Genomic DNA, 144,179 nt, shown 5'->3' on the forward strand with positions numbered 1-144,179 from the left:
CACACACACACACACACACACACACACACACACACCTACATAGGAATTAGGCAAGGTCACAGTCTAAACCTAGCTCAAAGAGAAAAGCTTTCACAAAACCATCATAAAAACAGTCTGGCTAATTTTGTACTCCTCACAAGTGTATGCAACAAAAGGCTCAGAGGAGATATTTCTGACCTTATCCTTTCCATACTAGAGAACTTTAACACATTGTATTTATTTTTGAAGGAAAAAGTAAACTTTAAGTTTATATGACAGTGGGAACTAGTCCTTTAGTAGGAATACTAGAAATAACACAGGCCAATTAAAGCAATTAGCAGGGACAGGACACGGGGCAAAGAGAATCTTCTGTGTAGGAGTCTGGCAAGTTAGTTATCCAGACTGCAGTAGGACAAAGTGAGGGTGAGACTGAGGAGAGGATAGCCAGGGTATCAGCAGCAATCACAGCCTGCTCGGGACACGTCAAGGGCAATCGTTCCATTATCACAGTCATTCTGTTCTGTTATACTCACATGCTTCACTGTCTTTCTCCCCTCCTAGACTGTGAATTCCTCCAGGGCAAGGCTCTACTTACTTCTTTCTGGTGCCCGTGGTAAGTGTACAGCCTCCACTCCCAACCATAGGTGGGGGGGGGGGGGCAGTAAGGGCTTGAAAGCTCATATCTTTAATTGAAATCTGGGCCACTGACTTTTCTAGGCTGGTTCCCTCCTGGAGAATCGAAATCAGATTAACGGTGTTCTTTGCCTTTCACACAGTTACTCGACTCCTCGTCCTAAGCACAGGAACAGTTTCTGGCACCTAGAACAGAGTGTGGGCGTGAGCATTACTCCATACACGGGAGCCCTCCTCCCCCTTCTCCGATGGGAATCACCCAGCAGAGGGGAGAAACACAATATTCTTTTCATTAGGACGACATCCCCAAATTACCAAATTCTGGCACCCTCTGACCAGGAGAGAGAAAGGCTCGTGACCTCTAAATGGAACTCAGTAGCTTCAGCGAGAGCAATAGCTCCACTGCAGTGCATGGTCTGTCACCTGGAGCCTTGTCAACCCTGATGAACGAGCGGCCATATTTCATCGTCAGTCAGTCTCCGGCAGCCTCACCCTACCTGCGGCAGCCTATGCTGAAGAACACGATGAATGGGGCTTCAGGATATAGCTCCCTCTTCCTCATCATGTCTGCCAGAAATACCAATATAGACCAACTGTCCAATTTTCCATGATCCACACCACAACTGGGGAACATTCTACCTGCCATCTGTCACTTTTCTTCTGTCAGTTTTCTCACAAGGCAAAGGAAACTGATTGTGTTTTTACATATAAATTACACCGGTACCGGCGATAAAACACCTGACTGAGTTGTGTGACTTAATAAACGCAGCTTGTTCAGGAAAACCATGTCGCACAAGATGGAGTGGCCGTAATCTATCAGGAATGGCAGGCCCTGCCTGCCTGCCTGCTCCCAACTTGGACCAATCTCAGCAGCACTTGGAGCATCTCTTTTTCTTTCTGTCCTACACATCTGTATCATTTGGAGTGTGAATGTCATGGCGATCGCAAACCTTGTCAAGAACCTACCTTAGGTTGGGCAGTGACATACAGTGAAAAGAACACACACTTTGGAGCCGGGTAGACTTGCATAAAGATGCCTATTCTGATTCCCAGTATAGGGAGGATGCACTTAGGAAATTTCCTGTCCTCTCTTTTGTTCTTACATAATTACAACTGAGGTATGCTAAGCACCTGGCTTGCTACTGGCCCTCTGTAATTAGCAGTCAGTAGCAGAACAGGAGACGTCATTTGTACGAACCTCTTTTCCTTTTCCTCCCCCCGCCCTGCAAAAAAACCTGCAATTGTATTATAGTTGTTGTTGCTATTTTTTAAAATAATTTTAGTGGATAATTTGAGAGTACAGAAGATTTCTCCAGAAAGAGCTAAAAGGGATTCGAATGCAAGGGTAATATCTATTTGTAGAACAAAATTTCTTTTACTTTAGCTCATTCAGGTTACCTTATCTACATGTGGAAATCAGAAAAATGGGAATTTTAACAGTAGAACCAATCTTTACATGGGTAAGAATATTTCTAAAAGCCTAGAGTACCATTCAAGATTCAACACAGCCCTAGCACCCAGTTCCATTGGCTCGAGTCCTCTGCCATTAGTGACTCAAGCCCCTCTTTCTCCACTTCATCTGCCCCTGCTGTCATAGTTAACACTATTATGATGTCCCCCTCCTGGATTTCTCAAGGTTTCTGTTTACGCTGAGCTCTACTTATTCCTGAAGCCTGTTTACATGTCTCATGATGTCCTCTTTGTGTTCTCTGCCTCCACAGACAACTGCCAGCTCGACGTCTCATAGTGAAGCACCCCAGTGGAGAATGATTTTATAGTTCAGTTTATCAATGTCAAAAATAATTACCATCACCAGAGCTGGGAATAGCTCCTACACCAGGCCACCACATAGGCTGCTGGCCAGCCTCAATTCAGATACCTGCCCCTTGTCCAATCAATTATGGTCAGGACCTCAGAACCAAAATTCTGCATGTACAGTACATGGGAACCCCCTAGGGCTGCTTCCACCAGCAGCAGGCTGCCGGCTTGGCAGGCAGTCAACACAACAGATTCCTCTCCAAAACATCTCTTTCCCCAGGCATTCTCATTCCAGAAAGGGCTTGTTACACAAAACAGAGAATTGATTAGTGTACCAGAGATGGTACTTATTATACAGGATTTCTCATTTCAGAAATTGTAGAGTAATCAAAACAACAGAACACCGTACCTAAACCATGTCCTTTGGAACAGGAAGCTTTTGTGTCATAGAAAACTTTGTATTTATTTCCAAATACAACCAAGTTAATACAGAATTCATTTTGGAGAGTTTGGGGAGAACGCTCATAATATCTTCAGGATAACTGAGGAAGTTTCAAGACACCCCTTAAAAGAACAGTTGTGTCATAAAAGCAGGTGTGACTCTGGTTTCCTCTGATTCCTGATTTTGTACTTACTACTCATCCATTCAATATGTACTTGTTGTTCACCTAGTAACAAAAAGCAACTGTTTGCTGATTGTTTAACACCCGAGGCTGATGAGGGACAGTCTCAAAATAGCTTTGGTAAATGCCAGGTGGTGAGCCCTCTGAAAATTGCTAAAACAATTGCATTTCATGCCTGAAATTCACACCTCTAATTGTGATGTTCCACTGTTTTATTTCTTGGCAACATACCTTTAACTCATTCTCCTGTAGCATGAAAGTCTAACAATTCAACAAAGCCAACTCTCTTTGCTTATAATCTGGATAAATTGCTCTTTTATTCTGTCCAGAAAAACGTATGAGGGGGAAAAAACGTGGCCAAATCAGGAGTTTTCTTTTTGTTAATGCTTGGGAGTATAATTCCACACTTTATGGCAGTTTAAGGCAATTTATAGGAATTATTAAGTGATGAGAAGCAAAGTAGCTTTGTTTTATGAATGGTCATGAGGTCAGAGGACTCAAGGGTGGTATAGTAGCAGTAACAATCTCGCCCGTGAAAGGCTGCTGTGGGCAATTACCCAGATGTCATTCCTGCAAAGGAATCAGTCCAACAGTTTTACATCTCACACGGGCAGGACCAACTATATCTGAGAAGCCCCAGTGTGACACTATTGTAATGTATAATTTGTTGAGTGAAAGGAGTTGGTTTTTTTAAAAAGCATTTAGTGTAGAGGCTTAGTAGGTACCTCCATGATCCTCCAGACCAAAAAATAAAAAAATTATTTTGCTTAAAAGAATATATTGAAAAAGATCGATTTAAGGGGCTACCTCTTCTAGTTAGAAGGTGACCACAGCACCTAGCATAAAGTAGATGGTCAATGAAAACTTGTTGAATTAAACAGGTGAAGCTCACCCAGCTTAGACCTCTTTTATGAGGGGGTGCTGATGATGTTTTAAAACAAGGGGGGAGGGGGCTAATTAAAGATTATTTACTGGGATGTTTGTTATCATTTATATATATATATATATATGTCTTTCATATGTGTGTGTATCAGAAAGACCATATGGTGGGTCTGGTATCACCAATATGATTGAGTCTATTTGGGGATCAGTTCAAACTGTCAATAAAGAGGATGATCTATACCAGCATTGCCTTAAATTTGCTTCAAAATTCCACCATAGGCATGGCTAAGAAAGATTGTCTCACACTCATCCCAGTTCTCTCTGCAAAGGTACTTTTTAACCTAACTTGCTACCTCAAGAAGAGCCACCCCATGCTGTGTCTTTGCCATTTCTTTCACTTTGGTAGCCTGTGTAGTGCGTTGGAAAGAACAGGGTCTTGGAAGACACAGAGTCAAGGATTAGTGTCCAAGATGTCTCACATCCCTTAATTTCTCTAATTGGCTAAAATAAGTATAATAAAAGTAGCCATTTAATAGAGGTGTCATACAGGTTAAATGAGATGATGTACATAATCACTTAACACAATTTTTGGCACATGATAAACCCTTTAAAAGAAGTAGCTATTTTTATTACTATTTTTCACATTATTTTCTTCTCAGAACATTCTGGGTTAAATACCAGGGTGCTGAATCCCATTCTGCTTTCTGTTCTGAGGGAGTCAAGTGAGAATTGAAGCTACGTCATTCATTCGGAGGCTTCATTCATATCTGAACTAAAAGCAGAACCTCTCCCAGGCAGAGACCACCTGGTATTTCTTCCCTAACATTGTTAGACACATCCCCCACTCCCAATGGTGTAACTACTTAAAACGTAACATGGTATGAGATACGTTTCATGGTCTTAACAAATGGGATTATTAACTGTCACATAATTGTTTAATTTACAGACTGGAAGGAAAGGACTTGATTATGTGAATCCTAGGGAAAGTGAGTCATGTTCTCTCTTTGAATCAATGTAAACTCCAAATCCCCAGAAACTGGATTAGTCAATATATCTTTAGGCACATATTAATGAAGTGCCCTTTTTGTGTAAAATGCTGTGCCAGATCCTGCCCTGATGCCCCCAGCTGGGTCAGATGTCCTTCCTGTGTCCCACTGACACCAGAGCACACCTGAAATAGCCTGTCACTACATCACAACTGCCTGTTTATGCTGTATGAAATCCCTGCTCTCAAACCTACCTCTACGTAACCAATTCTCAAGATTAAGCGTTCCCCCTCTGTAGCCTGCTGATTGAGGACCACTGTAACTAACTGCTGAGGACCGACAGGCCTGTTCAAAATTTGTTCCCAACAGCTAAGATATGAATTTGCCAAGAGCCAGTGGTGGTGGTTCCCAAATCTCTTTTTGCTTGTTCTATGTGTTATTGTAATCATGTCATTTAATTAACTGTGATATAAACCTGTTAAATATTCGTCCAAAAAGAGTTGTTATACCAATAAAACTAAATGGAATGCTTTTAAAAGACTCAATGAAGGTAAGTTATTTTTTAAATGCTGTTAAATTAGCAATGAGAAAAAAGGTTTCAAAAGATTGGGAAGAAAAACTATAAAAAATTTAAAAGGTTTTGTGTTTGGTTTGCATGACAAGTACCTAAGTTTTAGCTCCATTGTAAGGAAATGGAATCTGGGGTAAGCAATGCAACGTGGGTGGGGTTTATGCAAATAGGGTGTCTGCAACCTCCAACCAGCAGACTCATATTCAAAAGAAAAAACCGTGACCTTGTAATAAAGGAGAGAGGATTAAATATACCCTTCTCTGTTATAAGGGAAAATAAAATGTTTATCATTTTAGTGATACTTGGACCAATTTTGTCAATTAAACAAACTATAACCAATATAACTCACATGGCATCACATTGACTTGGTTATCCAATGCATCCCAAGTAAAGGCTTGTAGAATGAAAGGAAGGAAGAAAGGGGGGAGGGAGGGAAAAGAAGAAATGAAAAGAAACAAAAGAAAACAAAAGAAAAAGAAAAGAAACCTAAATAAATGAATGATTAAATCTGTGGCTTTGAGTGATGTAAGCGAAAATCTGGTTCTTTGGCTGCCAAGGTGGTAGTTCAGAAAGCTGCAACACCTTAAAACATTGTTCCGTCAGGTGTGAACAGCTCTTGGCTGAAGAAAAACCCTAGCGGCACACGGAGAGTTGGAGAGTCAGCTTTATTTCACTGGCGAGCTGCCACCAAACTCTGAGCGCCCCTTTTTCGTTTTCTTTTAGTTTTGGAGGTTACAGTTAGCCAATGGCAAGTTTTCACAAAAGTCACCTCATTTACATAGTAGTCAGCCAATCAGAAGTATGTCTCAAAAGTTACATGGTAGTCAACCAATCAGAAGTACGACCCCAAATCACCTCATCTGCTGTGAGTATTAGTAGCTGCTCAATTTAGGAGCCCGATAAGTGAAACAGGCAGGTTTTGGTGGAATGCCCTGACAACATAAGGTAAGAAGAATGATTTAATTTGCCCCCTACACCCTCCATCCTGTAAAAAAAAAAAGATTTCAAGTCAAAACTTTGTTTTTCTATCACCAATAGGTTCATTATCTAAACCAAACTCCTAAGAAATTTGAGAAGATTCACCCAGCCTACTGCTACTCCTGTATTTAATATTTATGCTTTTCCTACAAACTTTTGCAAATTAGTCCACTGAGTATGCAGGAAGAATTGAATCATTACCTATCTCCATAGCCAGCAGAAGGTAAGAGGATAGTCTAAAACTAGCAGGAGGAGGTAATTCGGACTTGCCAACTTCCAGCTCCAGATGTGTCTGAGGTTAGGAAGTTTCTATTTTATGCACAATTATTGGGGTGACTTTCCTACAAGAGAATGGGAAACTAAGGAAAAACAGCACTGATTGAGCCCTACCATGCTCCAAGCACTGTCTAGTCCTTTATTTATTTAATCATCATAGTAATCCTATGAGGCAGGCATTGTTATTCTCATTTTATAGATGAAAAAAACCAGACTCACAGAAGCCAAGCCATTTGCTCAGGGTCACACAACTAGAAGAGAGGTGCCTATACCTTCCCCTACTCCACCTTGCTCCCCAGCCTTATCTCTTCTATACTTGTGTGAGTCGGAACTGGTTTGCATTATTAAGTGCTGAGCCCACAGGAAAATCCAGAGGTTTATAGTTTCACCTCATTATAACTGAGAGCAGAAATCTAAAGAAAGAGAATATTAACTATACTCACTGTCTCCATTCTCATCACAATGCAAGCAGCATAACTGTCTGGCACTCCAAATTATGCGAAGCACAGAGGAGCACTTGAATATACTGGAGGGTCCTTGTACACATTTGGGTAATTAGGACTGGGATTCTTCTAACCACTCAATGACCAAAGCAATTCCTCTCATGGAAGCTTCTGCTCACATATCTTTTTTTCAAGTCTACATAAAAACCATTTCCCAGGGTAAGAGTTCCACCTGGAGGAAGAGAGAGAATCTAGACCATCCTCCACAGAATTGTTTAATATAAAGGAGATAAACTATTCAAGACCGAATGCAGAACAAATGCTCAAGAAAAAAAATGCATAAATATAAATATATCATAATTCTTTTTAATTATTTGTTGAGCACCTACTAGGCTCCAGAAACTATGCTAGGTATGAACTTTATAGCATTATCATATGTAATTCTCAGTAACTCTTTGAGAGAGATGCTATTATTATTATTATTCCCATTTTGGAGATAAGGTAACTGAAGTTTCAAAGCCAATGATTTTTCTGAATTCACTCAGCTATTAAGAATTGAAGAGAGAATGAAAATTCAGGTTTCCATGAGCACATTTTAGATTCTTAAGCAGTATTATATATTGCATCTCTAAGCAACGGAATCACTAAAAGAGTTCCCAGAAAACATTATCTTTTGCCTCTAGCCCCAATTCCAAAAAGCTATGCAGTTTAAATTCTTCCTTCACCCTTCATGCTACTATGCCCTTCCTAGAAACTATCAAGTTCCTGTCACAAGCAGTCTGACTTAAGCCCATTCACACTCATGTGCAAATAAAGCTTAATCAATAAGGTTTAAGCTCTAATTATTTATTTATTCCAATTGATTATTTAAGCTTAACAAATCAGAATTAAGCAAAAATTCATTATTTCTTTACCGTGCAATTAATTATTTACATCAAATTAAGATAAACAGGGCTTAGTATATCAACCCTTGATAGAAAGCACCAGTCAGATCTGGGCTGGCTCAGGGTTTTCCTTCCCTCTCTCTGCCCCAGGTTTCAGTACTCAACTCTGTTCCTTTCCTCTAGGCTCCCACCACCCAGCCCACCTTTCAGAAGTCTTGTCCTCTAAGCCTATCTCCAGAATAGGACACAATCTTCCTGGCAACCTCAATTCTTACATATTTTGGAGACAAACTCATGCTTTGTGTTTTTTGTTTTGGGAGACTTTTTAATTCAGGATATTATGGTCATGCTTTATGTTTTAAGGATTAATTTCCTTATGGAGTACAGTGGTAAGAAAACAGAAGATAATATGCAGTATTATGGCAGTTTGTCACAGTAATATTTCTCATCCCACATGCTCTTGTTAAAGTGTGACCTTGGCATTGGCACTCTTCATTAAATGGTAGGGTCTATGTCCATTTCTCTGAACCTAAGTGGATCTTTGTGAATACCCTCCATAGAGAGTGGTGGATATGATGCTATGTGACTTTTCGTTAAAGAAAAGTACCATAACCTTTCTCCTTGCCTTTTGGACACTTGCATCTTGAATCCAGCCACCGTGCTGTGAACAATCTCAAACTAGCTCATGGGAAAAGACCATATTGGAAAAGCCACAGATAGGTGCTCTGGTCAACAGACCAGCTGGACTCTGGCTTTCTATTCCCCACACTTCTGTAGTACTTTATCTAATGTCTATAACAGTTAACAATATATTATTACTTCCTTTCTTCATTCCCATGAGAACTGACCTTATTGAGAATAATCAATTTTGGACCCCAGCTCAACATGCCTGGTACAGAGTATCACTTTCAAAAATGTCTTTTATTATTCAAACCAAAGTCATTATTTAAAATGTGCTTATTTGTTCAATAATTAAATGAAATATGGTTGGATCAAGGAAGGTTACCTGGAAAAGGTAACAGTTGAACTGGGTATAAGAGAATGGGTTAGACGGGAACATTCTAAGTAGGGACTTCTATTTGAGTACAGACTCAGAGATAGTGGTGATGGGCATTTATAGGGTAGCAAAATAAATGGAGAAGTAGGAGCATAGATTACATGAGAAATAGTAAGATAAAATTTTGGTAAGACAAGGTGTGATGACTCATGTAGAGATTTAAATGAAAGTCTTTGAAATTTTGACTTTATTTGCTGGCCATTGAGAAATACTGAAAGGTTCCAAGAACCTTGTTTTCTATAAGCCACATCTCCTTTTAAAACCCTTATTGGTAGCATAACTGTTGATCAATTAATCAAATCTTACATAAATGTTTGGACATGCTGCTTCCATACCTAATATGTAGTGATGCTAAGATTCATGGTCAAAATCAGGTTCCTGGGTGGAACAAGTGCTAACTCTGATCTCTGAGTGGTGTTTAGAGGTAAAACTGGCACCTTATCAAAAGTTCTCCATGTCCCAGTGCAATGGAGTTCCAGGAGGAGTCACCAGCCAGGACTCTTGTAGCTCTCTTTGCAAAACTAATGTGAAGAAAAAATCATTATCCAGAGAGAAGGAGCAGAATTATTGACTCCAGCAGTACCTCAGACAGTGCTTCACAAAGAATCCTTGCCAAATAGCCTGAAGCTGATGTTTCTTTGACAAGCACGGTTGGGACCAACTTTCTTGACTTGTAGCTCTAAAAGAAAACTTTGTGTAACCTTTAGAATAATTTCTAAATAATATACCAGAATTGCCGCTAAAACCAGATTCCTCTGTTAGGTCAATTCATGTGCAATTCATCAAACATGTGGTGAATACCTATGTGACAGCCATTTTATAAACACTATTTCATTTAATCCTGTCTTTATAATCAGGAGAAATGGGTCAATTATAATATTTATTTTAGAGATGATGAAGCTTAAATTCAATGACATTTAGTAATCAGGACAAGGTGACTGAGGCAATAAGTGCTATTTTCAAACACTGTCTGACTCTAGTTTTGTTTTGTTTTTTTTCTTGCTCTGTTATCCAATCATGTCTCTCTATGTATGACAGGAACTAATGGTGTTGGGAATACAAAAGAGTAAGATATCATTTCTGCTTCAAGGGCCACATAAACTATGTGGGAGACAATATATAAATACAGAAGAAAGAATTAAGGGCCAAATAGAAATACTAATAAATGTAGTAGAAGCATAAAAAGGGAGTCATTTCTTCAAGTCACATAGATCTGGGTAGGCTTTACAGAGGGAAAATATCTGAAATAGATTTTTATGAATGAATAGGATTTTGACTGGTAAGTAGACAAATACTAAGAGAAAACTACTACTGGAATTACTAGCTGGAACTGGGCTGTGAGAGAGACCTGAGTCCAACAAATATGTCAGAATCAATTCTAGATATTAAAATTATTATATAAATAGCTAAAGAAACATAGTTATTATTATGTATAAAATATAAAACAAAATATTGAAATACAACTAAGAACAAAGGACCATTAGCTTGGAGTAGCAAATAAAGACACCAAACAAAATTAGCAAACCCAACACATGAATTTATGAAAAGTTTTAAAGAAAACAGCATGACTAAATTTCCTTTATTCTGAGAATGTAAAAATCTCTTAATATAATTCAATAAGTAAAATATTCCAGGAGAAAAACCTAAATCTTCTAAATATATATAGAAAAATATTTTAATTAAATTCAATATTCTTTCCTGATTAAAACTCCCAGCAAATTAGGATTTGAAGAAAATGTTCTTAAACTGATGAAGAATATCTACCAAAAATAAAATTTCTGCAACAAATATACTCAATGGTGTTAAAGTAAATTAAAATGAAGACTGGGCCTGAAGAATCCTTAAGCAGACAAAGCCAGTTAGGCTTCATAAATAACCTTAACCTTGCTTAAATTGCAAACATAAGTGAAACTTAACTTCAGCCATTTCTTGTAAATGTTTATATTAGAGAAATACAGCACTTAAGCTCATCCAATCAGAGGCATCCAATGAACTTACAATTTCATAAGTAGGGACCTTGCAATTAGATAGATCAAATAAGGCAACCATATAACTGTAAACTAAACAATCAAATATCTTCTCTGCTTTACTTCCATATTTGTCCTATAAAATCCTCCCCTTGCTTTCACTAAGCAGAGTTCAGCTCCCAAAACACTCTTGTCTTGGAACTACCAGATGCATGAATCATAGTTTGCTCAAATAAATTCTTTAAAATTCTATTATGCTTCAGTTTACTTTTTAACAATGGTAAAATCTTAAACATATCCCTCTTTAAAATCAAAGATATAGCAAAGATGTACATTATTGTTGCTTCTCTTTTCCATTGTACTTAAGGTACTATCCAGCATAATGAAATAAGAAAAAAGATAAAATGTGTAAAGAATTACATTGAAAGAAAAGAAAGAGCACTATTATACTTTATAGTAGATATGTTAGAAAATCCAAAAGAATCTTCAGACACATTAGCAGAATAAAATATTCTACTAATTCTAAAAAATAAAATAATTGCAATAAAATCCATATCATAAAATCAATTTTCTCCAAAATTAAAATGCCAAATTTCAATTAAATCTCAATAGGTATTTTTAATATAGTTTAATAATGAAATTCTAAGATATATTTGAAAAAGCAAAGGCAGAGAATAATTATCCAAGAATACTCTATGGATACACATACTAGAGTTAATATTGCAGACCAGTAAAAAAGTATAGGGAAGAATTTCTTAAATGAGACACATGAACTATAAATCATACAGGGCAGTATTAATCAATTTGGTTACATTATAATTTTGAACTCCTTTCTATCAAAGGATGCCATAAAAATAATGAGAAAAATCACAAACTGGAAGAAAATATTTATTTTAAAATATAAGCATTTATTCAGAACATAATAGTTTGAACCATATAAGACTTTTCATACTCATAGGTCAAGAAAATGGTCAAATATTGGCAATTCATTTGGTTTAGCCTGACATAAATAATGTCTATAAGTCGTTAAGAGTAAAGCTAAGCAGACCTTGAAAAAAATGACTAACAGACATAAACCAACATTTCATAGAAGTGGAAAACTGGCCAATCACAACTGAATAAGCAATGAACATTAGAATTGGGAATATGTGAATTAAACTCAGAATAACATGCAATTTCACATCCATTAGACAGGAAGAAATTATAAATTCTAACAATACCAAAAAAGCCAGGTACTCTAAGAGTTGCTCAAGATGTAGAGCAAATAGACCTTCCACTTAGTGCTTATTTTCCGTCTTGGAATCAACCACCATTAGGGGTCCTTACCTTCTCAATCCCATCTTTTTCCAAGACATTAGCAAGAACAGAAGACATTCCTGAGCATTATGTTGCAGAGTTGGACTCCTGCAACTTGTGCAATGTTTAGATTTGTTCAGAGATAACAAGAATAATGGTTGTTGGACACTAATTTAAACAAAAAGCCTACACTTTAGGGCAGTGGTTCTCAAACTTTAGCATGCATGACAGTCACCTGGAAGACTTCGCATATTATTTCCCAACCCCCATCAGAATTTCTGATACAGGAGATCTGTTATGTGGCCAAAGAATTTGCATTTCTAACAAATTCCCAGCTATTGCTGCTGGTCTGGGGAGCACACTTTGAAAGCTCTAGCTCTAGAGAATGAACCTCCACTTATTCTCAAAGGATAAGAAGAAAGATAGGAGTAATGGAAGGAGAGCTGGCATTTATTTAGAGTCCACTATGCGCCAGGCAGTGCGCTTTTAAATAAATTACTTCCTTTAAGTACAGCAGAAGAACAAAAGTATGGAATCAACTTAAGTGTTCATCAACAGATGAATAAAGAAAATTCATTGTATACACACAGTGGAATACTGTTCAGCCTTTTAAAAGAAGGAAATGCTGTCATTTGTGACAATCAATGTACATGAACCCGGAGAACACTATGTAAAGTGAAATAAGCCAGGCACAGAAAGACAAATACCACATGATTTCATTTATATGTGAAATCTAAAATATGTTGAACTCATAGAACTCTCAGTAAGAAGAATAGGTTTAATAGTTCTATTGTACCCCATGGTGGCTATAGTTCCCATGACCATAGGTGCTATGGAATACAACAAGGAGTGGCTATTTATGCCACATTCCCCAAACTCTTCTTAAAGTACGTGAAGAAAAACCTCTTCAGGGATTTTTGAAGTCGTAGCTGATACCAAGCTCTTCAAAGTGTGTGCTGTCTCTGAAAAGGATTACCACTCCACATTGTGTGTGTGGCTATCATTTCAGAACAGGCAAGGCACTAAACAATACAAACATTTACTGCTACTTAAGCTTTATGTTAACATCACTTATGTCTCTGTAACTCTACAAAAACTCAAAAAGACCAAAAATCTCACATGAGTTTGTAGTGCTTGCTAATATGAATAATAACATTCTACCTCTATTAACTCTTTAAAGTAGAAAAAAAATAAAAATTACAAAACCTTCCTATGTGGACAAAACCCAGACATACTGAAGCACAAATCAGCAAATTGCTACTCAGTAAAATTATTCTAGCCTGTCGTAAAAGTTCAGGTACAGAGACTAAGGTAATTAGCCAATTACATTGCCACACCATACTTCCTAGGTCCTAATTTATTCATTGTAAGCCACATCATTTCATTACAACTTTTGGGGGGGTACAGAGTTAGAGAATCACATAAATATTCATGTTTTTAGATTTAACAATCATCTATATTTTCCCATATGTTTTTCTTCAGTGGCTTAATCCAGTATGGAGCCTAAGCCTTGCATAACTTATGTTTCAGATAGTGGCCTTTTTGTATCTTTAGGACTGACACTATTATTTTCAGGCATACAAAAAAATATTGATGTTCCAGCTACATATAGCCTTCATAGCTTTATTCTGTTTCTTTACTAAAGGAAGTACCCTGAAAGTTAGCCAACTTCTCCTGAAAATTAGCCAACAGCTTTCAAGAAAGAGCTATTTGGCACCTAAATGACAATCCTTCAATTATATAAGTTGGTCACCCCAGCTTCCCACTTTAAAATTTTTATGATCTAATCTAGCAGTTTTTATTTCCTTTCATTACATTGCCTGGTATACGTCAATTATTCTTCTGGAAATATATATATTTTTCATTTTAATGCTGCATCATACTACAGTATTTTGAAGGTACACGAGTCAATAACTAAGGATCCAAATTTATGCTAAAAATTCAATCCCCTAGTAATGATATTGATACAAACAGTTTAACTGAGTTAACGATCGTGATTAAATAATTTCCATGTATGGACAAGTTCACATATCTTCAGGAGACATAACAGTCCAGTATAGTAGATAATTCTGCTGCTTGGCCACTGACCAGAATTGTTTTTCTTAATTTTGAAATACATCTAAACCACAAAAACATTGATATGTAGGGAGAAGTGTCTCAGTGTCAAGGGAAATCATAATAATATCTGCCATATATTGATCACTTACTACATGAAAGACAATTTGTAACTTTGTAATAGAGGTATAAAACTGAAGTCCAGAAAGATTAGGGAATTTTTCTGAGATTGACAAATAAATAACAGGGCTTTGAAATTCAGTGTAAACAAAAAGTCTATAATTCTCTATCCGCTACACCTATGTTTCCCTAATCTAAGTGCCCGCACGTAAAAATTACCTGGGGAGTATGGGTTTTGTCCAGTTGAGCAGGCCTGGTAATCCTTCCTACTCAGCTAGCAAACAGCAGATCAGGGTTTAAGATCCATCAGATTATACCACACTGGCACTAGTTTGCTTATATAATACCTTCTCACATATTTGCCATTATCCACAAATCTCATTCTACTAACTTTGAAAGGTTAGTTATTAAAAACATAGGGTAACAAAGAAAAATGTTGTCACAATCTTAAGTATGATGAGGGTCTATATGAATTTATAACTTTGACCCATGCAATGGGTCATTCAAATTACCTTTCAGAATTTGCATAATATTCAACTTACTTTTCAGAATTCAGTATTAAATCATAGGTAAACATATTTCTTGAGTGCTGTTTTCAAAATACACAAATAAAAAAATAAAAGAACAAAAGAGATTAAAAGGAAAGCTCAGTAATTTGTACACAGTCCTTTAACTAGGAAGGACAGGATCCAAAACCAAGTCTTTCTGACAAAAGAGCCATGAGCTTTCAAGGAGAACAGGCTGTCTGTTGTGTCTGTTTAAGGAATCATATTTATGAACACAGACATAAAAATCCAAATAAAGTTGTGGCAAATGTAATTCAGAATACATTATCACAGAGTCTATATGAAGAATGCAAGGATAGTTTAAAATCAGAAAATTTATTCATGTAATTAGTTATAATACCTGATTAAAAGAAATATGCCAGTACAAGAGATGTCAAGGTCTTGATGAAATTTAGTAGTATATACAGCAACAATTTAAATGTGTAATGGTAGGAAAAAGCTATAATTTATTATCTACCCACTTAGTAGGTATAAGAAATCATTAAAACTCACCTTTATGGAAACTACATAATAACATAGGAAATGCTGAAGATATTATTTTCACTGGAAAATCAGTATTTGAAATTGTATATAGATTACAATTATATAAGAAGGCAAGCATAGAAGAAGGAGATGAGAACACAACAAACCAAAATACTAAACACAAGATAATGTGCAAGCATTATGGGTATTTTTCCTTCAAGTTTTGGTTCCAATATTTCAAAATGAAAAATACAATTTTTTTTTTTTTTTTGAGACAGAGTCTCCCTCTATTGCCTGAGCTAGAGTGCCATGGCACCATCCTAGCTCACAGCAACCTCAAATTCCTGGGCTCAAGCAATTCTCCTGCCTCAGCCTCCTGAGTAGCTGGGACTACAGGCATGCACCACCACACCTAGCTATTTTTTTCTTTTTAGTAGAGACGGAGTCTCACTCTTGCTCATACTGGTCTCAAACTCCTGAGCTCAAGCAACCCTCCCATCCTGGCCTCCCAGAGTGCTAGGATTACAGGTGTGAGCCACTGAACCCAGCTGAAAAATATAATCTAATATAAACAAAAGCTTTTGATCATAACATAAAAAATGTGTTGAAGCCACTTTCATCATTCTTCCAACTACTTGTATTCATTTTGTTCTTCATCCTGAGGGCAATTTGATCTATAAAGAATGCATGTTTCCCAAGAATTGCAAATATTTCATTCTGCACATTGCCTGTTTTGTACCTCATGAAGAGATTGCATGAAGCACTGTTTACATGCACTTGGCTTTTAATAGGGGTCACACGCAGAAACACACTTTATCTGCTATCATACTAAATCCATTCCAAAAACAAAATTACATTCTGAATGTAAGACTTCCCAACTTTCCGTTTGATGGGACAAAAAGTTTTTTAGTTAGAAGAGATTAAATTGATTTCCTTATCTCATTCCACAGCTCAAACCTCCCATGGCCTCATGACCTGTGAAAATACAAGCCAATGTATTACCTCTTTTTACATGTGTCACTCAACCTGTCTTTTCTCTTGCAGAAAATAGGGAAGATTTGGGGCTGTTTTTTGTTTGTTTGTTTTTTAATTTTATAGATCTACTTTAAACCTGAAACAAGGGATATTGCGCATGGGACATATATTCAGCCACTATTCTAGAGAATCCCACTGACCCCATCCTTCTGGCTGACAGGGACTCCAAGGGCCACCTACACCCATCTGTCCCAACTTCTTTATTCCAGCCTTCTCCTGTCTAGCCCCATCTACTTCCTCCCCTTTCTCCCAAATTTGTATTCATAATCCTGATAGACCCCAGAGACCAACCCTCAGAGGTAGCATCCTATCTTGGAAAGTGTGGGAAGTGTCTAACCAGAAAGACAGAAGTTTTGACCACTTACTAGCTATGTGACCTAGGACAAATTGTGTAACCTCTCACAACATTATGAAGGGTATCAATGTCTGCTCATATGTCTATTGTAAGAATTACAGATTGTCTACATGGGGCTGACACACAGTGCAGGCTCAAATTATGCAAGCTGAATAGTAAAACATTACTAAATAACCAACAGCAGAACAGAAACTAAAATGAAAGAGTAACCAGATAGAAGGGAATGATGGAAAAACTATCTGGCCATTTGTCTAGATTAGGGTTATAAATCCTCCTGCCACTAACTAGCTATGTGACTTAGGAGCATAACATTCTCCTCAGTGGGTACCAGTTTACTCCTCTATAAAGTGAGGAATCAGATTACTCAGTTTCTTAGATTCCCTCCTGCCTTAATATGTTCTATTCCTTTGTTTTCTTTTTTAATCATACCAAATGCACAGCTTTCAAACCCTGCTCATTTCCTTGAGAGAAATCCTTAGTTCTTTTCTTTTTGCCTGATATTTCTCGACAGCTGTCACTTCCTGCATGGAACTACAGAAAGGGCTTGTCATAGCCCCAAGCAAGCATGGGTGTTTGGCAGCCAAGGTGCAGAGCTGAGTGAGCAGGGAAAATTTGCTAACCTTTCCACCTTGAACAGGGCAGCAACACACAGTGTTTGATCAGACAAGGCTTTCTCCAGCCTTTCTGTCTGGACCCCCCTTCTGTGTTCAACCGGTCACTCATATTCTACTTACAATTTCCCCGAGAGCCTGCAGCAAATTGGAGCCACAGGGTCTGAGTGCTTTGTGCATGTGGGAACCTTCGCTGCCTGGCAATCCCCACCTGTCCTGCCACACGTCCGCTAACGCGATAAATGTGTCTCGTCAGTGCTCACTTGGGAAGTTGCAGCCGGTACTTAATCTGGGAATGAGGGGAGGGAGGTCCCTGCTCACTGAAGCAATGGCTATTTCCACAAATGGCTCAACAGGCTCTTCCTCAAGGACAGTACTTGCTAGAAAGAGCCTAGAAGCACAACTCAAGGGGCGGGGCAAGGGCAGGGGGTAGAGTCAGATAGCAGACAAGGAGACATGGATCCTGGAACCTCAAAGTAGACACATTCACCTGTATACAAAGAACCAAACCCCAATACCAGTTTGAACTGATCAATCTGGACTACCCTCCCAGATCATAAAATAAGAAGTTACTCTTGAATTTAGTAGTTGCAGGTCTTACAACATACTTAGAAATACATATTACCATTTACTGAATAACTACTATGATCCAAAAATCTTATGTGGTAGATGTTACCATCTTTTTTCCAGATGAGAAAAATGAGGTTCCTGGTGAGTAACCCTTTACCTGAGTTACCTAGGTTAGACATTAGTAAGTTATCTTAGATCAAGTTCCTTCATTTTGAGAAGAGAATTTGCATTCCAATAATTTATAAAGGAGAAGCTTCCCACGAGAAACCAGTAATTAAGTAGGGAAAACAGGAGAGGGAAGAGAAAGCAGACAGACAAGGATAGGATTTCAGGCAGAGTCCTGATCCCACCAGGGAGCTCCAGAGGAGAGATTTTACCTCAGAAGCAAACTGCCAGAGTGAGGGGGCTGGGCTGGCATGGCAGTCATTAGCTGCAGGCCTCCAGAGCTGAGTTGTAAACTTCTGGCACTTGCCAAAGTCACAGTCTTCTGAAGAAAAGTCACAGGCATAAGCCATTAGAAGCAAAAGGAGGCCAAATCTGGGGAGAAACACAGAAATTATAGAAAGGATCCACTCGAGGGGGGCCTGAGCAGGGCTCCAACACAGTACACTACATAAGTAGACAAAGAAGGACTCAAACCCAGCTCTGTCTTCATGTTTTCAACCACAATCTCATTTGTTCCTGACAGCAAAAGGCAAGACAAGCATGCTTCACTTTCATTGTTTAAGAGATTGGAAAAATGAGCTCAGATTAAGTAACCAATTCAAGGTCATATGGACGATATGCCACCCAACATACACCCCAATTCTCTGAGTCTAAATCCCATTTTGTTTTCACCACACTGTCTGGCTTTCTGGAGTCAAGTAGAGGAACATCTAGGGGGTGTCACATGAGGAGCACTTGAAGGCATCCTTGCAATTAATTATTTCCTCCTAAGAGTGTGTTTAAATCTACAATTAGAAATATACCCCTTTGGGTTAAGTACTACCTCTCCACATGGTGTCTGTTGAAATACCTCTGCTGCACTGTGGACATTTCCTGAGTATGTACACTGTCCCTGGGAGGATGCAGATGGGAATGAGACATGCTGGCGGAGCCCACAACCCTGGAGAGGACGTTCTATGTTTATACAACTGCAACCATTACCAAAGTATTAATACTTGGAGACTCCCTTTGATCCTCAAAGTAGCTCTATGCAGTAGTTGGACAAGCAACATTATCCTCATGGTACAGCTGAGAAAACTGAGTCTGGCAAATTTACATAGTACAGAGTAGAATAGCTATAAGCTGTACAATAAAGAGTAGAGGAGCTAAAATGGGAAGCCTGCCATTGCCTTCCCCATCTTGAAGGCTGTTCCTATAGAGCATTGTAACATCTCTGGGTTTTTCCTGTTCAGAATTCTTTATTCATTTCTTGATAATAGCACCTAATTTCTCTTTGACAAACAACGCTCCTCCATTAGCTATGCTCTTGGGGTACAGAGGATTAGTAGGGAAGGCACTTCCACCACCATAGCAAGAGGCTTCTGACACTGGCTGCCAGATCAGAGTACCCTGGTTAAATTATATTTGTTCATAAAAGGGCACAGAACCAAGCAGGACCAATCAATATTTTGGAGATAATTGACAGAGGTGCTAGGAGGGAGAGTTTCTTTACCGCTAAGATTGTAAATACTAAGATCCATGTAAATTTTGAGTTTTCAAAGCCATTCTTAAAAGCACAGGGAGAGACTTTGCCTGGAAATGAAGGCAACACAAAAGAAAGCAGAGATAAAGGAATGAGGTATGGAAGGAGGGAAAGATAAAGGGATAATATGACAGAGGCAAAAAAGATAGAGAGGAGGGAGGAAGGGAAGGAGGAAAATATAGAGACAGGGAGAGGGAGGAATGTGGGGGAGAGAGAAAGAGAGAATTATTGGAGCCCATGATCTAGCTACAGCTGAAGGGAAAACACTAATCACCCTATACCTCCCCCCCAACTACATAAAACATTGCATTTTCTTGTTTTTTAAACAAGTTTAAGTTCAGTCCCTGTCACTTTCAACCAAAAGAATTCTTACAAATACTATACCATACTATTTAACGTTCAGACATACATGTATATGTGTTTATCTATAAATATATCATCTATATAATAATAGATTCCAATAAATGTTTTTAAAAGAACCATTTCATTGAACTATATGATAAATAACAGATTCTGAGAAACTACTGACCCAATGCAATGGTAGAAAATGCTAGAAATGAACTCCAAAGACATGATTCCAATTTCAGCTCTATAAACAGAGAACTTGGTACAAGAGCCAGCACAATCACATACCAGTTCTGCCACACTGGACAAATCTTTTTATCTCTGTGAGGGTCAATCTCCTTGTACGCAAAGTAAGGACATCTGTTTGCCCCTCTCACACTCTAGCTGCGAGAACTCTTAGGGGAAAATGTGAAGATGCTACATGAACTAAAACATACTGGACAGATACGAGGGAATTATTACTAGGGTTGCATGCCCCACTAAACTACTAATCCTTTGCTAAAGAGAGTATATGTGTGCATAGATGTGTGTTGTGTGGTAGTAAATGCAGAATGAAATAACATTTCAACAACTGCTCTCTCTTCACTCTTTAGTTTGATGGGGTAAGCACTTTAAGGTGTTTGTTGGTTTGCAATGTGCTTCCTGGGTGATTTTGGCCACCAAATATCATAGCAGAAAAACAATAATGGACTTTGACAGACTCTGAGTCAAAGCTGTCTGGACTGCTCAATACAAAACTCAATTCTATATATACTATTTCACCCTCGAATGCAAATGCTCTTGACAGCATGTCCTAGTGGCTTTTAAAGGTTCTGCAAAATGCATGAGGTCTATCAGACTCTGCCTCTTTGGAATCCAGGTTACTGAGATCAGTAACCTGGGAGTCATTCTCTCTCCCTCAACCCCATTTCCTGTCAATCCATCAGCCTTGCCATCCTCATGCGTCATCAGTGTTCCTGAAATCAGTCCTTTATCACCTCATAGCCCCAACACCAGAATGCTTTGTTTCTAAAACAAATACTGGACCATGATACTCCTTGTCTAAAAATCTTTTAATAATGCCCTATGACTTATCAAATCACTTATTAATCCCTTAGTATATAAATAAGACCCTCCATGATTTTCCTCCATCTTTATCTCTGCAGTCTTTTCTCTTACTTCTACCTATGTGCACCCTGTTTTCTAGCCACACCAAAATATTACAAGAAACTTCCAAAGCTGCCAAACTTTCACTCATGTATTTGCCATTTCTTCTGCCTGGGACTGCTTACACCCTTCTCAATCACACCTTCCTTGCCTAGAAAATTTCAAATGATCCAAACAGGATGAATTCAAGAGCCAGTTGGAGGCTGGAAAATACACCATGAGTTGACCAGTCAAAAACTTCAGCTCCTGTGCCAGTAATCAGGCCAAAAAAGGCATTGCCATGGAGATGAAAAGAGCCAAAGGAAAGTAAAACAGCCTGCAGGAGGGAAGCCAGCCCCAATCTCATGTATTTGGGGAGGAACAGAGAGGAAGAGGGATTTAAAAGAGGAACATTATCCAAAGAGACTGAAATTCCCAAAAGCTATTTTCTAAACCGGATAGGACTGAGATACCAGTAATTGGAAATTTTTAGTCCCCCACCCTAATCCTTTTTTCCAGCTTCCAAATGGCATATAGCTTTTGAGGATGATTAGATCAGTTATAAAAAGTAAAACTGTATATTCTTTGAGTAATACAATAAAATCTTGGCCTAAGAACACGTGCAATATATCATCTGTTCTTTACAACAGGTTTGTGAGCTGGACACTACTACTGCCCTGATTTCACAGATGAGGAAACTAAAGCTTAATAAGGTTAACTAAGTTTTCCAAAGTGAACAGCCAAGACTCCAACACATATCTAATTGAGGTCAAAGCCACTCTTTTAACCACTGTGCTTAACTAAAGATTAAAGTCAAATTATGGAAGATAATGAATATCAGGCTATTAGCTCTGAGTTTTCACTTTACAGAAATGGAGATAAATAAAAAAATATTTCAACAGGGAGGAAGATGATCATATTTAAAATTTAGAAGAATCACTCTCACAGTGATATATAGAAGAGAGTGAACAGGTAGAGACTGATGCATGGAATCTAGGTAAAAGGTTTACACAAAAGTAAAGTGCAAATGCAGGTGTATTTTATGTAAAAGTCAGTGAATTTCCTCTGGGCCAAACTGTCTCCCAAAGATGACCCCCAAATTTGAAAATAGAAGAAATGTAAGTATGGTGGTATCATCTATTGAGTCATAAAAGGTAAGCCAGGATAAAAAAATATATATTAAAATTGGCTTTGGACACATGCCTTCCCTAAATATGAATCTCCTTGAAAATAAATGGGATTCCATAAAATTTTAAGAAATCATTTCCAAAACTCTTAATACTGAAAAACGGCATCATCATCATTATGATACATGTCTCAATTAATATTTTCTCTGCATGACTCAGAGTTGGCCTTGCCTCAACTAATTCTAAATTTTAAAACATGAAAGTCCAAGTTAATACAGCTCATAAATTGAATTGAAAGTTTTTGTAAGATTCTTTTAATCACTCTGGAAAAAGAAAACATATATTTTTAACAGATAGATGACTTGATTTCAGATATATCCTGGGAAATGAGCATTTGTGATTATTAATAAAGTAATTATATACAACTAGATTTATAAACTGGAAAGCAAAAGATTGTAATGAAATAATTATTTGGTTCAATTTAATCCAATTAGATGAACTGATATTGAACACTGGCTTCATGCAGGGCACTTTGCTAGTTAATCGAATTACAAGAAGACTTGAGATAAAGTTTCTGTCTCCTAGGATCAGAAATCTATGTTACTGCAGAAAGAGAATGACTTTTACAGCCATACTAACCTGGCTTTGAATCCTGGCTCTGTCTCATAGTGGTGCATGTCCCTGGGCAAATCATTCAAACTCTACAAGCATCCACTTCTTCCCCTGTAAAGCACTCAAAGTAATATACTATACTTAACTTGCAGGGTTACTATGAGAATTAGCAACAACTTAACTTTCAAGGTTGCTTTGAGAATAGCAAAAAAGTAGGTAAATCCTAGTAAAGGTTGACTACTAGCTTTAGTAGATATGACTAGTTTACAAACAACTGTAACAATGACCCTCTAATAACAAAAGGTATAGAGACAGAGTCATGCTGCTTTTGTTCTTTCTAAGAAATTTTGGGGTGTTTTGTTTTGTTTCATTTTTTGTAATGAATGTGGGTATTTTTAGGGGGAAAATGGGATTGAAGATGTTTTCTTCAGTCATCAAACAAATTTTGTTAGATAGCAGACAGTCTAACTGGGAAAGGAAACTAGCCATTTATCAAAAAAAACCACTTTCTTATATGTTATATTGTTTAATCCTAACTACCCCGAGAATATATTATTTTATTTATTTTACAGATAAAGAAACAGACTCTTGGGAGAGATTACATTGTCTCCAATAACACACAACTGGCAAATAGCAGAAGTAAAATTCAAGCCTTTAAGTACCCTGTGCCTTGTATCCTTTGTGCTACCTCCCAGCCTATCTGAAGATGCCTAAACAAGTGATCCTGTAGGTGTTCCATGAGCATTTGCTAATCTGAGTGTAGTCAAAGGACCAAGCTGGTTGTAAATGGTACAGAGAAGATGTCTTGCTAGAGGAGTTGTTGAATTCAGCAGGATTTGGAGATTTGGGATATAAGGAGGGCACAGAGTTACAAGGAACTAAGATGAATATGAGTGGAACCCACCCAAGTTACTTTAGGAATGTTGGTGAATTAATTGATGCTCCTATAAAGCCTCTTCCAAAGGCAAAAAAAAAAAAAAAATAGAGTAAGATGTGGGGTTTTAGTATACAAGTCCAGTTTCTTAAGTGTTTCCAGATGGCCACCTTCTCAGCCTTTCCACTTTCTTGGTCTGCCTCTGAACATACTCCTTCAAGACTATGCTATATTCTTAAAATCATAGCTCCCAGAGATTAATGCAATGATCCAACTTGTGTTCAGTTAAAAATGAGTCCAAAGTGCTATCCCTCTTTCACTTGGAACACTACCAAAATTGATGCAGCCTAAGATGACACTGAAGTTTTGTTTTGTATTGTTTTTAGCAGTCATGCACATTAACTGACTCATGTAATCTCACAAGTTTTATTTAAGAAATACATTTTTTAATTGACAAAAAATTCAATCCTGGAGTTTTCCAAAGTTTTTAGAAGATACCCATATAGAAGATTACATAGTTCATATTGTGATGAGGTTAAAGAGGTTTTTAGAATCACAGCACTGTTTCCTAAATTGGGATGACAAGTTAAAATGTTTTCTTTTCAGTGATTCAAGAGATATTGAGCAATTGTCTGAAGAACAAATCCATTCTCAATGTGGCAGCATTTTTCTCCCTCATTTGTTTGCATTCTGTCTGCATCACAAATTGTACACAACTTTTAGGAGCAAGTTCTCTAGGGAAAAAAAATGATTAAAATGGAAAGGCCTCCCAAGAAAGAAATGCTTATATTGAGATCACAATTTTTTAAAGAAAAAGAAATGAATGAATCATGCCATGGATTTGTGCTGCTAGCTTTATATTTCTGAATTGAAGCTTTCTGAGAAGATTTTGCCAAGGTTTGTTAAAAAGCTTTGATATATGAGAAAGATTCATCCTACTTGGACTGTAGCTCCTTTTTAAGATAGTACCTTAGTAACAGAGTGAAGAGGGTGGTCTTTGTCTCTAACTGGGCTTTTTGCAAATATTCACTGTGAACCAGTATTGCACAGAGCATTAGCCTCATGATCTCTATGGACAAGGACAAAGGAGGCATCTAAATAATTGTGTGAGAGAATCAATTTCAAATCCTTAATAATAGACAGGGACATGTATAAGTAAGGGGAGATAAGGGCATTAAATTAAGGAAAATGCTTAGAACCAAAAGATCATCTTTTCCTTTTATATTCAGAATTAAAATAAATATAAGAAATATTCTTTAACTAAACTAATCATGCACTAATTTTTTTCTTAAGCCCAATTTTCAAGAATTAAACATTTACTGAGCACCTACTCATTTCTTGAAAGTAACCAAGTATTGCCAATCCAAGAAAAATAGGATAAGTTTCCTGCTATCTAGTAGCTCTAACTTGAGAGTGATGTGCAATACAGCCTATAACAGTAATGGCAGGGAAATAAGCACTGTGTTGTGAAAACACAGAGAAGGGAGCCTGAAACCATGGTGGCTGCCAAACAAAGGAAAGCTTTACTAAGAAATGACATATGAAGTAATCTTTGCAGGTGAGTGACAGCTGTCTGGCTGAGAATGGGGGCAAGGCATTGTAGGTAAGGTAAACAATGTATATAAAAAGAGTTGTGAAATATTTTTATATAGTTCAGTATAATTAGTAAATGGAAAAAATTCAATGTTCAGAGTGTAGGGTAGGTGGAAGGAATATAGGTGACAAACAAGAATACAATGAAATCTTGAAGCCAGAAGAGTCTTCTGCATCCAACGCAGGTTGCCTGGCTAAGGAGCTGTCCGTGGTGCTGCTTCAGCAGTGGTTAGAATGATTCCTCCTGTACTGGAATTCCCTGTATGGCTTTTCCCTTTCCCTCTTCCACCCTCTTGAGAGAACTATGAAAACATCTAAGTTTTTGTAACAAACTCTACAAAAATATCTTAGCTTCTATGCATGCTTCCCCAAAACTCTCAAGACATACAATAGGGCCAGTCCTGAATGAAACTGTGAAGTAAGGAAAGGAATGAACATTTACTGATCACATTATCTTGGTCAATCACTGTTGCATCCTATCTCATTTAATCTTTATAACAATCCCAAAGGGGTAAATATCATTGTGCCACTTTACAGATTAAAAATCTCAATAAATATGTGTGGCATTAATGAGTGTGTTCAAAGACACAAAAATAAATTTTGCCAGCATCCAAACAGCCAGTAGATACATCTGTCTTCACAGGCTCTTTCCATTACATTGACTGGTGCGGTTTAGCTTCAGGGTTCTCTGTCTTTCCTTTTCTGTAATGTTTTCCTCATCTCAATCATTACCCTTACTACCCAGGGTTCTCATTCCTGGTATGAAAGAATTTGATCCCCACATGATACATAGATCTTAAATGTACAGTCACAACTCCAAGGCTCTACTCCTGAACTTACCTCTAGTAAGCTACGTCATTCTATGAGTCATTTCTTCTCTCTGTACCTTCATTTTCTCAGTTTTAAAATAGAGAGAAGGTCTGAAGAGTGTTTAGGGACTCTTCTAGGGCTGATATTCCATGGTATGCTCCACACATTTGAGAGCCATTGGAAGATAAATACCAACACTTAACCAAAAAGAAGATGACCTCTAATGATGGAATTTCAGACACTCTGCCACCACTTTTGGAAATGGAGATTTGAAACTGGGGGCAGTAGACTTGTCTGACCCCAATCAATTCAACAGGCATTTGAAGGCCAGATGAATAAAACAGCTTCTGAGTTCAAGGAGTTTTTGTTTCAATGGAAGAAATAAACCTGTATAGACAATGGCTATATAGTACAGTAAGTACTGTGAGAGAGAAAAGCACGGCATGGGTGAATGCAGATAGGAGGCACCTACATTTAAGAGTTTTAGGAAAGGCTTCCCAAAGGAGGTGACAATTAAGCAGGGTCATGAAGGACAAGTACTTCTTAAAGATTTTATGATAGGAAAAGTATGATTAAGAATATCTCCCAGACAGAAGAAACAGTAGGTGAAAGGCCAGGAAGATCAAATTAGCAGGATGCCTCTAGAAATTGCAAATTGTTCAACATGGCTAGAGCCAAAAGTCCACATTACAAAGAAGCTAGACATAAATTGAAGATAGCAAAGGAGACAGGAGCCAGAAAACTGAGGGCCTCATGTTCAATGCCAAAAATTTTAGACATTATGCTGTAGATCTCAAGGGATGGTGAAAATGTGTGATCAGGGATAGGTAAATAAGTAACTCCCCCTTCATTAACTTGTGTCTCTCAGATAAGCCCACAATTTGGGGTCAAACTGCATGACCTTTTCAGCCTTTTCTTGAAAATCTTCTAAGTTGCACCTTTCATAACCATATTCCTAAGACCCTGTGCTGTGCAGGCCCCAGGAGAATTTATTCTGTACATGCTAAGCATTTCTGCATGGGCTGCTTCCCAAGCAAGACAGCCAGAAGCTGCAGCACAAGCTCCAAACAAACTCTGCAGCTCCTGAATTATTCAGGGTACTATTAAAATGAGACTCACGACTCACAGGGCAAATTAATTTTAATTTTTAAACAGGCAACATTTTAAACTGTTCATTTCCTTGAAATGTATCCATCCTGACATTTTTATCATCAGAAAAGTAAGTAAAGTTCACAGTGGAAAGAGAAAAAAGAGCTGGCATGTCCAGCTGGGATTCTCTAATGTCCAGGAAGAGGCCCTCCGGGATAAGCAAGAGTCACATTCATCTATGCTTGAAGGCCATGTATCTTGAAAATCCAGTGTTAGTCTAAGAAAATCAGTGCTAGAAAATCATTTTTCCTCTGCTTTTGTCATAGTGCCATGTGGTCATCTGCCTGAAACACTAGCACCTTCAGCCAGAGTGCTTTGACTCTGCAGCCTATTTCCACACAAAGGCAAGAGGAAAGTGGGATCAATGGCCTAAGCTACTGAAGCCTAAGAACATCTCTCTGAACTGTAAACTTCTCTCTAGCACAGGCACTACATGTTTCTGTCCTTTGTGTTCCTAGCACCTAACGTGGTTACTCAATTAAGCTTTACTGTATTGAATGGATTTCAAATGGAATACCCCTTTCCAAGAAGGGAGTTTCTTTTATGTTTTTCCTTTTCTTCTATACTATCTCTGCATTCTATGGCTAGTATTTGAAGTGTCCTTGGAATGCTCAGTGGCCCCAGGAAAAAAAAATGCTGCCACTGCTGCCTAAACTTACCCTGGAAAACAACTCCAGATTCTAGTTTTCCCATCATTCAGACTTTCAGAAGATCAGGTGGTTTTCATGTGTAAAATGAAAGTGGGGAGGCCAAGTTAGGGGTAGGGCAAGACTGGTGCCCAGGATTTCTCCCACCCTATGCAGGGCCTTGACCACTATACTCCATGGCCTGGTAGAATCAGGAAGTCTTTCAGATGCTCATTTGACTTCCCTCCCTGGTCTTTGCCTTCCTGGTTGCTGGCAATGACAGAAAAAATAAAATGAATGGATGGCTTTGAATAAGTGAAACAGCAAATAAATGAATGGCATCTCACCATAAGGACACCACTCTGATAATCAATTTATGTATTGAGCATTATAATATTTAATCCTTTCAATAAGTTTGTGAGGAATAATTTTTATACCTATTTTGTATCTGAGAAAAATTAAGGCTGAACAGGGGTAATTAGTAAACCCAAGATCACACAGAAAAGCAATGGTAGTACTATGATTTTAGTCCATATCTGTCTGATATTTCTTAATCATAGAGTTCCCTCATCCCTTGGCTGGCAGGAGTTCTCACTTCTTGACCATGTGTGTCTCCTCACAGTTTCTCAGAACCAATGTCTAACCCATGTTATCACAGGACTGATATTCACTAGCATTTTGAAAAGAGGCCCAGTGGCCAGAAAGGCAGCTTTGTTCTGTTCCATTTTACCCACCCTTATCTATGCTGTTGTTTCCAGACACTTGGTACTGTCTTAACTCAGATCTGTTAGCTCTCTTACTTAACATCTTTCTGTTGTAATTGGTCTGTCCGCTTCCTGTCTTTCCCCATTCCAGTCCATACTCCACACTAATTTCAAAGGTATGGCTCCAAAACGTAAATATAAACGTGTCACTCACCTGCTTAAAACCCCTTACCTACTTTAATAAAGGTGTATAAGGCCCTTCATGTTTATGTTCATCCTTATTCCTGTGGCTCTCTCTGCCCCCATTCTCAAACCCTATGCACCAACTGTATGAAAATACTGCCATTTCCCATACTGCAGCATACCTGTGAGTTTTGCATATACTGCAACACACACACACACACACACACTCACCTCCAATTACTGAACTCCTAATCACTCTTCAAAACCTAGATTAAATGCAATTCATAAAGCCTCCCGTGATCCTTGCAGAAGTTTAGCACTCTTTTGGGGGCTCCCACTGCTTTTTGAACATTCTTAAATTATAAAACCTATCCCATATTAATCTGTCATTTTAGAACTCTCTTAACTTTTCTTCATCATACCGTGTGTTCCTTAAGGAAAGAGGAACTGTGTCTGATTTGTCTTTGAATCCCAGTTTTCACATACCAAGCATTCAACAGACTTTTGGGTTAGGAATTACATTCGTTCCATAGTGTACCCAGATATACTCAAGTCACACAGTGGTGTGGGAGCACAGGAAGAAATGCTATCTGTGCACAGAATAGTTGCCCTGGAAGGTCAGGAAGGCTTCACAGAGAAGGTGTTATGTGAGCTAAGTCTGGAAGGATAAACAAGAGTTTTTCAGACAAGTCCAGGTTTTCTGGACAAAGATGTGAGCAAGACATCTTTCATTCCCAACATACTATATTCGCACTTCCTTTCATATAAGGAACTGCTCAGCCCAGGAAACAAGACCCTCCTCAGAGGCTACAGTGGCCTAAAGGGACTCTTCACTGAAAAGCAATTTGATCCATGCTCATTCTTTATAGTGATGGGTAGAAGCTAAACAGCTGATTTAACATTTTCCTCAAATTGCCTCTAAACAGAGTGAAAGAAACAACCATTTAAGATATAGGTTGTTAAACTTTTTATTAACATTTCATATAACATTCTGTACCCTGGAGTTGAAGAATGCAAGTAGGGAGCAGAGAATGGAATTAACAAATGTAAGAGCCACTACTTACATAGTACTTACTGTGTTCTGCTTGTAACTGTAACTCCCTCACGAACATTAATTCAGTTAATCCTCACTACCGCCCAGTGAGGCAAGCCCTATTATTGTCTTATATTACAGATAAAGAAACTGAGGTTCAGATAGTTTGTCACCTACTTGCTGATAAATGGTAAAAACTGACATTTGAATGCTGACAGGAGACTCCTCAGACTTTGCTCCTAAGACCTATAATATATTGTCACATGATACAATATATACAACCCCTTTGCCATATTATATGCCCAATGCTTTGGACAAATTGTGTCTTTTAATCTTCATAACAATATATATTACAAATTATAAGCTAAGCCTTGGAGAAGGTAACTTGCCCGATGTTGCACAGCTAGCAAGTAAAAAAGGTTGCATTTGATTTCAAGTTTATCTGATTTGTTAATAAAATTTATGCCAGTGTCTGTGTCCGTAAGTGATATAGAGGGAAAGGAACTGGTTAAAAAAGCAAAAGGCCTGACTTCCCTGGATGATGTTATTTGAACTTTAATGTCATTATCTAGTAGATTTGAAAATATCTGAAAATGAGATTGTTTATAAAACCGTGAGGAGTTTTGCCTAGATCGCTGGTTTTCAAACAGTGCTCCTGGAAGCCCCAAAGACTTCTTCGAGGCGAGTCCAACTCCTTCACTTAATGCCCTAAATTAACCAGCTTTTGTTGCAGTGACAAATGACCCTAAATCTCAACGTTTTATTACAACAAAGCTATCACCTTATATATAGTCTGGACTGTGCCATTGCCAGAAATAACATCACTTCTAAAATTATTAATTTGATCTTCTACTAACCAACCACAAGCTCCTATTTTTCCAGCTCATTTTCTGGAGGGCCCCCAAATCAATAATTATTCAAACTTATTGAGATCACCAACCCACTGACCCTTCCACTTTCTAACTGCCAACCTTCTATCATGTAGACATCCTGTGCAGAGTCATGGCCCAGGGTATTACTAAGCTTATAGTAAAATCCCTAACTTTCTTGTCTCTGTGCCCCTCAATTGTGCTTATCCAAACTCTGAGTGAATCTAACCCTCTGCCTCCTCATTGCCTCATCCATGCAGCTTAATTTGCTGAAGAGCATAACATAACTACAAAACTTGCTTTCACTGTGATTGCCAGCCCCAAACTCAACACTGCCTAGCAATGTTATTGCATTCTTTTAATGAGTTTAATCTCCTACTCTATGAAAAATTCTCCAGTTTATCAGAGATCCCATACTTTAGCCCTATTTATAGTAGTTGGCCTTACTTTGTGTCTTTTTAAGGAAGCAGAAAGAAAAGGAGGAAAGGAGAGGAGGAGGAGGAGAAAGGGGAGAACCCGCCAGCCTACCCAGGATGCAAGACAGTAGCTACTATACCTTCCTATCTTCAAACCTACAAAAATACCTAATCTATAGCCCTTTCTTCTTCCCTCCTACTATAACCATGAAACATTGCTTCTGCTAGCAGCAGTCACTCCCTCTATCCCTTACATATGTTTGCATTTCATTCTTTCTCATGTTATCAGTTATCCTATCCCCTAGTTTATCTTCTGTCTCTCTGTAACAGATTTTTACATCATTACAGAATGTTATTATATCTCTTATATTTGTTTTTTAAACATCCTTTGTTCCCATACCCCGCTAGCTACTGACGGTTCCATTTTCACACATAGCAAAAATTCTCAAAAATGTTAAAAACAATATCTGCTATATTTAAATGAGGAGACACAAACCAATATATGTAAAGCACCTCTCACAAGACATGATCTATGCCAGATGTTCAATAAATGATAGCATCGGTAGTAAAAACAGTAATAAAATAATAATTGCAACTGGCAAAGACATGTTCTTATAGGCCAGCACAGCCCTTAGCATTGTAAGTAGATTATCTCAGCTTGTCCTACAACAAGCCCATGAAGTGAGTATTAATTTTATTCCAGTTTTATACATGAGGTATCTGAAGCTTAGAAAAGTTAATTAGCCCAAGATCAAACAGCTACTAGAAGATATGACCAGAATTTTCCTCCAAATCTGTCTGACTCCATAGCCAAAGATTATCACCCTCTAAGTCACCCCATCTCTGACACTCTCTGCCTTCTACCTACCTCCACCTTACAAGAACAGAGACTGTTTTCCAGAAGCAAAGCAGTAACAGGCAAGAAGCATTTCTGTGAAACTAGATGTATGCTAGCATGACTTCCAGATCCCTTAGTATGTCAATCCCCCAGGTCAGGCAGGTCCCCCAGGAAAATTCCAGGAAAAGTGTTTTTAGGGGAAGAAATCGGGTTTAACTCACAACAAATGAAGAAATATTCTGCAAATGAAAGTTGATAGAAGAGGTTCTGATGGGGATAATATGAAGTTTAGGAGGGAGGCGAGCTCTGTAAGTTTGAATTGGGGAGAGACAACAAAGGAGTGGACAGATAATGGCCTTCAGTGAATGCGCCAAATATGCACTAACTAGGGATGTGCCTTTGGTAACCAGCTCTAGTAGGAATGCTCTGCCCAAATTTCTAACAGGATCTTAGACATTGAGTTATTTGTACTCAGCTGACTGTAACCTTGATTCAGGATTTTAAACAGCTCACCTAAATTAATTTAGGTAAAGCACAAAGCATAGCCCCTGGAGATCAGCAACGATGACTGTTACTATTATTATTCAGGATCGGTCACATGGTGGTTACTGAATAAATGGCAATTCCTCTTTTAATGGTAAATTTTTTTAGTTATGTATTAGTATAATTCTGCATGCATCAGAGATGAGTAAAAATAACTAACTTTTTAAGTACTCACTCTGATGGGCTTTTAAATTAACTCATTTAATCTTCTCAGTAATCCCAGAGAGGATACTATTATTTTTCTTTCTTTCTTTCTTTTTCTTTTTTATTTATTTAATTTCAGCATATTGCAGAGGTACAAATGTTTGGGTTACAAGGAAGATACTATTATTATCCCCATTTCACAGAGAAGCTTAGTAGCTTGTATAAGGTCCTGCCATGAGTAAGTGTTAGAGGCAGGATTGAACCCATGCCTGTAACCAATACTCACAATGATCAATATACCAGTAGGTATTAGGCATTATGCAACCCATTTCTCTAATGCATATAACACTGACCTAGAAATATGAAGTGAGAGAGAGAGAGAGAAAGAGTGTGTGTGTGTGTGTGTGTGTGTGTGTGTGTGTGTGCGTGTGTGTAAAATGAATTATCACCTATTTCCAACAAATAGAATTATTGGTTAACAGAGAGAGAGGGAGAGAACAGAAACCTGCACTAAATTCAGCTCAACACAAATGGAAGGAACTAAGAGTAAGAAACAGAAAGTATTCAATGAATGCGGCAATAACCCACTCCACACACTCTACATATTAAACCTGAGGGCATGACTGACAGAGTTGGAAAGTTCTCAAAGATGTTGTCAATCAATAGGGAAATGTCAGAATCAGAGGAAAAAGCTGAATGTAAACAGATGCACCAGAAGTACTAACAATTAGTTAACAAAAAGTCAAGTGGGAAACATTGGAGGTTAGAACATATTGATTGAAAACTCAGTAACAATGTAAGTGTAGCCTTGAATACCTCCAAAGTCAGACAAAAAATTGAGGAAAGTGTGAGATGCAGAGTATACTTAGAGAAGGAAGGAAGAAAAATAAATTGTAAAGGTGAGAAAAGGATTGCCTAACCTACTATGTCCCATTTAACTTTTATATCCACCCTTTAAAATACGTTAAATATTCCCATTTTACATGAGAATATTGAAATTAGAGTGGCAAAGCGAATTTTCCAAGGTCACTCAACTACTATGATGAATTTCAAACACAGCTACTAAAAATCAGAATTTAAGCTAACTTGACTTATAAACCCATGATTTTTTCATTACCAGGGATTTTCTTTGAAGAAATAATTATATAGATCTGGCAAGCATGTCCAAGAGGTTTAAATAACGGAAGAAAATGGCATGGAACCTCAAGCCTTTTCTTTCCTCCCAGCCAGATGGGAGTTTGCATTTTGATAGCACCAGTCATGTGATGTTTAGCCTATTACAGCTTTGCATTAGTTATTCGTAGATTCTTCTCATGTTCCTTGTGCCTTTTTTGGTTTTTGTGTTTTCCATGGCACCAAGTACAAGATAGAAGAGCTAGGCATTAGTAAAAAAATGAACACATGAACACACACAGTTCCTTTTTTATTTAACAAAGGATGCTAAAACGAGGCTACACGGAGTAGGAGCAGTTACAGATGGTCTTAACATAAATTTTCTAACAAGGATCTATGGTTGCCAGTTATGTTATTATATTCATAAAAGATAGAGTTTTCCTGTAGCTAGTAAGCTTAATTTTGTGCTACACCACATATTTTTACATTTTTAGTTTATAACACTATTCAGAAAGAACTGAATTAATTGTTTTAAAGGGAACATTTACAAAAATTGGAAAATATCATGATTTTTCTCTTTCTCTCTAATACTCACAAAATTTTAGGGTCTTTTCCTTTCAATATTACACTCCTAGTACCAAATTATTTTATACTTAAGATTCTTTGGGTTGAAAGTCAAAGAAAGTCCAATTCGAAATCACTTAAGCGATTAGTAAAATTTTTCTTCTCCTGGAACCATTAATGTAAATCCAAAATAAAGTGGATCTAGGGTTGGTGAATTCAGCTACTTAACATTATTAAGGACCCAGGTTCTTTCAACCCTCAATGTGTCAGCTTTTTTCCCAAAGTAGCTCCTGTTATAATTGAAAGATACCTCTGCATTTTCCAGCTTCCTGTATAACATAACAACAACTGTCTTCTGTGTTCATTTTAAAATAAAGAAAAGCTTTTCCAGAATCTTCTCATTATACTTTCCATTTTATAGCAGTGGCCAGGATTGAGTTACATGCAATTGCAAAACTGTATGTTCAGTGAAGAAATGAATGTTTTATGTTGTTGATTCTTTTCTTTACTTCAAAATATTTAGAGGGTACAAATGTTTTTGTTACATGGATACTTTGTATAATACTTAAGTCAGGGATTTTGGTATGTCGGTCACCAAAATAGTGTTTGTTGTACACAATAGATAAGTTATTATCAGACATTCCCCTCCCACCATTCTCCCTTCTTGGTTTCCAAAGTTATTTATATCTCTTTGTGCCCATGTATACCCATCATCATTTAGCTCCCACTTATTAGTGAGAACATATGGTGTTTGGTATTTCCATTCATGAGATATATCACTTAGAATAATGGTCTCTAATTCCATCCAAGTTGCTGCAAACTACATTATTGCATTCCTTTTTATGGCTGAGTAGTAATCCATGGCATATATATATCCATTTTCTTTATCTACTTGTGAATTGATGGGCACTGAGGTTGGATGCACATGTTTGCAATTATGAATTGTGCTGTGATAAACATTTGAGTACAGGTACCTTGTTTTTATAAAATGATTTCTTTTGTGTAGATTACTAGCAGGGGGCTGCTGAATCAAATGATAGGTCTACATTTATTTTTCTAAGAAATCTCCATACTGTTTCCCATAGAGGTTGAACTAATTTACAGTCCCACCAATAGTGTATAAGTGTGCCTTTCTCTCTGCATCCATGCCAGTATATATTTTTTCTTAACTTTTTAATAAAGTCCATTCTGATAGGGGTAAGGTGACATTTCATTGTAGTTTTAATTTACAGTACCCTGATGATTAGTAACGGTGAGTATTTTTTCATTTGTTCATAGGCCATTTTTCTATCTTCTTTTTAAAAACTTCTGTTCATGTATTTTGCTTGATGGGGTTGTTTGCTTTTTTCTTGCTGATTTGTTTGAGTTCTTTGTGGATTTTGTATATTAGTCTTTTGTTAGATGCATAATTTGTGAATATTTTCTCCCATTGTGTAGGTTATCTATTCACTCTGTTGATTATATCCTTTTCTGTATAGAAGCTTTTTAATTTAATTCTCATTTATTAATTTGTGTTGTTGCTGCATTTGTTTGTGGGGTCTCAGTCATAAATTCTTTGGCTAGGCCAATGTCTAGAAGAGTTTTTCCTATGTTTTCTTCTAGAATTGTTATAGTTTCATGCTTTACATTTAAGTATTTGATCCACCTTGAATTATTTTGTGTATATGGTGAGAGATGGAGGTACTGATTCATTCTTCTGCATGTGGCTCTCCAATTTCCCCAGAGCCATTTATTGAATAGGGATTCCTTTCCCCAGTGTATGTTGTTGTCTGCTTTGTTGAAGATCAGTTGGCCATAGCTGTATGGTTTTATTTCTGGCTTCTCTATTCTGTTCCATTGCTCTTTGTATCTACTTTTATACCAATACCATGCTATTGGTTTACTATAGCCTTGTATGATTTGAAGTCATGTAATGTGATGCCTCCAGACTTGTTTATTTTGTTTAGGGTTCTGTTGGCTATTCAAGCTTTTTATTGGTTCCAAATGAAGTTTAGGATTATTATTTCTGGGCCTGTGAAAAATGATGTTGGTATTTCTGGTTAATCTGTACCTATCAATTTTGTTTACCTTTTCAAAGAACCAACTTTTGTTTCATTGATACTTTGTATTTTTTTATTCCATTTCAATTAGTTCTACTCAGATTTGTTATTGTTTTTCTTCTACTGGCTTTGAGTTTGTTTAGTTCTTTTTCTAGTTCCTTGAGCTGTGACGTTAAGTTGCTAATTTGTGAAATTTCCGTCTATTTGATAAAGGCATGTAAGGCTATGAACTTTGCCCTTAGGACTGTGTTTTCTGGATCCCATAATTTCCATGACTTTGTGTTGAATTGAGTATTCCTCTTGGGATTGATTTCTAGCTTTATTCCTCTGTGATCTGAGAAGATGCATAGTATGATTTTGATTTTTTTAAATTGGCTGAGACTTGTTTTGTGGCCTAAGATATGATCGTCTTGGAAAATGTGTTGATGAGAAAAATGTATACTCAGTTGTTTTGGGGTACAATTTTCTATGAATATCTGTTTGGTCCAGTTGTTCTAGAGTCTCATTTAAGTACAATGCTTCTTTATTCATTTTCTGCTTTGATGATCTATTCAGTTCTGTCAATGGAGTGGTGAAATCCTTGGCCCCTACCTTTGGGAATGAATGTTGTTTGTCTTGTTCACTTCTGTATTCTTAGAATTCAGAACAATATTTGATGCTTATATTTAAATAACCTATAATAACCTATTTTATTTTATCATAAGTAATGATAACAACAATCATAATAGTAACAATATAGCACATCTGTTGAGACCTGGACTCTAAAGTCAAATGGCCTAAGATTATTTTTTTCTCTCCTTTTGGACCTCAGACCAAAAAAGTCAATTAATCATAATCCTACATTCATGATACATTCTTAACATTGTTCCAAGTATAGCTCAGTTGTTTATTCACTTATATTACATTTACTAATAATATTAGAGAATTAGAGTAATTATATTTACTAATAATTAGAGTAATTATTAGAGTAATTATATTTACTAATTATTCTATATTTACATTTACTAATTATATTTACTAATTTATATTTACTAATAATATTATAGAAACCCATAAATTCATCACTCGTACCAAAAATTAGGACTGATATAGTTTGAATGTTTATCCCCTCCAAATCCCATGTTGGAATTTGATCCCCAGTGTTGGAGGTGGGGCCTGTTGGGGATGTTTGTGTCATGGAAGCAGATTTCTCATAAATGGCTTGGTGCCATTCTCAGGCTAGTGAATGAGTTCTCACTCTTATTTCCCACCAGATCTGACATGAAAAAGAGCTTGGCACCTCCCTCCTCTCTCTCTTTCCTTCTCTGTCACTCTGTGATGCTGCTTTCCTTCCCCTTCCTCCATGATTAGAGGCTTCCTGAAGCCCTTACCAGAAGCAAATGCCTGCTTCTTGGAAAGCATGCAGAATGGTGAGCCAAATAAACCTCTTATTATCATAAATTACCCAGCCTCAGGTGTTCTTTCATAGGAATGCAAGAAAACCAAGACAAGGATCTTGACAATAACCTACATCTAACTTCATGGCCACCATTCCCATTCCCTGCATGACCCCACCCAGATAACTGTTCTAATAAGTCATGTTTCAATATTCCCTTGATTTTCTTTTTTTATAGCTTATTACATCTATATGTGCTATAAAAATACTTTAATGTTTTCAAATTTACAAAAAGATTGTCAACTTATAAGTAATATTTTGGTATTTTTTAACTTAATGTTATATTTGCTAATAGACACCCATATTTTTGCATCATAGTCTATTCTCTTTGACTGCTATATAATAGCTACTTCTGTGAATATACTACCATGTATTACCATGTATTCTACTACTTTTCTATTGATGATCCCTTGAGTTTTTTCATATATTTACTATTTTAAAAAGAGCTGTTATAAACATTTTAGCATAGCTCCTACTATACACATAAATACCCAAGAATTTCCCTTGGGTATTTATGTTTCCATGTGGATTTGCTAGATCATGAGGTATATGAATATTCAAATGTACTAAGTAAAACAAAACTGTTTCCCAAAACTATTGATCCAATTTACAAATCCATAGCAACATCTAAGAGAGCATGTGGCTCCACATCCTCTCTAATACTTGGTGTTGTCTTTTCCCTGGTCCATTTTCTCTATTCAGTTATTTGTGCTTTTCTTATTGATTTGTAGATTACGCACACCCACACACACACACATTCTGTCATATTCTTGATCCAACTCCCTTATTGTTTGTTCCCCATATGTAGGGTAAGTAATTTAATCTATCTTTGTCTTAGTTTTTCAATTGTAAAATAAGGGGAAATATAGTACCAACCTCATAGAGTTGTTTTGAGGAATAAATGAGTTAACATACAGAAAGCAATTGAAAAGTGCCTGAAGTGCAATTAAAGTGTTAGCTTTTATTGTTACAAGGAACTTGCTGTGTACTAGGCATTATAATACCTAATCACATCCAACTTCACAAAATCCTATGAGGTATCAATGTTATCATTTCCACCTTACAAATAAACAAGTTAAGGTTTAGAAGTGTAGAGCAACTTGATGAAGATCATATAGCTAGAGCATGGTAGGGCTAGATTGGGTACCTCAAGAGTCTGACACAGAGCCTCAGAGTGGTTAGTAACCACTCTTCTATAATGCCCCATTTTTCAACATGGAATTGAAAAACTCTTGTGAAATTTTGAAACAAGAGAAAGACAACGGAAAGCACACAATGACTACTATACTTACTACATATGCAAAAAATATAGTTTCTAGATTGCAGAACAGTTATTAGAATTCAGGATGATCAATATAATGCATAGGATATAACAACTAGGACATAATAAATGGTCAGTTAGTAAATGCTACTTATGATTATGATTATCTCATAATATTTCACAAATGCAATATGACAGATCTACTACCTATTTTATTAATCGAAAAATGAAGCTCCAAGAGTGTATCTTGCTCAAGGTTATATGTTACCAGAATAGGTATAGACTGCCTACGTGTGTACATACATCAGAAAATGCTATATTTTACTATATAAATGGCTGAATTTTTCTAGTCCAAACAACAAGGATTACATAGCCTAGATAAGAAGCATGAATACAGACAACTGTTATTAAGAAATAGTCTAACAATAATGGAAAATAATTCAGATTTTAGGAAAATTGATCTACATAGAACATTTCACCATAAATTTTTACTGCTAGTCAAGGATCAAATCACTCTTTTCATGATGCACACAAAAACATATATGTGTGGCACTTTAATAAATTATACACTATAGTGACAGTGATAAATATCAAGAATGGGAAGTATAGTGTTAGAATAAGGCATAGCATTCATTTTTTAATCATTTAAGGGTAATTTGCATGTATTATAGTCCTTTGTCCTTTGTCCCTAAATATTTCAGAGCAAATTCTTAGTACAGCCATATATTCTTACATAATCACAGTACAACTATCAGCTTCAGGAAATGTAACATCAATACCATGCTTTTTGTCTAGGCTACTGCCCAAGTTTTAAGATTTTTAATTGCCCCAATAAAGCCTTTATAGCATTTTCCCCCTCAATACAGGATCTAGTCTAAGGTTAGGTATTGCAATTTGTTGTCATGTCTCTTTAGTCTCCTCTATTTATTTTGGCTTTTTTAAATAGTTTTTTTAAATGTTTTCATTGATTATATTTATGGAATACATATTCAGGAGTGAAAAAAGTTGATCTCATGGAGGTAGAGAATAGAAAAATGGTTATCATTTTTTAAAAATCATCTACTTTATCCTTTTACCTCTATCCACTTAAACTATATGATAATCATCTTCAAATAGGCAAAAGGCTTTGTGTTGAAAGATGAATTAGATTTGTTCTGTATGGCTCCATAGAAGATAGCTAAGACCAGTGGCAAAACATATAGGGAGATAACAATGTTATTAAAGATGATAACAAGTTAACATTTATTAACCATTTGTTATCCATTATGCACTGTAACAAATATTCTATGTGAATCATCTCATTTAATCCCAACAATGATACAAAAGGTAGATTTCATTCTGTGAGTGAGGAAATAGGGGCTTAGAGAAGTTAAATAATTTATGACAGATGAGCAGTGGATAGTAACCCAGGATTGCTGAAGTCCAAAATGCATAATCTCTACCACAATGGTATATGTTTAAAAGGAACAAAAACTTTGAAACAGAACTGTCCAAATGCAGTCATATCCCCATCACTAGAGGTATATAAGAAAAGACTGGAAAACCACTTGACCAGGATCTTACTGAAAAGATTCATATACTCATTAATTCAGCCCATATTTATTAATTGCCTACTATATAGAAGTCACATTATTTTATAAGTTATGATTTAAATGAAAAGCAAGATTGTTGTAAGAAAGTGAATTTAAATGTGAGGTAGAAAACTGAACTGAATTATTTTTTTAGTTTCTCTAGCCATGTAATTTTGTGACTATTTCCCTTATTCCAAATAATGCTAGCAGTTACTGAAAGAATTAAAACAGAAGGAATTTGTCAATTCACCCAATATTTTACTCACTCCCCTAGTCAATATGCTGATTTTAATTATCTTCAATGCCATACAAGATTAAGAAGTTAAATCCAGGCATTCCTACTGAGTTCTTTGAAACTGATGCTGAAACCTCAAGCTGTGATGTAACATGAACTGCCTATCTCCTAAGTATTCATATGCTCTCACTACCATTTCATCAGGGATGGGATATTATCTATTTTTCTGCTTGAAATCATCATTTCATTTCCCGTTGTCAAACTAGATAGTTTATTTTGATACCAAAAGATATAGATATCACTTTTGTTTCCTCCATTTACCAAACATTATGAGATATTTCCCTACTAATTACTAAGCAAATTGAAAAGAGTAAGACAAGTATCAGCCTTCCATGATTCTTTCATTAAAAATCTATTGAATTCTTCAATTATATACTTTGGGAAGATTTTATGACAAAAATGGTTTTGAAAAAAAATTATTCATGGTTGTTTTCACATATTCTCGCAAGGATATATGCACAAAGGAGGCTAGTTTCATAGTCATTAGATTCCATTTATTCTGTGCATTTGATTAGAAAGTGGCAATTGGTTATTAAAAGGTTGAGCAGTAAGCAATATGACCAATTTTTGCTTTGCAAGACAAGTGTAGGTCACACCACCACAATAGAAAATGAAAGGAATACTTTATGTGACATTGAAAGAAAGCTTGACTCCTTCAGTGTTTCCACCATTGCCTACAGTGGCTTTACATCAAATAAGTCCCTAAAACTTTGATAAGGTGGAAGCTCACCTTTGGGTGGATGGGAGCCCGAGGATGAGCCCACACATCAGAAACGTATTTGATATACATATACCACATTTTATTAATCCACTCATGAATTGATGGAGTACTACTCAGCTTTAAGAAACAACGGTGGCCGGGCGCGGTGGCTCACACCTGTAATCCTAGCTCTCTGGGAGGCCGAGGTGGGCGGATTGCTCAAGGTCAGGAGTTCAAAACCAGCCTGAGCAAGAGCGAGACCCCGTCTCTACTATAAATAGAAAGAAATTAATTGGCCAATTAATATATACAAAAAATTAGCCAGGCATGGTGGCGAATGCCTGTAGTCCCAGCTACTCGGGAAGCTGAGGCAGGAGGATCGCCTGAGCCCAGGAGTTTGAGGTTGCTGTGAGCTAGGCTGATGCCACGGCACTCACTCTAGCCTGGGCAACAAAGCAAGACTCTGTCTCAAAAAAAAAAAAAAAGAAAAAGAAACAATGGTGATATAGCACCTCTTGTATATTCCTGGATAGAGCTGGAACCCATTCTACTAAGTGAAGTATTTCAAGAATGGAAAAAAGCACCACATGTACTCACCAGCAAATTGGTATTAATTGATCAACACCTAAGTGAACATATAGGAGTAACATTTATCAGGTGTCGGGCAGGTGGGGGGGGAGGAAGGGATGGGTATATACAACCACAATGAGTAAGAGGTGCAACGTTTGGGGCAGGGACATGCTTGAAGCTCTTACTCGAGGGGGGAGGGAGGGCATGGGCAATATATGTAACCTTAACACTTGTACCCCCATAATACGCTAAAATAAAAAATAAATAAAAATAAATGTATTTGAAGTCTTCAGATGAGTCTGATGTACTCTCCCAAGGGAGAACTACTGATTTTCCTGATAAATAACAAAATCCTTAGCATGATCACTAGAATCATGATGCTGAGCACCACATACCAGCCCCAGCTCCAAACTATCTCAAGATTTATGTTTAAGTCATACTGAACCACCTGTGGTTTCTTGAAAGCATCAAGGTTTTGCTTATGACATTCCCTTCCCTGGAATAAACTTTCTCCTAGTACACTTGGAGTATTCTATTCCTAATTTAAGACCTAGCACAAGAATTATCACCTTTCTCACACTTTCCTAGTCACCCCCAAGAAAAATTAATTACATTTCATTCTAAGTCCCCTATTCTACCTCACACTTAAAAGTTCATTGTAATTAACATACTGTATTATCAGTGTTTTCTCGATGGCTGTCTTACCTGCTAAGCTGTGAGATCCTAGATATCAAGGCTCACAACCTATTCTTCTTTTTAGTTATAGTGATTAAAACAGTTCTCTGGCAATGGTGGATGCTAGGTTAATATTTTCAGACTGAAATAAACAAATGAATGAATGAGTGAATGGAATCACCATTCAGAATTTCAAGCGAAAAAATGTGAATTCTAGACTCTGCTATTCAGTTGCCATAATGATAAAGTTCTACAGATTCCACTGCTACAATATTTGTGTTAAGTTTATTCCTCTTGTTCCCCAATGTAAATACACAAATTTTCTTCCACAAACTAGTGCCACCCTAATGCCCTTCTATGATACCACACAATCTTTGGCAAAAAGTTTTAATAACCTATCATGCTAGACACGGCCTTTTCTGTCCTGACTTCAATTCCCACCATTATCACAAATACAGCCTATAGTCCACCCATATGGAACTATTCAGACATCCAGAATGAATCATTATCTCTTTCTGACCTCTGTATTTTTTGGATATTTTTCGTCCCTTCTTAGAGATTCCTCCTTCTCTGTCTGGGTAGATTCTACTCGCCATTTTAAAAAATCAGCTCAACTGTTTAGCTTCCCTGGAAAGGCTCAGAACCTCCTAGATTAGGCAAGGTACACAGTTCCCTTCTGGATTCCCATAACCCCAAGTGCATCCTTCCAGGCTCAGGTCTCTGCATTGCTGACCAGTCTGTCTGTCTTCCACAGAAGACTGAGTAATTTTCCAGAGAAGGGATTCTAGCACCTAGTACCAGTATGCTACACACATGATTATGACAACTCCACCAGTTGTATCTGGAGTGTGACTCAAGAATTACCTCATGCCAATTTGTTCAAAATGTATTTTGCTTTGACAGCTGTAAATAGTTTACCTTAATTTAATACCACCTGGACAACATTTTAATGAGAGATACTCACATTGTAATGAAAGAAAAAACTTTGAGAATTAAAAACAAAGAGCCATTTTATCATGAAAATGTCTTTCAAAGGGACTTTTGCAGAATGTACCTACAGAATTGAAACCCTTTCATAATCTATGCATATTGCCAGACACAGGGGATCCAAAAATGATTCCTACCCTCAAGCAATTGGCTGCTAAGTTTAATAATTAAGTAAGAAATGAAATCATCAATATTGATCAATACTGTTTAGGCACAAATATGATCAGCGGCAATTTTCCACTGAGCCATGGAAGTTTAAAGAAACTCAGGCTCGTAGCACCTAAGTGGACACATAGGTGCTACAGTAATAGGGTATTGGGCAGGTGGGAGGGGGGAGGGGGGCGGGTATATACATACATAGTGAGTGAGATGTGCACCATCTGGGGGATGGTCATGATGGAGACTCAGACTTTTGGGGGGAGGGGGGGAAATGGGCATTTATTGAAACCTTAAAATCTGTACCCCCATAATATACCAAAATAAAAAAAATAATTAAAAAAAAAAAAAAAAGAAACTCAGGCTCTCCCTGATGGTTTTTTCTCAATTGTGAATTATGCTTGATTAAAAAGATGCCTCTGTAAGTCTAATTCACTCATTTATTTATTCACTTAAGTATTTCCTGACCATGTCCCACATCAGGCACTTTGCCAAGCACAGATGGTACACATACACAAAAATAAATAAGATAAATGCTTGTCCTTAAAGTCACTTTTAATGAAAACAGATAAATATAATAAACATAGGAAATCTTTTTTTAAAAAGTAAGGTTAACTACACATGAAAAGATCATGGAAAGCTTCCCAGTGAGGATAACATTTAACTTGAGTCTTGAGGAAATAGTTGGAGTTTACCAGAAATCTTGTTATTAGAAGCAATGATAGGGTTGAATGTGGAATCTTATTTTATTGTGCATATGAAGCTGACGCATAATAAATACTGTTAAAAGGCTGAATTTGTAAACTCCTTGACTGCTTTGTTTTCTATCCCTTGAAATTTTATGTATTATTTACTCATTCTTATGTTTTTTCACTTTTGAAAAACATTTTAAAACTTTTTTGACATTCGAATTGTAGTGAGCTTTTATGTCTTATTGCTTATGTTTTGTTACTCTAACAGATGCTTATTTTTTCATCGATTTCATTAAATTAACATTTAACATAATTAAATTAACATGGTCAATTTTTCTTCCCTTTTATTCTTTTCTCAAAGACTCTTCCCATAGCTCCTACCTAATATAAATGGAGCCATAATGACCACCCTTCTGCTTGAGCTTCAGTTGATTGGCAAGTGTGGTACCTGGCTGAAAGCTACTCCTTTCATAGATTGGCCAGCAACCTGTCACACTTGCTTTCTCCTGAGAATATCCACAGAAAAATATAGCTGGTCAGATGACATGAAATCATGTAGCCTCAGCCCTGACAGCCACTTTCTGCTTTGTGCATGCTGGTTAGTAAAATAGTATGAGCTCCTCTTAGGAAACAAGCATGGTAGCAAGATAGGTATCAAAAAAAAAGTGACAACTATAAAGCAGGAAGCTTCCAATTGTGTTTCTTCAGCTAGCTTCTGTGAGGCTTCCCTGGATCCTTCCGACAGCTCTCTTTTGCTTGATCTATTTTGATTAAGTGTTGGTTTCATGCATCCCAATTACCCCTAACTAAGAGAGTCACTTTCTTAAAGGCAGATGGAAAAGAAAAGAGAGAATAGAGGGGGCTATGAAGGAAGCCCTGGCCCCAAGCCAGTAAAAACAGGCTCATCCATGTCTCTGGTTGGCCTAAACCTGTTCGTTTGACACACATACCCCAATAGATTCCCTCACATTTCCCTCAGCATTGATATCCAAAATGCTACAGCAAGTTATTTAGAACTATCGTTCCCAACCCCCCAGGGATGCAGACGGGTACCAGTCTGTGGCCAGTTAGGAACCAGGCCACACAGCAGGAGGTGAGCAGCAGGTGAGCAAGTGAAGCTTCATCTGTGTTTACAGCTGCTCCCCATCACTCACAGCACCGCATAAGCTCCACCTGCTGTCAGATCAGTGGCAGCATTGGATTCTCATAGCAGTGCAAACCCTACTGTAAACTGTGTGTGCAAGGCATCTAGGTTGCACTCCTTATGAGAATCTAATCCTGATGATCTGAGGTGGAGCTGAGGCGGTGATGCTAGTGCTGAGGAGTGGCTGCAAATGCAGATTATCATTAGCAGAAGAGATTTGACTGCACAATAAATGTAATGCACTTGAATCATCCCAAAACCATCCCCCTACCCAGTCTGTGGAAAAATTGTCTTCCATGAAACCAGTCCCTGGTGTCAAAAAGGTTGGGGACCACTGATTTAGAGGATTCTGAAATCACAGCCTCTGCTAATATGTAGGTATCTTGAGGAGAATATGAGATAGATGCTCAAGCTGGCATGTGCATTGGAGTATTTATTAATAACTAATCGAAAGAAGAAAATAAGAAGCTATGTTCATACTTATGCAGTTTATTGGAATGTGTGGGGTTGGTTAGAAAATCTATTAGAAGTGATATTTATCACTCTAAGAAAAAGAGAGAAAGCCAGAGCAAGTCAATCTCTCAGGCACCAAAGAAGTAATGAATTTCAAAAGTCCATGAATGTTTGTCTGTTCAAAGGCATATCTTTTGTAGATTGTTTATTTCTTGGGTTTCTTTCCACAGCATCAAGTTTTTCTAACTATTATACTAAAGGATTTTTTTTTAGTCATACTTATTTAAAACCAGTTTCTTCCTGATACAATATTTTCCTTGTTTAAAAAGAAGAAAAAGGAGGAAGAGAAGAAGGAGAAGGGGGAGGAAGAAGAGGGAGAGGAAAAAAAAATAGAAGAAGACAGTGACAGAGGGAAGATTTCAGAGGAGTTACCACATCCTTCCCCATTATATAATGCAATTCTTCCAAGTATAAACTTCAGAAAAGCAGAGAATTTGCTTATTTGTAACACCAGCCCCTAGAAGAGTACGTAGCACATCCTAGGTTCTCAATACCTTTTTATCATTATTGAATTCATGTTACTGTTAAGAATGCCCAAAAAACAGAATTCTCTGATCACTAAAGCATAAAAGTATGGAGGAAGCTTACAGGCTTTGCAACCAGATAGACAACATAGCTGTGTTTTCTTAGCTGTTGTGAAGAGTAGCAATAAAACACATGGCCATACAGTTTACAAACCACAGCTACCTTTTCAATTATTTTTATATAAAATTCTCTTGAATTATTCACTGAATTTTTAATCATGCTTCTTAGCAAGGAATTACGATAAAATTTAAATTTTGTTTATTTTCCAAGAAGTTGATACTCAGAAATGTGGATTAAAAACAATAAAGTCCACTAAGACATATCATCTTAAAGCAGAAAGAAAAAGAAGTGTCAGCTGATTCTGTATGATAAAATTATAGGACCAAAGAATTACAAAATCAAAAGCTTGGAGGTCAAGATATCTATTCCAGTCTTCTGGCTTCTCACATCAGAAAAACGATCTACAGATTTGATGATATGAAGATTTAAAATCTCTTAAATGTTAATGGAAAATATTGTAAATATTAAAAGGTAAAATAAAATTGTAGGGAATATTTGCCAGAAATATTAGTCAGTGAAATAATTTTATTATATCTAAGAGCCTTATAAAGTAAAACAATAAAAATTCTAAGGCTATAATCTAAGACTATAATGGATTGAATAGTAGAGGACACAAATTAAACAAGTCACAAAAGAAAAAAAGCAATTAATAACCATATATATAAAATTTTAATAATATTACTCCAATTGTAGCAGTATAGTAATTAACTCTTGGCAGCAACAATGAGGTAACATCTTTCATATCATGTGTGTCTTTAGTTATTTTACAAATTGCTGACTGGTGAGCAGTAAAACAGTAACTCTTCTATATAGTTGGTAGTATTGTATACTGATTCCAACCTTTGGGAAACTCTGGAAATCAAGAGCTTAAACATAATTTTATTGACAGTAAGTAATCATATTTCTAGGAATTCTAAGAATGTGAAATATGAAAAAAGTCAAATCCATGTAGATATTAATCACAGAATTACTTATAATGACGAAAAAAATGGAAATAAGCAACTTAATTATTTAGCCCTGGGGAAATGGTGAAGTAAACTCTGATATCAATTTAATGAAGTATTATATTAATACAATCATTAAAAATTTTGGTTTTGAACACTGTTTAAAATGCAGATCAAACATAAACTGAACAAGGCCAGATAGAAAATATCATGTAGATTTTGATTACAATAATCTAAAATAAATGTACATAAAATTTTCCCAGAATGGAAAACACCAAATAGTATCAGTAATAACAACAACATAAAAATAAAATTAAGCACATAGAGATCCATTTCATTCCATTACAATTCACACAAGCCTACATCCAAAGAGCCAGGAAAATGTTAGCCCCTGCAAACAAATAAGCTGAGTAAGTAAATCTATCTTTAAACACGTAAGAATTCAAAAGTATAATGAAATGATGGCTCAATACTTCCACAGGCCACAGAAACTTTTTGTGGTAAAATCAGAAAGAATGGGAGGGACCTATGAAGCAGTTGATTTATGGCTAAAAATATTTGTAACAGACTGTCTTTTAAAAATTTACAAAATGGTTTTTTATTACATATAACCTAAGCTCTGACTCAGTAAACCCACCCATGTTTTAGCAAACCCCAGTTTTTCATATGAAAACTAAATCCATCTTTCTACAGTCTGTTAATCTTTTATTATTACCTCATAGTAAAGATGAAGTTACAATTTTTTATAAAGCTATTAATGCTATATAAATATATAGCATCGTATTATAGCAGAATTTTTATATTATTTTTAACCAAACCTGATTACAGATACTTTTGCCTTCTAAAAGTTGAATGATGTGCATAACTTGTGTTCACAGAGAAAAAAATCTCTACCTTGCTCCTTCCATTTAACCGTGAAGAAGAGAATAAAATTAAAAATTTCCAAGCTTTTACCACTTCTTCTGCATTGTTAGAGACTAAGATCCAGGACAGATGGTACTTTTTTAGCAGAACACTAAAATGAGTTATTATTTCTGGAAAGTATGCCTGGAAGTGAATAAAGAAATGAAAAATTAAATTGTTCTAATAAAAACTAATATAAAAAATTAAGATGTGATTGTGTCTTGGAGAAGCAAAGAGAAGAGTCAGCCTGGAAGAAAGCTGGAACGTACAGAGAAATCTGGTCAATTCCTGGTGGTAGAGGGGTAAAATTTAAGAAATTAGGTATCTAATCTTGAGTTTTGTATGTTCAGTATCTCAAATGTAAAAACCCCTCTGCAAATAAAGTCTACTACAACATAAATTATTTTGTGAATTGTTTGAGTGAAAATTAAGGTAAAGAAGTCTGTGATTCTTATTTGAGTTGATGAAAAGAAACTGGTAAATTAGAAGATACAATGATGTAGAATGTTTGTGGAGCCATAAGCTCTGGGAAGGCAGGGGACATCTGTCTTATTCATCAGTGTAGCCCATGACCAAGCAGATCTCCAATAAACACCTGCTAAAGGAGTTAACAAATTCTATCGATATGCATACACCAAATCTAGCAGTGTGAGAACACAGGGAATAAAGTGCTCAACTCTTCCCGGAAATGCGAAAGATTTCTACAGAAGCTTTGTTGAATAAGGTGCAATTTGCACAAAATTTTTAGTTCACCAGAAAATAGCAGGATGAATAGATTCTAGCCAGTGGGGACAATATGTACAGGAGCATAGAGGCATGAAATGGACTGGTGTGTCTGGGAATCTGAAGATGGTTTGGTATGGCTCAATCTCAAGAGTGCAGGTGAGATAGTGCAGGGAGAGAAACTGAAAGGCAAGCATAGGCCAAATCCTACAGACTTTGTGTGACACACCATACTGTAAAGTCTTAACATTTTCCCACAGGGAGATGACTCTGTGTGTGTGAGTGTGTGTGTATGTGTGTGTGTGTGTATATATATATATAAATAATCCTATTAAAATAAGATTATTATCCCTTTTGTTCAGGACACCATGCTGATGAATACAAATTATATTAGTCAAATAACCTATGGTTGTTTAGAGATGCAATCTTTTCTTCATGATAATTGAGGAAAGGAGCAGTTTACACCAAACAAGCTGCATTGATTTAGATGCACAGAGGCGTGGGGGCATTCCACTCACACTTCAGTGGGAACACACACAGAACACTGAGGCTAGAAGATACCCCTGCCTGTCATTGCTGCATTGACAGAGATCAGATGATTCTTGAGATGAGATGGTATTCCTTTCTGTTTATAAATTGATACACATACAATCATAATTGAAATCCTAATGCATATGGAAGAAAAACCTAATTAGGATCATCAGAATGTAGCATTGAAATATAAGGAGAGTGAGAAAAGAACCTCTAGGTCTTTTGATTATCATATGCCTAAAATCTGCATATTCATGCTCATCTGGAAAGCTACTATGAGCTATGTAGTCCTTATGCTCCATCTGCAATTGCCATCTTCCTTCTCCCACCCCTTGATTTTCTCACTAAATAACTGGGATTTTTTTTAAAGGCAAGAAATGGTAAGGATAAGAAAACAAAATTTTATCACTGCATTTTGCAGCCTCAAGCAAAATTGACAGCTCAAGCTTCCTTATTTTTACAGATGCTGGTAGTTTATCCTGATATTGGTAACATTCCAAGATATCTATACAAAACTATTCAATATATGACAATGAGGAAGACACAAGGGCAGGTCATGGTGGTCCAGTAAAGAAGACAGGGAGAGACAGCTAACAGGAAGAAGTCCTAGGAAAAGGTCTCAATCTGGGGTCCACAGATCACCAATAAGATTTATAAAGAGATTTCTGGGGTCCATAAACTTGGATGAAAAAACATAATTGGAATTATTTTTTACTTATCTCTAACTGAAAGGTTGTATAGTATTCCTCCCACCTCCACATTACTCACTTCCTCCTAAGTCCTATAAAAGATACCAAGCATTTCCGCCCCAGTATAAAATGTCAATTTCCCAGGAAATTAGTAGAACCTAACAGCAGGTACCATTCTCAAGAATACTGCGTCTCTAAAGAGAAAGGAGTAGAGAAAGGGGACAGTATTCCTTTAGTGCTAGACATGTAATGAATATTTATTCTATTTAATCCTTAAGGCAATAATTTAAAGTAAATATTACTATCCCAATTTCCAGCAAACCAAAACTCATAGGGATTAATTAATTTACTCAAGTTCATATAAAACAGTCAAGGCTACTTGATTCCAAATATATTATTTTGTACCTACCACACTGTTCTATGCAGAATCATAAATAAGAGCTCACACAATGGAACCAAATCCAAGATTCTTCACCTTTATAGCATCATGATTTTGTTAAGATTTCTTAATCTCTCTGGGTCTCAGTTCCTTCATCTGTAAACTGTGTATAACAGTATTTACTTTACTTAGTGCCATTTGCTTGACATGATATAAGTGGACAATAACAGTTAGTTATTTTCATCACAGCACAGGAGAAAAAACAAAACTCCAAAAGGGAAGGCAGCAAGAAACCAAAGATAGCAAGGCATGACCAAGTGTCTCACAGGATTTGCACAGCACTTTGATCCACTCCAGGACTCTGGAAACTACAAAGATGACTTGGAACTAGATTCTAATTTTAAAGATTTATTCTCTAAAGAAATTATTGAGATGTTACTATGTATTGTATACATCCCTTCCATTAAGATAGAAGGGATGTATACAATTAAATGTAAAACAGAAACTTCATCATATTGTATTATAATTTTGGGCTTGATATGTCTATCTCCACTTATACTGTGAGCCCCTTAAAAGTAGAAAGTTTTAGTCTGCATTGTCTTCCCAGTGTCTACTCTAGTGCTCTGAAAACAAAATTACTTAATAAATGTCCATGAAGAAAGGAGAGAAAGAAGGAAGCAGGGAGGAAGAAGGGAGTGGAGGAGAAAGACAGAAGTGCAGGAGTATATAAGAAAGGAAATGGCCTACAAAGAGGAACCATCAGAGGATCCTGAAACTTCAGAGGAAGACAAAATTAGGGTAGAAACATCGTGGCATTTGAGATATAGAAGGTATCTTGAGTGACGGGTTGGTACTTAGTCTCATTCATTGTGTCTGATATGTAGTAGGATTCAGTACATGTTTGTTGACTGGATGAGTAAACAGATGAATAGCACAGGGGTGGGAAGAAGTCTTGAGAAACCACTCTGGAACTCTGGGCATGCCATTTACCTTTCCTATTCTCAAATTGCTCACCAGAAAATAAAGGATGAAACCTTGCCTTTTAATGTCTGCTACCAACATTTTCATTCCCAAACTAATTTTATCAATTTATCTTTTAAAAAATATAAAACAGAGAAAATAGTCTGGTAGATGATGGCTAACCTACATTTTATAATCCTTTGCTACCCTCTGGCTCCATGTAGATAATTTGCAACACCGAGGGCATAAGAGTTATAGACTCCACAACTTTTTACAATGTCTGAGACTCATTAAACATGTGAAACTGAAGAAATGTATCTAATGCCTTTTAAATGACACATTTTTATGTCTCAGGAAACTAGGATGGCCTATACAGTAAAAACCAAGAGGCTGACATGCTATATGAACAATCTTCTTGATATCTTTTCTGAACCAGCAGCTCAGATATTCTGCCTCATTAAATGAAACTACTTTCCACTCCCTATACTATTGAAAAGACAAGTCATACTACCTTTGAAGTGAACATTTAGAGATCACTGTCTTTCCTACAAATGCTGAGCACTTGGATCAGAGTCTGAAACAAAAATGGTGAACAGGGGGAGAAAGAAAGATAAGATAGGAAGTTACTTAAACTCAGCCCTGGCAGAACATCAAGATCACCTAACAAATGTTAAGATTCTTTGAGAGAAAAGGAGAAAGGGAGACAGGGAGGAATTGAAGTAGGGAAGAAGAAAAGAAGTAAATCATAGAAAGCAACAGCTTGCAATTTTTGAAAAGGAGATGTTTGCATTTACTAAGATGCATTCTGTGCAAAACACTGTGCCGGGCATTGCAGATACTGAGATGAATGAGGCACAATCCTGTCCATGAGCACCTCACCCTATAATGTGATAACAGGTTTGTAGGCAGATGTTTTCAGTGAAACACAGGGGCCAGATAAAAGACAGAGCCATCATGTTCCAAGACTCTTGGAGTTTTCAGTGTGTCAGCCTCGTGAAAAAGAACAGATATCACATGAATTCTGACACTGCTGCTTACTATCTATGTGATTTTTGCACAAATTACACAATTTTACTTAGTTTCAGCTTCGTACTTGACAGCTGTACCTACCTCCAAGGACTACTGAAGATGTTAAGTAAGATAACACATGGAAAGTTTTATCTCAGTTCATGTACCACAGCAGTTGTAATGTGTGTTTGCTTTATTATTTGAGAATATTTGATTCTGTTCTAGAAGATAAGAAAAATAAATGGAATAGATGAAACCAATTAGAAATGTTAAGTTTAGACAGAAAGTTAAGTTTGTAAATCATAGGAAGACATATATGTACATATTCACAGAGTATGTTAAATATCAATGCTAAGTCAGTAACCAATAAGACATGTTATAGATGAATATGATAATATATGAGAGAATAAATGAGTATCACTAATAAATAAAAAGTGATGAAAAGACAAATACATAAGGTATGATTATGCCATCTCTGGGCTGAATAGCTATGTCATCCAAAAAGCAGTCACCCAGTATGGGCCCATACAATTCAGTGTATCCTTTGCTCAAGAAACACAAATAAAATCCATGACTGCTTCTCAGGCTAATTAGTGAGCTATACCTATGCCATGTTTCCTTATTGCTGCATCTTTATGAAAAACCAACTGTATGTTTAGGCCCCCAGGTACCTTCTGTCTATTAGGCCCTTTTGCTCAAATCTCAATTCTAGTCCCTGTATACACACCAGGTCCCTGATACAGCACAGAGAGAGACAAAATACATAATATAGCATATTTTGAGTAGCATGGTCTGTATATCCCACTTACATCTTAGCCTAAGTGTATTAATCTACCTGATCTCTTTCTCCTTGCTTCTCTTTTCCTTTCTTCTCACCATATGTTTTAAGTTAATTTAACAAGCTATGCAATTCAAGCACCTTAAGTCGGTCCATGAGCCCTTCTGTTTCATAATCTCTGAGATAGCTTGCCTAATAGTGTAATTGGAGGCTGCTGTTACTTCAAGGTAATTTCCTAAATGTCAGAAGTTGTGCATACTAGTTCCTTTCCTTCTTCTATATTACTGAAAGATAACAGAGTAATGAATCACAGTACATTTTGGAATGGGTATAAGTTGATAATATTTTTATATTTGACTCTATTTGCAAACAATATGGCTATCATATCATGTCCCACTCATAACTCCTGCTGCATAAACATCAGCCTATACAATGCCACCCCTATGGCAATGTAGTACATTGGACCAACAGTGGATTGATCCACCACCAGCCAACCATTGGCTGGCCAGCGTCCTGAGATTTGTGAGACCCAACTCAAAAGAAAGATCAGCTGGTCCAGTAATATAATGATGCTAAGAATATGGACCTGAGAAGTTAATGCCAGTTATAAGGAAGAATTAATTCAAGTGGACAGGGCATACTATGGCTAGGGGCTTGTGTGGAATGCAGGTGAAGAGATGGGCCACCTTCAAGATAAGAAAAGAAGAAAATGCTGGTCTACCCAGGGAGGGAAGAGAGAATATCCACAGGAAGAGGTAGAGATATCACTGAAGAGTGACCACAAATTCCCATAGGACCAAAAGAGATGGAGAAATCTGCTTTCGTTGCAACTTTCCACTTCCAGAGTTAGTGGGGCCTCGCCATTCAGAAGGTTTTATTCTGGGTCCCATATACCAACACAGTTTTTAAGAAGCTTCCATTTATCTTGTAGTAATTTTTACCATTTCTGTTTCTTGAAACCAAATAAAGCTTCCATCAGAATATTACCTTTTCATTTTAATGTTTCTAAATAATCTCATTTATAAGTCACACATCTTACTTTAAGTGCATGTATTGATGGTAAAAATATATGATTCAATTAGTAGAGTGTCATTCATATATTTAAGTGCCACACTCTGTTAGTCTGTCATAAAAGACAGCAGCTGTGCAGACTGCAGTAAATTAGAGTACATTTTGATGACATTGAAGCAGCTAATAGAACCTTGGGGCTCTTGCACCTTTCTCATAAAGAAAAATTAATGCCAACAACCTTTACAGTCCCATTGACTGGACAAACTTACACAAACTTACACAAACTTACACTACATCCCCAAACTTACACAATTTCTAGAAATGCCAACAAAATTGTCATCAATTAGCAAACTAAGTGTAAGAGACCAAGAATGTTGTTCCTCCAGAAAATTTTTTCCATTTTATAGTAGAAACACATGTGGCTGAGCTGTAATTATTTTTTGGGAAAAAAAATTATCAAAAAAGCAATCTGTTTATATCTCAGTATTATGGGAAATGGACTATTGAGGCTTGATGAGGTCACACAAAAATGTTAGTATGTGTGTCACCATCAGAAAACCTAAGAATTGATTCCTTAGTTAAAGATCAGTCCACGTTTCAATCATTGAACTGGTTTTCAACACTATAAATTATTTCCAATTCAAAAAATTATTTTAAGAAAGGGTTTTAATGATGCTTTAACCCCATTACACCTCTGCTACATTCCCAGCATTATGTCAGGAACATTAAACATATAAATTGTTATCTTCACATACAAAATAGTAAACTGAGATTCAGAGAAATTGCATTACTTATATTACTTGCCCAAAGATACACAGCAAATAAATTACAGAGCTCATATTCTAATTAAATTGTGTCTGGCTTCAAACCTACCTTTTTTCTTTTCATCATGCTACTTCAACTCAATATGATGTGTTAAATTGATGCTACCTAAGCAGTAAAATGTGTTTTCATTTAATCATTTTATGGAAACATGTTTGACTAGCTCTAGCCTTATTAAAACAAATAAACAGTTTAGACTTTATTATTGACTTGGAGAGATCATCAGGATCACTGATATTATCTAAAATACAAAAGGTGTTGGTCTGGGACTCTCCAAGAAGATAGAACTTGGTGTCTCTAAAATAAATGGCCTTCAGTCAGCACATAGACAGCCTGCCATAGGTTTGCTAAATGAATAAATAAAAGTCTCTCGGGCATCTGAACCTCAGCATCTCCAAAGGGCAATTCATTTTCTTCAAGCTTCCCTTTTCCAAAAATATAATGATAGACTGATCTGCCTTGCACTTCCTTATATCAATGAATGGGATCACTCTTCACTTTTTTCTAGACTAGAATTCTAGACATCATGACTCCTTACAGTGAATGCTTCTAATTTGGTTGCCTCAGCATCCATTTTGAATATAAGTTGCACTTTCATACCAGAAGCAAGGCTTAGTCATCCTTGACACGGTTTCTAGTTCTACCCCCCTCCCAGTTCCTCAATGTGATTGATCCAGATACCTGCCTCATACAACTGCTCCCTGGTGACTACCTCCCTATGGGATAGCTAGATGTAGCCTACTTGTGACTAGCCTTGCTGACCCTCACACCTCACATGGACTGTGCAGAAAAGCTACAGTGACTGCCTCTCAGTCACAGCGTGACCTCCTGGAACTCATGCCTGTTCGCTTTATACCCACCAATTAAAACTCTCTGCAGGAAACCTGTTTGAATAATGCTCTGGACACCGATAAAGGAATTGGCCCAAGGGTCACTCTTACTCTCTTTCTACACATTCCCTGACCTCCATGTGTGTACCCCCCAGGGTCTATAAATAATATAATCTTTATATCTATTTTGTGTCTCTGCTAATCATTGAATAGTTACTCTCCATCTTAAAGATCCTAAATTAAAACGGACCTCCTGCTTCTGATCCCCCAAACTCAATATGTTACTGTGCTGGATATCTTCCATTTGCCTCCCCAGATTCACTTTCTTCTCATCTCTGCCTTGCTCTGTGTCCCTAGAAGCTGGCTGCATATGAAGGGCACCAGTGAGCTTACGTGCTGCCAATGCAGAGCCGTAGGAAGACAGCAAAGAGAAGGAAGAGAGGGAAATTGGGGTAGTTATGCCCGTGGCTCCATCTCCATTAGGACACTATGAGTTACCTGTCACCCTTGACCAAAGGTCATGGACCTTGCTGACCTTTCCATATAGCTCTTTCTCACCAGGTTTCAGAAATTATTCTCTCCTCTTGGTAGTTAAGCCTAAGGGAACAAAATAACTTCCCACTGAATCAGTCTTCTTCATAGTTTTCCTACATTCTGCCCTCACCTCTGTTAAAATTTATTAAAAATTCACCTCAAAATAACCAGTTTGAGTGTTTCCTTTGCTTCTTATATTCTGATTAATATGTAACTAAACCAATTTATTCTACATATTTCTTGAATCAGCCCACTTCTCTTCTATTCCAATGCCTTTGCCTTACTTTGAACCTTCAGCATTTATTTTCTGGATTCGAAAACCAAACCTTATCAATTTACCAGATCATAGCCCTCTTTCAAACCCTTAATGACTGACTGACTCCTCATTGTACCATGGTAAGTCCAATCTCCTCAAGATATCCTACAAGTTCCTTTATCATCTGGATCAAGTTCATTCATCAGACACATTGCTCAACATTCCTCCTCCCTACACCCTTGAGCTCTATGCTTCAGTCATACTGGTTGGTAGTCCAGCAGGTCTCCATAACGCTTGATACTCCAACCCCAATCCAGTCTTGCACAATTCATTTCCTTTGTTCAGATCAACCTTCCCACTCAACCTCAATTGGCTAATTCCTACTCCCACTTCAGGATGGATTTTGGCTACATTTGTTCCTAGGAAATCTCTGCTGAGAAGTCCTCCCATTCTGGGTTAATGTGCTTTCTCTGTGGTCCCAGTTGTATCTCTTTATCATAATACTGATCACGCTGCCTGTTCCGACTAGAAAATAGTTTCCCTGAAGGCAATAACCAAGTTTAGTATCTCTGAACCCATAGCTTCATAAAAGTACTTGATGTAGAGCAAATATTCAATGAAAGTTTGTTGAATGAATTAATTTAGCTCCCTGTATATTTCCCCCAGCAAAACACAAACCCTACAAAACATATTTTTGTATATTCTCCTTATCAAGGTGTCTTTGGTACAGAAGTGTTTGTGATGTGCATGTTTATCTGAAATATGAGGTGATATTGATTTGTATGCATATTTATATTTCAGGGAGTCACATTATGCCATGCTTTGGTAATAGCTGCATAATTCTCCCACTGGGAGAGCAGTTTCTATAATAGCAGTTGATGATTTCTTTTTATAGACTTTATATTTTATGTGCTTTTTTTATTGTCAGAAATCAAATTAAGAAAGAGAATTCTTCTGAAATGAGAATTCTGGCCCTGAAAAGTATAAATCCAAAGGCAGGAACTTATCTATCCCAGTGAAACACCAGGTAAATTACCACCAAAGATTACAAACTGCTTGAGAACATAAAGTTTTTGATACACTGACATAGAATAGGATGTAAAATTAGAACAAAAATGGTATGGAGAGGATGTTTCACATGAACCTAGGATCTTGAATTCTGTGGCTTTAATTACTGAGATACTACAAAGAAAGTGCACTCTTAAATATTGTGTATATCAGTGTTACAGTTAATTTTTCCTTCTCAGCCCTTTTTGTCCATGAGCAGACCCCACTGTTGTAGATTCCAGGAAGTAAGGTATGGGGCTTAGTCTTTATCTATAATAAAATACTACCTGTTACAGAATCTCTGACTTACTCCCATTGCCCCTTTCCCATGGAAACCATAAACCTCCTATTTTTGTGGGTATATATCTTCCCCATTTGTCAGTTATCTACTGCTGCCTAACATCTATCACAACAAAGTGGCTTAAAACTACCATTAATTTCTATTACAATTCTGTGGATTTATAATGTAGAATAGGTTCAGTTGAGTGATTCTTTTGCCAGACTCCCCATATGATCTGTGGTCAACCAGTGGGTCATCTGAGGCTGCTTAGATTATGAATGTCTCAGTGGGGGCAGCTGAGATGACTGGACCTCTCTCCATTTAATGCTTCACCTTCCTTTTGTCTGCTCTTGTTCACATGGAGGTCAAAGTTCTAATATCAGAAAGAGAGAGCAAGTTCCCAAGTGCTTCATAAGCCACAGTTTGTGTGTTTGCTACTTTCTCATTAGCCAAAGCAAGCACATAGGCAAACCCAGAGTAAGTATGAGAGAAGACTAGCAAAAATTATGGATACAGGAAGACATGTAATAATTGAGGCCATTACTACAATAATTGACTATTAACACTCCTGATTATTTCTTCTACATAGTGGAAGCTCAATTATGTGATACTCCTGGCCCCTCTCTACTTCTTTTGCTCACTCATCCACAGAAGAATAGGAGTAATTTTTTTCCTTAGAAATTTGGAGGAGAATAAAGCAAGCATGTACAGCTAGCTCTTCTTTTTTTTCCCATTTGAAGTGGTTCTGCCTTCAAAGAGCATATATTCCCTCTGTACCCTATGAACTGCTTGTGTATGTTGAACTTAGGGGGGTTCAGTAATAGAATAAAAATGAGCCCAAAGAGCCAAAGCAATCTTAAACAAAAAGAATGCATCTGGGCATTACCTTACTTCAAATTATACTACAAGCCTGTAGTAATGCAAAGAGCATGGCACTGGCATAAAAGTAGAGACATAGACCAATGGAACAGAGTAGAGAACCCAGAAATAATCACCTACCTATGCCCAATGGATCTTTGACAAAGGAGACAAGATACAGTGGGGAAAGGAAGCCCTGTTGAATAAATGGTTTTCAGAAAATTGGAGAGGCACATGCAGAAGAAGAAAACAGGACACCTATCTCTTGCCATATATAAAAATTAATTCAAGATTGATAAAAGACTTAAATATAAGGCATTAACCACAAAAATTCTAGAAGAAAATGTAGGAAAACTCTTTTAGACATCAGTTTAGGCAAATAATTTATGACTAAGATCCTAAAGGTAAATACAGCAATAATAAATAAAAATAAATAAATGAGACTTAAGTAAATTAAAAGGCGTCTGTTTATAGCAAAGGAAATAATCAACAGAGTGAATAGAAAAACTATAGAATGGGAAAAAATATTCACAAACTATACATCTGACAAAGGACTAATATCCATAATCTACAGAAAACTCAAACAAATCAGCAGGAAACAAACAACTCCATCAAAAAGTGGGCAAAAGACATGAACAGAAGTTTTTCAAAAGAAGATAGAGAAAAAGCCAATAAACATAAGAAAAATGCTCAACATCATTAATCATCAAGGAAACGCAAATTAAAACTACAATAATATACTACTTTACCCCTGTCAGAATTGCCATAATTAAAAAGTCAAAAAACAACAGATACTGGCATGGATACAGAGAGAAAAGAATGCTTATACACTGTTAGTGTAACTGCAAGTTAGTACAACCCCTATGGAAAATAGTTGGGGAGATTCCCCAAAGAAAGAAATGTTGACCTACTATTCAATCCAGCTATCCCACTGCTGGGTATCCACCCAAAAGAAAAGAAGTCATTTTATCAAAAAGACACCTGAACTCAAATGTTTATCATGAAACAATTCACAATTGCAAAGATGTGGATCCAGCCTAAGTGTCCATCAATTCATGAGTGGATAAAGAAAATGTGGTGTGTGTATATATATATATATATATATATATATACACACAGCCATAACAAGGAATGAAATGATGTCTTCTGCAGCAACTTAGATGGAACTGGAGACAATTATCCTAAGTTAAGTATATCCCAGGAACAGAAAAACAAACAGCATATGTTCTCACAAATAAGTAGGAACAAATGACGGGTACACATGGGCACAAAAATATAAAGGACATTGAAAGCAAGATGGAGTGTGAGGGATAAAAACTTACTTATTGGGTACAATAAACACTATTCTGGTGACAGACACACCAAAAGCTCTGACTTCAGCATTACACAGGGTGTTCATGTAACAAAAGCACTTGTACCACCCCCTTAATATTTTGAAATTAAAAACAAAAAGAACAAAACTTAAAAAGTTCTAATATCATTACATAACTCAGATGAAGACAATAAACTAGTGCAGGATCAAATGTGGATCTACTCATAATTCTTCGAGGAATCTCCATACTGTTTCCCATAGAAGTTGTACTAATTTGCAGTCCCACCAAAAACCTACCTACGGGAACCATAAATACTATTTGGGTGAAAGGCACACCTTTAGCCAGGACTCAAGCATTACAAACGTGATCCATGTAACTTAAAACATTTATACCACCTTAATATTTTGAAATTTATAAATAAACAAACAAACTAGTGCAGTGAGGTAGGCGAAAAGCCAAACCCAAGAACTCTCAGTAAGGGTGACTCGGTAAGGCTGTGTCTATGAAAAGAATTGGAGTTGTAAACAAAGACAAAATTAACAAGACTGGGCTGGCAGAACTCACATGTATATACAAGGAGGGAGCAGTCAACTGAAGTAAAAATACTGATGTATTTTTCACTTTCTACTCCTATAATCTTAACTGGTTTTTATACTTCATAATTAACCAAAATGCAACTCTAACAATCACATATGATTAGTTTCATTCTAAGAGTGAGAAAACAGAGATAAAAGGAAATTAAGGGACTTACCCAAGTGTGTAGTAAAGAACTTAGTCTTGCCTATAAAGAGATCTGGTCTTTGCCCTAGCCTTCTAAAAAGTAAAGTAGCTATATTTGCTGGAAACCTTGAGCTAGCCAGATAGTAACAATGTGATTTACAGTATGTACTTTGACCTACACCAATCCTATGAGGCCTTTGGATCACAACTGGAGACTGGAGACTGAAATCCACCTCATGGGCAATCAATCATTCAATAATGCCTATGTAGTGGGCCCCAATCTAAATACCAAGGCATGGGTGAGCTTCCCCTGTTGGTAGTATTCCATGAGTATCGTCACACATCAGTGTCAAGACAGTAACACATCCTGCCTTCAGAGGGAGAGGATGCCAGAAATTTCACATTTGGATCCCTACTGAACTCTATTCTATGTTTCTCTCTCATTGGCTGATCTTAATTCCTATAATAACCATAATTGTTCAGTATTATAACAGCTTTCAATGAGTTTCTTTCTAGCAATTATTTAACCTAAGGGTAGTTTGGGGAACTCTCCCAAAAGTTACAGTTAGTGTCAGAAGTGAGAGCAGTCTTCTGGAGGACTATGTGCTAACTTTGTACTTGACCTGAACATCTCACAGCATGGACCCAGGAGCTACCATGTATGGCTCTGCAACTTATACACTACACAACTCTATGGTGTGCCATTTACACAGAGTACAACTAATATCACCAATGGAGATAGATAGAAATACTACTCAATAGACCTTTTAAATAATACATATCTTCACTATTCTCATTAGAGCTGAAGGTGATAAAAGTAATGAAAATTCAATATTATGTTGGTCATATGAAAGTCTTATTGGCAATAAGCACTAAGCCAAATAAAATCAAAGTCTAGACCATCGAAACTTGATACCACAAGATGAAGTATCTTGGGGCACCTGTACAATAGTTGACAATTCCTAGAGCCGTATGCATATCTGCATGTGATGGTCCTGATAACCCAGCTCGGAAGTGGTAAAGTCAGAATTCAAACCCAGTCCTGGCTTAGGATCAAAATTCACCCTAGAAACCTACACAGAAATAAATCTATATGAAGGGATTAAACAAAATAAAACAAACAGGTGAGAGAATAGTTGAGATTCAGACACTTGCAACTTTGTAGAGCTTAACTCTAAATATTAAAACATCTTAGTTTCACCAATGGGGGAAAAGACTCTGTTTCCAAGATGGAAGGATGAGTCTATCACTAGAAATTTCTTGGGGCACCTGGGTTACTCCCTGAGCAAAAGTATGGAGTATATCTATGCATTGCACAGAAAGCCAATAGGTTAGGCATATAACAAATAAAAAAATAAATACTAATGTTTCTAGTTATTGCTACTCAGGGGAGATTTAAAGTATTACTTGAAATAAAAGCATGGTGCCACACAAAAGGAGTATTCACTTTCAGCCTGGACATTAAGAGTGAATTTCTCTGCCAAAAGGATTTTTAAAAGTCAGGAATTGTGCTTTATTCTTTCTTGTATGTCTAATTTCTAGTACAGGAATAGATAAAAGTACTCAAGAAAGGATTGTTGAATTTGTTAAATTAATGAAAACAAGTGGGAAGGAGTATTCTAATCACAGCCCTACTGCCTGGACAACTATTTTTCCTCTTTGTTCTCTACTTTTCATTGACCAACTCCCTCTCAGTGGAAGAACATAATTGGAATGGAATGGAAAAATATTAAAAGTAATAGTAATCTCTAATATTCCTTCAGTTCTACAAACAGTGATTCTGGTTCTCTGATCTTCTGCAGTTTATATTACCATGATAGAAAATCTGTAAAATAGACCTCTTAATAATGAGGACTTAGAGCCTCATTACTTTCATAATAGATGATGATGGGAAAAAAGCAATTATGGAGGTGAGGGAAAATGATAGATTAGTAGTAACCTCCTGGCTCTTTGCTCCCAGAGAAGGAGGTGAAGAACTCAGATGGCTACACATGAGTGGATAGCTTCTCCCCAAGAACAGTATTGTGAATTTGCAGAGAAACAGTGTGGGACACACAGCACAGGAAAATTTTTTAAAAAGGTGAATGGGAGATACGATCACAAAGGCTGGAGAGTGTGAGATATACAATAGGGAATAGAACATGTGATGGCCATGCACACCCAGCCAGCCAGTGTAGTGTGATCTGACCCATAGGAGGATGCCCGGCTCCTCCATTGATCTCCATACCCACTCAGACAGGGACACACCTGAAGGCAATACAGAATTGTGGCACAGGACTACAGGCTCTGTGGAGAGGAGACAATAGCAGAAAACATTTTGAACTCCCTGGTGCTCTGTGCTAGGACTGCATTGGGCGGGGGAGGGACTGGTCTGAATGGTCACTTCCCCACAACCATGTTAGGGAGTTTGGAGATACGCACCTAACCTCTGGTGGTCAGCAGGACCAGAACAAAGGAAGTGAATGATGAAAAGGGGTTTCTGCCCCTGAAAACTGCTGATGGTTCAGCCAGTTCAGGGTGGGACAGAAAGAGCAGGACCCACTGCTAAGCAAATGTGAGACAGTGGGACTGTGATGAGAAGAGACAGCTGGCAGCCTATTGATCCAGCCTGCTGAACCAGCATCTGCCAACTCCTGAAATGTTGCCCCCAGTGCTAGCTCTCTGCAGGTGTGTGGCTGCCATTTGGGGGGTCCACAGCCTAGAGATGCTGCAGTGCATTGCTGTTTCAGGCAGCACCCCTCCTGCAGCCCAGGAACTTTCATGCTGGGTACACTGGTTCTGCCTTTAGAAGTGGGGAGAAGCAAGAAAACCCACTTTCTCTGTGTGGCTGGCATGAATCCGTGGGACTTCAGTGCTGAAAAATAGTCCATGACCTGTTAATTCGGCTAGGCAGGCCAGTGTCAGTGGGCGAATCTTGTGTGCTTCATCCCAACACTAGTTCTCCAGGGGTGGTAGGCTGCCATCTGTGGGATCCCCAGACACTGGGGCACACAGCAGTCTCAGGCAACATACCTCCTCCAGCCAGGCAAATGGAGGTGGTGAGAAGAGAGAAAAGTCACTTTCTCTGTGTGACTGGCATGAATCTGTGGGGCCTTGGTGATAAACAACAGTTGGCAGCCTGTTAATTCAGCCCACTAGACCAGCTTAGGCCCTCTAATAAGAACATAATTCTAGGGTTTGCTCTCCCTGTCCGGGCCACTGCCAGCGTTGGAATTTGTGAACCAGGAAGGAAAATCCAGGCCAGACACCTCAGCAATTGCACCAATTGACCCCTCCTCTCAGGAGCAGCCTCCAAATGTGGTGAAAGAGCCCTGAATAACATGTCAGAGGCTCCTTCTCACAGCAGATCAAGCAACCATAGAAGCACACATACCCAGCCTTGCAGGCACCAGCTGTAATCTATCTTGTCCTTACCCCCACCTTAAGGGGGAACAGGGTCCAAGTAACCCTCAGGAGTCATAAGACCCTTCCCAAAGATTGAGGCATTTATACACCCACAGAGGCATCAGATTACCTTGATAACTGGCTCCTCCATGCAAACTATAACCAACAACAGAGAAGGTAACCCCATAGCTTAACAGAGTGCCTTCCATCTCAAGCTACTAGACAGCAGTGGAGTCATACACACAAGTGTGACCCACCACCTGGGATCTTAGGCTGGGGTACCAAATTCACTAATCTCCATTGGTAAGAGGTGAAAACAACAGTCAGAGGTAACCCAACTTGCTAAAATACCTCTAAGGCAATACAGGACCAGCTTGCCTCTCCCCAGCACTGTCAAGTAACTACCCTTGGGGACTGGGAGATAGGACCATAAACCAGTCCTAGTTCTCAACCAAGTAGTCTAATGAGAAAGAATCAGTGAAAGAACACAGAAAACATGAAAGATCAGAGAGAAAACTCACCCGCAAAAGAAGTCATTATACTCTCAACAACGGATACCAATTTCAATGATATCATTAAAATGACAGAGGAAGAATTCTGAATATGTATTGTAAGAAAACTCAATGGAATTGAAGAGAAAATAGAAACCCAAAACAAAGAAGCCACAAGAACAATAGAGGAAATGAATAAAAAATTCTCTAAAGAAATTGAAATATTATGAAAGAAACAAACAGAAATACTGAAAATGATAGAGGCATTTAAGTAGCTACAAAACACAGTGGAAAGCCTTAAGAATAGAATGGATTATGCAGAAGAAAGAATCTCAGAGCTAGAAGATAATGCTTATGTGCTAAACAAATCAGATGAAGAAAAAGAACACAGAAGCAAGAAACAAGAACAAAACATACAAAAAATGTGTCATTATGTAAAGAAATAAAATATGAGAATTTTAGGCAGCCTGGAGAGAGAAGAAGAAAATATACAAGGGCTGGAAAATCTATTTCTTGGAGTACTGAAGGAAAATATGCCTGGCCTGGCCAGAAATCTACACATCCAGAAACAAGAAGCACACAGAACTCCTGGGAGACTCAGTGTGAAAATGCAATCACCATGTCACATTGTTATTAGGCTGGGTAAAGTAAACATGAAGGAGGCAATCTTTCAAACAGTAAGACAAAAATAACAGATAACCTACAAAGGAAAACCTACCATACTAACTACAGACTTCTCAACTGAAACCTTACAAGCCAGAAGGAACTGGGACCCATCCTCAATCTTCCAAAACAGAATAATGACTAATTTAGAATTCTTTACCTGGCAAAACTAAGCATCATCTATGAGGGAGAAATAAAGACTTTCCCAAACAAGCAATCACTGATGGAATTTGCAAAGACAAGACCTGCCCTGCCAGAAGTACTCATACCTGTATTATACACTAAACAGCACAAATATACACTCACCAGAGTAAAATCACTCAACAGTTAAAGTCAAGAACCTGGATCCCACAATGGCTTGAGAGGTAAAACAAAATAATAAGAATTTATCCAACAATATGAACAGAAATCTACCCTTAATATCAATTCTCTCAAAAAATGTGAATGGCTTCAATTGTCCTCTGAAGAGACATAGACTGGCTGAGTGGATAAAAAATCATCATAAGTCAAGTATCTCCTGTCTACAGGAAACACATCTAACTCACAAAGATGCTTTCAGACTCAAGGTCAATGGTTGTAAAACAAACTTACAGGCAAATGAAAGCCAAAAGAAAGTGGAGGTAGCTATTCTTATTTCAGATAACATGAACTTTGAAATAGCAAAAGTAAAGAAAGACAAAAATGGTCACTATATTATGCTGAAAGGAAAAATTCAACAAGACATAACAATTCTTACTATTTATGGACCAACATGGGAGCACCCAGATACATAAAGCAAACCCTGTTTGATCTAAATAGCATGATAAACAGTAATGTCATAGTAGCTGGGAATTTCAACACCCCACTGACTAACCTGGACAGATCCTCCAAGCAGAAAATAAGCAAAGAAACAATGGACTTAAACAGAACTCTAGAACAAATGGGTCTAATAGACATCTACAGAATATTCCACCCAAATAAAGCCCAATATACATTCTTCTTATCAGCTCATGAAACATTCTCCAAAATCAATCACATCCTAGGCCACAAATCAGACCTCAAAAAATTTTTAAAAAACAGAAATTATACCATGTATCTTCTCAGACCACAGTGGTATAAAATTAGAGATCAATTCCAATAGAAACATTCACCACTTCACAAAGTCATGGAAATTAAACAATCTATTGCTGAATTGCTATTGGGTCAAGGAGGAGATTCAGATGGAAATCAAAAGATTCTTCAAACTAAATGATAATGGGGACACAAGTTATCAAAATCTGTGGGATATAGCAAAAGCATTCCTAAAAGGAAACTCAGCTTTAAATGCTCACATCCAAAAGACAGAAAGCTCACAAATCAACAAACTAATAAACCATCTCAAAGAACTGGAAAAGAAATAGCAAATTAATTCCAAACCTAGCAGAAAAACAGAAATAACTAAGATAGAGCAGAACTAAATGAAATTGAGAACAAAACAACTATACAGAAGATCAATAAAACTAAAAGTTCATTTTTCAAAAAGATAAACAAAATTGACAGCCCTCTTAGTAGATTGACAAGAACTAGAAAGGAAAGGACTCTAATAAACACAATCAGAAATGCAAAAGGAGAGGTCACTACAGACATCAAGAAATATAAAACATTATCTTTGAATACTATAAAAATCTATATGCCTAAAAACTACAAAATATGGAGGAAATGGACAAATTCTTACAAACACACAACCTCCCTAAGCTCAATAAGGAGGAAATAAAATTCCCGAACAGACCAATATCAAGCACAGAAATTGGAGCAGCAATTAAAAATCTTCCGATAAAAAAAAGTCCCAAACCAGATAGGACCTGAATTTTACCAAATCTACAAAGAACGCATACCTATACTGCAGAAATTATTTCACAACGTTGAGAAGGATGGTATCCTCCCCAACTCATTCTACAAAGGCTATATCGCCTTGATAACAAAGCAAGGAAAGGACAAAACAAAAAAGAAAACTACAGACCAATATCTCTCATGAATATAGATGAAAAAATCCTCAACAAAATCTTAGCAAACAGAATCCAACAGCACATCAAAAAAATAATTATGGCCGGGCGCTGTGGCTCACGCCTGTAATCCTAGCTCTTGGGAGGCCGAGGCGGGCGGATTGCTCAAGGTCAGGAGTTCAAAACCAGCCTGAGCAAGAGGGAGACCCCGTCTCTACTATAAATAGAAAGAAATTAATTGGCCAACTGATATATATATAAAAAATTAGCCGGGCATGGTGGCGCATGCCTGTAGTCCCAGCTACTCGGGAGGCTGAGGCAGAAGGATCACTCAAGCCCAGGAGTCTGAGGTTGCTGTGAGCTAGGCTGACGCCACGGCACTCACTCTAGCCTGGACAACAAAGCGAGACTCTGTCTCAAAAAAAAATAAATAAATAAAAAAAAAATAATTAATCATGACCAGGTGGGCTTTATCCCAAAGATTCAAGGTTGGTTCAACATACGCAAATCTATAAATGCATTTCACCACATAAATAAAAGCAAGAACAAAGACCATATAATTCTCTCACTAGATGCAGAAAAAGCATTCTACAAAATCCAGCACACTTTTATGATAAAAACTCTTAACAAAATAGGCAGGGATGGGACATACCTTAAAATTATTAAGGCCACATATTATAAACCCACAGCCAAGATCATACTGAATGGGGAAAAATTGAAAGCATTCCTTCTTAGAACTGGAACCAGACAAGGTTGCCCACTATCTCCACTTCTATTCAATATAGTGCTGGAAGTCCTTGCCAGAGCAATCAGATAAGAGAGGTGAATTAAGCATGTCTGAACGGGGGCAGAAGAGATCAAAGTCTCACTCTTTGCTGATGATATGCTATTATATCTAGAAAATCCCAAGGATTCAACCAAGAGATTCCTGGAATTAATAAATGAATTTAGTATAGTCTCAGGATAAAAAATTAATGCACTCAAATCAGTGGCAGTCATATACGCCAATAACAGTCAAGCCAAAAATCAAATCAAAGACGCAACACTTTTCACAATAGCATCAAAAAAATTAAATATCTAGGAATATATTTAATGCAGGAGGCAAGAGACATATATAGGGAGAACTACAAAACACTAAGGGAAGAAATTGTAGAAGATGTAAACAGACGGAAAACCCTATCATGCTCACGGATTGGCAGAATTAATATTGTTAAAATGTCCATTTTACCTAAAGTGATCTAAAGAATTATGTAATCCCTATCAAAATACCATTCTTTACAAATCTAGAAAAAATAATTCTATGCTTCATTTGGAACCAGAGAAGATCGCGTATAGCAAAAGTAATCTTAATCAAAAAGAAAAAATTGGGAGGCAACAGTCTACCAGACTTTAAGCTTTACTATAAGGCTGTAGTAACCAAAACAACATTGTACTGGCACAAGAACAGAGTGATAGACCTTTGGAACATAACTGAGAACCCAGATATAAAACCATCATCATATTGTCATCTAATCTTTGACAGAGCAAACAAAAATATAGATTGGGTAAAAGAATCTCTATTCAATAAATGATGCTGGGAAAACTAGATAACCACATGCAGAAGATTGAAACTGGATCCGTACCTCTCACCTCTCACAAAAATCAACTCATGATGGAAAACAGACTTAAACCTAAGGCGTGAAACCTTCAGAATTCTAGAAGAAAATGTTGGGAAAACTCTTATAGACATTGGCCTAGGCAAATAATTTATGAAGAAGACGCCCAAAGCAATCACAGCAGCAACAAAAATAAATAAATGGGACCTGATCAAATTAAAAAGCTTCTGCACAACAAAGGAAACTATCATTGGAGTGAATAGACAACTTACAGAATGGGAGAAAATATTTGCTTCCTACACATCCAATAAAGGGCTGATAACAAGAATCTATATAGAACGTAAGAAAATCAACAAGAAAAAATCAAACAACTCCATCAATAAATGGTCAAAGGACATGAACATAAACTTTTCAAAAGAAGAGAGAATAATGGCCAGCAAACATATAAGAAGGTGCTCAACACCCCTAATTATTAGGGAAATGTAAATCAAAACTACAATGAGATATCACCTAACTCTAGTGAGAATGGCCTTTATCAAAAAGTCCCAAAACAACAAATGCTGGCATGGATGTAGAGAAATTGGAACACTCTTATACTGCAGGTGGGACTGCAAATTAGTACAACCCCTCTGGAAAGTAATTTAGAGATACCTCAAAAAGCTAAAAAGAAAAAAAAAAATAGAAATACCATTTGATCCAGCAATCGGACTATGGGCATCTATCAAAAGGAAATAAAGACATTCTATAATAAAGACATCTGCACTTGAATGTTTATGGCAGCACAATTCACAATTGCAAAGATGTGGAAACTACCCAAGTGCCCATCAATACATGAGTGGATTAATAAAATATGGTATATGTATACCATGGAGTACTACTCAAGTAAAAAAAACAATGGTGATCTAGCACCTCTTATGTTAGAGATTGAGCCCATCCTTTGAAGTGAAGTATCAAAAGAATGGAAAAACAAGCACCACATGTATTCACCATCAAATTGGTAAAAAATGATCAACACTGATGTGCTCACATGGTAGTAATATTCATTGGGTACCAGTCAGGTGGGAGGGTGTGGGGGGTAAACTCACACCTAATGAAGGTAGAGTGAATTGTATGTAGGAAGGGCACGCTTATAGCTCTGGCCTGGGTGAGGCAAATGCATTACATGTAACCAGAATGTTTGTACCCCCAAAAATCCTGAAATTTAAAAAAAAGGCAATTATAGAATATTGGTTAAAACCTACTTTGACCTGTTCAACATTTAAATTCAATATTAGTTGTTCTGATCATATAATAATCTTATTGATAATAGGCACTAAATCAAATAGAATCCAGAGTAAGGAAAAGCAAAACTTTGCACCCCATGATCAATTCTCTTGGGGCAGCTGTGCAAAACTTGACATTTAATTTTAAAAGCATGGAGGCATGATGATGGAAAAGCATCTCTATGTGGAGAGTGGAGAGCAGTGGTGCATTTTATTTGACATGGTGGATTTGCTTTCCTTTATTTTCATATTTTAATAAGTTCAACTCATGAAAGCATAATGAAAATAGAAATATCAGCTATAATCAGGATGCATGGACATTTGGGGATCTTGATTTAAAAAGCAGTTGCCTTCCTAAGTCTTTCAACAAAATGTAAATTAAACAGATGAAATTGCCTAAAACATCACTGATTCCCAAAGGAATGTAATCATGCTTAAATGCCAACACTAAATTAATCAGAGGAACAGAATGTGGAGATGAGAAATTTCATTTTAAGCAGCTTCATGTTTCATTAAAGTAAGTGGACATGGCAGGTCAGGTTAAGACTTTGCAAAGAATGAATTGAAAAGAAAAAGGCAAAGATTTCCATCTCAAAACTATGCAGCCACAAAGCCTATTCAAATAGAGCTGAATGGTAATTCATGTGCATAGTATGCTCCATAGTTGATTATTTTCTCAAAACGTTTCTTTTTTCTTGGTGCAGAATTCTGGAAAAATATATATTAATATTTGTGTAAGTATATTCTTTTCTTCAAAATAGCTTAGTTATAGTTTTATATACTGTACTTGCATTGCTTATAAACAATCATGTTCCTCTACACTAAATTGGCCCACAAAAATAAATTGAATTGCAATTGAAACATGTTATGTATTTAACTTAGAACAAGCATGAAAAGGGATCTGGACAGGATAGTAAATGGAAAAAAATTTTGTCAGAATTCATTTATTTGTTCAGCAAATGTTTTCTGACTACCACACACAGCTTTAGATGCTTGGGCGCATACAGTAAACACATACACACATACACACACACACACACACACAATCTTAGATTTTAAAAATTAAATTTATGTGCCATAAGGAAATATAATAACTGTGTGTAATGGGAAAAAATGTAGATTGGGGCATGAAGGAAAAGAAGTACTTGGCTGAGAGAAAAAGACAAGTTGTAGTATAAAAGAGGGTTATCAGGATAGTCCTCATTGTGAAGGGAACCTGAAAAAAGTGAGAGTTATCCATGGAGACGCCTGTGAAATCATTCCAGGTAGAGGGAATAGTCAGTTCACTGGCCCTCTGGCAGGGGCATTCTGTGTGGCTGTGAGAAGGCACAAGGGTACCAGTGCTCTGAGCACAGGGAAGGGCAGGGTAGTAAGAAAGGAGATCTGAGAGTGAGTGGAAGGCCAGATTACACAGGGTCTCATAGGCCATTGTAAGGGTTTTAGTATTTACACTGAATAAAAAGAACATTTGTTCCAAGATTTTGAGCAGAAGACTAACGTAAGCTAATTTATCCAGTTACTGTGTTGAGAATAGCCTGGGGGAGGAGGAGGCAAGAGTAGAAGAAAGGGGACTAGTTAAAAGACCTGCAGTTATCCAAGTGCAAGCTGCTAGTAGAGAATGAAGCTGGTGAGAATTGATTGGACTCTCTTTATTTTGAAGGTTGAGCCAACAGGATTTCTTGTTGGATTTTTTTTATTTGGAAATGTCTCCTTTCAGTTGAAAATTTTCACCTAATTTATTCAACTATATTTCTGAAGACAAAGTATTGATGTACTCCTACATCCTTATGTTAAGGAAACAAGTGCATTACCTTCTTTTTTTTTTCAAGTAGCTCAATGTGATTTAATCATAAGATAAAGAGGAAGTAATGTCCCAGGAAACAAACAGGGTTGGGGGTACTATTTCAAGAGAGATGCTGTTGTTTTTTGATTTTTGGTTTGTTTGGTTTTTTTTTTTCAGAATATTATGGGAGTACTAAAGTTTTGGTTACATAAATGGCTTTTTTTCTGTTTGAGTCAAGTTATAAGTGTGCCCATTTCCCAGATAGTGTGCATTGTACACATTAGGTATGAATTTACCCATCTTCTCCTTTCCCCTCCCACCTGCTTGATTTCTGAGAAATCATCAGATAACATTCTGATAAATGTTATTTCCATATGTGCACATAAGTGTTAATCAATTAATTCCAATTTAATGGTACATACACATGGTATTTGTTTCTCCATTCCTGTGATACTTTACTTAGAAGAATGGGCTCCAGCTCTATCCAGGATTATATAAGAAATATTAGTTCATCATTTCCTATGGCTGAGTAGTACTGTATGGTATACATATACCACATTTTATGAATCCACTCAAGTATTGGTGGGTACTTGTGTTGTTTCCACATCTTTTTTTACAGTTGTGAATTGTGCTGCTATAAACATCTGAGTGCAGGTGTCTTTTTTATAGAATGTCTTTTTTTTTTTTTGGCAGGGGGTGGGGGGGTGTAAATATCCAATAGTGGGGTTGCTGGATGAAGTGGTAGGTCTACTTTTAGCTCTTTGAGGTAGCTCCATACTGCTTTCCATAGTGGTTATACTAGTTTGCAGTCCCACCAGCAGTGTATGAGTGTTCCTCTGTCTGCACATCCACACCAACATTTGATGTTTGGGGACATTTTGATAAAGGCCAATCTCACCGGAGTTAAATTATATTTTATTGTGGTTTTGATTTGCATTTCCCTGATGATTAGAGATGTTGAGCATTTTTTCATGTTTGTTGGCCATTAGTCTATCTTCTTTTGAAAAGTTTCTGTTCATGTCTTCTGCCCACTTTTTAACGGGGTTGTTAGATTTTTTTCTTGCCGATTTACTTATGTTCTTTATACAGTCTAGTTATCAGCCCTTTATCAGATAGCATGCAAATATTTTCTCCCTTTCTGTAGGTTGTCTAATGATTGTTTCCTTGTCTGGGAAGAGCTTTTTAATTTGATCAGGTCCCATTTATTTATTTTTGTTGTTGTTGTGATTGCTTTCGGGTCTTCTTCATAAATTCTTTGCCTAGGCCAATGTCTATAAGAGTTTTTCCAACATTTTCTTTTAGAATTCTCAGTTTCATGCCTTAGGTTTAAGTCTGTTATCTATAGTGTGTTGGTTTTTGTGAGTGGTAAAAGGTGTGGATCCTATTTCAGTCTTCTACATGTGGCTATCCAATTTACTCAGCATCATTTATTGAATAGGGATTCTTTTTTGCTACATTAAAAAAGAGAAAGAGAAGTCAAAGATGACTTGAAGGTGTTTGGAATGAGCTATTGGAAGAAAGACATCATCAACTGAGATGAGAAAGATTGTTAAGTATAAAAAAGTTAGGGTTGGGGAAAATAAATTTAATTTTGGAAAGGTTGAGTTTAAGATGTCTGAGTTTGAGCCAAGTTTAACAAAACAATTAGATATGCTATTTTAGAATACAAAACAGAGATCTAGCCCAGAGATATAAAGTTAGTAGTTTTTAATGTATAAATTATAAATCCTTGATAATGGAGAATATCTCCAAAACTAGAACTCACTCAGACTTACTAAAAAATATATAAAATTTTCAAATTTTCAGTCCTCGTCCCTCACCCTCTTTTGGTTTTTTTCCTCGCATCACATCCCAACTGTTAAAGTGAGTAACTCATCCAATACTTTGTTAGGCCCTCTATTTTTTCATTTGTTTCATAGTCTATCATATGGTATAGTCCTTTTGTTCATATCTCTACTCCCTGACTTTGAGAAGCTTGAAGCTTGGGCACAATGATATATCTTAGTCTTTTTGTTATGTTTCTACCAAGCATCCACTGCTTAACATAGTACCTAATGTAGTAGGTATATTAATTGAATATAATGGGTTAAATTGAAATTATTAAGTCTTCAGGTTAAAATCAAAAAGCATTTAAGTAAAGAAAGAAGAGAAAAGCCATGTTTTCATCTAGTATGTATGCAGCTTGAGCTGGAACTGGAGAACTATAGAAAGGAATTTTTGTCATATGTGAATGCATTCCTCAAATGAAGAACATACAAAACTTATTTAACATTTTCTGTGTGACACACTTTATATACATCAGCTCTTTTTATTTATTCAATAAGCTTATATAGTTGGTGTAATTGGCCCTATTTTACAAATGAGCAGACTAAACAGTAAATGGAAGAACAGGAACTTAAGCCTGTGTATCTGATTGATGAGCTCAGTTTCCCTCCACTGCCCCACTGCTGTGCCTGAGGTTATTAGAGTTCTTAGAATTACAGAAAAAAATCCATTGGCACCAAGTGTCATCTTTAGACTTCTGCCAATGTAAAACTGAAGTGATGCCCTCAACTACTTTCAAGTTTAGATATCACCCATCTTCCCCCTCACACACCCTCACTATCTACTTTGAAAGCTTCATAATTTGACAGGAAAAATGAAATTTAAAGGCAAGAGGATGGAGGTAAAACCCAGATATCTGGGCTAGCCCTTGGATCTCACCACACTTTACTGTGTCCCTTATTCAGGCCTTTGTGGTCAGGCCGTCATTATCCCTCATCACTTACAGCCCAAAGTTCTAGTTTGAGAAATGTACCAGATTATTTATGTCCAGTAGAAGAAGAAATTTTGGTCTAATATCAGCCTGAATCAAGCCAGCCAGCTAGAGACAACATGCACAGTGAATCAAGAGATGGATTTATTGTCAGATAACCTGGGTTCAAGTCCCATCTTATCACTTACACAGTTGTGGGGACTCACAGAAGTCATTTAAATGCTCCAAGCCTTGGTTTCTGTACTAAGAAAAAGAGGTTAGTAATATCTTTGCTACCTAGATCACAATGAGGACACAGTACTTCAGAATCTAGGGATATTATTCCAACTTAATTTAGCCACCAATGTTCATAGTGATTATTTCTGAGGTCCAATTTGTATAAGTTCCCATACAGTTTGTGAGAGATATAAAGAAGCATCAGGGTTTATTGCCAAAGAATCTAGGCATTTGAGATAAGACTCAGAAATAACTTAGGAATGAATAACAGGCTTAATATAATAACTCCATAGGAGAGTTGCTTTAAGCCCAGAATAATATCATGGCTTTCAAATGGATGGAAGCAAACCCTTAAACCAAATAAAACCACAAAGAATACCTATGGTAGGTTATAAAAATTGCCACAATCATTTGCAGTTTCTCCCATCAAGTGGCAGAGCATTTTTTCTACCTTTAAATCTGTCTGTGCTGGTGATTTGCCTTGGTTAATAGTGCACAATGAACATGATGTAAGTTCTGACCCTGAGCCATAAAAATCTTTGCACAATTCCACCTGTTCTCTTGGATCCTTGCCACAGCCACATGTGTAAGTCTAGGCTTGTCTGATGAATGATGACAGACCACATGGAGCTAGGACAAGCTGTCCCGCTAAGCCGTCTTGGAACAGTCATCTCCCAGCCAGCCCTGCTAACTGCATATGCATGAGAGCCAAGATCGGGCAAGATCAGCCAAGTCTGGCCTCACCCAACGAATCCAGCCCAAATTGCTGACCTCCAAAATTATGAGATTAATAATTATTTTTAAGCTACCAATTTTGGGAGTGATTTATTACATAGCAAGTAATGATTGATCCAACAACTTAGCATATAGGAATAGGAATTTGCTGCACCATCTGAGTTGCTCCCATACCTATCATGGCCTGTCTTTGGAAAGTTTAGATTTGCTAGTCATAAAAGTTGGCTGGCGGTGAACAAAGGAGCAGAACTCTCCTTTGCCTCTAAACAAGTAAACCTGATTTGGTAGTGTGAGAGAATTTGAAATGTCCACTTTACCTAATCACAACTGAATCTCTCAGAAGGAAAAAGAATAAATCACTGGGGCAAGAAACAGGAGGGATGAGCAGTAGACTCCATATGAGCTGAGAGCCAGAGACTCCCTGGAAAGAAACCCAATAATTCAGCCTTCAATGACTCGCTTTGTTCACTTGGATGGGGATTCAGCACAAACACTAATCTCACAATGTAATGAGGCAGAGCCCATTTTCTGCCTATCCAGTGGAAAGTGAAATTGCGATCCGCCTCTGTTGTAAATCAAAATGCCTTTCTAACCTCAGTTGTTAATAACAAATGTATATTTCCTATTTCGCCACCATCTCTTTAGAATTCACACATTAAGAGATTTATTTTTACAATATTCTGCTTTGCTCAAATTCATTTTCAAGACTTTCCCAGAGGCCACTGAGCATCTTGTTTAAATAGATTTTTTATAAGTTATGAAGTTTAGATTATTAAAAAACAATCTAGAAATCTGATCCTCAAAGTACCTGACAAATCCACTTTAGTTTTTAAATATAAAACATTAGTTCAAAGAACAAATTCCTAACTCTTTTTTTCTAGCTATTCTGATTCTAGTAATGGCATTTGTTTGGGGGCAGAAAAAAGATAGAAAAGAAAATGAAGACAGCAACTGAAAACATCTGTAAGATAGTGTCATCTTATTTCTGAAGTTTACAGACATGTTGACCTTGTTCTATTGGCTGATCTTGAGGCTTAACATAATTGACCTCAACCTGGAAGATAGTACATCTTCCACCCTAAAACTTATTAAAAGCAACTTTCTCTGTCAGTACTTATTCATCCCCACTAGCAGGGATTTTCCCAGGATTCAGGAAAAAGAATTTAAAGAAGTCCCCCCTCATGAAAAGTATAGAGGTTACTATAATAAACCCTGGTAAGTTGAAATACATGAGTAGTAGAAAATATTCCTTCTATTCTCAAGGTGCTTAGAATCTTGTTGTGGAAACAATAACTAACAACTAACACACATTTAAAACTGTGATAGAATAACTGAGTGCTAAATTGAAAGATACAAATAGAAGAGCCAATAGGAGGAGAGAAGTCATTTATTAATATTCTTCAGCACAGTTGTATATTGCAAAAATTATTAATGTCTCACCTAATCTTACCGGTAACACAAAAAGGAAAGTATTATAGTCATTTAATAATAGAAAAGTTGAAGAGAAGAAAAGCAGGGAACTTCTCCAAGGTGATCCATCTAATAAGGAGCAAAACTAGAATTCATGGCCAAGTCTTTCTGCCCAAAGTGCCTGTGCTTTTATTCAAGGCTCCTTTAACACTATACCTGTATGCCTCTTGTGATATCTTATGCTTTCTACTTGATTAATGATAGTTACTGATGAGGAAGTAGTCTGTATATTGAAATCAGCATGAGCTTTGGAGTCAGAAAGATCTGATTTTAAAATCTCTCCTCTCACAGCATTGATATGAGTAACAAATAGAATTAATTCATTCACTCAACAAATATTGATTGAATACCTACATACTTGGTTGTAAGCATTATTCTAGATTTTGTTCAAAAGAGTAAGCAAAAAGAGACAAAAATGCCCGCTATCTTGGTGCTTACATTGTTAGTGAAGGCAGCAGATACATTGACAAATAAATACATAGTATAAATTTTAATAGTAGTAAGTTCTATGATGAAAAATAAAGCAAAGTAAGGGGTAAAGGTACAGTGGATGCATTCATTAAACATATAGTGAGCACTGGGCACTGGACTACATAATATGGAAGCCAACACAAATCACATCTGTCATCCAGGAGCTAATAGTCAGGATAGGAGGACCAGACACACAGACTGCTGGCTGTAGCATCACCTGGTGAGCATGCCAGGAGAGGTATGTACAAGTCCTGTGGGACAACAGAGAGCACAGAAATCAGCTCTGCCAGAAGGATAGAAGGTAAAGACTTTGGTGACACCAATAAAAGGAAGAAGGACTGATTGACAAAAAAAGCTACCACTTTGTGCCAGGCATTTTGCACACATCATTTTATTAATCTTCTCAATATCTTAGAGATATATTCATTATTATTCTCATTTACATAGAAGGAACTGAGACTCTGAGGACTAAGGGACTTGCCAGTTCTTACACAGCCTAAATATTGGTATTCAAATCCAAGTGTTTGGAATAAAGTTCTTGATTAGCTGGCACTCTGGCTCCACCACTTTATACATGTGTGAACAAAGCTAGTTGCTTTAAGTCTTCTTTCTTGATTTTTTACCAAAAGAAAAATGGGTATAATAATACCTAAAAATACAGATGCTCCAAAGATTAAATGAAAATAAACAATATTACGTTTAAGTAAAGTGCTTTAGCATGATGTCTGACTATGTTACACTCTCAGTAAATGAAAGCCTCTTTTTTAAGATCACTCATACAACAGTAGAGGATTTAAGGGAACCAGTCCAAAGACAGGAAAGCTACCTGGAAAGCTGAGGCAAGAAGCCTAATGGAAACTGGCAGGAAACTAAGCAAAATGGTAATTACTTCCCAAATAACACCACATGGAGACCTATGGAAACCAAAAAGACAGTATGTCCTGAACTGAGCTCATTATCTTTCACTTCAAATCAGCACTCTCTTCCACCATTCTTATCTTTGTGAATGGCACCCCCAGCCCTGTCACCTAAACCAGAAACCTAGAAGTCAACTCAGACTCTGCCACTCCTTACCTTGCGGTCACCAGTCCTATAGATAGGATCCACCTACTTAATATCTTTCCCCCCCTCTCTTGCTCAGCCAGTGAGAATGTGTGATTATTACTACTTTGGTTTAACCCTCCATCAACATCTCATCTGGATCAAGGCATGGGTGGCCAAACTGGTCGTCCTGACCTCCTCCAATTCTCAGAACTTCAAATATAACCTCTGCACCAAGCCAGGGTAATCTTTCGAAAGCATAAAATCTGATCATTTGTTCATCCTTCTCAAATACTTCAATTGTTCTCATTATCTAGGATAAAGACCTAACTATTAATAATGGTCTCTGTCATCTGGCTTCTCCTTTTTCCCCCTCCACACACTACAACCACAGTGAACTCCTGACTGGTCCCCAGGCATGCCAGGCAATTACATGCCTCTGTGTATTCACCCATACCATTTCCTCCACAATTCCCAAAGGGTGGTTTGTGAAATATCAGTCCCCCAAGATGCTCTATGAAGCAAGTGACCATTAGCCAAATAAATTTCAGAAAAACTGTAAATCTTTTTTCTCCTAGAGACTGTTTAGGCTTTATGATGTCCCATAATATGAAAATGTATTTGATTTTGTTTAATCCTTTCTTAAGATATTTGTGAAACACATCTTAGAAATTTCATCCCTATACATGAGTGGTTTCAAGTATGATATTTAGTCAGTTCTTCATCTTGTTGGCATCTGAGCCTGATAACTATAAAGTGCTTTTGTTTCCAGGAAATAAGTAGATTTCCAGTGGATCTGTGTCCTACTTTTATTAGTTTTCCTTGTTATGGGGTTAGATGGATTTTTCAAAACTTAATCAAGAAAAAGCACTTCAGGTTTGAGTGTTGCTAACCGTAACGGTATGTTCTTAAGATTGATGTATTGATAATTCTTTATATCAGAAGAGCAGAGAAATGTGGAGAAATGTCCCTTGCTAAGTATGCACTCAAATCCTCTACTCCAAATTAAGAATATGCCTACTGTGTCATTTGTTTGAATAACCCCATTATCTTCAATAAGCTATTCAAACCCAAATCAAATTAACTATTACCTGCTGCTGTTCTTTCCATCAACCATTTCATCTTTTTCTTTAAAGAGTGGACAGGGCTGTAAGAAGTGAGATTGTTAACATTAGCAAAAGTAGGGGAAAGCAAATGCTGAATGTTATAACTGAATTTGAATCCAAGAAAAGGATTGAAACCAGACTAGTTCACATAGAACATTTTACTATGGTGGGGTCTCAGAAACAGCAAATGGGGAACAAATAAGACAGCCCTCCACTGTGTGGAAATGTGCGAACTTAGAATTAGGGAGACTTAGGTTCGAACCCTAGCTTATTAGTGTATGAACCTACATTTCTTAATCTCTCTGAAATCAGTTTTCTTGTCTATAAAAATTAGGGATAAAAGTGTGAGTCCTACCATGGTATTTCAAGGTCTGCATAAGAAAACATGAATAAAACACCTAAAATGGTACCTGTAACATAATAGATGGTTAATAAATATTAGTTTTCTTCCTCCTTTTTTCTCCAATCTACCTACAAAATTCCCATTGACAATTTCCATGATCTTCATTCTGTTATCATAGACAATCTTATTTTTATCCACAAAACAAACTTAATTTCATCCTAAATCATAAACCAGGGGTTGGCAAACTATACTCTACAGCCCAAATCTGGCTGACCACCCTATTTTTGTAAATAGTTTCATTTGAACACAGACACTCCCATTTCTTTACATATTGTCTATGGCTGCTTTCACACTATAGCAACAGATGTGAGCAGGTGGAACAGAGACCTTAGATATTAGTCATCAATTGCTGCTGTGACAAGTTACTAAAAACTTAGTAACTTGGCTGTTTGTTTTTTTTTTAAAGAATCAATCAAATCAATATTTATTAAAGACCCATTGTATGCAATTTACTATGCTCTAATGATAGAAAACACTACATTAAGAAAAAGACCATGGTTTACATGCAGGAGTACATTCAAAATACATGTATGAATATATATAATTGAATATAGAAAAAGTATAATCCAAAAGAACACCAGCTTCAGAAAACTCAATAAGTCTATGATTGAAATCAGGTTTTTGGTTGTTATCTCATTCTGTACGAATTAGGTGAAAAAGCATAAAAACCTTAAAAGTTACAAGTTTGAAACCTTACATAATCAAAAGTAGACAAGTTGTCTTACAACAGTAGTTTTTGAATTCCTTTCTAGCTTCAAAATGATTCATCTAATCAAATCTCATAGAAAACATAATATATGTGAGATAAAAGAGGTATTTAATTAATACAAATTTATTTTATCAGTGCAAGTTTACAATATTTACTTGTTAGGTAAATAGGGTTTTTTTGACAGAGAGAAAAATGTGAAATGAGGGCTTAGGGGTTATAGTTACATTCTTCTATGACCCTCAGCCTCTGATTCATTTCTGTATTTGGGAGTTTGTCGCACCATGTTAAGAAAATTCTGATTCACACACCGAAGTGGTTTAATGTTACAGCCCCCCTGCAATATAAAACAATATTTTATAAACATTCATTATCTTACAGTTCTGTAGGTTAAAAGTTTGACACAGGTCCCAATGGGCTAAAATTAAGATGTCAGCAGACTTTAGTCCTTTCTGGAAGGTCCAGAGGAGACTCAATTTTCTCACCTTTTCCAGCTAGCTCCTAGAAGCTGCCATTCATTAACTCATGGACGTCCTTCCCCCACCTTCAAAGCCAACAACAAGCAGGTTGAAGCTTTTTCATGTATCACATCACATTACTCTGTTCTTCTCTTCTGCCGCCCTCTTCTACTTTTGAGGACCCTTGTGATTATAGTTGGGCCCACCCAGATAATCCAGGATAACCTCCCTATTGTAAAGCCAACTGAATAACAACCTTAATTCCATCTGCAACCTTAATTTCCCTTTGCCATGCAATACAACATATTCCCAGGTTCTGGGAATTAGGACATGGACATCTTTGGAAGGCCATTATTCTGCTTACCATATAAGCCACAAAGCCTAAATTATTTGCTATCAGCCCTTTAGAGGAAAGTTCTCCAACTCATGTCCTAAATCTAAACTTGAATCAAGAATATGAACCTAAGTAAACATATAAATACAAGACAGAATTTCTTGAATATTTGCTTAATATAACATATTACTAATAAAAATAAGAATAATTTTTATAAACATGTGTCACCAGGTGCCTGGAATAAAAAGATGAGCAAAATAATACTCCTGACTCCACTGGCAGATACATACACAGGAACATCTCATAAAAGGCAGTGGTGCATATAGGTTAAGAGTGAGGACTTGGGAGTGGAACAAACCCACATCTGAATGACAGCTCTTCCACTTACTAACTGAGTGACCTTTTATAAGTTAACGCCTCTGTGCCTCAGTTTCTTTATCTGTTCAAATGATGCTTCATACAGTTGCTGTGAAAATTAAATGCATATAAGATGCTTAATATCTATAGTCTCTGGGAGATAGTAAGTTCTCAATAAATCTTAGTTGTAAATGTGATTAAAAAAAAAATAGAGGTTCCTAGTGGAATGAGGTAAGTTGCTTCGTTGCTCAACTTAGAGATATTTAAAGAGATGTTTTAACAAGATCATATTTAAAGAGATGTTTTAACAAGATCAAAGAATATGGCTGAATTATTTTCTTAAACTTAGTATTCTTAACTCCCTACTGGAAATCACAAGCAATGTTGCCAATAGCAACAACTAATTCTCCTTCTCTACATTGCTTGAAGTCTAGCCAGCAGCTGACCTCACCACCCCATCTGTGGCTGCTCACAATTAAAGAGGAATATGTATTACTTGCTTGGACTCACCAATGAATAAAGGACTTAGGCTTTTGTTGGGAGCAACCTTCCAGCTATTCAGGTATTTTAAACTGAGACCACTGACGGTGCCAGATCAGAACCTAGAGATCCATACACGTAACTACCTTTATATCCTGGCCAGTGAAGCCCTTGTGTGGGCACCAGGCATTGCAAATACCAAAACAAATTATTTTTTCTTTTTGATCCCATAAGGAAGATTTTTCTTTATATTTTAGTAACCTATAGAGCAAATGGGTATTACAGAAGAGAATCATAAAAACTAAATCCCTTCTCTCCACCCCTTATCAAGACCAGAAGATGTGGGTTTCAGCGTTTACACAGAAAAAGAGAAAATCACCACCTCTCATGTGGGAAACCAAAGAGTAGCTCCTCTTATTTAAATTTGACCACCACCAATTCACCCAAAGTGGGTATCTAGGCAGGCCAGATATACCTGATAACAGCTCTCCCCATTCCTGTCTGCTCTATGGAGTAGTTTGGGCAAATTCTTAGAACGGCCTACAATTCCTGAGTTGGAAAAGTGATGTGTTGAGGAGAAACTGTTCACCTCGACCTCTGAAGAGTTTGGCAGGTCAGTCCGCATCCTTGGCTTCAAGTTGATCCAGTCATTGCTCAGGAGTCCTGAGCTCTGGCCCATATTGCATCCTGGCTTCTCCGGTAGATCTGAGGCTTACAGTGGACAGGGCTGGCCTGGTGGAGAATGTAGTACCTTTAGTTTACAAGCCTTATGAACAATACCCAGGCACATGCTATAGGCCCCTCGGTGGTAACCTGAACCAATCTGTAGACATAGTTTGATATACAGCTTTAAAATCTTTAGATATATGGTAAGGGGCCTTCATTTGTACCCTTGCTCTGCAAATGTTAAAGGTGGATCGGCCCACACATCACCTCCCAATCAGAGAATTCACTTCTGAGTTCCCTTCCTTGGCTGCACTGCTAGCGATGGATTCTGGACCACAAGGGACTGCATTTCTGAAACAAGGAGGAAGCAATGTTGGTAAGATCCAGATGGTTTTCCAAGGACAACCTGAGCCATCTTTGCTGACATGTATACCCTTTCTAACAAGCTTTCTATCATTTACAAGCAATAAATCTCTTCTTGATGAGGGTTGTTAATTTTGCTTTTAGCAAACCTGTAAGATGAAATATGAATTCATGTTATCTGGAGAGGAAAAAATAAGTCAATTACTAAGAGAAAAATCTAATTAGATACAGCTAGGCCACAAATATATACTGAAAAAAATATGAATAGCTAAATTTCTGTGATCAAAAATGTGTTATTTTGTTTTTGAATTCAAGTGAAGAACCAAAAGATATGTATATGCCAAGCATAAAAACAAACATTTGTCCATATTAAAGGTGAAGAGTATGGAAATAAGGAAACAAAAAAATCAATATGTTTAAAATTAAAAGCTGCCCTGCAGTTTCAGGTAAGTCTCCAACTATCAATTAATTGCTTAATCAGTGCAGCAAAATCTAGACAGCTTAACTGAAGAAAATTAGCCCTGAGAAGCTCTTCCCTGCAAAGGATCCTGCTGACAATAAGGTTAACAACCCTTCGTGCTGCAACTGCCTCAGTGGGTTCACGAAGGAAGATCAGAGAGGAACCACATATGAGATGTCACAGAAAATTGACATCCAGAAGATTCCAGACAGAGATTAAAATGGCTCACTCCTTGGGCCTAATTATGGGTCTACCAACAGAAATAGAGCGCTTTTAAGAGCGAATGGAAATTTGAGAAATTTTTTTTCAAAATATTTTCATACTATTGAGATGCATTTAATTGCCGTTAGTTTTTTTAAAAAAGATTATTTTAAATTACACTATCTATTTTTCTTTGGTTTTGTTTAATTCAGCAAACACTTTCTTGAATACCAACCCAGTGCCTAATTAAGGTGCTGGACTCCGCGGTTTCAAACTTGAATGACATAAGCCCCTGCCTACAAGAAATTCATAGTCTAGTAGGAAGTGAAGCAGACACTCTAATTCCATGAGAAATTAGAGAGAGGGCTGTTGTACTCCAGAAATAAGGTTATCTAACCAAGGCTGAGTTCTTGCCAGATGAATAGAAACTAATCCAGGGTTGAGCTCAACAGTTTGTGTAGTAGAATGAACTGACCAGCTCTCCTCTCTCCCTCCCATTCACCAACTTTCATTAGAAGGAGATGTAGAATCAAAAATTTAATCAGATTTAGAAAATCCAAGCTGACATCCCTCTTTTCCCTTAAGGTACCAAAGATAATGTCCACTAGCAGTCAGTAAAAAGAAGAAAAGTCAAATGATTTTCAACCCAGCAACCATGGTGTCTATAATTCATAAAGTCAAGGACAAAAAAACCTGCTAATGAGAGAAATATACTTTCTTCAATATAGGATTATACTGCAAAATCTCTGGAAAAGAATAAAGTATATATTGACAAGGCCTGCTTACGTTACAGGTGACTTCATAAGAAAAGTCGGGTCAAGGTGTTATCCTTATTCAAGAGACCAGACTCCACCTCCTTTCAGGAGCCCTTTGTTCAATCACAAGCATCAATAAGCATTCAGCTGTGGCCTGGGGTGTTGCTCAAATTTGCAAACTACAAGAAAATACGTTTTTTGTTGTTTTTTTTTTCTTTTCTTTTTTTGTTTTTTTTTTTTTGAGACAGAGTCTCACTTTGTTGCCCAGGCTAGAGTGAGTGCCGTGGTGTCAGCCTGGCTCACAGCAACCTCAACCTCCTGGGCTCAGCGATCCTACTGCCTCAGCCTCCCGAGTAGCTGGGACTACAGGCATGCGCCACCATGCCCGGCTAATTTTTTGTATATATATATTTTTAGTTGGTCAATTAATTTCTTTCTATTTTTGGTAGAGACGGGGTCTCGCTCAGGCTGGTAAGAAAATACGTTTTTAAAAGATCTAATGAGGCTGGGCGCAGTGGCTCACGTCTGTAATCCTAGCACTCTGAGAGGCCGAGGCAGGTTATTGCTCGAGGTCAGGAGTTCCAAACCAGTCTGAGCAAGAGCGAGACCCCATCTCTACTATAAATAGAAAGAAATTAATTGGCCAACTAATATATATAGAAAAAATTAGTCGGGCATGGTGGCACATGCCTGTAGTCCCAGCTACTCGGGAGGCTGAGGCAGTAGGATCACCTGAGCCCAGGAGTTGGAGGTTGCTGTGAGCTAGGCTGATGCCACGGCACTCACTCTAGTCTGGGCAACAAAGCTAGACTCTGTCTCAAAAAAAGAGACAGAGACTCTGTCTCAATAAAAAAAATAAAAGAGCCAATGAGTTATATACTTCATCCTCTGTATGGTATAAGCAAAGTTTTCTGAGGAAGAAGGGTGGGGTCATGACCCTGAGAAACTTGAAAGGTGGCTGCATGACATGGGTGCCCTGAGGGGAGAGCCAGTTCAGGGGTATCCATGCTCACAAAGGCTCACACCCAGAGGGGTTCCCTCAGGCAGTAGAAGAGATGACTGTGTTATCAGGAATTTTTCATTCTGTATCCCCACCTTCACTATGATGCATTTCTCTTTCATCTCCTGTATTTTTTATTTGTATATATTCATTGAGTACAAATGTAATTTTGCTAGATTGATATGCTGCATGGTGGTGAAGTTTGGGCCTTCAGTGCATACATCACTGGAGGAATGCTCACTGTACTCACCAAGCAACCTGCCATCATCCATCGCCCACCCTCCAAGTCTCCATTGTCCATCGTTCTACACTCTGCTTCCATGAGCACACATTATTTAGCTCCCACGTATAAGTGAGAACATGCAGTATTTGTCTTTCTGTGTCTGAGTTGTTTCACTTAAGATAATGGCCTCCAGTTCCATCCACATTGCTGCAAAAGACATGGAAAAAGAAACTTGCTGGGGAGACTCTAAAAGGACAATGGAAGGCAAGCAGGAGTTATCTGTGGCATCAATATGCTACGCAAGAGCTAACTCTGAGAACCACAGGAAGGAATGCAGACATCACAGCACAAAAAATGACAGCCCATGCCGATAGCATGTGTGAGAGCAAAGCTAATGAAACCATACACCTGGGAGCAATTTAGAGTCAATGAGAATGAACCTGGACAAGTGAAAACAAAAAGTTAATGAAGAGAAGGAAAAATAATGTACTTCTAGTTCCATTTTCTCGATTAATGGCTAAGGAGCAGTAGTCGTCAGTCACATTCATCTTATCCCAAGCATTTTCCCCATAAAATAACGTAGAAATAGTTAAGAGGAATTCCAGTCTTACAGTTTATTTTAAATTGAACTCAAGAATTTATTAAGAACTCACTGTGTTCTAGGAAACAAGGCAAATATGCAAAAATGAGTAAAATGTGGTTCTGACCCTTTAAGTACTGATACAATGTAAAGAGAAAGCAAAGATATTAAACTGTTAATTACAAAAATAGCAACTATGATTTTTCAGGCAGCTAACATATCAGACACCGTGCCTTGTGCATTCATATATTATAAACTCATTTAATCCTTAAGCAACTGAGAGGCAAGTATAATTGTTCTCATTTTTATGATTGAGAAATCTTAGACTCAAAGAGGTTATATAGATTGCCCAAGATAATATAATCAGATGACAATAAAGTCTCACTAACTATAAAGCTGTGTTATTTCCACCCTACCATATAGTCTTTCCAAAAATATAGGCTAAGGAGCAATATAGTCTATGTACAGGAACAAGCTATCTGATATTATCTTGAGGATGTCTGGGACACCAGCTAGATTGGCCAAAGAAAAGAATATAGGTAAATAACCGGTATTCCACAACCCATAGAGGCAGTATAGAACTTAGCTTTTATGATTGCATGATGAATATAAGTAGGTATTTTGTATTTTTATAAAATTATATAATCTGTCCTTATTGATGGAGTTTTTGGCATTATGAAAATATATCATTTTATTTTCATTTACATAAGTATCAATGAGGTTGAAATAATTTAAATATATTTATTAGATATTTGCATTACCCTTTTATGATGAATTATTCATATTCTCTGCCCAGTCTTCAGCTTTTTCCTATCACTTCTTAAGAGTTTTTGTTTCTTTCTTTCCTTCTTCCTTTCTTTTTTCTTTTTCTGCCTGGTTTATTGAGTTATAATTGACAAATAAAATTCTGTACATTTAAGGTATACAATGTGAAAACGATATACATATATATTGTGAAATAATTACCAGAGTCAAGTTACTTAACATATAAATCACCTCACATATTAATAGTTAACATTGTGTGTATGCATGTGTATATGGGTGTGTGTGTGTGTATGTGTGGTGAGAATATTAAGATCTACTTAGTCAATTTCAAGTATACCTTATAGTAATGTTAACTATAGTCACCATACTATCCATTAAATTCCCAGAATTTATTCATTTTATAACTGAAAGGTTGACCAACATCTCTGATGTATATTTTTTAATATCAAATTATCTTAGCCCTTTACATCATCAATAAGATAAAGGTCTCCAGTGTTTAGTATGACATGATATATGTTATAGTCATTGGAATGTGGAAATCAATGCAACAGAAATAAAAATGGCTTCTGGAATGTGAGGGGCAGGTAAGTGGAGTTCTCAGGCTGGATCCAAGTCCTCAAGTCTAAAAAACAACCACGGTACCAAGATTGGAAAGCAAAGCAAAAAGAGGAAGTATCTGATAGATACCAAGAATGGAACAGGGAGACAAATCATTAAATACCCTCTACACTTAAAATCCTTACTTGTAAAACGGAGAAGACGTCTCCTAATGGGATTGTTGTGAGAACCAAACAAATTAATGAATGTGAACAGCCATCATAAATAGTAAACTTCTGTATAAACATTAGAAATCATTATGATGATGAGACACTTTGTGGTAGTCAGAATTCTAAAGTCGCCCCTGACCCATGCCCCAATATTCCCATCCCCTGGTTATTTAAACACTAATCTAGGTAAGGATGTAAGAGGCTTTGCAGATGGAATTAAGGCAACTAATCAGCTGGCAATAAGATTGGGGCATTGCCTCGATCAGGCAGGTGGGCCCAATGTAATCACATGAGCCCTTAAAAGCAGAAGGCAGACGAGTGAATTGGAAAGATGCTCTGGAAGAAAACAGAAAAGATAAGGCCTAAGAGATCAGAGAGACACAAAGTTTGAAAAACACTTCCTCTATCATTGCTGGCTTTGAAGATGGAGGCCACAAGCCAAGCAATGCAGGAGTTGTTGTGGAACCAACAGCCAGCAAAAAAAATGGGAACTTCAGTCCCCATAAAACTATACAGAACTCAATTCTATCAAGAACCTGAATAAGGTTGGAAGCAGATTCATTTCCTGAGCCTCCAAAAAAGAGTGCAGACCTGCCTACCCCTAGATTTTGGCCTTGTGAGATTCTAAAGAGAGAAGCAACTAAGCCCCTTTGTACCTGGATTTCTGATCTATAGAAACTGAAATACAAATTTGTTTTTTCCACTGCTATGTTTGTGGTAATTTGTTTCAGCATCAATAGACAACCAATCAATATATATATAATATATATATATTTATATATAATCAATATATATAATCAATATATTAATGATGCTGATTATTATTTATCCATCTAGACATCTCCTTATCTAGACAATGTCCCGTGATAATTTTTTTTACCCAGTATAAAAATAAAATTTATTTCTATTTTGCATTGGCTATTTTTCATTGCAAGACATTTTCATGGAATAAGATTTTAAGTTCTTAGTCAGTGCTTCTCAAGCAAACGTCCATGTATCCTGGTTAGGGGAGGGGTCTAAAAATACATACCTGGGGTTTTATTCTTTTTTTTATCAAATAAGTGGATACGTTTTTTATTTGTGTTTGTAAAAGAGATATTGAGAATGGAAGAGACTATTTTTTTTCTGAAATAATCATTACTAGCCTTTGATTGTTTTATGTTGTTGTTTTTATTACTATTATTACTTCAGGGTATTATGAGGGTACAAACATTTTGGTTACATTTTATGTCTTTGCCTCACCCAAGTGAGGGTTAGAGGCATGCCCTTCCCCTCTACAATGCTCACCATATCCTTTAGTTGTTAGTTTACCCCCTCCAGCGCCCTAATGCCTGGAGAATATTGCTACCATGTAAGCACTATAGTGTCAATCAGTCAGTGCCAATTCGATGATGAGTACAAGTGGAGCCTATTCTTCCAATCTTGTGATACCTCACTTGGGATAATGGGCTCAAGCTCAATCCAGGAAAACATAAGAGATTTTTTCCCCTAACCCATTCTACTTTCTGGGGTCCTGAAAACTGGCCCCCAAATACACTCAAAATTTCATCTCCCAATTTGTACAGATGCAGGTCTATTCATAAACTAGTGAAAGGTAAGATGGATTCTTTACATTGGCAAATAGGTAGACATTGAACACTAGAATGGTAAATCATTTAATTTTTACAAAAATATTAATAATTATATTTGCAAAAAGTTAAATTAAAATTTTCACCTTTATTTAAACAGCTTTGATTAATACCCCCAAATATTGCTCCCAAATATTCATGTACAGTTCTTGTGAATATTATGCTGATTCATGAGAACCTCTGAAACCACATACTAAAAAACAAAGGCAAACATCACATGTTCTCACTAATAAGTGAGAGCTAAACAATGGATGCATATAGGCACAAAAAGATGAAAGGGACATTGCAAACTAAGAAGAAGGGAGTGTTGGAATGGGGTGAGGGATAAAAACTCACCTATTGGGTACAATAAACACTGCCCTGCTGGCAGGCACAATGAAAGCCCTGATGTCTGCATTATAGAATGTATCCATGTAACAAAAACGTTTCCACCTCCTTAATATTTTGAAATTTTTAAAGGGGAAGCATTACTAATGGATGCTGAGAAATACTATAAAACAGTACATTTTTAGACAAAAATCTATTAAATTCATGCTACCTATGAGGAAAGATGATAAGATAGTTATTTTGTCTTTTCTACTTACTTAAAGCTTCTGCTACTCAAATCCTCCATGCATTCAAAAGAGGTATCCATCTCTGACATGAATTGAGGCAAACCCACAAAACTTTTAAGTATTCATATATATTAATAGTTGCCTTCTATTATGAGAACATAGTGCAAGAAATGTGGAGAAGCATTTCCCTGTAACCTGAATGGTGGTGATCACAAGAGCTGATCTTTGGGATAATGGGTCACAATGTGCCAGTGAGGAACACTGGATTCTAAGTGAAATAGGTATCTGTGTGCCCTCTGTTTTATTTTGGTGTATTTCTTACCTGTGGGGCTCAGGAAAGCACAGTGTATAGGGACCTGTGGTATAGGGACCTCTCCTGCCCCAGTTCAAGGGTAATATTCTTCCTAAGTATGCTAGTCTAATACTAAAGATGTTATACTCTTTGATTATCTTCCTGAAGAGCATACCATTGTCAATGTTAAATAAACATCTATGCAATGTTACACAATAGAAATTTAAATTTGTATTCTTAAGCCACATGTGCATGCACATGCATACATACACACACTTCGATGAAAACTGTGAAATCTGTGAAAGGCTTTCTCAAAATCAAAGTATTTTAATTGGTTTTCTTTTAATTTAATCACAGTTTGCATTATTTTGTGGGATCAAGAGGTAGATGCTCTACCAATAAAGGCCAATTTCAATATTACTTCTAATGCCACCACTATGTCATTGGAATCATCCTAATTACAAATAGAAGTTGGAAGCACTATGCAGCTAGAAAATAATCTTAAATTCACAACAGAAACATAAAACTTGAATAAAAAATCCATTAGAAAAATGTGCCTTCAGATTGATGATAAATGTTTCACTCATCACTTTTATTGCCAGATTCAATGATTACCAGATGGTTTTAGCAATTAATTTGCATTCAGCACTCAAGTATTGAGCAGTTAACATGTACTCAGTGCATTTTTTCATATACTTTCTCAATAAAACAAATGTGGTTTTAAATAATCTATGTTCTGTTTTTCTTCCCAAAGAATATATTACAAATACCTACTCTATAAGTTAATCTTTCTCTTCATCATATCTTTCTTCTTCCCCTTCTTCATCTTCTCCTCCTCCTCCTTTCTTGAAATAAATGTTTGAAATTTTCCATTCAAAATCCCTTTGACCTGTCCCCCAGCAGATAGGAGTAAGGAATGAATAATTATTGTGCAATATTTTAAGCATGACATGTCAAAGACTATGTATACACATATATAAGTAATAGTAATACTCTTTAGATATAGATCTTTTAATTCACGCTCAAGTTCAAACAGAAGGAAGTATGATACTAAGGAATTAGCATGAGCTTGAGATCCAGATAGCCATAGGATTGAACCCCAATTCTTCCACTTGCTAATTACATGAAATTGAAAAGTTTAATTAAATTCTCTGAAACCTAAGGCTTTGTTGCTAAATTATGAGTAATTAGCATATGTTTTAGGTTGTTTTAAAGGATTAAAGAGACACAGGATATAAATCACATAGACAATCCCTGTCTGCTGATGATATGATGTTGTATCTAGAAAACCCTAAAGACTTCTCCAGAACACTCCAGGAATTAATAAATGAATTCAGCAAAGTCTCAGTCTACAAAATCAATGCATACAAATCAGCAGCTTTCATAAACACCAATAACAGTCAAGCTGAGAATCAAATCAAAGATGCAATACCTTTCACAATAGCACCAAAGAAAATAAAATACTTCAGAATATATTAATAAATATAATTTAATTTAAGGAGGAGAAAGACCTCTATGGGGAGAACTACAAAGTACTGAGGAAAGATATTGCAGAGGATGTAAACAGATGGAAAAACATGTTCATAGATTGGCAGAATCAACATTTTTAAAATGTCTATACTACCCATAGTGATTTACAGCTTCAATGCAATCCTCATTAAAATACCAATGTTATTTTTTTCAGACCTCAAAAAAATAGTTCTATGCTTCACATGAAACCAGAAAAGATACCGAATAGCTAATGCAATTTTACGTAGTAAGAACAAACTAGGAAGCATCACTTTGCCAGACTTCAAGCTATGCTATAAGGCTATAGTAACCAAAACACCATTATACTTACACAAAAACAGAGACTTGGATCAGAACAAAGAACACAGATTTGAATCCATCTTCATATTGCCATCTAATCTTTGACAAAGACAAAAACATATGTAGGGAAAATAAATCCCTATTAAATAAATGATGCTGGGAAAATTGGATAGCCACATGTATAAGGCTAAAACAGAATCTGCACCTCTCACCTCTCACAAAAATTAATTCACAATGGATAATAGACTTAAATCTAAGGCATGAAATTGTAAGAATTCTAGAAGAAAATGTTGGGAAAAATCTTATAGATGTCATCCTAGGCAATGTATTTATGAAGAAGACCCAAAAGCAATCACAGTAACAATAAAAATAAATAAATGGAACCTGATCAAGGACACAATTAATAGAGCAAACAGACAACCTACAGAATGGGAGAAAATATTTGCATGCTATACGTCCAATAAAGAACTGATAACAAGAATCTACAAAGAACTCAAGCAAATCATCAAGAAAAAATCAAAAACCCACATTAAAAAGTGGGCAAAAGACATAGAAACTTTTCAAACAAAGACAGACTAATGGCCAAAAAACACATGAAACAATGCTCAATATCTCTAATAATAAAGGAAATGCAAATCAAAACCACAATGAGATACCACCTAACTCCAGTGAGAAGGCCATTTATCTAAAAGTCCCCAAACAACAGATGCTGGCAAGGATGCGGAGAGTAAGGAACACTTATACACTGCTGGTGGGACTGCAAACTAGTACAATCTCTGCGGAAAGCAATGAGGAGATATCTCAAAGAGCTACAAGTAGAACTACCATTTGATCCATCAATCCCATTACTAGGCATCTACTCAAAAGAACAAAAGACATTCTATAAAAAGATATCTGCACTAGAATGTTTATAGCAGCATAATTAACAATTACAAAGATGTAGAAAAAGCTCAAATTCCCATCAATACATGAGTGGATTAATAAAATGTGGTACATGTGGGAGTTCTACTCAACCACAAAACACAATGCCTCTTTTATTACCCTGGATAGATATAGAACCCATTCTACTAAGTGAAGTATCACAAGAACGGAAAAACGAGCACATGTACTCACCATCAAATTGGTATTCACTGATCAACACCTAAGTGCACATATAGTAATAACATTCATCTGGTGTCAGGCAGATGAGGGGGGAGGAGGCAATGGGTATATTCATACCTAATGGGTGAGGTGTGCACCATCTGGAGGATGAACATGCTTGAAGCTCTGACTTGAGTGGGGCAAAGGCAATATATATATAACCTAAACATTTGTACTCCCATAATATGTTGAAATTAAAAATCATTTTTAAAAAAAGCTTATAAAAAAAAAAAAAAGAAATCCTGGCCAGGTGCAGTGGCTCATGCCTGTAATCCTAGCACTCTGGGAGGCCGAGGCTGGTTGATTGCTCAAGCTCAGGAGTTCAAAACCAACCTGAATAAGAGTGAGACCCCATCGCTACTATAAATAGAAAGAAATTAATTGGCCAACTAAAAATATATAGAAAAACTTCACTGGGCATGGTGGCTCATGCTTGTAGTCCTAGCTAATTGGGAGGCTGAGACAGAAGGATTGCTTGAGCCCAGGAGTTTGAGGTTGCTGTGAGCTAGGCTGACGCCAGGGCACTCTAGCCTGGGCAACACAGTGAGACTCTGTCTCAAAAAATAATAATAATAAAAATAAATAAATAATTTTTTTTAAAATCCTGTCATTTGTATCAACATGTGTGAATCTGGAGGACATTATGCTAAGTAAAATAAGCCAGACACAGAAAGTCAAATACTGCATATCTCACTTACATATGGAATCAAAAAAAGACAAACTCATAGGTAAAAACAGAGAGTAAAATGATGGTTACCAAGGGTCAGGAGTGAGAAAATGGGAGTTGTTGGCCAAAGGGTACAAACTTACATTTATAAGACTAATAAGTTCTGGAAACTTAATGCACAGCATAGTCACTATAATAATAATGTATTATGTACTTGATATTTGCTAAAAGGATAGATCTTAAGTACTGTCACAACAAAATAAAGGTAACTATGTGAGATGATGAATGTGTTAATTAGCTTGCTTATAACAATCATTTCACAATGTATATACATACCAAAACATCATGTTGTACACCTTCAATATATACAATTTTTATCTGTCAATTATATAATACCTCAATAAAGCTGAAAAAAGAGAATGTGTATATGTATATATATTTTTTTCATCCCTCCTTATCCATGGGGGATTGGTTCCAGGACCTCCTTCAGATACCAAACCCTATGGATGCTCAAGTCCCTGATATAAAATGGCATAGTATTTGTATATAACCTATACACATCTTCAAATATACTTTAGTCATCTCTTAATTACTTATATTCTTTAATACAATGTAAATGTTATATAAGTCATTGTTATACTGTATTGTTTAGGTAATAATCATAAGAAAAATGTCTGTACATGTATAGTACATATGTAATTTTTTCCCAAATATTTTCAATCCACGGTTGGTTGAATCCATGGATGTGGAACCCACAGAGGCCAAATGTATACTGGAAATATCATCTCTTCTGAGTCTTCCATGACTCTTTCCCCATCCCCTCCCCCAGTGGAGTGGATCATCCTTTCATTTTGTTTCCCTGCACTCATACTAATCTCTGTTATATTTATTAGCTCATATTGGAAGGATTGGCTAACATATCTGTCTCCCTCACTCACTGGACATCAAGCTCCTTGACAGTAAGGACTATAACTTATGCCAGAACATATTATATACCCAAGAAATTTCTGTGTTCAACTAAACTAAGTAGAAAGATAGACATTTACCATCAGCAAACAATATCAACTGACTCCCACATCCAGGGTAGAGCCTTCTGAAGGCCCTTTATATCCACTCTAAATGGAGTGATTGACCTAGATCTTTCATCTTACAAACCATTTCTGATTAGCTACAAGTGGCTACCTGGTATGCTATCTTGAGAAGGATTCTGGGGCTGGATCCAGGCTCAGTAAGAAACCAAGTCATAGTTAATCAGCTATGTCTGAGAAAGTAGCAAGAGCAGGGAGTAAGAGAACAGATGCCTCTATTTGCTATCCCTAACATTGAGTTACCTTCTGTTACAGCAATGCAAAAATATCCATATGTTTCCACTAATACATACATAAACACTCAGAGAAAGATGGGGGACCTGCTTTCCCAGCACCCTCAAATCAAAACTCTCAGAAAGGATATAAATAACATTCAGAAGCCATTAAGCACAATAAGAGAAGGGATTTTTTTTTTGTCATTTTTGCTCATTGTTGTATCACCTGTCTGGTGTACTGCTAGAACAGCACCAGGTGCTCAGTAAATATTTTTTAATTAAAGAATACTGTTGAAATTGTACTATAAATTTGATATTTTAGGTGTATGATCCCTAAAATAGCATTTTGGCTACTCTGGAAACCTAAGCGGCACTTCTCATACTAACTCCAGAAGGAAAAATAGCCTGAGCACTCACAAATAAAATTATGTTGAGATTTTTTGAAATGCTTTTGTGCCTTTGCACATGCTTTTTCCCTTGTTTGGGAAGCCCTTTCTCTTTCTTCTTCATCTAGAAAATTCCTATATGCCCTTTAAGAACCAACTCAAATGTCACCTCGCTATGAAGTATTCCCAGACTCCCAAGCAGAGTTTACACTAACTCTTCTATGTTCCAATAGCACAGAGTTAACTAGTATACTTCATGAGGAGCCTATGTCCCCAACTCTAGCCAGATAAAATCTTTTTAAATGAAGCCATTCTTCTTTAAAATGGTTTTCCTTTTCCCTATCAAAGGCACAAAATGCATTAGATGCGTTCCTGAACATGATTAGGAGAAAAGAAAACCGACTAAAAGCTTTTACAAGATGCCTTTTCATCACTGCATGGCAGAGAATGAAATCAGTTCTTGTTATTCCGTAGACAGACAGCCCATTTTTGCCTCCTGGGTTCTATAGCTTTCAGTTCCTCCCATTGTTATAAACCATGACACAGCATGTTACTCACAAAATAAAATTACTTTTTCAAAGGAAACACTGAAGCTGCCCTTGCTCGCAAAGATGATGCCTCCAACTTGTGAAGGTCAGCCTGCTGAGGGCAAAGTCATAAGGCAATCTTCTCAAGCATCCCAGGGACAATCCATCACCCGTGTGTTCAGAGTATGCATAAAAGCCTGCATTATGACTTATGTGCTAAGAGACCGCATCTGACCAAACTCCCATCCATGACAAGGAAACAGGAAAGGAAATGGCTGTAGTCTGATTAAAACCAGTCCAGTGAGTGAGTTCTCAGAGTTCTAAAATTCCCATAAGAAGGCATGACCCTGTAGCTGTCCAAAAGAAGAATGACAATGGCTAACTTACTCAAAAATACTGTGTATCTCAATTTCTCAAATGGTTCAATTTCTTCTTCACTATTGTGTTGACATATCTATCTCCCTAAAGCACATAAAGCATTGCACTTATCAGAATTTTTCTTTGATTTGTTTTCATCTAGATAGAGCTGTTCAAATCTTAAAAATGTATAGAAAGCCTCTCCCGCCCTCCCCCTGTTCCTCTGTCATAACTAAAAGATCTTGGTCACAGCACCAGCTTGGCCTTAATGTGATCCAAAAAGAAGAATAGAGTAAGCCTTAAAACCCAAAGAACTCTGTTCAAAGGGGCTTGAAAAACTCAGGTGTGACCAGGCTAGCATCAGTAGGAGAAGGGTCTGATTTCATGGGATGGGACACGATAGCAGGAGCTTGTTGTCATTCTGTAACAAGCTCCATAAGCCAGAAAATTTTTTATAGTTTTTTTTTTTTTTAGTTATGTTTCAAATGAGTTTTCGGTGTTCACATTGTGGGTAGAGCTGGCTGCTCTAAGTGTCCTTGAATTGGTGGTCCCATGGACAGTGAGTTTTAACTCAATACCAATAACCTGACAACTGCAGTTTCAAATTAGGCAGAAAAGAAAATTGAGAGGAGTTTAACGGACTCAGTAAGATTTGCTGACCAGAACTTTGTAACCTTCTGTTGCACTGATGCATTCCTTTCGAGTTTCTTTCCCAGAAATGGCAGAAACTCCTTGCAACCACAAGATAACTACAAAGCCACCTGTTTGTCCAGAGAAAACAAGATAGGTGAAAACCCACCACAAACTGTGCCCAAGGACTCACTGACCAACCTACTCCTCACATCCCACCTGTGCATAAGGCAGAAAGAATTACCAATGTTAACCCCTAGTGCCTTATACTACTAAAACCCTCACCCAGGGAGAAACTTATCCACCTTTTTATGATCATGTGGTATATGTACTAGTATGATTTCTCACTGTGCTTGCATGCCCTGCACTCCACCCCAAACATGGCACGATGTTCACTCCCTTCATACATTATTCATTTCACCTCCAGAAAAACCCCTGACCCCATTGGTAAGGGAGGCAGATTTGAGGCAGTCCATTTCTCCCATCTTCCATTTGATGCATCCTCTGCAATAAATCTTTTCCACCTTGACAGTCCTCCTTGTCTCCATAATTGGCTTTCTGTGTGGTGAGCAACAGAGAACCTCCCTTGCGAGTTCATTAACAATTCATGATATTTACTGTCTCTATTTATCTGGTATATATCTAGGTTGAAATTAGACAACAGTCAGTTTTATGAGTAGAGAATTTGAATACAACCCCAGACCATAGGAATTGTCATTGGTTAGAGATCTAAGGATTTACTTTCTCAAAGGTTTATGGAACAGTGTGGAAAATATCCCTAAGAAGAGAAAGATTCATAGCATGGACAATCAGACAATCATAAAGTCTAAGTGCATATGCATGGTCTGAAGTAAAAGGCAAACACTCAATAGATATGCCCATTCCCAAGTCTTATTCTAAGAATAACATATAGCAGGATGAGGACAACAAGACCAAGTTCAAATCCCACTTGCACTGAGTCAGGGAAATTTCAGCACTCCACCAAATGGTGCTCATCACTTCATACCCAAGAGGGACTGAGCCTGGAGGTGGAACACCTTTAGGGCATGCATCCTAGCTGTTGTAGAGAAGTAAGAGCCTTGCCTCCTGAGCCTCTACCCCCTACTTTATTCCTCTCTGGTAGGTGATACTATTTTGTTTTTTAGGGACAGGATCTCATTCTGTTATCCATGCTGGAGTTCAGTGAAATCATCATAGCTCACTGCAACCTCAAACTCCTGGACTCAAGTGATCCTCCTGAGTACCTAGGACTATAGACATGTGCCACCATTCCCAGCTAATTTTTAAATTTTTTAGAGATGGGCTCTCACTCTGTTACCCAGGCTGGTCTCAAGTTCCTGGCCTCAAGCAATTCTCCCACTCTGGCCTCCCAAAGTGCTAAGATTACAAGCATGAGCCACTGTACACTGCCTGAACCTATTAAACCCACCAACTGAATCTATTAAAATGGTATCACAAATTGATGTGAGTGGGTACATGTCAGTATCTTTCATTCAGTGAGTATATACTGAGTACTTACAAAGTGGCAGATACTATGCTAAATTCTCAGATTGCAAAGACATGATTTTACCTTGAAAGAATTCACAGAATAGATGAAAACACAGAAAGCAAAGAAATAATTATAATATAATATGATAAATGCAATATTAGGATATGCAAAATATTATAGTTTTGTATTGGTGGTCCCTAACCTAACTTGGAGAGTTCAAGGACATCTATATGAATTAAGTAATTCAAGAAACTCTTTTATTTTATTTGACTATTTTATTTGAGTATGTTGGCTGAGTACTAAACAGTGAGTAGGAGTGGAAAATGGAGAGCCATGTGATCCCTAATTATTAACATAGCTAGTCAAACTGACACTCAAATAAAATATAGAATATGTATTCTTATTTCTCTAGAATCAATTTTTGATACTAAATAGCTCCACCATTCAATGTGTGATTTTAGAAAAGTCAACTAACTTTTCAAAGATTCATTCTCCCCATCTCTAAATTGGAGGCCACAATGCCTTACAAAGTTTTATGAGGATTAAATGAGATAAAACACTTAAACATGGTGGAGTCAGAACTCAAACCTAGGCCGGCTGGGTGCGGTGATTCACGGTTGTAATCCTAGCACTCAGGCAGCAGAATTGCTTGAGGTCAGGAGTTCAACACCAGCCTGAGCAAGAATGAGACCGCATCTCTACCAAAAAATAGAAAAAATTAGTTGGACATGGTGGTGTATGCATGTAGTCCCAGATACTTGAAAGGCTGAGGCAGGAGGATCTCCTGAGCCCAGGAATTTGAGGCTATAGTAAGCCATGATGACGCCACTGCACTCTAGCCTGGGTGACAGAGTGAGACTCTGTCTCAAAAAGAAAAAATAAAGAACTCAAACGTAGTCCAAAATCAAGGCTCTGGACAATGGTGATTGCTGCCTACCCTATGAGTTTTATTACATAATGAAACAGTCAATAGAAAAGATTATTAATAGACAGGCTTCTCCTCATCACCTTGTTATATTGAATAAAAAAAATAAATAAAGTGAGATCATCCTCCCCTACAGTTTTATCTGTAGGTCATCTTTACTTCCTACAGCAGGCCATCGATACTTGCAGTATATGCGAACTGACTGAATGAGAAGTTATATTTAATTGGGAAATCAATGAATGGGGAGACGGCACCAAGGTCACAGCGACTGTATCATGCTGACCAGTTTTGCTCCCTTGCCCTTTTTCTGAGTCTTCCATCATATCACACTTGCCAATTCCTTGGCAGTCTTAATTATGGACACAGCCATTTGTCTTCAAATATCACAGCTCTGTGAAATCTATGCATCAATAAATACAGCTCAAAAGCTGTTTTCCACACTGCTGGAGAGTTAATTGCTTCTGTGGTTAAAGCAAACCTGGTCATTCTTTACCTTTAAGGGGGACTTTCAAGGTCCCCAAGTGGCTGGAGGCTTCCCATAAAGTCAGAGTGAAACACTATAGTTTTGGGACTTGAAGTTCCACCTCAAAAAAAAAAATCCACACTTTCTGATTAGCTCTGCATAGCCAAAGAATAGCAAACCAGGCTTCCAGGGTTAGACAGAGTCAGACAATAAATTCTTTGTTTCAAAATAGACATCTTCTTTATGCCAATCATCATTCCTTTATCTACCTTCTTTTTCAGAAAGCACATACTAGTTCTGACATATGTGTCAGATATTTGGGTGGGGAGGAAATAGAAAAAAATAATAAAGGCCGTCTACCCTCAAGAATAACAGAAGAGGAAAATATGCTCAAAAAAATTCAAAGCATATATAAGAGCATCATTACAGGAATTGCCTTTAGGGGCCAAAGGGTCTCAAAGAATGGTGGATTAATTCTGCTACAAGGTGTGGGGGCCAGGAGAAGCACCATAGATGAAAGAGACGTGACCTGAATCTAAAGATGGATACGTATTTTTCTGGCAGTCAGGAATGGGAATTAAGGAAGAAAAAGCCTGTCATACAAATGTACCAGAATAACTAAAGGGACAGAAACATGTTGAAAGCACACGAACATTCAAGAGACCATCCATACATTTGGTATGGATGGCACGTGGAGGGGAATTAGAGACAGAGGGAGAAGGGAGGCTGGGGAAGTAAGAAGCCTCCGGATCATAGATTGTCTTGTGTAGTTTAGAAAAGCTACAGGGGTCATCGATGGACTTCAAACAGGAAAATGGGGCATACTCAAAAACAAATTTTAGAAAAATCATCCTGACTGCCAGTGTGAAAAATGAATTAGAGTGGAGAGAGACTGCAGGAGGGAAGACAAATGAGGAGCACTTGCAATAGTTTAAGAAAAAGACCATGGGCACTAAACTGAGGTAGCAGCAGTAAAGATACGGATGAGTGGACAGGCACAAAATAAGAATGACAACTCCAAAGGCATGGCTGCAGGCAGACAAATAATGAAATTCTTGGTTACTTCTTCTCAAGAATACATAAGTACAGCCTTAGAAATCAATAAGATGGAGACTAAATTGGATACCAATAAAGATGGTAGGGAAATTAATTTCAATAAATTTACTTGATTTTTATTGAACATCGAGATTGTGTTAGGAACCATGATACATCATGCCTCATGCTATGCAGAGATGAACGAGACCAGATCTCTGTCTCAAATCACAGCAGAAACACATGAGCCAAGGGTCCGTACAGGTACAAGATGACCAGAAGGTAAGTACAATTTCTGCACTTCCCTGCATTAGTTTTCTTATCTATTTTGTTTATTTTCCATGTCTCCTCACCCTCATCTAGAATGTAAGCTCTATGAAAGTAAGTTTTCATCTATGTGGTTCAACCCTTACAATAGTATTTGCATATAATAAGTGCTCATTAAGTATTTACTGACTTAATGAATTAATTTATCTGATTAAGAACTGTGTTCCTCTCAGATGATAGATTCATGATATAGCACCTCTTATATTTTCTTGGATAGAGCTGGAACCCATTCTACTAAGTGAAGTATCTCAAGAATGGAAAAACAAGCACCACATGTACTCACCAGCAAATTGGTATTAACAGATCAACACTTAAGTGGACATATAGGAATAACATTTATTGGGTGTCAGGCGGGTGGGAGGGGCAGGGGGGCATGGACAATATACATAACTTTAACCTTTGTACCCCCATAATATGCTGAAATAAATAAATAAATAAAAAAGAACTATGTTCCTCTCAGATGATAGAATCGTATATTTAATTCTAGAAAATTCTCAGCAATTATTTCTTTCAATTGCCTCTATCCTGTTCTCTATTATCTCTGTCTGTTACTTCTGATACATCAGAATCTCTGGCTTCCATTTCTCAATCTCTTTTTTATATTTTGCACATCTTTGCTTCTCGGTGCTATATTCTGGAGCATCAGATCTACCTTTAAAATCATTATTTCTTTCCTCATCTGTCAATAAAATGCCTCATTTTAATGATTTTTTTTGATTTCTAGTATTTTACTTTAATTCTCTTTCAAATCTACCTGTGATTTTTTCAAATTATTCATTCATGCCTTAGTTTCTATTTCTCTTTTTTTAATCTCTTCATCATTTTAAATTTATTCATTTTGGCATCCCTTTTGTATTCTATTATTTCTATTTCTATTTTTTTTATTTCAGCATATTATGGGGGTACAAACATTAAGGTTACATACATTGTCCTTGCCTCCCCTTCCCCCTCAAGTTAGAGCTTCAAGCGTGCCCATGCCCCAGACAGTGCACATCACACTCCCTATGTATGTAAATACCCATCCTCTCCACCACCCCCACCTGCCCAACACCCGATAAATTTTTTTTTAACATTTTGGTTAGATTTTATAACTTTGCCTCTCCCTAGCAAGGGTTACAGGTATGCCGCCCTTCTGCTCCATGCTGTTCACCATATCCCTCAGATGTGGGTCTACTCCCATAAGCCCTGAATCTCGGGTGAACACCACCACCCTTTGAGCACCATATTGATAATCTGTCAGTACCAATTTGATGGCGAGTACATGTGGAGCCCATTTCTCTGATCTTGTGTCACCTCACTTTGGATAATGGGCCTAACCCCAGTGAGATTGGCCTGTATCAAGAAATCCCAAAACAACAAATGCTGGCGAGGATGTGGAGAGACAGGAACACTCTTACACTGCTGGTGGGACTGCAAATTAGTGTAAACTTTGTGGAAAAGAATTTGGAGATACCTCAAAGAGCTAAAAATAGAAATGGCATTCAACCCAGCAATAGCATTATTGGGCATCTACCCAAAGGAGCATAAGACATTCTATTATAAAGACATCTGTACCCGAATGTTTATGGCAGCACAATTCACTATTGCAAGGACATGGAAACAACCCAAGTGCCCATCAATTCATGACTGGATTACTAAAATTTGGTATATGTTTACAATGGAATATTACTCAATTCTAAGAAATGACAACGAGCTAGCACCACTTATATTATCCTGGATTGAGCTTAAGCCCATTATACAAAGTGAGGTGACACAAGATCAGAAAAATGTTTTTCATTCTTGAGATACTTCACTCAAGATAATGGTCCCTAGTTCCATCCAAGTTGCTGCAAAAGACATATTTCAGTGCTTTGCATGACTGAGTAGTACTCCATTTTATATATATCACCTATTCTTTATCCACTCATGAACTGATAGATCTTTAGGTTGATTCCATCTCTTTGCCATTGTAACTTGTGCTGCAATAAAAATTTGAGTGTAGGTATCTTTTTGTTAAAATAACTTCTTTTTCTCTGAGTAAATACCCAGCAATGGGATTGCTGGATTGAATGTTAAGTCTACAAATGTGTTTGAGAAATCTCCATACTGTTTTTCATGGAGGTTATACTAATTTTCACTCTCACCAACAATGTGTAAGCATTCCATTCTGACAGGGGAAAGAGGATATCTCATTGTTGTTTTAATTTGCAATTCCTTGATAATTAGTGATGTTGAGTATTTTTTCATGTTTTTTGGCCATTTGTCTATCTTCTTTTGAAAAACTTCTGTTCATGTATTTTGCTCCCTTTTTTTTATTTCAGCATATTATGGGGGTACAAATTTTAAGGTTGCATATAATGCCCTTGCCCCCCACCCCCAAAAATCTGAGCTTCAAGCATGACCATCCCTCAGATGATGCACATCTCACTCATTATTTATGTATATACCCGCCCCCTCCTACCCCCTCCCACCTGCCCAATACCCAATAAATGTAATTCCTATGTGTCTACTTAAGTGCTGATCAGTTAATACCAATTTGCTGGTGAGTATATGTGGTGCTTGTTTTTCCATTCTGGGGATATTTCACTTAGTAGTATGGGTTCCTCTATCCAGGAAAATATAAGATGTGCTATATCACCATTGTTTCTTGGAGCTGAATAGTACTCCATGGTATACATATACCACATTTTATTAATCCACTCACATATTGATGGACATTTGGGTTATTTCCATAGCTTTGCAATTGTGAATTGTGCTGTTATAAACATTCAGGTACAGGAGTCCTTTTTATAGAATGTCTTTTTTTCCTTTAGGTAAATGCCCAGTAATGAGATTGTTGGATCAAATGGTAGAATACTTATATTACTTTAAGATATCTCCATATTGCTTTCCACAGAGGTTGAACTGGTTTGCATTCCCACCAGCAGTGTAGGAGTGTTCCTATCTCTCTGCATCCATGCCAACATTTATTGTTTGGGGAGTTTTTGATAAAGGCCATTCTTACTGGAGATAAGTGATATCTCATTGCAGTTTTGATTTGCATTTCCCTGATGTTTAGAGATGTTGAGCATTTTTTCATATGTTTGTTAGCCATTATTCTGTCTTCTTTTGAAAAGTTTCTGTTCATGTCCCTTGCCCACTTTTTGATAGGGTTGTTTGATTTTTTCTTGCTGATTTTCGTGAGTTCTAAGTAGATTCTAGTTATCAGCTCCTTATCAGATGTGTAGGATGCAAAAATTGTCTCCCATTCTCCCATTCTCTATTTGCTTTTATGATTGTACTCTGGCTGTGCAAATGCTTTTTAGTTTGATCATGTCCCATTTATTTATTTTTGTTGCTGCTGGGATTGCCTTTGGGGCCTTCTTCATAAATTCTTTGCCTAGGCCAATGTCTAGGAGAGTGTTTCCAACATTTTCCTCTAGAATTTTAATCGTTTCATACCTTAGGTTTAAATCAACCCAGCATGAGTTGATTTTTGTGAGAGGTGAAAGGTGTGGGTCCTGCTTCAGCCTTCTACAAGTGGCTATCAAGTTTTCCCAGCACCATTTATTAAATAAGGATTATTTTGGATAATTTTAGATTATCCCAAAGATTTTAGAAAATCCTTGGGATTTTCTAAATATAATATATCATCAGCAAACAGTGAGTTTGATCTCTTCTGCCCCCATTTGGATACCTTTAATTCCACTTTCATGTCTGATTGCTATAGCCAGTACTTCCAGCACTATGTTGAATAGAAGTGGAGATAGTGGGCAACTTTGCCTGGTCCCAGTTCTAAGTGGGAATGCTTTCAATTTTTCCCCATTCAGTATGATGTTGTCTGTGGGTCTGTCATATATAGCTTGTATCATTTTTAGGTATGCCCCTTCTATGCCTATTTTATTAAGTGTTCTTTTCATGAAAGGGTGCTGAATTTTGTAAAATGCTTTTTCTGCATCAGTTGAAAGGATTGTATGGTCTTTGTTTTTGTTTTTGCTTCTGTTTATGTGGTGAATTACATTTCTAGATTTCCGTATGTTGAATCATCCCTGCATACCTGGGATGAAGCCAACGTGGTCGTGATGGATTATTTTCTTGATAAGCATCTGGATTCGGTCAGCTAGGATTTTGTTGAAAACTTTTGCATCTATATTCATAAGTGATATTGGTCTGTAGTTTTCTTTCTTTGTTGTATCCTTTCCTGGTTTGGGAATTGTGATGTTGGCTTGGTAAAATGACTCTGGAAGGAGCTCATCCTTCTCAATATTGAGGAATAATTTCTGCAGGATAGGCACCAGTTCTTCTTTGTAAGTGTGGTAAAATTCGAGTGTGAAACCATCTGGACCAGGACTTTTCTTTTTAGGAAGATTTTTAATTGCTGTTTCTATTTCGGCTCTTGATATTGGTCTGTTCAGGAATTCTATTTCTTCCAGTTTGTGTGCATAAAGATTTCTGTAGTATTTGTAGATATTATCTTGTATCTCCATGGGATCAGTTGTGATATCTTGTTTTTTTTTTTCCTGATGGAACTTATTAAAGATGTCTCTTTTCTGCTTTTCATTAATCTAGCCAAAGTCGTGTCAATGTTGTTTATTTTTTTGAAGAAACAACTTTTTGTTTTATTAATCTTCTGTATAGTTTCCCTGTTGTCAATTTCATTTAGTTCTGATTTGCTCTTGTTAATTTCACTTCTTCTACTGGGTTTGAGGTTGGTCTGTTCTTCTTTTTCCAGCTCTTTGAGTCGATTCATTAGGTTGTCTATTTGTGATCTTTCTGACTTTTAGATATATTCATTATGGAAATAAACTTTCCTCTCAGTACTGCTTTAGCTATGTCCCAGAGGATTTGATAACTTTTCTTTCCATTGTCATTAAGTTCAAAGAATTTTTTTATTTCCATCTTGATTTCCTCATTTATGAAGTAATCATTTAGCAGAAGATTGTTTAATTTCCACATTTACATACAAAGGAAAGCCCATTCGAGTAACGCCAGACTTCTCAACTGAAACCTTACAAGCAAGGAGAGACTGGGGCCCCATTCTCACTCTTCTGAAACAGAATAATGTCCAGCCCAGAATCTTGTACCCTGCAAAACTAAGTTTTATCTATAAAGGAGAAAAAAAGACATTCTCAGATAAGCAAAGACTGAGGGAATTCACCAAGACAACTCCAGCCCTACAAGAAGTACTCAAAACAGTATTACACACGGATCAGCATAGTAAACACTCATGAATGTAAAAACACTCAAAAGCTAAAGATTAAAGGCCAAATATCACAATGGCTCAAGAGAGAAAACAAAGCAACAACGTCCAACCCAATAGAATGAACAGTAATCTGCACCACCTATCAGTTCTCTCAATAAATGTGAATGGCTTAAACCCCCACCCAAGAGACATAGGCTGGTTGAATGGATAAAAAAATACAAGCCAAATATCTGCTGTCTTCAGGAAACACACCTAACCTGCAAGGATGCATACAGACTAAAAGTAAAGGGGTGGATATCAGTATTTCAACCAAACAGAAGCCAAAAGAAGGCTGGAATGGCAGTTCTGATTTAAGATAACTTAATTTTTAAACCAACAAAAGTAGTAAAAGACAAAGAAGGTCATTATACAATGGTGAAGTGTACAGTTCAACAAGAAGACATAACAATTTTAAATATATATGCACCCAACTTAGGTGCATCCAGATTCATAACGCAAACCTTACTGGATCTAAGCAAATTGATAAACTGCAACCCCATAATAGCCGGAGATTTCAACACCCCACTGACGGCACAAGACAGATCCTTCAAACACAAAATTAATAAAGAAATAATGGACTTAAAACTCTAGAACAATTGGGCCTAACTGACATCTACAGGACATTCTACCCAAAATCCACTGAATATACGTTGTTCTCATCAGCTATGGGACATTCTCTAAGATTGACCATATCCTAGGGCACAAAGCAAGTCTCAAAAATATTTTTAAAAATAGAAATTATACCATGTATCTTCTCAGATCACAGTGAAATAAAAGTAGAAATCAACCCTAACAGAAACTCACATTTCTACACAAAAATGTATTTTTTTTTTTTTTTGAGACAGAGTCTCACTTTGTTGCCCAGGCTAGAGTGAGTGCCGTGGCGTCAGCCTGGCTCACAGCAACCTCAATCTCCAGGGCTCAGCGATCCTACTGCCGCAGCCTCCTGAATAGCTGGGACTACAGGCATGTGCCACCATGCCCGGCTAATTTTTTGTATTATATTTTTAGTTGGTCAATTAATTTATTTCTATTTTTGGTAGAGACGGGGTCTCGCTCAGGCTGGTTTCGAACTCCTGACCTTGAGCAATCCACCCGCCTCAGCCTCCCAAAGTGCTAGGATTACAGGCGTGAGCCACCACACCCGGCCCACAAAAAACATATTTTGCCCACTTTTGATGGAGTTGTTTATTTTTTTTTCTTGCTGATTTATTTCAGTTCTCTGCAGATTCAGGATATTAGCCCTTTATTGGATGTATAGTTTGTGAATACTCTTTCCCATTCTATAGGTAGTCTATTAACTCTGTTGAAAATATTCTTTCCTGTGCAGAAGCTTTTTAATTTAATTAAGTCCCATGTATTTACTGTTGTTGTTGCTGTATTTCTCTCTAGAGTCTTAGTCATAAATTTTTTGCTTAGGTTAATATATAGAAGAATTTTTCCTACATTTTCTTCTCAAATTTGTATGGTCTCATGCCTTATGTCTGCAGTTTTTTCTCCTATAGCTCCAGAAAACAGACTCAAGATTGTGCTACAGAGAGGTAGGACTCTGGTGAGTGAGCTCTGACAGTGATTCATCACATACCCACCTTGGACAGATTACTTCCCCTTTACAGACCCCAAGGTTCTCATCTGTAAAGAAGAGGTTGGGACTGCATGATTTCCAAGTTGCATATTTGCATACTATTTTAATTTACAAATTATTTTTTATCAAATATTCTGATATTTAGTGTTTTTTTTCTTTCAGGGTGTTTAATTAAATATGGTACTATATTAGCAAAATGTTCTCATTTTTTAAATCTCTACTGCTAATTTTAAACTTGGTTTGTGTTAACTAAAAGTTAAATCATAGACTGCAAGGTGTACGAAGATTTGTTTTAATGAACCCAATGATAATAGATTTGATTACTAAATTTGAACTGTTAACCTTAGATTTGTGGCTTTCTTTCTTTGGTTTGTTTCTTTTTGCCTTTACTTCTATGCTACACTAGTTTGCCATGTAGCAATTGCACTGTGCAATACTACAATAAGGACTGGGAAAACTTTAATGGATGTAATGTCTATTACGGTTTGCAATAGTATTTCTCTCTAGTTCTCAGTGATTTAAATGTGACCAAGCCTTCTGTACTTTGTCACAAAAAGCGGGTTTTCCAGGTGACTATTTTGGTGAGTGTTAAAATAAGAATTTATGGTGTATTATTGTCAATTCACTTTGAATTAAAATATATATATTGCCACAAAAAAAAAAAAAAAGAAGAAGAGGTTGGGTACCAAGTTCCTTTAGCTCTAACAGACTTTGGTTCATTTCTTACCAAAGTTAATTAGCAAGATTTTTTCCAGCAATGAATCAGTGGGCATGCTTGATGAATGAACTTGGCCTCCCTTATTTCATTCCCACTTAAAATAATGTATCGCTTGTTTTGTTCCACCAAGATAACAGACCTGATGCCAAGGTTCCATAATCCCATTTTTATCCCACCCCCCCTTTTTATAGGTTAGGAATACCTGAAGGTCAGAATGATATAAGAGAAAGATCATGGATTTTGGTGTCATACAGACCTGATTGTACTAAACCCAACTTTTGCCTTACTAAGTCTGTGTCTTTGAGAACCACTTAGCTTCTCTGAATATCAATTTCCTTATCTATAAAATGAAATAAAAATATATACTTTAATGAGTTTTATAATCATTAAAAATTTTAAAGCCAATATAAAAGTGTCTGACATATGGTAGGCATTCAATAAACATTAGTAAAATCCAAAATGAAAACTAAATTTTCTGTATTGACAAGGGATGGAATGGTGCCTATAACAACAGGATATATTTTAATCCTTCAAACATGTTACACCTTCATGCCTTAAATTTGCAAAATGTCTTCTATTCCCATCACAGTTTACATGCTTTCCAAATTCTAGTGACTAATTATTTTCATACAAAGTACAGTTATCTGAATTACTTCAACACCTTGGGCATTTTTCAAAAATTATCTTTCCCTTGAATTGTTAAACCATGGGTAACCAAATCCCAGTCTCATAAATATGTGATTTAATAAAAAAAAATTGCTATCCCTCTTGGTTACCAGTGTTTCTTCCAATTTATTTCTGGCCTCCTTCATTATCTCTTAGCACAGAGAGATTCCAGCCTCTTGCATTTTGCTATCACACTAGAGATCTATTTTATGAGCTGACATCTAGGCATCTATCTCCTGACATCTGAGAGGATCTTAACTTGGTAAACAATACAACTGGATTCATTAAAAGTTTCTGACTCATAGCAACTTCATGAAAAGTTCCTCTATGTTTTTGATGAGTTTTGCTTCCTGGGCTCCTTTATCTTGAGTGTTTTAATATGTGTAAAGTGTCCTTAGCTCTGAAAAAAAAAAAAGGAAATTAAAATCATCTACACTTTCAAGATATAAAGATGTATCCATAACAGAATCATGAGGAATAGAATAAAAATGTTGAAGAGAGACCAACTGACCTAATATGGTATCGTGATTTTAAAAATGGGTTCAAACTTGGGTTCTGAAATCAGACTCAATTCAATTTCAGAATCTACCACTCACTAGTTACATAACTTTCAATAAGCTAAAAGAACCTAAGCATTGGTTTCTACAATTATAAAAATGGGCAAAAAACACTATCTTTAAATATGCAGCAGGGAGAAAAAAAGAAAAAACTATACCCCCTTCAGTAGCAGAAAAAGCACAAAAGTCTGCTCCTGGAGATATCAAGACCAACCTGGACAAAATAAAGGGGGTCAAGCTGGAAGTCCCTCAATAGTGGGTGGAGTTGGTCTGAAGAAATCTGTTCTATTATGTTTTTTTTAACCTTACACTAAAAAGGCCTGGAAAACAAAAAGTACATTATTAAATTAAAACTCAGCCTATTATTTCACAAATAAGATATATGATATAGACACCAGAATTGATGATGTGAGTCCATGGATAGAAGCAACAGCCACATCACAATACATAACACTTCTTGAGCGCTGGCTCTGTGCTAAGGACCATGCTATGTGTTTTACATGCACATTTATGTACATATCTCATTTAATCTTTATTGTGCTATATGCATACATACCTCAGTTAACAACCCATGCGGAAGGTATTATATGATTACCCCCATTTGACAGGTGCTATCTAAGCCTGGCTGCCACCTGAAAGCAGAACCTGAGACAAGGGTTTGTGTGTGGTGGTTTGAGAAGTGATGCCAGAGAGCAGATATGATGGATGGAGGGAAGAGAGAAAGCCAGTTCAAGAAGGCTTTATCCAATTGCCCTCTATTATAGTGCTCATCCCCATCCCCCCCTCTCAGGAGTTCCCACTTCCATTTCCCTTTGGTTAGAGAACGTCCCTTGGGTCAATAATGTCTTGCACATCAAGGTAGCCTATGTGTGAGTGTTGAGCAGGCATAGTGAGACAGGAAGCAGCCACATTTGACTATGGCACTGTCAAGAGTGAAGCTGGCATTAACAGAAACTTGAGCAGAACTGTTTTCACCAGCTATAGCTGGAATAGAGAAGAGGCTAACAGGATGTGAGACAATGAGTGAATAAGAGAGATCCCATAAAGGTAAGAAGCAGCTGAGATAGAGATTGTCTTGCCCAAGGTAACACAAATTGGAAAATAATGTGTGCAATGCTCAAATCTGGTCTTCCATTTTAGATCCTCTTCTCTTTTTAGTCTCCAAATATGAAAAGAGGTGAAGATATAGAAGGCTAATTATCCAGATGCAACATTCATGAATAAAAATCCCTCCATGGTCCATCTCCTGCTTGCCTCTTCTGTCTCACCTGCCACCGCCCTCCTCCTCATCGCCCATCCTCAAGTCGTACCACATTACTTGCATGTCTTCAAAGTGGTTAAGTGGCTTGCCCAAGTTCATAAGCTGGTAACCCCAGCCTGGGTGACTCCAAAGCCCAAGTTCCCATCAGTCCTCCACACTGTATTTCTGCTGCTTCCATTAAAGTAACCTAAGATATTGTATCAGTCAACCCACAGCTGTATGTGTTTGTCATGAACCTAAAAATCAGCTTCGTTCCAAGTTCCTAGTTATTGGGTGTAAGTGCACTGACCTAGGATCCAGGAGCCCTGGGTTCTAGTTCTGATTGCCTCTAACTCACTAGGAAACCTTGAGCCTTCCTGCACTCCCTTGCTTTGGGCTTCCAGTTTCCTACTATTTTAAATTATTAAGTTAAAACAAGTCCTCTCCAAGATCCCTTCCAGCAGTAATGGTCTATGCATTTGAGGCTATTATAAAAACAGATTACAATTCTTCTTTCCATTTTCTCTTGTCACTGTTTTCCTTGAGAATGAGGGAGAAAATCTTCTGTCTGCAATAAACAGGGAGGCAGGGTCAGATCAAGCTCCAAGCTTCTGGTTGACCCTGGGAAGGCTGTCTGTGGACATTGAAAGTGAAGACTGCTAAGATGAGGCCTATACATCCAGGTGATCAGATCATTCCAAATCTAAAACTCATAAACTTCTTTCCAAATCTGGATGGCTGTCCAGTGAAAGCATATCCTCAGAGTCTTCCCGTTATAAGGCCATGTTCCATAGACATATGGTCCATCAGGGTAGGAAGAAACCAAAGAAGTCATCATGTCTAATCCCCTGATTGTACAAGTGAGATACTTGAGTCCCAGAGATGGAACATGACTCCCCCAAGATTTCCCCATGAGCTTCTCAATGAAAATAGAACCCTAGTCCCCTGACTCAGGCTGGTGCTCTTTCTACACCATCACAACATCTCCTTGAAGAACAAGATTGTTGCAACAAACGTCGTAGACTGGAAGTTCAAGACCTGGATTTGAGTCTTGGTTACTCTGCTTTCCAATTACTTGTCCTTCACTAAGCATTGAAAGTGAAGAATACATGAGAAAGTTGTATAGAAGTGCCTAGTAGTCAAATCTAACACATAGTGGGTGTTTAATGATAAATGCTTTTCAAGTCTAAATCCCTCAGTGGAGTAAAGTAAGATTTGATTAAGGTAATTCATATGAAGATATTATATAAAATGTAGAGTCATAAAGAAATGGGAAGAATTGTCAAACTTTTCATTAATAAAACAAAGGTCTTTTTAGATAGGATTTGCAATGGATGAGAGAAGTTATTACTTTCCCTCATATGAACAAGTTGCAGCCATATTTATGTTCTTAAACTACCAATGTATGCACTTCTGCATCAAAACTCTGAGCCTTGGACATAAGCATTCATCTTGACTTAAAAATATATCCATTCTTCCTGGACCAACAGGAAAGGCACAGTGCATAGCAAATATATTGAAATAAACAGCTTAAGTGTAAGCTGTCACTTGCTGAATACAGCCAACAAAGCCAGCCTATCTCCAGAAACAATTCAAGATGCCCTTGAAATAAGAAAACTCTACTTACAATACTCCTAAATATTTTATGAAAACCAAACTAAAATACATTGAAGCTTCTGAAAAAATCTGCAGAAATACCTATTAACTTTCATGGTGTATTGAGGTGGGTAGGGGAGGAGAACAAATACTACTGATGCCTGAATGTCAAGCACTCTGCTAGACATTCACTATATACTGTCTGATTTAACTCCTCCTTTAGCTCTGTTATTATCCCCATTTCAGAGAGATTGTCACATTTCCCCTCTGTCATCCAGCTTGTAACTATTGGAGCTAGAGTCAAGTCCAGGTGTATTTTCCCACCGCTTACAATCAACCCACTAGAAAACACATGCTCTTACATGCACCACTTTCTAATGAGTCAGGTCTAGAAGCCCTTAAGAGCTCTCAACCCACAGAACACCCTTTAGGAATTTAGGAGTCGATTCTAGATAACTGGATTTTTTTTTTTCTTTCTCCACAACAAAAAGAAACTAACACCTTGGCATGCAAAGAACATAGGTAAAATTTAAATACAAGTTTTCTGACTCCAAGTCCAGCCCTCTTCCCAGCAGAGCCTATCTCAAGAAAACCTAAGCCAGAGTTCAGGTATCTAAAGGAGGACAGCATAGTATTTTTTTTTCTTAGTATGTTTGGGCTGTTCTAACAAAATAGCATGGGCTGAATCACTTATAAACAGCAAATTACGTCTCACAGTTCCGGAAGTCCAAGATCAAGGCACTGGCAGATTGGTGTCTGGTGGGGCCTATTTCCTGTTTCATAGATAGCAGTACTGTCTCACTGCACTGTCACGTGGTGGAAAGGGCTAGCTAGCTCTTGGGGGTCTCTTTTATAAGGGCACTAATCTCATTCATAAGGGCTCCTCCCTAATCACCTAATTATCTCCCAAATACCTCCTAATACTATCACCTTGGGGGTTAGTATGGCAACATATGAATTTTGGTAGGACACAAACATTCAGATCATAGCAACTCTGAAAAGAGAAACCTTGTCAACTGAGTAAATTCTGAGAGAATAAAACAATTCCAACAGCATTATCTCCAGAAGAGGGCTATCATAGAAGCTGGTGTCTTGATGGAAAAATTAACAAGCAAGGAATAATGATCAATTGTTTTTGAATTTCCCATCTATAAAATACATATTTGCCATTTGATAAAATCATCCCAGACTATATAGAAGACCAAGAAAAGGAACCATATTTATTGAATCATAAAATATTTTTTTAATCTAGTAGTAACACTCTTGGGAATTGATACAGAGGAAGGAAGAATACTTAGAAGAAAAGCTGCATAGGCAAAGACATTGATTACAAGGCCATTTAAACAGATTTGGTGAAACATAAAAAACAACCTACAAATCCAACAATAGGGTAATTGTTAAGTTAACTATGGTACACCTACCAGATGGTATTTTATGTAACTTATAAAATATAGTATTTCTAAACACTACATAATTAAAGCTAAAAAGTTCAAGATATAGGCCGGGCACAGTGGCTCACGCCTGTAATCCTAGCACTCTGGGAGGCCGAGGTGGGCGGATCATTTGAGCTCAGGAGTTCGAGACCAGCCTGAGCAAGAGCGAGACCCCATCTCTACTAAAAATAGAAATTAATTAGCCAACTAAAAATATATAGAAAAAAATTAGCCGGACATGCTGGCACATGCCTGTAGTCCCAGCTACTCAGGAGGCTGAGGCAGGAGGATTGCTTAAGCCCAGGTGTTTGAGGTTGCTGTGAGCTAGACTGATGCCATGGCACTCTAGCCAGGGCAACAGAGTGAGACTCTGTCTTAAAAAAGAAAAAGTTCAAGATATATTAAATTTAAAAAGAAAAAACTTGTTATGCCGTGCAAAAATACATTAAAAAATAAAGAATATGCATATAAGCAAAGTGTAAAGGAGAACATTAAAATAACTATGGACTTGTAAGGGTGACAGGATCATAGACAAGTTTTTTCTTTATTTTTTAATTTCTAATATATTTATTATAATGTAACTTATTTTTAGTAGAGCTTAGCATCACTCCAAACTGACTTTCTTTTATCCAAATGAAGAAAAAGACAGGACATTTACAATGTCTTTGGGGAATCAGTGATTTTTTTTTTAATCCACTGTGTGAAAGTTCTTGTAATTGATCTTGTCATTCAATTCAATGTCTCCCAAATTTACAGATCTTTGTTTCAAGGTAATGTAGATAAATGAGGCTCACGTTAGACTATTGACATTATCTTGGCACCCGTGCACATCAGCACTTTGGATGTTTGATTAACACATAAGCTGGGCTTGGGAAAGCTAAGAACTTTGTGTAAGAAGTCATCTCTCCTTCTTTCTAATTTCCATGGCAGCATGGAAAGAACACTGGGCTTAGCATGCAGAGACCTGGAATACAATCAGCCCTGGTTCTATAACACAGTAGTGTTATGAATCACTCAGCCCCTGTGAGCCTAGATGCTTATCTCTAACAGAACAGAGAGGTGTGGGGGAATAGCAGCCTCACTCACCTCACAGGCATAGATTCACTGAGAGGCAAATAGGTGTTATGCAGAGCTTTTAGGCTAGGGCACCCAAGACAGAAATAGCTTTATTAAGTATTTCAAAAATAACAAAAATTACTATTTACTCAATATTGTCTATGTGCCAGGCACTGTGATTAGCACTTTGCATGCATCATTCATTTTAAAAATGTGTATTACACATCCACTATGAAACAAATGCTGGTACATGCTAAGTACATGGAATATAGCAGAGAAGAAAAAAATTCCATGCCCTCACAGAGCTGATATTCCTGTAGGGCAAGACAGACAATGAATAGCAAATATATTATGGTATGTTAGAAAATAATGGGGGGGGTGCGGGGGAGGAAGTAGAGTAAAGGAGGTCCTGATTACAAGGACAGAGACAGAGGAGAATTTAAATAGGGGGGTCTAGGGTAGGCACTGATGTGAGATTTGAGCAAAGTCTTGAAGGAGGAGAGAGTTGATTGTGGAGATATCTGAGAGAAGAGCACCTCAGGTAAAGCAAATAAATGCAGGACAAAGAACTGAAGGCCAGAGCTTTCTTGACACCTCTGGCAAGAATTAATGGTGTTTCTGCACCTGGAAGAGAGTGCAGAAGGGGAAGTAGTTGGGAATGAGGTCAGAGAGATAACAGGGAACCTGATCATATAGGACTCTGTAAAACACCACTGCGAGGGCTTTGGCACCCTGAGAGGTGCCTGGATTCTGTGTTTATTTTGAAAGTGAAGCCCACAGAATCTACTAATGGGTTGAATGTGGGGTCTAAGAGACAGAGGAGTCGAGGATGATTGTAAGTCTTTCGGCCTGTGAAGTTGGAAAGATTGAGTTGTCATTACTTGATGTGGAAAAGACTGAGAATGGAATTGTGTGTCTTGAAAATCCTCCCTACAAACCTGTTAAATAGGTAGTGTTATCTTCATTTTACAGATGAGGAAACTGTTGCTTACATGGTTAAGTGACTTCTCCAAAGTCACACAACTTTTTAGCTGTTGAGCCAGGATTTTTATTTATTTATTTTGATAGATTTGGGGGGGGTGTAAAATTGTTTTTTGTTACATGGATGAATTGTATAGTGGTGAAGTCTGGGCTTTTAGTGCAACCATCACCTGAACAGTGTACACTGTACCTGATAGGTAATTTCTGATCACTCACCCTCTTCCCACCCTCATTCCTCTTAACTTCCAACATCCATCCAGGATTTAAGCCATGGTATCTGACTCCAAAGTCAAAGCACTCAAATACTGAACATTGCTGTATTGGAAAGTGAAAGTCAGGAGCCTCCAAGTTTTCCTATTAGTAGCCTCATTCCATAAATGTGTAAGCATATGAATATTTTACCAGTAATAGTGGCAAATGAAGAGGGGTTCCTAACATTGACATGAATCAAATGCCCAAAGAGACTAGACTCAGTCCAGTTTGCCATTTTGGCTGTGAGCCTCCTTGGTGCCTGTTTAATGAAGTAAAACTCAGGATCATATATGAGTCATGTTCAGTTTCAGTTACTATACAATGACTAATGATCTCAACATGCTGGCCCAACACCTGGCAACAGTGGTGACATACCTGATTCCCATCAGGATCAGACAGGGTACCATTTCAAAATACAGATTCCAAGGCCCACCCCTCACAGAAATAGAATATCCTGGGGAAGATTCAGAAATCTGTATTTTTACAACCGATTCTTCTGCAGTTGATTCTTTTGCAAGCAAGACCAACTGGTGCTTGTGAATTTTGACTTAAGCAAGAACAGCAAAATCCCACTCAAGATGGATAACAGATTTAAACCTAAGGCATGGAACCTTAAAAATCCTAGAAGATGATGTTGGGAAACCCTATCAGACATTGGCCTACACAAAGAATTCTTGAGGAAGACCCCCAAGGCAATCACCACAGCATCAACAATAAACAAATGGGATCTGATCAAATTAAAAAGCTTCTGCACATAGGCCGGGCGCTGTGGCTCACGCCTGTAATCCTAGCTCTTGGGAGGCCGAGGCGGGCGGATTGCTCAAGGTCAGGAGTTCAAAACCAGCCTGAGCAAGAGCGAGACCCTGTCTCTACTATAAATAGAAAGAAATCAATTGGCCAACTGATATATATATATAAAAAATTAGCCGGGCATGGTGGCACATGCCTGTAGTCCCAGCTACTTGGGAGGCTGAGGCAGAAGGATCACTCGAGCCCAGGAGTTTGAGGTTGCTGTGAGCTAGGCTGACGCCACGGCACTCACTCTAGCCTGGACAACAAAGCGAGACTCTGTCTCAAAAAAAAAAAAAAAAAAAAAAGCTTCTGCACAGCCAAGGAAACTATCATTAGAGTAAATAGACAACCCACAGAATGGGAGAAAATATTTGCTCTCTACACTTCTGATAAAGGTCTAATAACAATAATCTATCTAGAACTCAAAAGAATTAACAAGAAAAAAATCAAACAATCCCATCAAGAAATGGGCAACGGAAATGAACAAGAAACTTCTCCAAAGAAGACAGAATAATGGCCTGCAAACATATAAAAAAATGCTCAACATCTCTAATCATTAGAGAAATGTAAATCAAAACCACAATGACATACCACCTAACCCCAGTGAGAACGGCCTGTATCAAGAAATCCCAAAACAACAAATGCTGGTGAGAATGTGGAGAGGTGAGAATGTGGAGAGACAGGAGCACTCTTACACTGCTGGTGGGACTGCAAATTAGTACAACCTTTGTGGAAAAGAATTTGGAACAGCTAAAAATAGAAATACCATTTGATCCAACAATAGCACTACAAGGCATCTACCCAAAAGAGCATAAGACATTCTATTATAAAAACATCTGCACCCGAATGTTTATGGCAGCACAATTCACTATTGCAAGGACATGGAAACAACCCAAGTACCCGTCAATTCATGAGTGGATAATTAAAATTTGGTATATGTTCACAATGGAATATTACTCAATTCTAAGAAACGACAGCAAGCTAGCACTGCTTATACTATCCTGGATTAAGCTTAAGCCCATTATCCAAACTGAGGTGGCACAAGATCAGGAAAATGGGCTCCACATCTACTCGTCATCAAATTGGTTCTGACTGATTAAAACTATTGTGCTCAAAGGGTGGTGGTGTTCTCCAGGGATTCGGGGGGATGGGGGGTAGACTCACATCTTAGGGATGTGGTGAGCATTGTGGAGGGGAAGGGCATACCTCTAACCCTTGCTAGGGAGAGGCAAAGATATAAAATGTAACCAAAATGTCCAAAAAGAAAAAGAAATATTTATCGAGTGCCAGGCAGGTGGGAGGGGGAGGAGGGGATGGGTGTGTACTTATGTAATAAGTGTGATACGCACCACCTGGAGGATGGACACGCTTGAAGCTCTGAATCGGGGAGGCAAGGGGTGGCAAGGGAAACATATATAACCTTAACAACATTTGTACCCCCATAACATGATGAAATAAAGCAAATAACAGCTAAATCACAGGTGGTTGGGCCCTATTGGCTTACCTGATTACACGTGCTAGATAAGGTCAAAAGGTAGCACTATGCAAAGTATGGCCCCCAAGTAGTGGCAGTAGCATTGTCTGGGAGATTCTTAGAAACATGGACTCTAAAGCCCCATCCCAGACCTACTGGATCTGGGGCTGCATTTTAACAAGCTCTCGGGCTGTTTTGTAGGCACATCAAAGCTTAAAAAGCACCAGAACACACTTAACAAATCCTAAGGAGATCTAATCCTGGGGTCACATGGGCTGCAAATGGCTCACTGTCCATTTGTTGGACAGTTGACTTTCATGTACAACTCAGCTGGTACCAGACAGGGTACTTTACAAACATTATCTTACCTAATCCTCCTAACAACCCTTCAAGGTAGATACTATTGTACCTCTTTTATAGGTGAGAAATCCAATGCTCAGAGAGTCATAATAACTCACCAAAGTTTTTAAGAAGCAGAGCTGGATTGAAAAAGAAAAAAGAAAGAGAAAGAAAAGAAAATGGCTCAGATTGCACAGTCTGGCAATCTTGTTACAGGTAACATTGAGACCTTCAAGGATGACAACAAGAAAGTAAAATGATTTTGAAAGAAGAAGAAAAAGAGGAGGAGGAGGCAGAGCAGGGATTTGAACCCAAAATTGTCTCTCTGCAGCACATGCTCATTCCACTGTACCATATTGCTTAAAATGAAGAGCAAATCAGAGGCTCAGCCAAATTTAGGAAAACTCATATGGGCAATCAGGTGAAAAATGGAGTTTTCTGTCCAAGAATGTCTGTGGTGGGATTCAGAACAACATGTCACTGAATCAGGCTTGTTCACCCAAGCCTTAATCACATTAGATACCTGCCATTACATTTTTACAAGACAGCAGGCTCTGCTACTCTCTACTGCACACATAGTGTGGCATCTGTCATCTGGCTGGCTCTTGGGATGGCGTCGACTATGTTCTACATTAGGTGGGAGGCACCCTGTGCTATTTGTAGCAGTTACAACCCTGTAATGAGTAAACTATTCCCTTGGAGTAAACTGTTCACCCATGTGCAGTAAACAGAACCAGAGCAGCTGCTGCAGGGTAAGCCAGACAGTGCCATTTATGTATCATCAGGTTCCCTAGAATTTCGTAGGTAGCAATAATAATCACAGAAAATTCTTGTAGAGTGCCATGGAGTCTGCAAAGAGCATTGACATTTGTTGTTTTGACACTTAGAGAAGCCCTGAGAGTTAGATATTTTACTGATGAAAAAAACAGGTTCAGATTCAAAAACAGATTCTTGCTGGCTTATCCAAGACCATACAGCCAGCAAATGGCCGAGCAGGTACTCAAACCCACGCCTTCTGATTCTTAAATCCTTTGTTGAGAAGCCCAAGAGAGTGAGAGTGAAATCGTTTGAGTTGAGCCCCCAAACCGCAAGAATCAGGGAGGCTTTTTAGCCCAGTTGGATGAAAGGGAGATTTATTACTACTGAATAAGAATCTAGACATGACTTTTTGAAAGAAGGCAAATCTTTGTGTTCCAGTGGCCAGAGATACCCCTTTCCTCCTCATTTCATGAGGTCTTCACAGTGAGCTAGTGCAGCTAGAAAGAAAGATAGTAAAGGTTCCACTGGCAGCAAGGTTGGTTCACAAACTCAGCTAAACTCAGGAGGCTTCTCTGAGTTATGCCTGGACTGAAAGGCAGTTTTCCTTTGCTACATGAAAAAATAAATGTCCCCCACTCCTCTGGCCTTGCCTATAAATGTGGAAAGCAGTCAGCAACATCCTTCCACTGGGGTGCTTTTCACTGCATTGTCCAGCCAGCTCTGTAGCCCAAACACACCTCACTGTACAACTGGGGGCTCCAAGGATCCTGTGTACTCTGCTACTCCTCTGCTTCTTTGTCCTTCTTGGCAAATCTTTTCATAGTTAACACAGTGTGTCATTAGTGGTATGGGTTACCATGTACCATGCACCAGGTACAAAGGGCCATCAGATGTGGGCTCCTTCATTCCAGTGTGTTTTAATCCATTCTGTGTTGCCATCACAGAATACTTGAGACTGGGTAATTTGTAAAGAACAGAAATGCATTTTCTCACAGTTCTGGAGTCTGGGAAGTCCAAGGTCAAGGCACCAGCATCTTGGTAGGGTCTTCATTCTGTATCCACACATGGCAGAAGGGACAGAAGAGCAAAAATGGGATGAATATTGTGACTTCTCATGGCAGTAGAACATAAGAGAGCAAATCTATTATTCCCATAAGGCCTTTTTAGAACAGCATTAATCCTCATGGCCTAAACACCTCACATTAGGTGCTACCTCCCTACACTGTTGCATTGGGAATTAAGTTTCGGACACATGAATTTTGTGAGGCACATTCAGACCATAGCATGTGGCATAGCTAACAGGAACCTGAGGAAAATATCAGCAGGAGCAAGTATGTTAGTGTGCAAAACTAGAACTGGATGCCTCCAGGGTGGCCATCATAAGTCTCCAAGCCAGAAAAATCTTTAGATATCTGAAGCATTAGTTTGCATGAAAGGATATGCCAACAGCATTGAATGAACCTGAATGATCTATTTAGTTCCCTCCAGCCCTTTAATAAGGTTGCTAATCCCACTTGTGGGTGCTCTTCCCTGATGAATTAACCACCCCCTAAAGGCCTCATCTCTTAATACTATTACATTGGGCATTAGGTTTCAACATATGAATTTGGGGGGCATATTCTTACCATAGCAATGATCAAAGAGCCCCAAAGAGCTCTGCTTAGGAGTCCTAGACACTGGTTTGAAGTGCAAACTCATCACGGTGTTAGATATACAACTCCTTACCAAACCCAGCTGCAGGAAGCCTTATTGATACCCACCTCCTAAGCACTGCCATAGAGACAGCCAGAGCTAATGGAGAGAATTTCATAAGCCCTCCAGGTCAGAGAATAGAAGAGCCCTTCACAACCTAGATCCACATACCTCTTCATATGCTCTCTCAATCCTCTGCAACATGCACCTTCTCCTTCATAGTGTTCATGTTCTCTGAGATGGTCCTACTCATCTCTCCTCTTCCTGCAATGACTTCCCCACCTGGAATGCTCTTTGTCCTTCCTTCTGCCTATCTAAACTCTACCTATCCTTCAAGTCTAGCTCAAGCTTATCTCCTTCCCCCACCCCTACCAATTAGTAAAATCATTCCCTATCTACAAAACTAGAATAATTGAATTTTCTTTTCCTACTTCAAAAAACACTTTTCTTTCTTTTAATATTCACTGAGTATCTACTATATGCCAAGCCCTCTATCAGAGACTAAAACTATGACACTAAGCACTTAGACCATGCCCTCAAGGAGCTTATGATGGTGATGATCCAGTAAGATGAGGAATGCATCTTATAATAGATGAAACTGATTCTCAGAAATGTTGCCTGCTCAAGTTTACACAGGTAGTAAACAGGATAACCAAACCTCAAATGCAGCTCTGTCCTTCTAAACAAAACGCCACCTTCTTATCACTTATAGTTTCAGGTTCCTCCTCTACCTTCCACCAGGATGAGGCTCATATGCGCCTGCCCTTACTTTAGATTTTAGTGTAGCTTTATATTTCAGTGTGCAATCTAATTTTGACTACAGGCTGGGTGATGTGGCCAAAATTAGCTAAATAATAAAGGAATAAAATGGCAGGCACTCAACAAGTGCTAGCCATATTGATTCAAATTGAATAGTTGCAATAATTTGGTTTTAGAAGACTTGGAAAGAAAAATCCAAAGAGCTGGACCACTTCAAGCACTCCAGCTGTATCTAATCAGTTCAATTCAATTTAATTCAATTCAGTAAGCTTTTATTGACCATTTATGATGGCAGGGCACTGTCTAGGATGGATGACACAAGGATGAACCTGAAGGACTAAAGAATATTTAGGTAGAATTAATCTTAAGTGAAAGCAGCTGCAACCAAGCCTGGTGCTTAGATACTGCCTAGCCACTGTTTTTTTGACTGAATAAATGAGTACTCACATTCCAATTATTATTAGATATTTGCATTTTTAAAAGAACAAATATTCTGAGTCATATAGATTTTCATTTAAATTCTGGCTGTGCCACATACCACTGGGTTTAACCTTGAGCAAATTTTTTAACCCTTCTGAATCTACTTCCTCATCTATAACAAGATAATAATGCTGCCTACCTCTTTTTTTTTTTTTACAAAGAGTCCCTTGAACATTTATAGGAAACTTTTGGGAAAGTAAGAGAAAGGTTGGTGTTGGCTGCACTACTAAATGATAGATTTTTAAATCCCCTCTTTTTACCCCTTATTTCCGGGTGTTTGGGATCTTAGACTGGGACAGAATAGTGGCTCCAAAGCTGACCTGCTTTGTGGCTTTGGCCAAGTTCCTTCATTTCTCCAAGGCTTAGTTTCTTTACCTATAAAATGGGGACAGTAATAGTAGCTAACTCACGGAATTATTGTGAGGACTAAATAAGATAATGTGCAGAAAGCTCCTATCCCAGTGCATGGCAGAGAGTAAGCACTCAATGAATGATGCTTTCCTTCCCTAATGCTGTTTTCTCCTTGCTGTTCAACCCTAAAACAGCACAGTCTCTTGGTTTACATCTCACCCTGGCCTTTCCAGCAGGACTTTCCCATGCACGTATAGTAACTGCTCCAGTCTGCACCGCAGCAAAAGCCGTGGCAGGAGGATTCCCTGCACCCCCGTCACCTAAAGTCCACCACCTGTTTTAACTGAAGGTGTAACCACCTGATAGCACAGCACCTAGGCCACCTAATTGCCAAGGAGAGAGAACCTGTAGCTCCAGGTCATGAAAAAGAGAGGAATCCCCAGGGACCTCTTTAGGACCAACACAGTTGTGCCCCACCTGGCATAGTTCATCGTAAACTTTATAAAGAGACTCCATCTGCTGGGAGATGCTGAATCTACTACACCTGGGTCCCCAGAGGCGCCTGTGGGCTCCAGGTGGCTGCTGCAGGAATGTTGACTCCATTGCTGAGCGCACAGTGCCACCTGGTGGTAACTGTGCGCTACCACAGCTACTTTAATCCCAGAACCAAAGCCATCAAGTTCCGGAGCCCATTAGTTCCACTGGGAACTTTTTAAATTATTATTTCAGTTTATTATGGGGTACACAAACATTTTGGTTACATGTTATGACTTAGCCACACCCAAACCATGATTTGAGGCGTGCCCTTTCACCCCTACAACGCTCATCGGGTCCCTTAGTTGTGAGTTTTCCCACCCTCAATTCCCCAGCCCCCAAAGAATATTACTACCGTGTGAGCACCAGCGTTTACAGGTTTGTATCATAATGGTCTGCCCAGAGAAATAAGTCCATTACCCCCTTTTTTTTAATTAAGCAAGAATATATTTAACTACCAATCATAACTTCACCACTGAAGAACTAGAGTGTGGAAAGTACAGGGCAAGAGCTCAGTTGTGTAGACTCTAGGATTTAACCACTTCAGTACAGCGCTCACCGGCCCCAAAACCTTGCCCACAGCCGGCACTCATAGTCGGCAGGATGGCTTGTGCTGTGCATTGACAACAAATCCATTTTGCTCTTGTATGCTGAGGAAAGCTTTAAAGCACTGAAAGCTTGTTTTACTTTACAGGCAGCTTTAGGAAAATAACTATAATAACTCCTACTAAGGACTTGTTAAAAGGTCACAGATTCATAGTAACTTATTAGCTGAACGTACACACTGCCACTGCAGGGATAAAAGCTGTAAAAGTAAAAGCTTTTGGCTGTCGACTAAAGTCGAAGCTCAGCTGTGCACGTTCATCTGTGGCTATTGACTATAGTGAACGCTCGTCGTAAGTGGTTAAATCCTAGAGTTCAAAATCTACTTACCTAGGTAGCCTAGGAAAAGTTACTGCTTACATCTTCAAAATGGAGATGCTTGTACTGATCTTGGAAGCTTGTAGAGATAATTAAATAGTTTACTACATGCAGAACACCTGGAAGTCAGTAAATGTTTGCTCAATTCTCCCCTGACCAGCAGGAGCTAGTGTGAACTCATTGGGTAGATAGATTCTTACCCAAAGCAAAGAAGTTGTAATTAGCCTGTGAGTCCCAATTTTCATAAAGTTTTTAAATGCTTAAAGAATATCTTCCGGCCGGGCGCTGTGGCTCACGCCTGTAATCCTAGCTCTTGGGAGGCTGAGGCGGGTGGATTGCTCAAGGTCAGGAGTTCAAAACCAGCCTGAGCAAGAGCGAGACCCCGTCTCTACTATAAATAGAAAGAAATTAATTGGCCAACTGATATATATATAAAAAAAATTAGCTGGGCATGGTGGCGCATGCCTGTAGTCCCAGCTACTCGGGAGGCTGAGGCAGGAGGATCGCTTGAGCCCAGGAGTTTGAGGTTGCTGTGAGCTAGGCTGACGCCACGGCACTCACTCTAGCCTGGAAAACAAAGCGAGACTCTGTCTCAAAAAAAAAAAAAGAATATCTTCCATTACTGTCTTCATAATCCTCTGTCCCATTAGAAGTCCCAGAAATCCAAATTAAGCACCACTTATAAAGACCATTTTAGTTCCTTCTAAATTACTGTGACAGGCCACACAAGAATCCATGTGGCTCACAAGAGAGAGCCTAAGCTTTCAAAGTTTCAATGTAATCATTCTGTGAAGAAAATTTAATGGACATAATTGATGCAGACACAGCCTTAGAAACAGCCCCTGGGTGCTGGGTTTCAGGTGCTGAGTGAGCCCATCCCCATGATGGGTTGAAAAAAACCCAAGAGGGAGGAAGATTAGATATCACAAAGGAATCACGGTATCAACATAAAATGTTAAGGCTTAAACATCATTTCTCCCAATCCTTTATTTTACACAGGAGTAAACTAAGGCCCAGAGAAGATACGGCTTTTCAAAGGTCATGTAGAAATTAGTGGCTGAGCTAGGGACAAGACCCAGATCCCCTAGGTAGAGAGATTGAGACCTCTTCATATATAAAAAAGGAGGCATTTCAAGTCAACAAGGAAAACATAGACTAATCAATAAATAGCATTAGAATAACTGGCTAGTCACTTTAGAAAAGAAAATTAAGCTAGATTCCTACCTCACTTCCTATACCAAAATAAATTCCAGAGAAATTTTTTTATGTAACTATTAATTCTATTTTAATGATTACTTACCTTATTTTGAAGGAAAGATGTAGAATGACAGTATGGTTTGTATATTTGCAAAGGATCTATATATGCCATAAATTTAAATTTTTTCTTTGAAAGGATATAAGAAGTTAGTGATAGGTGAACCTTTTGGGAGAGGTATGGTGGAGGAACACTGTGTGGGTAAGAAAGAGAAACATTGTTTAATATTTACGTTCTGTACAGTTAAATTTTTAAAAACCTCATGCGTGTATCATTTTTTCTTAACCGTGTTAACCTCTGTTAACATAGAAATTCTCTAGGTGTGGCAATTCTCTGGGTGGGTTTTTTTCATTTGTTTTCTTCTTTATCCTTTTCTGTTTTGAACAAATATTGACTCAGAATTTTAAAAATTAAATAAATGAAATCAGAAGTACCAGAAAAGAATGGGTTAAGTTTTATAGTCTCAGAATGGGAAACACTTTTCTAAGCGTGACATAAAGCCCAAAAGCCCTAAAGGGAAAGACTGATAAATCTGACTACATAAAATGTTTATACTCTGCACAAGAAAACAAAGTTAAAAGGACACAAAACACTTGGGAGAACATTGGCTGTACACTTGCTAAACAAAGGGCTAATTTTCTAACTATAAGATGAGCTTTTACAAATCAATAAAGAAAAGCTACACAACCCAACAGAAATGTTAATGCCCAATAAATAGATTTTAATATGCTTGATTACATTCATAATTAAGAAAATGCAAATTAAATCAACATCGGGATACCACTTTACATCCCTATCAGTTTGGCAAAACATTTAAAGCTCAAGGATATTCCTGTTGTCAAATATAAGGGGAAATAGGCACTTGTATACACTGTGGGAGGATAAATTTTTCCATGTTTTAAAAAAACAATTTTGGAAAATCTATTCCCCTAATTCAAGGTTCAAATACCAGCATCTTTTTTTTGTTTTTATGCACATATGCTGCTATGGGCTGAATGTGTTCCCCAAATTCATGGTTTGGAATTTAATCACCAGTGTGGTAGTATTAAGAGGTGGGACCCTTAGAAAGTGATTAAGTCATGAGGGCAGAGCCCTTAAAATGGGATTAGGGCCCTCATAAAAAGGTGAACCCTCTCCTGCTCTTCTGCCAGGTGAGGACATGGTGTTCAAGGTGACAACTTGGAAGAAGAGACCAAAGCCCTCACCAGACACTAAACATGCTGGCAGGTCAATCTTGGACCTCCCAGCCTCCAGAACTGTAAGGAAATACATTTCTATTCTTTATAGTCTATAACAATTACCTACTTTCAGTTACTTTGTTACAGCAGCACAAATGGACTAAGATATGCCCTCACGGGCGGTCCAGAATCTCCTTCCTGAAGGCCTTCCATTTTCTAAAAGTCCAGGGGCTCCTCCGTCAGAAGGTGAGGGTGCATGTGAGCCCTGTTCACAACTTCTAGCAAAAAGAGAACTGGAAAACTGGATGTGTCTGCTCCTCTGGTGCTTCTCATTCATTGCAGCTCCAGATCACTCCTGAAGGCTACTTCTGGAATGTTCCTCAGGTGACTCTCACCCACTGCTCCTGTTGCCTTTACAGTCCCCACCTCCAAATGTCAGCTCAGTGAAGAAAGCTCCTCATCACACCGGGACCTCGAAGCCAGGACCCTTATGTTTTCCTCACACAGGCGCTCCACGTCCACAGACAGGGCTGGAGCCTGCTCCACAGCAGCAGAGGTGCAGGTCCAGGGTCTGTTCTTCATGGGCTGGGAGTGGTGAGGCTTCTGGCACCAGTGGAAACATGCCCCAGAGTGCTCGGAGGCAGGAGGCAGTGTCCCAAGGGTGGTAATAGATCTGGGCCCTACCAGAGTGTCTGCTGTTGGACCCTTTCCAGAGACCAGCAGTTCTGTGAAAATCTTTGAGCTCCGGTGTTACAGCCAGACCAGAGGGTTCCGTCCAACAGTCACAGGCTTAGCTGTTCTCTCAGCTCTCCCAGAGCTACTCATCGCTACAACGGGGAGGTAGGTTCTGGACACCCATTAGCCCATAGTTAGGGCCACCAATGTCCACCCCAAAAACTCTCTCTAACTCTGAATCTCAGGGAGAAGGTGAGGGACAAGAGGAAAGGCAGGAGGGGTAGAACTCCCTGCCTCCAGAGGGGATTCTTATATCCATTGGCCTAAACCTTCCCCTGAGCTTCCCAGTGACTCCATTATACCTTGGACCCAGGACAGAGTGCCAGCCTGGTGCACATCTGCAGATTTAAGATGTGTCCCTCGAGGATGTGCTTCAGGGAGAGAGCAGTTGGCAGCTGCTTTCACTGAAAAAGAAGAAAACAGTTACTCTATGGTTGGGCTTTCCCTTATACCAACAATGTGATTTGTAGGAATTTGCCTTACAGATGTGCTTGAACAAGTGCAAGAAGATAGCCTTTGTAGCATTGTTTGTAAGAGTGAAAAATGGAAACAACTTGAATGTCCATAAATATGAAAATGGTTAAATAAATTACAGTATATGCATACCATACAGTGCCTTGCAGCGTTAAAAGCAATGAGTTAGATTAATGTTTATTGATGTGGAAAGATGTTTAAGATTCCTTAGTGAGAAAAATCACATTGCCAAGTAGTGTTAAAATATGCTCCTTTATAGTTTTTTAGGGGATTATCTGTAAAAATGCCAAAGACTATATGCCAGGCACTCTAAGCGCTTTATATATAACTCATATAATTCTCATAAATAGGTGTCCACTTTACATATAGGAAAGTATAGGTATCAGGAGTTTACATAACTAAGGTAAGCTCACAAAGCTAGCAGGGACTAAGAGTTATCACTGGATCCCAAGCAAGCTGGCTCCAGAGTCTAGCAGCTAAAACTATTCTGCATTTCTCTGTGCAGGTGGGAATGCCTACACTTTTCTAGAAAGAAAATCAAGAAAACTCTTAACACTAGTTACTTCCAAGGATCAGGATTAGGGAACTGAAGGAATGGAAGGAGAACTTTTGGAGAACTTTTACCTGTTCAATATATGACTTTCTGTACTATTTGATCATTTTTATAATGAGCATATACTACCTTTACAATATACCTACACGCTAACACACACGTACGTGTGTGTGTGTGTGTGTGTTTTGGAGAGAGTCACAAGACTTGGACAGACTCCCTACACTGATTTGCTAAAATCCTAGTCCACTTTTATTCATTTGTTCTTACCATTTAAGCTCCTCTGGGTGCCAGGCATGGTCACTGGTTGCACAACCCTGCTTAAAACCTTCAATGACTTCCCACCAGCCATGACGAAGGCTGTGATCCAGTCTCTCCACCACCTAAACCCATGACACTTCATACTCCAACTTTATACTGTGGCAACACTCAACTGTTAGTCATTCCCTGCTCACAACTGTCTGGCTCTAGCTTCCCTTCTATGCTCTCTTCCTGGATTGCTCTTGTTCAGCCACCCACTCCCACCCTCACATGTTGAACTCTTACTGATTTTTTAGTGGCTCAATTCAAGAAGCACCTCACCCAGGAAGCTCTCCCCAGGCTGCTCACTGATGCTCCTCCCCATCAAGGGGAGTATGATGTTCCTCCTCCTCTTTCCATAAGTCCTGCCTGAACCTCAGTCCTAGGACTTCACACCTTGATTTTAATTGTCTGCTATGTGCACCTATCTACACTGAGCTTCACGAGGGTGCAGTGATCAGTTTTGCTTCCTAGGCAACTAGCGTGGGACCTAGCATAGTGTTTATACTCAAGAATGTTTAGAAACTAATAAAGAATATTACAAACAATAGTTAGAATTTCTTAAACTCATCATATGTCATGGATTAATCTTAACCTTTTACATTTATTAACTCCCAATTAATCATTACAGCAGCCCTATGATGTAGGAACTGTAAGTATCCCCTTTTCCAGCCAAGAGACCATTTTAAGGCACAGAGTGATTAAGTCATTTGCCTAAGTTCACACAGTTGGAAAATAGTAGGGATCAGATATAGACCCAGGCATGTGACCCAAACCCCTGAATTCAACCCCTGTGGTTATAGCTGCCTCATGAATGAAGACCTAAGTGCCCCAGTTCAAAGTGTGGTTCTAACTCCTCTACAGCCTCCTCCGACCATTCCCTAACCTTGTACTGAGGGAGGTAGCACCCATGAAGCTCATATTTTATGAGATATGTACAGGTGCCATTTCCATCAGAGCTTCCCAAAGGGAAGTCCAGGCATTGTTCATTTCTGTTACCTCGGTGATTAGCCCAGAGCCCATTTTCTGAAGGAAGGAAGGAAGGAAAGGAGGGAGAGAGGGAAGAAGGATAGCTCTGCCATCCCAAACTTCCTTCATCATTACCAACACACATGTATATGCGCACACACACAAACACACAAATATGAGCGCGCGCACGCGCACACACACACACACACACACATCTTGGATCTCACGTCTTCCAAGTATTTCAGTTGTCAGGGGAAAAAAACAACTTGACAACAGCATGTCATCCTCTTTCCTGTGGTTTTTCTTTATAAAGAGAGTAAAATGATCTTACCTTCTTCTTTTTGCCAGAATTTCTAGCTGCATCAAAGCACCTCAAAACTGACACCATAGCACCATCTTTTGTTCAAAGGCCATTATGCCACCCCAACTGAACTATGCAAACAGGATAGGTGTAAGTCTCCTTTTTCTAGCCTAATGAGTGTTGATGATCACACACATACACACACACACACACACACACACACACACAGAGTCAGATGAACCCCACCACTTTGTAACACCAAGGCATCGTAGGCACACTGTAAACTGCTTACATTCCACATCAGTGAAGGACTTGTCACCAGCTGCTAGGGGTGTACAGCTATAGAAAGACATCAGCTGTCAGTGAATTGCTTCTGCTGCAGAGAGCTGCCTCGCCCAAGATCATATCCTTCCCAGTTTGACCAACCTACAATGACTGGTTAATACAGTGATGTAAAAGCCTGACCATCTTAGCCCAACTTGAGATACCTCTGAAGGGCCATTCTCACTCTCAAGCTCCCTGCAGGGTTGATTGGGGCTGATATTGGGCCTGCACTGTAGCTTAGCTTCTCTCTGCCTAATTCTACTTCCAGTCCTTCTCTTTCACAGGTGTCAATCCTAAGGGCACACCTAATGGCACACAAAACTCCTATCTCAGGATCTGCTTCTTCAACACTGCCTCTGATTTGTGAAAGTGTCCCTGTTTATTCTATTCAAGGAGAATTTATTGAGCCTGCATGTATTAAAGGAACAAATTAGGCAGAAGATCTAATTCTCTATTTCTATAATCCAGAGCCCAACCCACTCTAAATTTAACTCTTGATCCTGTTTGCTGGTTTATAGACAAAGGAGAGCACAAATAAAGCAGGTGAATCAGTTAGCAGTACCAAAACCCTCCCTGAGGGCCTGGATAACATCTGGGCCACATAATCTTAGATTGTATCACTGTCATGAGACCTGCCATTCATGGGAAAAAGGGGATGGATGTTTCCGACATGGACTCAAAGAGTACATTTTGAACATGTTTACTTAAGTTAGGGGGTGAAAAAAAATTCTGAAGGCAGAATTTCATAACCCTTTCTTTCCTGTGTTTAGCCTCTTTCCATCACCAAAGCAACTAAGGGCATTTTCAGGTAGGAATCATCCACCATCAAAACCTTGACACCTAATTCAGAGATGCAGATCCTGGGAGTTCCCTACCTATCATTCTAAATGTGAGCTCTTCACAGCTTGCATCATACATTTCAATATTATGGCACCAAAGCATCCTTACTCATGACCAGCCTCGCAAATTCCAATACATATTGGTATCATATTGTGTAGATCGTACATATCACCTGGGGGAAGGACAAACACAGGTATTTTACAGGCATGCATGTTGTCATGAGTAGCTCCAAATAGCCAACAAAATGCAGAACTACAATGGCTGTAATGCCACTGAGTAGACACCTGTTGTTCTATGTGTTGAGCACCCCATCACTTGGGATACTCCAACCACCCTCATATCTGGGATATGTTACTTCCTTCTTCTGAAAAATATTTTTCCCCATCCCCTACTCTAACCATATGGTTATCACAGGAGTTATTACATCTGTATGTGATTCCATCACCTCCATCAGCACCAACATTTTGAAGAGACTCCATCTGACAAAAGAAATGTGGCTTTCCCAGTCCCTGTATGGTGCATCCTAATAAGAAATAAACATGTAACTTTCACCACTGTTATTCAACATAGCACTAGAAGTTCTAGCTAGAGCAATCAGACAAGAGAAAGAAATAAAGGGCATCCAAACTGGAAAGGAAGAAGTCAAATTATCTGATTTGCACACAATATTATCTTATATCTAGAGAAACATAAACACTCCACAAAAAAAAACTATTAGAACTGATAAACAAATTCAGTAAAATTGTAGAATGCAAAATCAATATACACAAATCAGTAGCATTTCTATATGCCAACAGTATACAATCTGAAAAAAAAACCAAGAGAGTCATCACATTTATAATAGCTACAAATAAACTAAAATACCAAGAAATAAACTTAACAAAAGAAGTGAAAGATCTCTATAATAAAAACTATAAAACACTGATGAAGAAATTGGAGAGGACACAAAAAATGGAAAGATATTCCATGCTCATGGATTAAAAGCATCAATATTGTTAAAATGTCCATACCACCTAAAGAAATCTACAGATTCAATGCAATCCCCCTCAAAATACCAATGACATTCTTCACAGAAATAGAAAAAATAATCTTAAAATTTATATGGAACCACAAAAGACCCAGAATAGCCATAGCCATCATGAGAAAAAAAGAACAAAACTGGAGGAATTTTTATAATCAAAAATAAGTTAGGGTATACTTTAAAATAACTAAAAGAGTGGAATCGAAATGCTCGTAACGCAAAGAAAAGTTAAATGCCTGAGGTGATAGAAACCCCAATTACACTGATTTGATTAATTCACATTATATACCTATATCAAAACATTGCATGTACCCTATAAAGATATACAACTATTATGTACCCATAATAATTAAAAATAAAAAGAAATAAATATGTAATGTAGAGCAGACTGGTTTTGTCACAGTCTAAGCAGGCCACTCATCTCTCTGGGCCCTTTTCTATGCAACCAGGAGTACAATAGTAGTCAGTTGATGGCCTACTATGTGGCAGATGCTGTGTTTGGGCTTTGCTTACACTTAACCTTATCTCTCTCAACTACTCAACAGGGCAGTTATTATTAATATTATTCCCATTTCACAAAGAAGGAAGCAGAGGCTCAGAGAGGTTAAGTAACTTGCCCAAGGTCATCCAGCTGGGAACTGGCAGAGCTCATATTTGAACCTAGGTTTATGGAACTCCAAAGCCAAGCCTCTGTACCCCACACATTGCCATCTCTTAATTCCACCGCACAAGTTTCTTGAAAGGGCATATGCCAAAGTCCCTCCTCGCTCAGTACCTGTACCTTGTAGACACTGAATAAATGCTAAAAGAGAACGAATTTCAAGTGGAATAGTAACTTTTCAATGAAAACTTGCACAACCCAGTCCACTGCCAAGTGTGTCAGTAAAATGGTTAACCTAAATGAACGTAGAAGAGGCAGTGTGTGCTCCCTAATCCAGAAGACACTTAAGAAAGATTTCATCCAGTAGGCAGTTTCAGGTGCTGCCTAGACCAGAGCATGGCTGAGAATGGCTCCCCTGTGTCTCCAGCTCTTCAAAGCCATGATCACTTTGCTGCTTTCACTCAGGGAAGAGATTTAAGGGCCTTTGTGTGTTTTTGTCACACCCCTTCACTCCTGTGATTGATGCTTTTAGAATAAATGATCGTCAGTCCCTTGGCCACTAATTGCCTGAGTTTCAGGAATCTCTTCTGTAATCACAGAAAAGTCAATGAGTTATCCCTCACCTCCACCTCCATCTTCTTCCAAGGCAAAACTGAAGCAGCAAAGCCTAGAACAATAATATTCTATTGACAAATTTATGCAACCAAGACAACAAAGCTTCTCTCAACTGACCTAAGAAATAATAATAATGAATAGAATAATATTAATGGTCCATACTCAGAATATTTGAAACTGGGTGGGGAGCATTTTTAACACCTCCCTCTCCTCTGTAAAATAAATCTGTCTTCAGTAATAATCATAAAATAAAGCAAATAACAAATTAAATTGTAGAAGGTATCAATATTGAATGAATAATCAGATGAGAGATGCAGTACAATTTTTTTGCACTGAGTATATATATTTATGATAATAAAAAATAAAAACTGAAATAAATATTCAAGTAGAAAAGGGAAGAAGTAATAGGTTAACACTTTTTGATTACGTTAACTGCTTTTTAAAAAAAGAAAGGAGAGAGTGGTAAACACATGAAGAAATGCTTCTAAGAGCATGTACTTTGCAATGTTCCAAGAATGATTTCCAGGGCCGGGCACGGTGGCTCACGCCTGTAATCCCAGCACTCTGGGAGGCCGAGGCAGGCGGATTGCTCAAGGTCAGGAGTTTGAAACCAGCCTGAGCAAGAGTGAGACCCCGTCTCTACTATAAATAGAAAGAAATTAATTGGCTAACTAATATAGAGAGAAAAAATTAGCCGGGCATGGTGGCACCTACCTGTAGTCCCAGCTACTCGGGAGGCTGTGAGGCAGTAGGATCACTTGAGCCCCGGAGATTGAGGTTGCTGTGAGCTAGGCTGACGCCACGGCACTCACTCTAGCCTGGGCAACAGGCGAGACTCTGCCCCCCCCCCCAAAAAAAAGAATGATTTCCACAGAGAATGACAAAATAAAAGTAACTCAAGTTCTTTGTCTTTACATCACTGTGCTATCAATTTTTATTTTGAAACTACTGCTTAAATGCAGAAATATGTAGTACCACAGGGACTGGGGGCGCAGGAAACTATGCCCAAATGAACTGGAACACTTCCATGCCTTTATGAATGTACTCTGCAAACACACCTGTAGCCAAGTCCACATGTGTCGGAGGCTAAACTAGAAGGTCTCCAAATTAACTTCCATGTAAGTTATAATTTTTAATAAAGAATAAGTTATAAAAATGTGCTAATATGAAACAGATATGCTTGTGCAAAGTCCATGGTACCTACAGCAAAGTCTTTTTTTACCAGAGACAAGTAACGGACATTGTTTAGAATTGCTAATTTATGGTGATAATGAAAAGCAAATCAATTTCTAGACAAATTTATTACTGTTTATAAATTCTGTACATAAAAATTTCCCCTTTGTTACTTGCACGTGCAGCCGACCTCTCCCACTGCCCCACCCTTGGTACCTCACTGCCATGCTACCGTTTTCAGATTCCTGCTTTGTGCCACACACTGCTATGCACTTTAACTATATTAGCTCATTTAATCCTCACAGCAATCCTGTAAAATGAGTTGATAAACTCAGGACGTGGCCAAGCACACATAAGTCCTCAATAAATGTTAGTTATCATCATCGTCATCGTAAAGCAGGTTCACTGTGCACTAGTTACTTCAGCCCACTGCATCTTGGGCTTCACTTTTACTAATTGCCTGAGCCCAGTGATACAAAACACTCACATACACAGTTCCATGAAGTGGATTTAGGCAGCAAGGGACAGCAGAAGCCTTGGACTCATTGCAAACTGGTCCCCCAAGTCTCTGGAAAGTTGCCTGGGGTGGGTGGAGTCTCATCTGCACGTGCTCTCACTTGCACTGCAGCTGAGGAATCCCAGCAAGCAGCCTGTTCTGGGCTTTGTACCCTGGGTACAGCAGGACTCACTGGGCCAAAGCATTGAAGGACAACTATACTAGGTGGGACTAGAACAGAGCCTGTGCTCTTCCAGCCAGTTCCTCCTCAGTTCAGGATATTGCATCCCCAGTACATTCACAGTTATTCTTGAGAACTAAAAGCAAGAAACAAGGGGGAACTGGGTGGTCCAAGGCCACCCAGAAAACTGCCCTGAGATCATCATCATCATCAATCCCACTTAACCATTTGAAACTAAGCCCCAGAGAGACTAAGTAAGTTACAAAATGTGACCTGGATAGTAAGAAGCAGAACCAGAATTTGAATCCAAATCTACCTGACTTCAAAGGCGAATTGCATCTGCAATGCCATTTGGCTAACCATTTGCACACTAGATGCTGTGTAGCATAAAAAACCTTCCTGGAAGTGATTCAATAGGTCCTAAAAGCTTGTCTGCAATTAATTCTCTCTCACACTAGCCTTTCATAATACCTGAAATTCAACCACTTATCTCTCTTCAGCTTTAAGTAACATTCATAGCATTTATTACAGTTTGAAGTTAAATGTTTCTATTATCACTGGATTAATGTGCACGTCCTCAATAGGCTGACAGCTGCATGAGAGCAGGGTGGGGACCGCATGTGCTTTGCTCCCAGAATGTCCCAAGCACCCAGCATAGGTCCTAGAACATCATAGACATCAAAATGCATATGTTGCATGAATAAAGGAATGGTGACTGAGGAAGTTATCCAGCTCCCTGCTTCCTTGGCCCTTGTGAGGTTAGCTGCTTTTTTCCTGTCTGTATTCCCATCTAGACTGTAAGCTCCATAAGCACAGGGACTGTATCTTGAAGACTGTTGTATCACCCAACACTTCATACAATATTAAGCATGTTGTAGGTCTATAATAAATACTTGGGTAATAAGTACAAATATATGTATAATAAATAAAATGATCTGAATTTGAGTCTCAAGACTTTTTTCTCTTATTCAGGAGTCCTTGGACAATCTAAACTTTGTGAACATACTCGCTTATAAAATGGTAATAATAATAATACCTTATTGTAAAGCTGTATAAGGATTGGCAATACTAGAATTCCTAAAATAAGGCCTGACACCAAGCGAGAACCCAACAAATGACGAATGTTTATCGTTCCCTGCCCTGTTCATCTGCAGGCACAGAGGATCTTCAAATGAAATGTACAAATACTGCCAGTCCCTGAGCTGAAGCTGAGAAACTTGGTAGTATGTGACAGCCCTCTCCCCTCCTGCAGGTGGGCTCTGCAGTTGCTCTTGCTTCCTCATGCCTGGCAGCCAGAGTGCGGGTGTGAGTCCTGGACCTAGGTCGCTAAGATGACAGCCTCTCTGTGCCATACCTCCAATCCCCATTTTGCCTTCTTCCATTTGCCCCTCTGATTCCCGATTTCTGCTGATTCTGACTCCAGTTTCTGCTCTATTGTGTTCTGGGCGCATGTCTCCCGACACACCCACGAAAATGAGAATTCATTCAACAAACCTTGTGCAAGTTGCCAGGGAGGAATAGAAAGATGGAAAAAGTACAGGCCTGTAGTTGAGGAGCTGACAACCTAATGGCAGAGACACTCATGAACACAGAAAAATTACAATTCAGAATGGTAAGGACTGTGGCACAGGGATGCAGAGGTTCCCTGAGAAACCTGGGGACGAGGTGATCACAGCGTTCTTACCCTCTCTGCTCTGAGCACTCCATGCTGTAAGCACACTGAAGCCTTGGGAGGGGCAGTGACCTTTGCTTTTTTCAATGGGAAGAGAAATTTTCTGATGAGGGGCTCCAAACTTAAAAGGGGCCTCCTACTCCTATCAGGTGGAAATATGGCACAATTGTGAATATATTGGCACGGCTCAAGGCTTTCTCTCTGTCCACAACCCTTGCCTGTCACTCCCCCAAAGAGGAGGAAGAACCCACAAATGGGAGCAAGGGCAGAAAGGAGACTTCAGGACACAAAATTAGGCCACCATGCTAGGAGATCATGTCCGGTGAGACTGGATAAGGCCTTAATTTTTTCTTCCATATCTCTGTATGCTTTGGGTTGGTTCTATCTATCTACCTACCTCTATTTCTACCTCTATCAATTTCCCAGGTACTGGTGTGATATGAGGGTTTGGTGCCTGATACAGCTTACGTCCCTGCAAGATGGCAACATCGGAAGGGCAAGAAGAAAGGAAGCTCAGGGCAGGCTGCTCAGGCCCTCCACCATCTGGAGCTCCCAGCCCTTGCAGATCCAGGTACAATGAGCTCAATGCCAAGAACTGTGAAAGCGCAAAGCCCTGGAGTATTGGGAAGAAAGAGGTGGGGCCTTTGTCTCCTCCTCTCCTCTGTCTTCTAAGTACCTGCTTTTCCATATAGCTCTGGGGTTTCCACCAGTTTCCCCAGATGTGAGTCTACCTCTTTTTGGGCTCCATAAGAATGCCTCCCCTCACATGTGCACATGCAAGCTGATTGCCTTGGTGGTAGCTTCCGTGGGGGAGTGGAAATGAAATCACATCACACACAGAAGCGGCTTCCAGCAGGACGGTGGGCATCATCTCTCACCCGTTCCTCAGGCCCTGTGCCATAACCCTCACTGACCCTTCAACTCCCAGGATCTCTGTTCAAACCCCTCCCTCCTGCTTTATTTGCCCCTTACCTCACCCTGCCTGCTGTCCCTAATTCATCCCCTATCCCAAGAACTCCATTTTTCTCCCTTGACATCCAAAACTATAGAACCAAAGTCATGAAGGCACTAAAAGGAACAAAGGACTTGCTATTTAATATTACCTGCCCTCCTTATAGACATATGTAAATATATAAGTAGCAAAATAATTTCTGTGGACACATTTAATAAACAGCACATCCTCCTTGGTTGTGGCAGCTCTGGGATTCTGCTTTGACCCATTTCACATCACTGGCCTCAGGCTGTTGTCACTACACCTCCCTTCTGGCAGTGTCCAAACACAGGCACTTAGGTCTCCAATACTGACATATCCCTCATTCAAAGTATACAAGAGCCTCGATTAGTTTCAATGCAGTATTTATAAAGCTTCAGGTACTGCAAAGGGAGCTGCAAAATTCCTACTCTAGCAAAAGAGACAGGCAAATACCCAACTAGGGTAGATATAATTTGCTTTCATTCACTCTCATGTGCCAGTTACTATCCTAATTTATTTTCTAGACATGGTTCTGAAGTCTGTTTTATTTCTTTCCTTACTACTCCCCATGATTCATTCTCTTTCTCTCTCTCTCTCTTAACGTGACAGTAGCTACCTTAAAGTCATCTGAAAGAAAAGGCTTAAGTTGGAAAATAACACCCTTCATCTGGTATTTGCTTAACATCCCTTTATTTAATGAAGAAATCTTTATGTGCCTAATAACACAAACTTTCTTGATTATACCTTCTTCTGTTGCATAAAACATATTCTCTTCCATGGAACTCTGGACTGTTATATGAGCAAGAACTAAACTTCTATGGTATTGAACTATTATGTGCATGAATCTTCTTGTGACCCGAATCTAGCCTATGCAAACTGATTTTAAAACCAACTGTAATACAAGGCAGAATGAAGTAAATGCTAGGTAGAGAAATAAATCACATACTTGGCAGAGCACAGATGAAGAAATTATATTTTCTAATTGATATTTTTTGTCTAGCATATCTGAATTTATCCTCACAATAACATTGCTTAGTATATTTTATCTCTTTTACATAGCTTAGGGGACTGAGTTTCAGGAAAGTTAAGGAACTTGCGCAACCCAAAGCTAACTATTGGTGGAAATGAGATACAAATGTAAGTGCCACTTCAAAACCCACAATCTTACCACTGCATCATGGGACCCCTTGCAGTGGAGGTCAAAGATGGTTTGACAGGGAACTGGTGCATGAATGGGGGGCTGAGATAACAAATAGGACCTACAAACCAAGTACCAGAGGTAGCCCAAAATGTCCCACAGATATCCACACTCTTATGCAAATCAAGCTTTGCATGAGTGACCCCAAGTTATATCGTGATAGCTAAAAAATTAGGAAAAAACTCATTTAATTCATAAAGCCACTTTCTGGAGAGCTAATTAATATTATTCTTGCTTTGAGCAAGATTATTAATTTTTCTTCTTCTTCCAGGTACATAAGTCATTGGGATGATGGGCCCATCCACCATCTGCTGGGTAAATAACTGCCAAAAACCAGGAACTGAAGCTTTTAGCAGATTGAGGGCACTCTAATATCAGCAGTTGGCTGGAGCCTCCTCGTATAGAACACACCAATTAAAGGGACTAATTAGGCTTCCGTTAGATCCTAGTGGGATTTATTAAAGGAAAATCTTGTAAAACATTTTATCCCAGAACATGTATTTGGATAATCCAGAAGAGTGATTTAATTAGGGTATTAAAAGCCCATTGAAGTATATTCCAGAATGGAATTGTTTATGTCAAAACTACATGAGGATCACAGTCTCAGGGCAAAAAAAAAAAAAAAAAAACAGAAGAAGAAGAAGACATACCAAGCATTCCATGCCCTTTTTTATAAAATGGGCAAATGGCTTCAGTAATTCATTTCTTTAACCCTTTGCACTCGGATGTCGAGTGTGGATAATGTCGAATGGATAATGAGAAAAAAGCAAGCAAGTGCAAAGGGTTAACATTTTAGTCCAAGCACCTAGAGTAACTTTCATTGGATCTTTGCTGTTATGAGTTAGTCATATTATATTTACAAATGTCAATTTATCCTCCCAGTGTTGCAAAACTGTCACTGGGGACCTAGATCCCCTAATAAAATCCATTTTCAAGATCAGCCTGACACTGCAGTTTTATGTATCCCCTCCCAGACTGTGAGTGAGACACAAGCTCACATATTAACACCAACTCAGTGTCTGGTATATTATGGTATAACCCAGAGTCTACAAGTGCTTTGCATGGATTAACTCATGCAATGAGTTAATTAATTCATTAGTCTTTTCAATAAAGGAGATGTTATTATTATTTCTATTTTCAGATAAGGAAACTAAAGCTTAGAGAGATTAAATATCTTGTCCAAGTTCACATAGCAGGTAAATGAAGTAGTCAGATTTTGAACATCAGAAATCTGACCCTCCACCCTGTACTGTCTGAATTGCAGTGATAAAAATTACCAGATTTCATCCTCAGCATCTTTGAAACAATACATTGTCATTCTCACAGGCCACAGCTGCAGAATTCCTTCCTTTCCCTTGAGAGGGCCTAAGGCCTGAGATCTAACAGAGTATAAGAGCACAAAAACCTATGGCTTCTCACCAAAATATGTTTTCCTAGCTCTATCAGTCAGAGTCTCAGCAGAAAACAGATGACATACTCAAAGGGAGAAATGGAAGAGAGCTTTACAAAAATACTACTTACCAACGTGTGGGCAGAGGTAAGGGAACCAGTGATGGATGGTGAAGACGCTGGCACTAGAAAGTCTTTGCCACTCTTACGCATGAGGAAGCCAGGGACGTAGTGTTAGCAGGACCCGAACTCAGCTGAAGCCTCAGACCAGGGCTACCAAACAGGAAATGCAGCCTGCCATAGGCACAACTTCTGGGAATGGCCCCCAAGAGTATACCCTAAGTCCCAGAACCTTGAGTGTGATATCCTTCCCGTGGTTATGCTATGTTATATCTCACCAACGGCCTTTAACCACTTCAGTACGAGCGTCGACTATAGTCAATAGCCACAGATGAATGCGCACAACCTAGCGTCGACTTTGGCGTTAATATCAAAACTTCTACAACAGTACTCTGAATCGAAGCAATATAACCCTTGTACTACATCAGAATATCTCATGTGTTTTAGAGAAGGACATTTTCTAGCACCTTACAATAGTGATAAAACAAAAAGGAAAAATACATTAACAAGATGTATGCTCAAAAAATAATAAAAGGTGTAGTACTAGATACTATTGTAAACAATGTAATGTTGGCTTATGTGTAGCCCCATGCTTTGCAATTTATCACACAAAAGAATAAAATTCATCATAATATTCAAAAACTTACCTTATTTCTCTATAATATGAATGAAATAAAACTATAATTTTGAATTGACTTTTTAAATTTTTCATTTATCAAAATAAAATTGTGAACATTTAAAAATAACATAATAAAAACATATATGTATATGTTACCTATTCTGATTGACATTACAAGTAAAGCTGCCTGTAAAGTAAAACAAGCTTTCAGTGCTTTAAGGCTTTCCTCAGCACACTAGAGCAAAACAGATTCGTCGTCAATGCACAGCACAAACTATCGTGAGGACTGTGAGTGCCGGATGTGGGCAAGGATTCGTCCCGGTGAGTGCTGTATAGAAGTGGTTAAAAGAGATTATACAAGTGGGTGTACTCTAAACACAGGAGCATTTAAAAGCAAAGAACTATCACAGGGAGCCAAGAGGGAGGACTAGCAGCAACCTACACTCACCACTCTCAAGAAGAGGATCAAAGGTCGTGGGTAGAGGTTCACCATGGATGGACCATCTCAGAGAGAGAATTGTGAATCATCAGAAAAGTGAATGGAGACACCCAAAGTGGGGGAGAGAGAGGCAGGGTGATCCTTTCAGCAAGACTGGATGATATTCCTGGGGAAAGCATCCACACATTGCATAGGGTCAGAGGAGGGATCCCCGGGGCTCCACACTTTCCCAGTGGACACTGAAACCCAAGCTGCAAGGATGCTACCACAGCAAGCCACAGCAGGGCTCTGAACCGATCAGGGAGCTGCTTGGAGACTGTGAGGCAGCACTGCACCGGACAGCAGGCACTGTGGGGTCCTGCCAGCTCCTGATCCTAGGTCGCTGCAACCAACACCACTCTGCTCTCAGCCCCAGAGCACCCCATCTGCAGAGGGGCTGGCTCCATTGCAACCACCTCCTCATATACATACCATGGAGTACTACTCAGCCATAAAAAGAAACAAAATAATGTCTTTTGCACAACTTGGATGGAACCAGAAAGACTCCAATAATGAGATGGACTTGACATGACATTGCTGGTCCATTGAAGAAGGAGGGAGGGCCATGTGAGAAGGAATGCAGGTAGCTTCTAAGAGCAGTAAGCAGCTTACTGATGATAGACAGCCAGAAAATGTGGATCTCAGGGCCATGAATGCAAGAGCTGGATTCCACCAGCCTGC

Source organism: Microcebus murinus, chromosome 4, assembly GCF_040939455.1.
Source record: "Microcebus murinus isolate Inina chromosome 4, M.murinus_Inina_mat1.0, whole genome shotgun sequence".
NCBI lineage: Eukaryota > Metazoa > Chordata > Mammalia > Primates > Cheirogaleidae > Microcebus > Microcebus murinus.